Here is a 139,367-nt window from a genome sequence, read left to right on the forward strand (position 1 = left end):
TATAGTAACAAATGATAAAATAACACAATATCAAAATAAAGACAACAATGTGACTAAGTCATAATAACATCAGCTAGTATATCACAATGAATGAAACTATTTAGTGAGAGGCTGATGCTGTGCGCTCGTGCCGCTCCGAACAGCTGATCGGCCGCACAACGAGCGCAGCTCTGCGGCGTCTGTTCGCTCTGACGCCCGCGCTGGTTTCCAACGTGTGAGGCTTGAAGCTCAGAGATGAACCGCGCAGGTGTGTCGCTGGAGGTGTTACCTGTGCCGGTCGCTACTCCAAACAGCGCCCTGAAGAGCGGGCGAGCCACCGGAAACTCCTCTGATTGGTCGAAGAGGAACCGATGGACAACTGGAGGCAGGACGGTCTGAACGCACCTGTGCGCCGCTGTAAGGAAGCACAAACACCCGGAAACAGGTTTGGACGGTGGGCTGGCAGCCTCAGCGCTGATCAGCTGAGTTTCGAGTTGTTGTGGGTGAACTCACAGCTGTGACGTGTCCCGCTGTCAGCCATCATTCACCACAAACCACTCCTGAACCTGCATTCAAACACACACCGCTCACAAACGTGTCGCCGTTTGACGGTTGGAGCTTCTGTTGGCTTCGGCCTGTCACGTGACGCGTCTCTGGTTTCCAGGTGACGCAGAAACGTTTCCCCTGGTGTAAAAGATGAAGATGAGGAGTGAAGAAAGGAAACGGCTCCTGATGAAAAGTGACATCTCAGTCCAGGTGAAGAGGGGCGGAGTCACAGAGACTATCCGAGGAGCTCTGAGCAGGTAGAGGAACCAGATTCACCCGAGTGCTAACTGTTAGCTTTTAAGCTAACACATTCTCATTTAGAGTGACCTGGATGTTAACCTTTCACCTTTTTAAAAAATGATTTGTGTTCACATTTATTTCCACAGCGCATCACAGAACATTTCAACTTCCTACAAATTATTTTACTGTATATAAAGGATGGAAGCATCTGAAAGTGAACCCAACATTCATCCGTGGGGGGCGGGGCTTGAGTTTACACAGCTGACATTGAAACTCATCGTTTCTATTCCATTAATCCAATATTAAAACGGTGTAACAGACATGCAGCTGTTTATTACTCAGAACTCACAGATAGTTTGATCGTTTTAAAGTCTGTAACTCCGTTATAGTCGTCTCTGTTTGTCCACCAGCGCGACGCAAACAGGAACAACAATCAGCCGTTTGTGTTTGAAATGACGAGTCTCGGGGAAAAGGCAGGTAGAAGGTGAGGTAGTCCCGAGACATGTTTGTTAAATACAGTAAGACAGCGCTGATGTTTTATTTAATTTGTCCTACAAAGACGGATCTTTGCGTGCACGTCACGGCCTGCAGGTGGCAGCACTGTAGCTTCATGTCTATGTGGTGCTGCAGGTTAGTGAACATGTCGTTCACTGTTTCTGCTTCCGCAGACCGGCGGGACGCTCTCGACTCAGCGGCAGGAGGAAGCTCAGAGCTCAGCTGGTGGAGGTGGGGCAGAGGATGGTGGCGTTTGTATCCGGGCTGCTGATCGCGTCTCTGTACGGACTCATGACTCTCCTCCTGCAGAAACAGCCGCTGTGGTTCTGCGCCCACACCACGCTGGGCTTGGCCGTTCTGGCGGCGTTCGGTATGGGGCTGTCGGTCAGCGTCAGGGCCAGCGTCATGGTGATGCTGCCCTCCATGTGCTCAGGTTTGTCAGCGAATCCTGTCTTTGTTCATCGCTATAAATCTGACATGCTGTAGAAGAGAAAAACATCCCAAAAATGACAATATTGTGTGTTCTTTAGTGCTACTGCTACTAAAGAAACGTATAAACTCTGTAAATTAAGGATAAAAATAAAAGGAATAAAAATTATTTAAAAACAGAGACATTTCTTGGACGACATGAGGATGGTAGTGATCCCGTCAACTTCTTTTAGTCTCCAAACAGAGGACGAGCTGCCGATAACAGTCAGAGCTCTGAAACAGACAGCAGAGCTTCTAACTGAAGTCAGAGCTCTCAGAGACCGCGCGCCAATATTCAGATGGTGGTCCCAAACAGAGATGGGCAGTAACGCGTTATTTGTAACACGTTACTGTAATCTGATTACTGTAATCTGTAATCTGATTAACGGTAATTAGATTACTGTTACTTTCCCGTAGGAACGCTGCGTTACTGCGTTACTAAAACCGTGATTTTTTTTGCGAGAATGTCTCATGACAGTGACGTAAGCGAGTGCGACGTTCGTGACAACAGCTGTGTGCAGATCAACAATGGATCATATATCGAGTGCAGAGAGAGTATGAGCGTGCAGCGTTTAAAGCGTGGAAGTACTGACCTTACTTTGAGTTTGATTCCATAAAAAGTGACAAAAACATTAGTGTCCGTTGTGCGTGGGAAGAAAACTTCTTTTTACAGCGAAAAAACCCCTAAACTTCCAAACAAGCACCGAGTAGCTACGACGTAATGGGAAACTCACAGAGAAACTCGCGGATTCTTCCACTGACCGCTGCACACCTGCACCAGGGTAAACCTCCGCCTACCCCACTCCTGCTTTACAGGTGAAAATAGAGCAACAGGACCGCTAGTCTTTGACTTTATTTATTTTCTGCTGTGTTTTACTTGCATCTATTTGAAAGACTGAGTGTAAACACACAAAATATTTTATTTTATGTGCTGGAATGTGCAGAAAATAGGTTTAAATGTTAAACTAATTTCTTCCAGTCAGTGAATGTTGCAGATAATTAAATTTTTGCTTGATGCATAAAGTTAAAAGATTAAAACTAATAAAACAAGTTTTAAAAAGAGACTTTTCCATTTGATTACATTTTGTATGATGATTATGCAGAAAAAGTAGAATTGGGCTGAAAGATCTATCACTTTATCACCTATTCAGGTTGTAAATCGTGTTTTTAAAAAGTAACTAAGTTACTAAGTAATTAATTACTTTTGAAAATAAGTAATCAGTAAAGTAATAGGATTACTTTTTGGGGGAAGTAATCAGTAATTAGTTACTGATTACTTTTTTTCAAGTAACTTGACCAACACTGGTCCCAAACAGAGTGAAAACTCTGAGAGGTCGAGCTGTTGTTGTCCTTTAAAGCTCTAAATGAGACACTTCTGAGCTTCTGCACAATTCAGTTTGAAAACTTCTGCTTTGAAATGATCAAAACGACATCGTCACACGCAGCTCTCCATCTTTGTCCACTGCACACGACGTCACTCGCTATGTTAAACGGAACAACTTTAAGAAATTCAAATTCATCATGTTGTTCTCATGCAAAATCTAGACATGAAGTCAAGTAAACCGTCTTCTGGTGTTGTGGCGCTTACGCTACCGGTCGAGTAAGATGAGCTTCCAGGTATGAAATCTCTGAGCAGACTTGTAAAATGGCACAAACACACACTCTCCGTACTCCCTAACCTTCAAAGTTGGACCTCCTCCCAAACACAATGGACCTGATACAGTACGAGCTCTGAAGTGGAGGTTGAATCCTGAGTCAGTATTCCCGATTAGCGGTGGACAATCAGAGCTTCTGAATCAGACACCAGGTCCACGCTGTCACGGCGCTTCTCTGTGTTTCAGGTCACGGCAGGAACTTCCTCCTCCTCATGTTCGTGTCGCTGCTCGTGTCCGGTCCGCTCAGCAACACGTTGGAGAACACCGAGCGAGCCGCCTCCAGCCTGCTGTGTGGAGCTGAGCTGGCAGCCAATCAAACGCAGGAACTCATGCAGAAAGCAGCCACGCCCCTCTTCTGTAAGCCCCGCCCCCACACCCACTGCAGTTACAGCTGTCAGTGCTCCTAAAAATATACCACTCGTGTTTTATATTGAAGTTTAATAGAATTTTAAACAAAATATGAATTTTCTATCAGTCGCTGCCGTTTTTATCCAGTTTCGTGGATTCATATAATTCTTCCTGATCCCGTCACAAATCAGATGAATGTGGCGAGCTGCGAGCGTCAGTGTTTTTGTTGGTTTGCAGCCGTGTTGGACCACATCAGGGAGATCAGCAGAAACGCGTACGCCGTCGCAGGGAGAGTCCAGAGCTTCATCGACGCCATGACAGACAGCATCCGCCATGTTGGTAAGGCAGTAACCAGCTGATATCAGACAGCAGTTCCTGCAGATGCAGCCACCAGATCCAGTGCACGGTGCGACAGTGGTCAGCACTGTATCCTCACAGGCAGAAGGTTCCTGGTTCAAATCCCAGCCGGGGGCATGTCTGTGTGCAGTTTGTACGTTTCTTTCTGTCCCAAAGACAAGTTAGTCATTCTGAAGTGAAACAGATGACGTGTACAAAGTAAAGTGGATGCAATATAAATGCAAGCTTTGCACCTGTGACATAACAAAATGAACCAATTAGAAAACACTTTCACAAACATCAAAGACGCCTCAGAGGGTCATAAGATTGTAAAAGCATGTATTTATCTCTAATAGGCTCTTCAGACTTTGGTGTAGATGAAGGAAAACTGACCCGAACCCTTTGTTAACCCTTTAAAGCCGGTCAGAGCAGCACGCTCTGTTTTGCGTAACTATTTTTAAATCCCGGTAGCTCTGCAACCACGTGAGCTAGCGCAATAATGTTTTTTGCATATGAAACCGGAGGAGTTGTACTTACATCTTATGCCATCAGCTTGTCCTCGGTCACAGTTTCCTTCCACATATAGTTTTGCAAAAACTGCATAAAAAGCACTTGCAGCAACAAAAACATAATATTCCAGAAACACGCTTTGCTGATCCGATCAGCTGTTCGTAACACTTCCTACGTTGGAATAGACGTCAGAGCGACCTATCCATGTCCGCCATGACCTGCCCAAAACCGGAAGTGACGTCATTTTTGCAGAAATTTAGTTTTTTTACCATCAGGGCCTCATGAGCCTATACTGGTGTTTTTAAAAGTTATGTTTGACTTTATGACTTTCTGTGTGGTTTCTGGGATGCTTAGGACTCATATTGCACTGCTGGAAATAGTTTATTTTGATGCATATGCTGCTTTTTTGCAAATTTGCACTATAATATTTATTTTCGTTTTTCCTGCAGTGTATAAAAATTGGTGTATTTCAAAAATAAAACTATGAAGACACTCAAAATAAATTTCCTGTGGTGGGAAACTAGTTTGTGCAACTTTTTTGTATTTACAGTTTTGAGGGATAAGCCTCTTAAATTTCTCTAACTAGAAATATATGTTAAAAAAACAAAAACGATTTTCAATTTTTTTGTAGTTTATTGCACTTAATGCAGACATATTATTAAAATCTGGGCTGTAATGGTTGTATTGATGTATAGCAACTTGAAATGCTCCCAAAAATGGCTCCACAGCATGTAAAAATATAATATAAGCTCTGGCGGACTTGGTTCTATGGTCGGTCTTAAAGGGTTAAAGAGGATCGATGGTTTCACCCACAGTAACTTACAGTTGGCTGCTCGGCTGCAGTTTCACACCTTCCATGTGCATACCTGGGGATCCACACTCTCAGAGCTGCAGGCCCCGCCCAGAACAGGACAGGTGTTCTGGGCGGGGCCTGTCTGTCGCTGACATCAGATTTTAAGTTGAGTTTCTGTGTTTGGGCCTGAGGTGTGCAGCACTGTGGGCGGGCTGAGGCCTTATAGGAGACAGTGTGTCTGACTGACCATGTTTGCCATACGCCTGCAGATACTCACCTCTGACCTCTGACCCCGCAGCTCGCGCGCTGAGGAATGTCCTACGCTTCCTGGCCGATATCGGGGACATCTGTAACGAAAAGATGGGAACTCCGTACAGGAAGTGCCGGTCACTGTTTCAGGAAGCTCGAAGCGACTGCTCTGAGCTGCTGGGAGACTTCAACTTCCTGTGCGACATCGTGGACGGCTTCCTGCCGCTCTGCAACCTGGCCCGCGGTGCGTCCATGCGTCCTGGTCCTCGTGTGGACGTTAACCCTCAGAGGCACAAATATCAAATTATTTTGTTCTAATGTCAGCCTTAAAAACCAAAGAGTCCAAACTCTGTATTTGCTCTCACGTTCGTCTTTACGTCTTTGTAATTGTCTCGCTGTTGGTCTTTCAGCTGGCGAGTTCTTCTGCGTCGTCCCTTCCTACATCGCCGACCACCTGAGGAAACGTCTCGCGGCTCGTGAGTCCATTTCCTCTTCATCGTTTAGCCTTTGCTGTCGGGCGCGCGGAGTCTGACTCCTGCCTCTTTCAGCTGTCGTTGCAGTGTTTCAGAAGATGAAGCGTGAGTTTGAGTTCAACATCTCCGCCTCACTGGACTTCGACCTGGATGCCAACAGCAGCCAGTCTCTGCACCAGACGTCTCAGAGCATCATGTCGGAGATTTCATCAGAACTTCAAGTGTTTCAGAAGCTGAGTGGACCGCTGGCGTACGTCGGCCTCGTCCTGCTCGCCTGCTCCTTCCTCAGGTCGGGCCTCTTCTCACATCTACACACTTGGTTCTTGGTTCACTTGGTTATTGATCACATTAACATCTGTTTGATGATCTGTAAGTGTGAAAATAAGCAGGAAAATGTTTTATTATTTCTGTTTTTGCTTTGCCGCTCGGTGTCCCTGATCCACAGGCGTCAGTTTACTTGAGCTGCCTGATTCAGTTTGGTGCATTTGTGCTTTTTAGTTCATGACATCTGCACATACTCTGCATGCTTTAGGTCACTTTAGCCAAATGCAAACCACATGCTTCAGTTTACTTCAGCTACACAAGGACGATTCAGGAAGTCTTTCGTAGCTCGCGCAGCAACATCTGTGCAGCAGAGACTCGTCTGTAATCTCAGCTCTGCATCGTCTTCTCACGTCGCTCTGCTCCTTTCCTTTTTTATTCAGCTTCATTTCGCTTCATCGAACCACTTTATCATGTTCAGCTCTTTGTGGTATTTTTACTCCTCGAGCTTCCTTATTTGACTTTTCCCTCGTCTCACACTTTACACTTCACTCAATTGTTGCTGATGGGTGTCGATGTTGTGTGTCTGCAGGGCAGTGCAGTACAGACGCAGGTACCTCCACAATATTAAATTTGATAACATCTACATCACTGCTCAGTTTAAAGACCTTGACCAACGGGTGACCTCAGTAGGCGGAGCCTCTGTGCTTCCAATCACGCGCAGAGAGGCCAAGACCTACATCACACCACGTGAGTACATCTGTGTGTGTGTTTGTTTGTCAGCTTGTGTGACAGGTCACAGCAGGTGCTGGACGATGTCATCGTCTGTCCCGCAGTGTCGTTTCAGCTGACGTTCAGAGAGCGGCGGGCGGTGATGGCGGGCTTGGTTTCGGTCTTCAGGCACCTGATCGTAGGCGGCCTGCTGGTGGCGCTGGACTTCCTGGTGTTCTGGATTCTGGATCAGGTGCACCACCAGGTGACGGAGGACATCGTGGCCAGAGGTGAGCCGGCGCACCTGCCAAAAACAGCCGTGCGTTTTCACTGCGAGCGGTGACCGGCGTGACGCTCTGTCCCGACAGTTCCGGTCACGGTGGCGGTGCGGGTGAACGGGTCGGGTTACGCCTCAGACATCTACAGAGACGTGGTGGCCTCGTTCAACATCCTGCAGCGGGGAAACATCACCGTGATCAGCAGGAAGTGCCTGCTGGAGCCGTCAGAACCGAACCGCAGCACGTGTTTCATCCTCGGTATGACATCACACAGGAAGTGAATCACAGTTGGCCTCGCTGAACTTTAAAGGAAACAAACCACGTAAAGCTTGAATAAATCAGTGCGTGGCTGCAGTGACACCGGCGGCTGCAGCGTCTGTGCTGTGGACGCAGTTTTAATGCAGTCGTCTAATGAATAACATGATCTTTACTAACAGATCGATGAGTCTGATTACAACATCCTGTTCATGCATCTGCAGCTTTCTGAACAATCGTCCGAGTTTTAGCTGTTAACGGATCCACAATCGACCCAAACGACCCCTGAACAAAAGAGCACGCTGCCATGAAAGATGAATGTGGTCTCAGTCTAACGACCTATACTTTCCCCACACACACACACACACACACACACACACACACACACACACACACACTTCTTCCTGTAGCACATCCTGCTTCCATCTCCTCTCCAGGTAAACAATGGAAAAGTAATTCGTCAGACCGGGACACCACCTTCCATCTGGCTCTGTGCTCGTTGTAGGTGGAGGTGATCGGGCTCCTTTGTGCTGCAGTAACCACATGTTTGCTCTGAGCATACTGGCTGCTTCACCTGTCATCCTTCCTTGGAGCACAGTGTGTAACGTGACCCCCGCCCAAATCCCTCGCTGGCCTTTCACCTGCCTCCAGGGCATCACCTCGAACAGCTGACTGCTTCACCAGGAGTCTGATTGTAACGAGATCATCGGTGTTATTCACCTCGGGCGTCAGTGGTTTCATTTTGTTGCTGGAAGCAAAGTCGTAATAAAATAAAAGCCAGATTCCTGAGTTCATAGAAGCTTCCTGTTCTGGAAACGGGCCAGTAGCAGCAGAGGAAGAGGATTTCAGAAAAAACTACCCAGGAATGTGGAATCCGAGTGTCAGAGCGACGGCGTTGTTTTGTCTGAACACGCAGATGACTGGAAGCAGCGTTTGGAGCGACTGCTGAGAGACGCCGTGATGACAGAGCGTCCGACACAAACACGTCCTGAGCTCAGGAGCTTTAATCCAGCTTTGACCTGCGAACATCACGACAAAGACGAGCAGAGGACGAGTTGTTGTTTCGAGCTGAGCAAGGACTCATCGGTCACTGATCCGTCCAGAGCTTTGGGAATATTTGAGTTTCATTGATTGAATCTTTATTTTGAACATGTTGAAAAAGTACAACAACGTAGAATTAAAAGAGACAAATGAACAAAGCAAAACAAGAAGAAAACGAGCAAAAACAACTACAAATACTTTCATGTTCAGAAAGGAAGAAGCATGAGCTTATTTAATCCCGCCCCTTTTCCACTATCAAGAAATCAATAGACTACAGAAATACCTCCTTGCAATTACATAAATGTTTCTATCTATCCATACATACGTATATACACATTTTCAATAACCCCATTAACACCTCAAAGGATACACAACCTACAGATATATATATACCCACACCAACACACCCGCACACATGAAAATATTAGACAAGGACACCTGATCAAATCTCCTCCCTGTAAAAACCATCTCCTTAAACCGCTGTTTAAACTGTGCCGTGCTCGGACTTTGTTTCATATCTTTACTTAGTCTGTTCCACAGCTTCACACAGAGATGCAAAAACCTTTTAATGTTGTACGGATACGAGGATGTTTTAAATTTAATTCCCCCTCAGATTGTGTCCCCGTTCCCTTTTAGGAAACATTTTTAGAATATTGTCAGGAAGCAGGTTATTTATTGCTTTATATGTAATTTGTGCAGTGAGAAAATAATTAAAACTGGAAGAGCAGACAGTCGGGTTTCCAACACTCATGTGACGCGACAACATGGAGTCATAGCAGCCTTCATCACGTTACAGGCTTCTCTATTCAGACCACGGCATGAGCTTCATGAGCACCCACCCAGCACAGAGCCCAGTGTGCAGGCCGACCAACACAGATATGTTCAGCTCACCTCAGAGATTCACATGCAGAGAAATGTGACGTTTGTCTGATTGCAACCTTTTCATAATCAAATCAGGTGTCCGTCCGATATGTTGCATGTGTGTTATTGCCGTGAAGACGGGGTCAGTGTTTCAGCCGCACACATTTTCACTAGGGATGCACCGATACTGTAAAATGTGTGTGTACTCATACTCGTAAAAGTTAACCGATACCAACTTATTTCATTAATCAGAGGGTGGCTTGACATTTCTGTTGTAGTTTTTTAGATTGGCCACTAGGGGGCCAATTATTATTTTATTTATTATTTATTATATAATAATAATTTTGTTTGTTTGTTTACATTATGGACACTCTGCAATAATTTAAAAGTTTATTTTATTCTCAAACCTAATTTGTATTTATTTTATTCCAAACAGAAGTGTTTATTTATTATTCTGAAAGCTCGAGACAGTGCCAATAGTTCAGTGATATTTAGTTAAATTACAATGTGGAGACTGCAATAATTTAACAGAAGTGTTTATTTTTCACTTGAAATTTTTTTGTGGTCATTTTTATTAAGATTTTATTTTTTATCGGCAGAGAATAAAATAAAACCTGTGTGTGTGTGTGTGTGTGTGTGTGTGTGTGTGTGTGTGTGTGTGTGTGTGTGTGGTAGAAGTATCGGTTTTTGTACTCTGTATCGGCAAGTACTCAGATCCAAGTATCGGTATCGTATCGGTTTGAAAAAATTGGTATGGTTGCATCCCTAATTTCCACCTTTCTTTTTAACCACATTGAGACATGAAGGGACTTTACTGGTTTTACTGGTTCTGTGTTGCAGGCTTCCTGTTGGGTTTGGCTCTGCTCGTGTCTCTGACCAGCGGATTCACGCAGCGCTGCAGACGCCTCATCTGCGCTTCATATCACCCTGAGAGAGAGCAGGTACACACTTACAGTCACATGATTGGACGACGCCTCTCACCCTGTGACGGCGGGGACGGGCTCCGCTGTCACCGGGCGAGAGGAGAAAATGTGTGGGTGGGCGGAAACCTCGATGCAGGTTTTTGCTGCGTTTTTGTTTAAACCAGTTGAAGTCTGCAGCTGAGTCGTGCCTCCTGCCCGTCCGTCGTCGTGAGTTTTAAATCCACTGCAGTGGATTTCCAAGAACTCCGGTTTAAACCAGCTCTGAACCGTCTAACAAAGCTGGCGGCGCACGCAGCCGCTCCCGGGCGGCTCGCGGTTTTTCAAACCTCGGCTCATATTTTCTTCGAGGATTTTGGACGCCGGCCAGCCTCGCAGAGATGATGTAAACCGATCCTCTGACAACACGAGGAGCAGGAGAGCTGTGCCCCAGGGCAGGTGTTTTTATTTCACCTGCATGCCCCGCCCACTCCTCCTCTCTGAGCGAAGGTGCGCCGTTTCGCTGAGACGAGCGAAGAGGAAGAACAGCCGCCGCTGTGGGTGAAAGGTCGCGGAGCAGAGAGGCATCTGAAGAATCTGCAGAATGAAAGAATGAGAGGAGGAAGGAGGAGGCAGGTCCGGACTCCTCGCAGAGACCCGAACCCAGGCGAGGCCGAAAGTCAGGAAAACACGCCGCTGCCACAAAGCAGCCCGGCAACGCCGTCACACCCACTCGGCTTCATTTCATCCAAGCGATCGAAAGTTTAAAGGCCAAAAGCTTCTCTGTCGTAGACGATTCCCCACAAAATGAAATCAATAAACAACCAAATAACACCAACGTTTGACACTTTCACAGTGAAGGTTAGAAACATTTCCCAGCATGCCGCTGGGGACGAGACCCGCGGCTGACTTCATGGTGGCGGTGCCATCTTCTGCGGTTTAGGAAAGGATTCAATAGATCCACGTCACCGGGTGACGACCCAGCTGCAGCCTGCACTCACGCTGAGGTCGCGCCCGCTGCTCGTGACTGTGAAGCTGAAAAGGTTAGAGGCGGGGGCGCTGCTCGACAGCTGACGCAGGTTTAACGGTGTCTAGGTGCTCGCCGCTTCACCCTGATGTATTTTGCGGGCGTTTCTGCGCGACCCTGATTGTTTGGGTGACAGGAACCAGAGCGGTTCATCCTGTGCTGCCCGGCTGGTCGACGGCTCTGAGGCGGGGACGTGTTTCTGATGTTGATCACAAACAAAGCGTCTGTTGACACATCTGTTTTCTTTGCTTTGGTCGTGGTGGTTTTCTGGGAAATGACCCACTGCCGTCGACCGCTTTCAACTCTGATTTCACAAAGACTTTGGTGTTTGCTTTTCCTCCGTCGGCACGTCGGCGTGTGTTTGCTGCACGTGTCGTTCGCTCTGCAGGCTGGACGCAACTTTCACAATAAATCACACCAATGTTGCTTTCTGGATTCCTCCTCTTCTCCTGTTTGTAGTGAAATATAATCAGCCGCGTGTTCTGGGCGTGGTTGCTTTTCTGACTGCCAGGAGATGCGATTGGCTGGCCCGGCGTCACGCCACATAGTGTCACGCCAAATCTGAGCCCAGCGCAGCCTCGTGGGCTCCGTTTAGATGACTTAGATGCTGCTGGGCTGAGTTTGGCCTCATGTGTTGTTGATTTTTCTGTTAGTTTGGAGTCGGAGCCTCGACAGATCAGATGTAACATGACAGCGTGGGTTCATTTATGACCCCGTGATGTTTTATATCAGGATGGTTAGTCGGTTACTCCGTGTTCGTCTCACTGATGCTGTTTCCTTCATCAACGACATTCCAAACATTTCGTTAATGTCGTCTTCAGTCATTTATAGGAACCTGTCGGTTTGGGCTTCGAGGCTTCTGCAGCTGTCGGCGTGTTAGCCGCGGTTCACTGCATGTTCAAACAAGCCCACGACGAGGGGAAGCAAACGGACTCAGTGGGACTCTGGGCGGGACACCAGCAGGTCACTGCGATGTGAAACTGCTTCATTTCTTTAACGTGGAATTTTTTGATGATTCCAGTTTCATCGTGCTGCTCGTGTTGAAACGTTCCCTCACAAAGCAGCAGCGCGTTCATCTGTCGGCCGTCAGTGTGTCGTCGCAACACGTGCGTTTATCTCTGCATCGCCTAACAGAGCGAACCTGCCCTCGCCCTCCCGCTGAGCGCCACGTTTTAACTCTCCGTGACAAACGCTGAAACTCTGCCAACGTTTTTGATTCTTCGCAGAGCGAGAGGTCGTGTCGCTCTGCGGATGTTAATCGCAGAGCGTGACATGTGTGAGGGACATGATTGTGATGAGCTGGGCTGTTCTCGTTGCGCTCGACAGGAGAGGATCCGGTTCCTCCGCCAGCAGATCCTGGATCAGAGGAGGGGGGTGCGCAGAGCCCTGAGGAGGTCTGCGGGCAGGAGCACCACCGACCCAGGAGGAGGAGGAGGAGGAGGAGGAGGAGGAGGAGGAGGAGGAGGAGGAGGAGGAGGAAGAGGAGGAGGACGTCTCCATGCTCTGCTGATACGGTACAAAGACTGACCTGAAGGCGTCTCCCACAAACACGTGCTGTAGGAGTGAAAGACGTACAGACACGAAACTATTGAACACGAATTCAGTCTGATTCAGTTTTTATCAAATGCTGATTTCATTGGTTGAGGGAAAGACGCTCGCTGCTCGTGTCCTGATGGGCCGACATCCTCGCTCAGGGTCGAGCAGAACTCGCGGTTCCCTCAGAGCAGCCCGGACCGTCACGCCACCGAGTCCGACTGTCGTGGTGGTAGGTTGATGTTCTGCGTGCAGGTCGACGCAGACGTAACGGGACTCAAACCCTCCAGAAAGTTCAGCGTCTGCCTCGTCAGTCCACAGAATATTTCCCAGACGTTTCTGGGATCTTCCAGATGTTTCTTGGCAGATGTGAGACGATCTTTTCAGTCCGCAGTGGTTTTCGTCGGACTCTCCCACGGAGGCCATTTTCGCTCACTCTCATTTTGTTGAATCGTGACCTCTGACCTTAACTGAGGCCTGCAGGTCCTCCTGGATGAATTGTGGTCAGCCGGTCGCTCCTGGGAAGGTTCCAGGACTGTTCCAGGCTTTCTCCAGGTGTGGATAACGGCTCCCAGCGTGGTCGCTGGAGTCCCTGATGTCACTGACTTTGTGTCTTTAGATCGTGGCGTGATGGTTAACGGGTTTCTTGATGCAGCAGGTGTGACGGGGATGAGCAGAGCAGACCGACTTGAGCCTGTTTGATGTTAAAACATTGTGTGTGGTTACATTAATAACAGGGTTGGTGTTATTCATTGAAACTAAGCACCAGGACCTGTTGTCATCATCTGTCAGGTTACCTGGAGGAGGTCGCCTGTCTCACCTGCTGGGCTTGTCGACACCTGCCTGCTGTCTGGTCTGTGGAGAGGTGCTGAGCCTGGCTGACCTGAGCGCAGTCGTCTGTGACGCCCCGCACTGTGCAGGTAAACCCACGAGGGCGCTCGCCGGTAATCGCGGCGGGCTTCACTGTCCGTCTCTCTCAGTGCGTTACTCGCTGTCTCAGCGTCGCTCACTGAGACCGACTGCACTGAATAAAACTGTCCTGAGGTTTTTAGTTTTTATTGGGTGGATTGACCTTTGACCTGTCCACGTGGCACCTCTTCCTGTCCAGGTTCTTTGCAGATTTTCTGCACATTTGCAACAGAAAGTAAGCGCAGGGAGCCACGTGCCGAATATCTGCGTCAACCCTGAAAAGTCTGTTTGCTGGACGTCAGTGTTCAGCCCCGATGATGATGATGATGATGATGATGATGATGATGATGATGATGTGATTTAGTCTCTGAGGTGTAAAAGTTTAAACAGGGAGGCAACGCTTTGCTTCAAAACAGCGAAAGACTGAATCATTTCTCACACCAGGACAAATTCCTGCAGTGTGACGCCGTGTGTGTGTGTGTGTGTGTGTGTGTGTGTGTTGAGGGAGTGTCCTGCAGCACTCAGTGTTGTTGACTCAGCTGAGTGAGAAATAACTGTAACTGTAGCAGATTTAACTCTTTAGCTTCTGTTGAGGTTTTACAGCCGGGAGATGCTTTTAAAAGAGGATCACGTTGACCTGGTTAATAAAAACACACCTGTTATCTGCAGAGATGGGCAGTAACGCGTTACTTGTACTTGTAATCCGATTACTTTTTCAAGTAACGAGTAAAGTAAGGGATTACTATTGCAAAAACGGTAATTAGATTACCGTTACTTTCCCGTAGGAACGCTGCGTTACTGCGTTACTAAAACCGTGATTTTTTTTTTGCGAGAATGTCTCATGACAGTGACGTAAGCGAGTGCGACGTTCGTGACAACAGCTGTGTGCAGATCAACAATGGATCATATATCGAGTGCAGAGAGAGTATGAGCGTGCAGCGTTTAAAGCGTGGAAGTACTGACCTTACTTTGAGTTTGATTCCATAAAAAGTGACAAAAACATTAGTGTCCGTTGTGCGTGGGAAGAAAACTTCTTTTTACAGCGAAAAACCCCTAAACTTCCAAACAAGCACCGAGTAGCTACGACGTAATGGGAAACTCACAGAGAAACTCGCGGATTCTTCCACTGACCGCGGCACACCTGCACCAGGGTAACCCTCCGCCTACCCCACTCCTGCTTTACAGGTGAAAATAGAGCAACAGGACCGCTAGTCTTTGACTTTATTTATTTTCTGCTGTGTTTTACTTGCATCTATTTGAAAGACTGAGTGTAAACACACAAAATATTTTATTTTATGTGCTGGAATGTGCAGAAAATAGGTTTAAATGTTAAACTAATTTCTTCCAGTCAGAGAATGTTGCAGATAATTAAATGTTTGCTTGATGCATAAAGTTAAAAGATTAAAACTAATAAAACAAGTTTTAAAAAGAGACTTTTCCATTTGATTACATTTTGTATGATGATTATGTAGAAAAAGTAGAATTGGGCTGAAAGATCTATCACTTTATCACCTATTCAGGTTGTAAATCGTGTTTTTAAAAAGTAACTAAGTAACTAAGTAATTAATTACTTTTGAAAATAAGTAATCAGTAAAGTAACAGGATTACTTTTTTGGGGAAGTAATCAGTAATTAGTTACTGATTACTTTTTTTCAAGTAACTTGACCAACACTGGTTGTCTGTGACATTGAATCCGTCCACCCAGCAGAACATCATATCAGCCTGGGTCTGTTTCACTGGTCCTTTCACTTCCTCATAAGTTCGTAGTGAGCGATTTAAAACGAATGAGAACAAACGCTCTTTTTACAAGCTGCCGTCTTTTTGCAGGCGTGTACTGTCGGCCGTGCTTCCAGAGTTTGGGGAGCACGTGTGTCATCTGCGTACGACCTCTGACCTTCCAGGAAGACAGCGAGGAGGAGCTGTGAGTGAACGCCATTGACTCTGTTTTAAGTGATTTATAAAGCAGAGAAGCGGAAACTCGGAGGTTCGTGTAGCCACGTGGATTTGAGTTCTGGCGTTATCCAGTGACGGGACGTCACAGAGACGCAGGGTGACGACAAACAACTGTAACGAGGCAGAATTACAACGGTTTCCATGGAGACGCCTGCTGTCACTGTTTAAAAACAAACAGCTGAGGCCACGCCCCCACACAGGCTGACTTACCGCTGCAGCCTGCCTCAAGTGGCCATCAGAGGAACTGCGGTTGTTGATTAGCTACATTTGTCAGTCTCTGCTGCGCACGCCTCCCCGTAGGCTGATCGCTGTTACCTGGCGTGCAGCTATGATCTGTTACTCTTCAGCGCTTCTGAATTTCTTTCAGTGTAAATGTTTCCCAAAGCTGTTGGAGCAGCTGAGGACGGCACCGGTTCTCCTTACTTTGTCAAGAGTCACGTTAAAGATTTAAATTCTGTGCACTTGTGCTCGGGGCCCATCTACAAATATTTGATTCTTAACATTATTTTCCAAATTAAATGTGGTGAAGGAGCAGATGAGCGATCCAGATGTTTCAGCACAGAAGTGCTTCCTCTAAATCAGTCAAACGTGTTCTTCCCTGCCCTGGATTCACAATCTGGGGAAAAGTTCCCCTCCATCTTACAGCTCTGTCCTCCAGGAGGGGCTTGGCCCACAGTTTGAGGGTCCACTGGTCTATGCTCTCTGTCTGGTTCTCTCAGAGACTCCACCGATGATGAGCGGCCCATAAAGAGGAGGATCCCCACGGCGAGGCCGAGCGGCCGCTCAGGAAGGGAAGCAGAACGAGGAGAGCGCCCCAGCAGTGACGACAGTGCTTACCTGGACTCTGAACTCAGGTAGGACACATCTGAAGGAGGCATTGATAGAAGCTGATGGTAAACGATCGCATGTCCACATGTAGATATTTTTAAATGTGAGCTGCTCTAAGTTTAAAAGTCTTGAACATCTGTTTTCTCCTCTGGCCAGTGAAGCAGACCTGATGTACCAGGACAAACCCGGGTCAGGCGAGTCCGACAGCGAGCACTCCTTTAACTCGGCTCTCTCAGAGCACGAGTCCCTCGCCTCAGTCGTCATTCACCGACCCGACCGTGCTCACAACCTCCAGGACCTTCCACAACCATCGGCTTCTCTCTGGGCTCCCGGACCATGAAGCTCAGCCAGATGTTATAATAAAGCAAATTTACACATGAAATACCTGATAACAAAACTTTAGCTTTGAGGGACAAAAACAGGGGCTAAATTCTGAAGTCCGAGTCTCGTCTCACTGAGGCAGAGAATCCAGATGTGCTCCAGATAAACTGGTCATAGAGAAAACAGGCGGTTCGTAGACCCGAGATCTAAAGGGCTCATCCCAGTAGGGCAGGTGTGTCAAACATAAGGCCTGAGGGCCAGAATGGGCCGGGCAAAGACTCCTGTTGGGTTTGGAAAATGTGGAGCAGGCGATAAATTTTGGATTTTTTAAAAGTTTTACAACTTTCTTGTGTTTTTGTTTTTACTGTAAAGCCACATTTTAAAATTCTGTGAATTAGAAAAACTTTTTTCTTATAATTTTATATAATTTTATATAATTATCTATTTTGTTTATTATTACAAGAGTCTGAGCAAAGATTTACCTGAACTTGTTCTGTAATTTCTTACAGTTTAAGTTGAAACAGTCGTGCTGACAGATTTCTTTATCATGTAAACTGAACTGTTGGACTATATTTACTTTTCTTATAATAAGAAATCTGAGGGTTTAGTTTAATTTCTTCAAACTGACAGATTTTCACTGATCCGGCTCAGTTAAGATCCAAATATTTGGCCCACTGTGTAAAACGAGTTCGACATCCCTGCAGTAGGATAAACACTGAAAACCTCCAAGGTGAGATTACCTGACATCAGCTGACATCACCGAGCAGCTCTGAGCTCCTCGCCTCGTTGAGCTCAGTCACCTCACAGATGAATGATTATCTGCTGCTCGATCCTTCGACGGCTGTAGGTGATGCTCCACGTTAGTCTCAACGCTGCACTGATCCTCTGATCTGGTAAAGCACAGAACATGAACGTGTTTCAGTGACAGCGGAGAAACGAAACCTCAGAAAAAAGCGAATAAAGAGCTAAAAGAGACCAAGCAGACTTAAAACGACACAAAGGAACAACAGGAACCGACAGAGAAGTGAAAAGTTTCTAATGAAAAGCTTTGATTGGTGTGAAAGTAAAAACATAAGCATCAGATAACATTATGATTGTTGTGTGTTTGTGTGTAGTGTGCGGCGTGCTGAGCACACACTCTGAAATCTACGACTGATAGAAATGTTCTTTGTTTCATTGAAGGTTTTGCTCTGCAGGAGGAAGTAACCGGCAGCCTCACCTGTCGAGGCCTGACCACATTTACTGATACTTCCTTCTTGCTGCCACGATCGTTACGTGTCTTCTTTTTTTGATTTATGGTTTCAGACAGCAGAGACTTCAGATCATCTCTTACAGCAGGACTGTTCGCTGTGTGCTTTCCAATAAATAAAGTTAATTATTGGTTTTATCCAAAAGTCATCAGAATAAAGTTTATTTATATTTTAGCACTTTTGCTAAAAGCATCTGGGTCTTTCCCAGGATGTCAGCACCTTCATTAAAAGGTCTGATGAGGATTGAAATGCCCTTCACAGACGCCAGCGTGTAACACTCCGCCTTATCTTCTGGAAGAAAGGTGTTCATCCACCCACTCAGAGACTTGGAGAGTCGGTGTTAAGGCGTCCATGTGTGACATTAACAAACTTTTCGTTTTTCCTTTAATTTGTCACCTCTAACAGGATTCAGTCGAGTTCACGGACCACGTTTAAAACGGGAAATAAGACGCACCCTCCATGTTCTCTTTAGCTAAACAATCTGAAGATGTTCACCTGAGCACAGGTAACAAAGTATTTTGTCAAATAGTTTTGATCATTTAATGTGTCATCTTTGTAAAAACAACTCAGAGATGAGTGGAATCTCACAAACACGTCACAGTGGAAAGGCATAAAAGCTCCATACGTTACGTTTGAATGGTCCAATCAGCATCTTGTCTCGTGTGTAGCATTCACAGTCATTTGGCCAAACAACGTCGCTGACGTCACTGCAACTTCCACACTTTGCAAAACGTCCAGGGCCGGACCGGACGCGTTGGCGGCCTGGATCTGGACCCCGAGCCGCTTGTTTGTCTCCCCTGTCCCAACAGAAACACCGTCTGAACTGCTTTTACTCTAAACGTAAGAATGACGTATTCAGGCCCTCAGAGACTCACCTGTGACGTGTCTCCACTGATTAACAATTATAAGAATCTGAGAACAAACCTGAACAGGTTGTTCCAGGAAGCTCATCTTACGCTGCTGTTAGTTGTTAGTTTGGACCGGTCACGTCCCCTGTGTGTGCGCGTGTGCGTGCGCGCGCGCGTGGGTGGGGCTGATAAGAGCTCAGCGCTGACAAACAAAGAGGTTACACAAAGTTTAGAGGGTCTGAAAGCAGCGGAGCAACGTTCGTGTGTGTGTTCAGTGGGTGTGTATTCGCGCGTGTATTCGGTGTGTATCACTGTGCGTGTGGTGAGTGGGAGGACTTTGTGTGACTCTCAGCAGGAAACGTGTGAATCCTCCGGCACTCTCCGCTCGGTGCTCCTCGCTTTCGGCGGTTTTTCAGTTATTAGTTCTTCTTGTTGTTTTTTTACTCGTTTTTTGGGACCGAACTTCTGAGATGGAGACGAAGGTAAGATAATCGAACTCCCCGGATGGTCGATCACAGCGATCGGCTGAGAGCGCAGGGCTGCTGGGCGCGATCGGGCGCCCGGAGCTGCGCGATGAAGCTGCTGGAGAGAGAAATGATCAAGTTTATGAGGATGTGTGAGACAGAGATGAAGGAAACGGATCAAATCAAACGGGAACACCGATTCACTTCCAGTTTTCCATAAAAGGTGCGAGAGGCGCAGATTCTCTCCTCTGCCCGGTGTTTGGATGCGTAGAGTTTATTTCTCTGAAAGTACAGTAAAAGTGATATTTATGAGAATAGCCCAGGTTAGAATTATAATACCTTAAAGATTAATTAATGTTCCGTCAGTGTGACTGATTATTTTCTATAAATAAGCTTAAAGGCGCTTTAATGGAAGCAGCAGTGAAATAATGAGGCCGACACCTGAAAATGAAACCAGCTGCGTGCAGATAAAGGACAGCAGTTACTGGAAGCTGAAGCTCTGAAATTCTAGTCAAACTTTTCTTTCCTGGCTCAATTTGAATAAAATAGATGTGGTTGGATGATATCAGCAAACCGTCCCCATTTGGTGTAGTTTTAAACAGACTGTACATAAAAGATGGCATTGGGTTTTTGGCTCTTCCTGTTGAGGTGATGTTTGCCTTTGGGGTTCTGGGGACAGACCTGACCATAGAGCGCTGAGTTATCAGCTAGATGTAGCGAGCTTGGTTCAGCAGCTGCTTTCATAAACTGTACAGGTGCAAAACATGAGCACAGGTAAGTGCTGAGATTTCATTCATCAGTCTGTTGTTACGCCTAACCACACAGCAGCCGTGTTATTGGTCAGATAACCACATTAGAGATGCTCCAAACGGCCCACAGGTCCAGTGAAGGCGAACAGACGGCTGTGTGGAGACTCCTGTCAGCCAAAGAAGCCACGCCCCTAACTTAGAGCCTCAACAAGTCAATTCACCCAATAAATAAGTTCTTATTTCTTTGTATTCAGTCCTGTACATCTGTGATGAAGGAGGAAATCAGCCACAGAGACTAAAACTGTTTAGTTTCAGCTCTAAAGTTGACGTTTTAACCTTGACTGACTCTTTTTTGGAGCTTTGGTGCTTCTGCACTGACCTCTGCTGCTGCAGCCGGGCTTTGGCCTGGATTTGCTCATCCACGCCCCGTCTGCAGTGGCTTTATGCCCTCAGAGTGGGGCTTTCCCACACTGCGTTGGCGTTGTTCGTTTTCAAGCTGATATCATATTGTACAGCTAGTTTTATGTCTATTGTTTTTCTGCACACAGTATACAGCAGTTCCTGCAAAATCAAATGGATGTAAGGAAATTACAAGCTGTAAATCCGCCTGAATAAAGCTGTAGTTGGTGCATTTGGCCTCTGGGAGGCAGTGTTGCATTCAGCTTCTACTTTGGACCAAACGCTGATGCAGATTTGAGCTCAGGTTAAACTGAGAATGCAAAAACACAGGTGGAGCCGACAGCAGAGCCTTTAAGTGCTCATCTGCTTCAGGTACACCCACCATGCACGAGCAGCTCACATGAACTGGGTGGAGGAGGCTGGACAATCGCATGAAGTGGCTTTTCAGAGGATCTCTGGACTGAGCTGAAGCAGTTTGGACCCTCTGAGTAAAAACACATAAAAGCTGGTTGACATGTTCTGAGTCTCGGCTCGTGTTCATCTTTTCTCTTTAATTCGCCTGTTAAAGCAGGAGAAATAGTTTTCCTGGTTTGGGATCAGGCAGACTTCTGCAGCCGCCGCCCTCTTTCACAACAGCAGTTGAGCCCTCAGAGGGCCGCTCGGTCTGATCTCATTCAGCTGTTTAACACTTTCTGCTTCGGCAAAGCAAAGCCAAACAGCTCAACCCAGCCCCGCACACTGCACGAACCTCATTATGTTTCCCTTATTGTTGTGATCCTGCCCAATCTTAATCAGTTTCGAGCTCGGAGGAAACTTCTGATGTTAATATTTTTGTGTAGCGAACAAATAAAATCCAGGATTTGACCCAGTGTGAAACGTAATATTGTTACTGAGGAGCGTAAATCAAAAGATTTGGTGCAGAAATCGAAGCTTGTGTCAGTTTACGGTTTTATTTTTGTCCACTAAAGAGTAACGACTGATCTCTCACTCAGGAGTAAATGATTAATGCTTCATAACAACTGCAATATGAACGTTGGACATTTCAAATCAAATCGAGCACCTTATCAGTCCAGATTGTGATTGGCTGACAGATCTTCGTCCTGTTAGTAACAGGGTGAGGCGCATATGAGTAACAGCAGAGATCCAGTGTTGACACGAGTCAGTAAAGAGGGTGGAATAAACCCCGGTGCTTGTGAGGAAACGCGCTGTGGCCGGGTCATCCTGTTTCTTTAAACGTGTGCAGAGACCTCGCTGCCTCGGTTCTTTAGCACGGCTGGATTTATCACAGAAACATCATCCAGCTCAGATTGGAGACGCTGATCTGTGATGCTAGAAATTCTTCAGATTCCAGCTTTGTGTGTCATTTAGCTGCACCCTGTAGTTACCCAGGAAAACATACCTTTCTAATCTCCTGCATGTTTTAGTCCATTTACAGTACTAGTGTACTTGAAGCTGTAATTTACACACGTTCCTTAAATGCATCAGATGCTGCAGTCAGAGGGTGAGTATCAGGACAGATTCTGGCTGTTTAGACTCAGTTTTAGGGTTAAAGTCAGAGTGGGTCAGTGTGGGGGTCGTCACAAAGAGCCCCCCCCCCCCCCCCCCCCACACTGAGTGGAGCAGCACTGCTAACAGATGCAAACTTAAAACCTAAAGCAGGAAAACTGAGTGCCCAGAAACATACCTGCCATGTTTGTGCGCTGGATAAAGGCTTGGTGAAACAGAGAGTGTGTCATGGGAGGGAACAGGAAACCAGTTTATTTAACAGACCAGTGACCCAAAGTCCCAATCAACACGTTTAAGGAAACGTCACAGTTATATATGCACAGACGACTGAGGGATGAGATCCAGGTGAGGAGGAAGGACAGGTGAAGGGCGTCAGAGCAACTGTTTTATATCTGTAAGCTGTCGCTAACATCGGGGAGGAAGCCCACCTGTAAAACGACAGCAGGATGAACTGTGTGTGGAAATGTTCGTATCTGCTGCTGAAAAAGTTCAAATCATCAGGATCACGAACACAACAGAGCAGACAGACATGAGAGGCTTCTTTGTTATTACAAAGATGGTTTCAGACTGCAGTCTGGTTGTTGTTACATTCAGTAAAGTTTATCATAAGTATTCGTCTTCACTCAATTTTCTCTCAGGAACAGATTTCAAGATATTGTCTTGATATCCTGACATTTTTAAGATGATTAAAATCAGCAGCTCTCACTGATTTTTACATTTGGGAACAAAGTTTCCAGGAATATGAAACAACGTGACTCTGGTTCAGACGTAATCTTTTTATTAAGAAAGAACAGAGTTAGTTAAACATTGTTGGTCAAGAGCTTTTGTCAGTCTCTCCCTGATTATTGATTACTGATGATTAATAACAGTATTGCTAACAGCAGCTGTTTTGCTCCTGTTTCAGTACTCAGAGCTGGAGTTGGCCCTCAACACGTTGGTCACCGAGTTTCACAAAGCTGCAGACAACGGACCGACCATGAACACCACCCAGTTCCAGTCCATGATCTCCAGTCAGATGCCGGCAATTGCCAAGGTACTGATGACATCACAGCTCGTCTTCCAATCACAAATCATTTAACTCGGTCTCCAAACAAAGGCTGTTTAACCAAGTAAGCAGACTGCAGGAGAACATGCGTCTGTTCCTCGTTAATTAGGCGTGGGCGCTGGAATAATTTGCGTTCTCGGTGACGTCTGACGTGTTCGGGAACGCTCACTGCAGATCAGAGACGTCATGACGGAGACACAGTCCTCAGAAAGTCCTGAAGGGGAATCTGCACAGATGGTAGAAGTTTCAGTGTTTTGGGTTTAAAACCTTATTTGGAACAAAGTCAGCAAAACTCTGATGTTTTTTGTCACTCATTTATCCATCCCAGTCCACACTGAGCGCTTTAACTGAGCAGACTTTGTTTTTATACTCCAATCAAACCATTCCTAAAATAAAAAATCCTTCATGTCTACAACCAAACTAGATTTCACGCTGATCCCCCAACATGCTTTTATTAGAAATGACCAGTGTTGGTCAAGTTACTTGAAAAAAAAAAAAGTAATCAGTTACTAATTACTTACTACTTACTTCCCCAAAAAAAGTAATCCCGTTACTTTACTGATTACTTATTTTCAAAAGTAATTAATTACTTAGTTACTTAGTTACTTTTTAAAAACACGATTTACAACCTGAATAGGTGATAAAGTGATAGATCTTTCAGCCCAATTCTACTTTTTCTACATAATCATCATACAAAATGTAATCAAATGGAAAAGTCTCTTTTTAAAACTTGTTTTATTAGTTTTAATCTTTTAACTTTATGCATCAAGCAAACATTAAATTATCTGCAACATTCTCTGACTGGAAGAAATTAGTTTAACATTTAAACCTATTTTCTGCACATTCCAGCACATAAAATAAAATATTTTGTGTGTTTACACTCAGTCTTTCAAATAGATGCAAGTAAAACACAGCAGAAAATAAATAAAGTCAAAGACTAGCGGTCCTGTTGCTCTATTTTCACCTGTAAAGCAGGAGTGGGGTAGGCGGAGGTTTACCCTGGTGCAGGTGTGCAGCGGTCAGTGGAAGAATCCGCGAGTTTCTCTGCGAGTTTCCCATTACGTCGTAGCTACTCGGTGCTTGTTTGGAAGTTTAGGGGTTTTTCGCTGTAAAAAGAAGTTTTCTTCCCACGCACAACGGACACTAATGTTTTTGTCACTTTTTATGGAATCAAACTCAAAGTAAGGTCAGTACTTCCACGCTTTAAACGCTGCACGCTCATACTCTCTCTGCACTCGATATATGATCCATTGTTGATCTGCACACAGCTGTTGTCACGAGCGTCGCACTCGCTTACGTCACTGTCATGAGACATTCTCGCAAAAAATCACGGTTTTAGTAACGCAGTAACGCAGCGTTCCTACGGGAAAGTAACGGTAATCTAATTACCGTTTTTGCAATAGTAATCCCTTACTTTACTTGTTACTGCCCATCTCTGGAAATGACAAAGCAACTGATTCCTTTAGCTTAAAGTTTGATGATATTTCTGAAAGTTGTCGTAAAGAATTCTGCTTTCTGTTGCATCACCTGAAAACCAACTGTAAATGCAGTCATCTGCACAGCAGAGGGCGCCGCAGAGGTGATTTAATTATGGGCTTCTCTTCATCAAACTGCCATCAGTCGGCAGAACGTCCCACGTTAGGTAATAATCAGACTAATTGAGTCTTTGTGCACGGACAGCTCAACGTTGTTTTTAAGATCTTAAAACAAGCTTAAAACACACTTTGCATGAAAAGAAAGGAAAAAGTGATTCGAGTCAGTATTATGTTAAAAATATTGAATTAACATTACAGCTGGGATAGGCTCCAGCCCCCCCACAACCCTGAAAAGGATAAGGGGAAGAGGATGGATGGATGCTTAAGCATACAAGAGAAGCAAAAAAAAAAAAAGAAAAAAAAGAAATAAAACTCTTTCATGCTAACAGTAATGAAGCAGGTCACATCCTCCTCTGTTATTCTGGACCAGAGTTGTTGGAGTGCTTTGTGCCTGAGGTCACGCTCCCCTGAGTTTCCACTAAGTGTTTCCAGCAGTGCTGACTGACTTGCTGTTTGCCTGCAGACGGTGGAGAATGAAGAAGGCCTGGGTAAGGTCCTGGAGCAGATGGACGTGGAGAGCAGCCAGAACATCTCCTTCGAAAACTTCTGGAAGCTGATCAACAACCAGGCCCTTCAGCTGTTCGGCACCATGCACAAAGAGAAAGGCACCAAGTGCACCTGCCTGCTGCAGTGAGCCCTGAAGCCAAAACGCCACCACACCTGAGCCCAGAAACACCACACCTGCTGGGTTTCTCTGTGCAGACCTGGGCGCTGCAGGGTAACAGTGGGACATGAAGACAAGAAGAGTTTTATTGGTGATATTCAAACTTTGTTTGCATTAAAGACGAGTTACATCCTGCAGTCTGTTTCAAACCCACTGAATATACGGAGGACCAAAGGTGACTTGTTGAAAAACAAACAGGCTAAATGAATAAACACATTTGTAAATGACAACATGTGTTTAGAAATAAATATAATTTAAACTTTCATAAATGAAAAGGATTTACAGAGCTAAGACGTTCTTGACCAAATACATCGCAAAATATATGTAACACTGAAAGGTAACAAGTAAGTAATAATATGTCCACAAAATACTCAAATAGTACATTTATCAATAATAATAATAATAAAATAACAACATTAAATAGGGAAAATGGATTAAAGGAGAATTATAGTCACTGTTCTGCTTGTATGGAAGTTGAAGTCTGACTCAAACTGATCTCGAATCATAAAAAACTGAAATAATATTTTCAAGGTTCTCTAAAGTTAATACATGAATTTAAAATGATGAACAAAGACCATGAAAAAGTGTTTAAAAGGAATTAAATTGTGTATTTTTTCGTTTGTATTTCAAAGTGTTTTAAATGAGTCGTTTTTATCAGCTGTATTACTTTATTTTCATGAAGTCAGCTTTGGTCCTCCGTAGTGAAGTCGAGCAGAGGGAAAGGTCACCGACATGACTGCACTCTAACAAAAACACAAACATAATCAATGTCTTTTTTAATGTAATCCTGGAGTTAACACAGTCTTATAAATTACTTCTCATTTAGACTTCATCTCTTAGCTGAAACTGTGATGTTTTGTTTTTAACATCATTTATATTCACTCTGAATGTTACTAACATGTTTTTATTGACTGTAAACATCTGATCATCTCAATGTTAATAAACCTGTGACTGCTTTTAGTATAACAAACCTACTGCGGTGTGCCGACTGAATTATTATTTTTATTAGAATAATTATTTGTGAGAAAATCAACGTTGGTGTGTAAAAAAATAAAAATAAAAATAAAAATCACGGTTTTAGTAACGCAGTAACGCAGCGTGACAGCGCAGACTAAACCGAGCCAGAGTCACAGCTCCCAACTTTGGAACAGCTTTCCTCAGCCCATCATTTACTTTATTTCATTCTCATGAAAGCCCCTCCCACAGTAAAAGAGAAAATAACAAACAATACAATTATTCAAAACACACGATCATTATGAAAAGGAAAATTAAAGACTGTTATTTTATAAAAACAGTCTTAATCCGGGTCCAAACCCAGCCAAGAGTCAGAGCCAGACCCCAGAGTCTCAATCACAATTGTTGTAACGCGAGATTCTCAGGTCTGAGAAATAAGAAAGACATATTTGCTCACCTTTGAAGAACCTCCAGAGTGGAAGCCAGCTCAGATAATGGATGTTAAAATTGTAGTAGCTCCCGAACATGATACACAATGCAGAAATGAATGAGGATGTGTTTGTGCTGACGAGGTTCCGATCAAGTCTCAGCATGTATGTTCTTAAGGAATAGCAGGACTGTCCTGTAAACTAGGGGTGGGTTTTTATAATCGATTTATCGATTAAAATCGATTCTGGCTTGGATTACGTAAAATCGATTCATTAAAATCCTGAATCGATTTTTTAATATAAATTTATTTTGCCCGAAATGCCAGAATCTCAGGTGAAATCTCACAAAATTTCAACAACCACCAAACAGCTAAAACAGTAAATGAGAGCAGGAACACGGATTCTGCACAAAGACTTAAACACACAGCGCAGCCCGCGGATCAGAATCAGATGTCGAATTTCTCACAGTCGGGGCTGAAAGCCGACAGCTCGCTGATTCTGATCTGTCGGCGGGTCCGCGCTTTGTGTTCACGCCCTTTATGCGCTGATTGTAAAGCTGTTAGTTTGATGTCTCTCCAAACAATATTGACCGAACCAGCAGCAAAAGAAGATCCAAACTACACTTCACATAAACAAAGTCATGTATTCACTCTGACTTTTACTGTTTTGCTTCTACCATGATGCACAGCTCTCTCTCTCTCTCTCTCTCTCTCTCTCTCTCTCCCCCCCTCTCTCTCTGTATGGTTTTCTGCATTATTTGCTTGCTTGTTACGCACAAGTCTACCTTTGTTTACAGCGCTATCGGCCGACTTTTTTTTTCTTTCCGTTTTATATACTTCCGAAAAGAAAACCTAATTTCTGCTGTTCAATGCTGAACAAATTTAAACTTTTTAAAATTATGCAAAATGCAAAATGCTTAGCCGTGTCTCTAATAAAACCGCTGTAACTTCAGAGGTAATGTTCATATGTTGATTAATGGTTTTCTTTCGTTTTTGATATACTGCAGAATATTTTTATAAAATCCCAGGCCAGGAAAATCAGCTTCATGTGTTTCTGTGTTTTATCTTCAGCTACTTTGACACAAAGGCATCTGCTGTGGCTCACACCACAAAAGGAAGCTGACACACGCAAGACTTTAAAGTCTTGCGTGTGTCAGCTTCCTTTTTATAGATACAAAAATATGTAAATGTACTAATCTGAATTATAATATTTCTGACTGTCAAAATTTTCCATATTCAAATCGAAGTGAATCGAATCGAATTAAATCGAATCGTGGATCGAATCGATTCTGGACCTTGTGAATCGGAATTGAATCGATTCTAGAAATCAGTGACGATACCCAGCCCTACTGTAAACAAGTTATTTAACAGGTTATATTAATAAGCACTGCAGTACACGACATTCTATAAACAGTGCAATTAAAAAGAGAGAGGGAGAGCTATGAAACAGACTTACCAAAGACGACAATAGTGGGTGTCAGAGACACTTGCTCCAGTTGCACCTCATCTGCCAGACATGCATCTTCTACATGGAAAAGCATGAAAGAAGGACCACCTCTTTCACATCATCTGAGCAGCCACTCTGCAGTCCCCGTATCCTCTGAAGCCAGAGGATACGGGGACATTCCATCAGTCTGAAGGAATGTCTTGCTTTTGCTGACACCAACTGTGGTCATGTAGTCCAGAAGACCTTTTCCCCTTCAAATCCAAGTAGTCTGTATAATAGAGGCAGGAATTAGCAGCTGTCCTTGCAGTTTAAGGTAAAAGAGACACATGTTTCTGAGATAAGACTGACTATCATTCTCTGGCGTATCAGTGGCTGAACTAGCAGATGACAGTTTTATGTGTGTTTTCTTAATAATCTGTACTGTCATTTGGGGGCTGAGGGTGAGATTGTACATGTCATCAATACCATCTGGGGAACATGCTTTATGCTTCCTACACTTTTTTGTAAACACATGCATACAATCTATAATACTGGACTTATTTTTCCACAAAGGTTTGAACTTTGAGAGTTTAAACAAGAGAGAAAAGTGTGGAAATGTTCATGTCTGTCTGAGAAAAGTGTATAAAGTGTGTAGTGAGGGGTTTTACAGCCTTAAAACATCTATAATGATTGTAAAAAAATAAAGCTGGCTACTTCGGATTTCAGCTATGGCAGGTTATTTTTAGAACGTAACTCCTGCCATAAATGAAGGACCACTGTACACAGCCTCTTAATGTGACCAATGTCTTTTTACAAAAGACGCAGGTGACCATTTTTAGTATTTAAAAAGTTTGCCAGTGCTTTTTAGCTGAACTAGCATGCTAGCGCTAAGTTAGCAAGTATTAGTCTATATATAAACTGGTGCTAGTGATGTTTTGGTCTGGAAAAAAAAAGTAGCCTAGATGTTAAACTTACCGTGCAAACTTTCAGATGTTCTTATGAGGATCTGTGGTTCAATTAAAATCGTATATTTGTGATTTGTCCTAAAAACGTCCTTGGTAAAAGCTTGACGTTTTCTGTTCTCTCTCCACTCTGTGCACGCTGCTGGTTCGTTAGCTGAAGCCGTGAACTAGCAGCTAGCTCTTCTCCCGCTCCTCCCGCCCTCACGTCATTATCCAATCAGAGACGAGCTACAGATGCACATTCAAAATTAGGCGCACTCAGTGTTGTGGCAAATGCAGATGGACCCAGGGAGCAGAACCCACGGAGGCAGAGCTGCGGTGAAGACAGTTTATTTACAGTGATGGGAGGTTTCACAAGGACAAAGTATGTACAATATCGTATGAATGGGGATGGAGCCAGGACGTGCAGGTGACGGAAACACACACAGGTAGCGCACTCGATCTAAAAAAAGGTGAGGGACGTGAGAATTAGGAGGCTCTTGCCCGATAACCGAGAAAAGCTTAAAGTAGACTTTACAGAGAGCTTACTTGGTACTGTTTATTGCCAAAACCTCCAGACGAGGCGAAATCCTGGGGAGGAAACTAAACTCCTTACAGTCACCAGAAATAATTCAACGGCTCCAGCAGGCAGGGGCAGAATTACAGACTCTCCAAAAACGTCAATACTCCGACACTAGTCTTCTGTCAGGTAGCTCCTAATGAACACTTCTGAAGAATGCAGCTGATGAGTAACAGGCAGTGTTGCCAACTACTCAGTAAGGAAAATCGCTATTGGTTGTCCTAAAAGTCGCTAGAAGTCGCCAAATGACGTCATCACCCAATTTGCATAATTTGTCATGCTAATGTAATTGTAACCTACGTTGTTGGAGAGAGAAATAACATCGTGGAAGAGACATAAAGTGAGTAATAAACGTCCTAAATGCATTTAGAATTTATTTAGAACTACAAATTAAATTTCTTTTAGCAATTATTGTTTTTTACAATTCCAACCCTGCTCCTTTATCTGGGCCTGGACCGGCAAAAGTGACCCGAAATAGGCACTCTGGTGGAGTTACTTTGTGTGTTTGTGTTTATAAGTAGTTTTAAACGTTGTGATCCACAAAACAGCATCACAGTAAAAGAAGAACTGACTGCGTTACAGTCAGTGCGGGAGCAGCGGCTTCGCTCATGCGCGATTCATTTGCAGTTGTGACGCACAGTTGTGAACGTCTCCTGCCCTGATAGCAGCGGGGGGAGGACTATCCTCCGCCCGTGAGCGCTTTGGCACGGGTGAGGCGCCCACAGCAGCACCGCTGCTTGTTGAGAGTAAGAGCGATACACGCTTTCACGTCAAAAAGACGTCATAAATAAGTCTCCAGTAACACCAGAAAAAGTCACCAGATTTGTCGCTAGTCGCTTTTAGAAAAAAAGTCGCTAAGGGGTCTGAAAACTCGCCAAATATAGCGACAAAGTCGCTAAGTTGGCAACACTGGTAACAGGTGTGCCAGGTTCAGTGACTCGCTGCCCCGCCTACCTATACAAAAAGGGAGGCACCAAAAACACATACAGACAAAAGCACCACATAACCAGAACCCAACTCCTAACACTCAGTGCAGGCTACAGTAGCCTACAGCTCTGTGGAGAGGAGGCACCATAGACATCCTATGGAAGGCACTGTTAGGTTGTTTAGCCTGTGATATGATACATTGCTGACCTAACCCAAAACAGTAGTCTTGTCTAAGTATCACATTACAATTAAAAGAAACATAAAGAATATAAGGATTATGACTGAACAGAAGTTTTACTTAGGCTATCGATAATAAGAATTTCTTATAGGTTACTGTACAATAGGCTGCAAATAGCCTGAATGATTAAAAAACCGACAATGTCATTTTAATTGTATATTTTTGTATAGCATAAAAATAGAGAAGTAACCTCTCAGGTTCACAATGACATTTTTATTAACCCTATACCTGAATTTGCATAATTTCATGAATCATGTTAAAAGTCCGTTACAGGCCTACGGTATAAACTTGTAAAGTGACTTACATATAATTCGTGTATTTTAAAAACAACTGACTAAAACTATAGTTTTTGCAATATTTGCATGTCAAATTAACATAATTGTTTGGTTATGAATATTAAAGTATTTCACTGTTTTTGTTCCCAATATTTGTAGTTTTAACAAATAAATTTGATTCTAATCACACATTGATGTTGTAAATGTAACAAAAACATTCTGTTTAATAGTTTACAAAAATTCACTGTGATTGAAACAAAAAAAATTGTGTTTTGGGGTTTAGTAGACATTTCTGTAGAGATTTTACATGGTTTATATGTCAATTTCACTGACATTTTTTACAGTGCAGAATGTGTAAACACATCAGCCATGTCCGTGTCAGGGCAGCGACTGCTGAAAACTCATTTTATAGATTTAATCTGTTTCCTGTTGTTTTTGGCTTTTGTTCCTCTAATGTGTGTGTGTGTGTGTGTGTGTGTGTGTGTGTGTGTGTGTGTGTGGACAGGTACTCTGGTCTTAATGTGGAGTTTTATCAGACTGTGAAACAGAAAATATTTGATCTGAATTGATTTTGAAAATGACGTCACACAGCTGTCTCGTCGCTTTCACAGATTTTTCTGTGAACAGATGAGCAGCAGAAGTTTTCAGCATTTTACATTCAGATGTTTCACAAACTGTTGGATTGTCTGTCTGGGATTTCATAGCCAGTCATGTGACCGCTGTCCCGCCAATCAGCTTCACTGTATGTGAGACGTCTTATTGTTTAGCATTAAACTTCATGTTGTCTCAGCCTTTATGATGTGTGTTACTGGCATCAAATTCAAAATAAGAGCATAAAAATGAAGCAACTCAAAGTTCTGACAGGGACAATAAAATATCAATAGACTTTATTGAATAGAGTTTACAATGAAGATGATGCAGAGCCATGACTGTAGTTTACAGACTCAAACAGCAGCAGAGACATTTCTGAGACAGAAAAATGTATATTTAATATCATAATAGAGCATAAATGCCCGACTCACTGACATATACGGCATATCTACTGTTATATTGCTGGGAGCTCATTTGAAATATAAAGTATGAAGTCAAAAAGCTCAGACATCAGGCTGCTCTGAACACTCAGTTTCACCTTTTTCTCCTCTTGAACTTTCATATGTAGAGACAGGATATCATGAACATTTATATCTGAGACACAGAAGGTCCGCTCACCTGCTCACCTGCAAACTTTCGCTTCACCAATCAGAAGAAACAAAGAAGCATAAAACATCAGACACTCTGTGATCTGAGCTCAGGATAAAGAAGGATGATTTCCAACTGTCAGTCATGCAAAGCTACGCTGTTACAGTCCAGCAGTCAGAGTACAGAGATGGAAATAAGTTGAATTACACAGCAGATCATCTGAGGAACATCAGCCAATAACGTTCAGACTAAACCGACCCACAGTCTTCCTCCTCACAGTAACCGGCTGTCTCCTCCTCTCTGTGGAAAACCTTCCCATCAGGCTGCGTCCTCCACCTCAGCTTCACCTCCTCTCTGATCCCTTGCTCCACCAGCTTCTCCCTCACCTGAAACACAGTTTCACACATTAACAGAAGCTCCTCATTTATCAGCCGTTGTTTCTGTAGTGAGCAGAAAACGTTGTTCGTGCTGTTTCTGGGGGAAATGAACTAAATGAACTGATGGGGATGAAACTGAAGAATTAGGCCTCGTTGCCTGTCATTGGTTCACTTCGTCTCCTCACAGTAATCTGAAATTAAATCTTCAAGTTACCAGTTAAAAAAAGGTTAAATAATACAAATCGTTGGGATTGCATTAAACGAGCCCCGTATCTCTGCAGCTGTGTGCTGTCACGTGTCCCTGAACCTGCACAGACTCACTGCTCTCTATCATTTCACAGTAGTTATAGCAGTTTGTTCCTTGTATCGGGGCCCGTGTGACCTCTGACCTGCTGCAGGATGGATTCTTGCACTGTGGGGTCGTTCAGGTCTGCAGATCCCGCCCTCAGCTGAACCTTCACTGACCTCAGGACTGAAGGTTTGACATCTGCAGAGAAAGAAAAGGCAGATGAGCCCAGGAGGACCAGACTGTGCAGAAACACAGAGGACAGACTCACCTCTGGAGCAGAGGAAGGGCCGTTGGTCACTACAGTTACGACTGTAGAAGGGGCCTGTTGATCCCACTATTGTGGCACAGTTTAGAGTGACATTAGGCTGCCCGGGCCCCCGCGGCAGGTTGGAGGCTGTGCTCGAGTTTGACCACGTCCAGTTTCTGTACAGTCCAATCCAGGCACCAGCAGTAAGTGACAACATAGAAGCGACCTGGCTGTTTTCCTGCGTGTCGTTGATGGTGCTCAGGTCTGTGTACTTCTCTCTGCAGTAAGACTGAGCATCAGACCAGGTCCTTGAGTTCTTCCTCAGGATGTGACTCTGATTCACAGCTGAAACAAAAGATCAGACGGATTCAAACCTGCAGCTAAAATGTTCAGTTTGTCAAACCCTGGTACCAAAGTCTGAAACACTGACCATTATAGCAGACAGAGTAATATTTATCTGAGCACGGTGAAGTGAACCATGATCCAGATTGAGTTATTGCCACACACTCATCAGTCCCTGGCTGTCCCGGTGACCACATGTTAAACCAGGATGACTGAACTGCACCAGTTTGAGACCATTTCCAGCTCTTGGAGAGTCCGATCCACGCCTCGGTGCTCCCCGCCCTTTTCTGAGCTTCCTGGATGAGAGCTGAGCTGTTAACGATGGCGAGGTCAGTGTACTCATCTCTGCAGTGTTGCTGAGCATCGTTCCAGGACTTCTGCAGGTCAACCAGGTGGAGCTGTCTGACTAACTGATCAGACTGAAGATGGCAGACCATCACGTAACCTGAGAGGACACGAGTCAGTCAGCGCGGTCACAGACTCACCTCAGCTCGAATTTAGTCATCAGGAGAATTTACAGACATTTGAACAATGTTGTGGTCTGTTAATATATGTTAATATATGTTAATATATGTTAATATATGTTAATATATGTTAATATATGTGTCCTTCAAAGGATGTGTAACTCGTGTACTGGTTAAAAGGTGTTTTCCGGTGCCTGTGGACACCTACACACTGGTTTCCTGCTCCAGGGCGAAACTCTCACATCAGGTTAAAAAGCCGCTTTAACAGTGCTAAGCTTGTTTTTCACTCTGGCCTTATTGCACATGTATTTGGACGATTTTTCCTCTTCAGTGTGCACAATGAAGGAAAACGACGTGTTAGCGGTCGAGGCTCAAAGCTGAACAACACGTGCACACGGACGTGCTAAAAGCAGTCAGGATCTTTTTCAGCGAGCTGACGGGTTTGCAGCGTTTCAGGCTTTCAGTCAGATTTCTACACAGAAAATTAAATCAAGACGTGTTTTTCTCAGCAGTGCACACAAACAGCCACGTTCATGCACTCTCTCTTCACTCCTTTCTTTCTTTTTTTACTCTTTTACTTCACTTTATACAAACTGTCGACTATTAAACTGTCAATCAAACTTCTAACTGGACCCAAAGAAACCTTTAGAAGTTTAGTTGACATGACAAAGATCTTTGGAGATTGTACGAGTGTTTCTGTGACTGCTTGAAGCTCGTTTACAGACACCTTTAAAATAATCCCTATGGAGCAGTTCACTTTGTGCTTTCTTTGATTTTCTGATGTCAAAAGTTTTATTCAAACTATAAATGAGGCGACTGAGATGAGTCTACAGACCTGAGAGCAGCAGCAGGATCAGTCCACACCTCTTCATGACTGAGAGCTGAAAAACTGTGAAGACGTCCTCATGAATCTCATCTGCTCGTTCATTATTAATCACAACACTTAAAGCAGCATCAACAAAGAGGCAGACGTCTCTGTCATTCACTCCATTTCTATCTAATCTGATCGTTCAAACAAAACTATCAAACATATTTAACATTTGAAACGTTCAACTTTAAAACTGTTGTCTTCAATTATCATCATTTTGTTTATTAGAATATCAGACAATGAATGTGTGAGATTATCAAATAAATCAAACATGAATAACATACCGACACGATGAGACGTCTGTGCAGCTGTGACAGTCAGAACTCTTCATCTGATATAAATGTCATCCTCGCTCCTCCTCCCACGTCCATCAGAGACTTTGTAAAAGTGGTTTTAGAAAGCAGCCCAGTGTTCATTAAAGTGCATTTGATTAAAGATGCTCAGAGTCGTTAACTGAAGATGACTTATTCAAAGTTATTACAGATGCAAACAGACTGACGTCTGCCCGACCACTTCAATGTTCCTTGAATAATCTAAAGAACTTGGAAAGAAAAGCATCTGGACCTCTTTAATTTTCTTTAATTTTCTCGTTTGGCTCTCAGCGGAGGCGGTCGCACTTTTCTCCTCTCCTCCTTACCCTTATCTTCCCTGCTTAGCCTCTCTGTCCTTGTCTGTCTCATGTGCATTACTTTCCCTGGAACAGTCTCTCGCTGTCGTTCTCTAAAACCTAAAAGAGAATTATGGATTTGATCAACTGGTCTCTGAATGCTATTGACACCCTCTTCTCAACGAGAAGTCTGGGCTCGGGAGAGCCCGAGTGCCCCGGAGGGACTTTCCCTGCCGGTTACACGATGGACGGGTGACAGAAATGGAGGCTCGTGTGCCTGGCGGGACTGTCGATCGAGGACGCTGAAGATATTTACCTATTCAGAACCATGATAACGGGGTTCTTGCTGATCGGAGCTGGCTTGGCCCTGACTTATCGGAGAAATAAGAGAGCGGAACCGGCTGTTCAAACCCCCCAAAAGCTGCCCGCTGGGATTGAAGCGACGGGACGAGTCGTGACCTCTCACAACGAACGCAGCATGGTTAACACCTTGGAGACGCTTACGGCTTCTGTGAAGGCTCAAAACAACACCATTGAGCGTATGGTGGGATACATCAGAGAGGGCCCTGCTCAAGATGTGAACCTTGAGCAAAAGTTGGATCACATCACAGAACGGATCACTGCAGTTGTGAGGTCTCAGAATCAAAAGAATGACAACACCACGGATCAGAAGTTTGATACCATCATGGGGAGGCTCGCGGCTCTCCAACGGGAGATAGAGAGACCAGCATCAGAGTGTTAAAAGATCAGCTTTGAAAAAATCTCAATAAATCAACAAATTCGGGATCAAAATGCAGACACCACCACGGCGCCAGCTGCACAGGCCCAAGGCTGAAGCCGACTGTGATAACGACTGTGATTTGACTATTCTCCCCATCCCTGCAAGGCCACCTGGGTTGGCTGGAGGACTGTTTACTTAGCCTGATAGGGCGAAGGACACTGTCTCAGCTGAACTATGGACACGCATACACACACACTTACACTGATAAGCTCATCTCCCCTTCCCTTTCCAACGCCTTCGATGCTTGTTACCTCCTGGGAACACGAGGCGGGTCTGGGCCCGCGCTGGCGAGTCGGCGCAGTGGCAGGATGTCTGCTGTGTTGCCTGGGATTACTCCTCATCCCCCCACTCCCACCCTGTGGCTTGTTATGTCTTCATAATGTTGTGCTGTGAACATTCATGTGCTTTTTTTGTGCAGACGAGTTTTTTTTTGTTTCCTGTTCTCGTGCTGTCCTACCATGGAAGCACAGCATGAGTAGGGGTCTCTTTTTTTCCTCTTGTACCTTCCCATTGTGTGTACATTTCAGTGTTTTTTTCCGTAACTGCCGATCTCCGACTTGTAACCCCCATGTAATGTCTGTGTTATGTGTGTAAGGTCGGGGGGGGGGGGTGTCTCATTTCACTGCGGGGCAACCTGTATGTGACAAATAAAATCTGAATCTGAAGATGTTTCATGCGAGAAGCTTCTTCAGTTTTAAGGTCAATTGGTGGTGAGTGCCAGATTTTCAAGCTCTATGGGAGTGTCCCCCAAGGGGGTCATGGATCTGCTATTGATCCTCTACCTAATCACACGGGCCAAGGTGTGAAAACGGGCGTGGGTCACAATCAGCCAAGATTTCAGGTGAGCTGTGAAACTTAGCCCCACCCTATCATGTGATTTCCTGAGTTGAAATGGCTCATGATGTGAGTGGGCATTAAGGCGTCTAGGAAGGATCACCAAACTGGCTTATTGATGGCAGACAGTTGGTGTTGAAAGCCTCTGTTCAAAGAGGGTTGTTCATTGTGGACATAGATGGCTTCTTCACTTGTCTTTCAAACCATCTGTCTTCTCAGTCCAAATTTTGAACATTGAAAGAGTGACCTTTGTCCTTTAGATGCAGATGGAGAGCCAAGTCCTGTCCCGCCAAGGTGGCTCTTCTATGTTGTGCCATGCGTTTATGAAATGGCTTTTTGGTGTCTCCAATATAGAGTTCTGAGGATTTTTGAGATCCCTTCCCAGACACCTTAAAGCCCACTCCTTAGAATACAAAGACCTGGATGACTGAGAAACTTCAATTTTCCAGCTGATGTGGCAGGTCCGACTTAAAAACTCCCACTGGTTCAGAGTTAGCTGAGGCCTCCAGCTCAGCCTCTGGTTAGGCTCCGGGCAGTTTCTATGAAGGAGCCGATTGAGCCTCACAAAACACATTTTCAACACAGTTGTTCAATAAAACATTATTTATATGCCCACAATTGGTGTGGCAGCAATTTTTCACACCAGCCTATTAATCAACCAAAGACCCAGACAGACTTTTAATTCATTTGAAAGCCTGATGCTTAGCCTCGTCCACCCCAGCTGTGAAACTCAGAAACCAGTCTTACTTGTTATCATCTATCGTCCACCTGGGCCTTACACAGAGTTTCTGTCTGATTTCTCAGACTTTATATCTAATTTAGTTCTGAGCTCAGATAAAATAATTATTGTGGGTGATTTTAACATCCATGTTGATGCTAAAAATGACAGCCTCAACATGGCATTTAATCTGTTGTTAGACTCAATTGGTTTCTCTCTAAATGTAAAAGAACCCACCCACCACTTTAATCACACTCTAGATCTTGTTTTAACATATGGCATAGAAACTGAACATTTAACAGTGTTTCCTGAAAACCCTCTCCTGTCTGATCATTTCCTGATAACATTTACATTTACAATAATTGATTACGCAGCAGTGGAGAGTAGACTTTATCAAAGTAGATGTCTTTCTGAAAGCGCTGTAACTAAGTTTAAGAATATAATCCACCCACTGTTATCATCGTCAATGCCCTGTACCAACACAGAGCAGAGCAGCTATCTGAACGCTACCCCAACAGAGGTCGATTATCTTGTTAATAATTTCACCTCCTCACTACGTACGACTCTGGATACTGTAGCTCCTGTGAAAACTAAGGTCTCTAATCAGAAGTACCTGACCCCGTGGTATAATTCTCAAACACGTAGCCTAAAGCAGATGACTCGTAATCTGGAGAGGAAATGGCGTGTCACAAATTTAGAGGATCATCATTTAGCCTGGAGAAATAGTTTGTTGCTTTATAAGAAAGCCCTCCGCAAAGCCAGAACAGCTTACTACTCATCACTGATTGAAGAAAATAAGAACAACCCCAGGTTTCTCTTCAGCACTGTAGCCAGGCTGACAAAAAGTCAGAGCTCTTTTGAGCCAACCATCCCTTTAACGTTAACTAGTGATGACTTCATGAACTTCTTCACAAATAAAATTTTAATCATTAGAGAAAAAATGACCAATAATCATCCCACAGATGTAATATTATCTACAGCTACTCTTAGTTCCATTGATGTTAAGTTAGACTCTTTTTCTCCAATCGATCTTTCTGAGTTAACTTCAATAATTACTTCCTCCAAACCATCAACGTGTCTTTTAGACCCCATTCCTACAAAACTGCTCAAAGAACTCCTGCCATTGATTAATGCTTCGATCTTAAATATGATCAACTATCTCTAATAATCAGCTATGTACCACAGGCCTTCAAGCTGGCTGTAGTTAAACCTTTATTATATTACATAGAATTATGGAGTTCCACAGAGTTCAGTGTTAGGACCAATTCTGTTTACTTTACTGTAACCCATGTCAACAACACATTGTCACATGACCCACGTCAGCTGACGTGAGGTCCCTCTCCTGATTGCTCCATCCACGTCGTGGCAAAGATGAAAACCGGCTGTGGAGGGATACTTCCGGGTTTGGCTCCTGCTGTGGCTGTAAGCGTTAATGGCGTCGAGAACGGCGTGGGAAATGGTGTTTCCTCTTCTTGTTTCAACAATGAAATTGGGGTACCTCAGTGGTAAGTATTTTTAACCTTTGTTTGTTTCTGTGTTTAAAATTGCTTTATTCGGCGGCGTTACTACCTTGAGCAGAACTCTGTTTCAGGAACTACTGTTTTCGTACACTTTAGGTTATTTAACCCTTTGAGGTCCTCACCAAGAAAAAAGCAATGGAATTTTTTTTTTTTTTTGCATTTGTTATTGATTTGGGTGAGTAATAACCACAATCAATAAATTGTTATTGATTAGAACCTGTAGTTTTAAAATATTGACCTCGACCAAACGGTTGAGATGTCCCTTTATGGTAAAAGTATGAAATGTCATGCAAATACAAATACATTAGATAATACAGTTGAAAAAATCAAAAAGGGCCAAATTATAATTACATTAATAACAAAAACTATCCAGGCCATTGGATACAGTTTATTTCTAATAGCATGCAGGTGAACATTGCTGTTTTCTTTCCATCAAAGGAAAGTATTATATCAAACAACAAAATACATCGTTTTCATCTGCAAATGTGAAAAATGTGCTGCAGCACAAAACACTCACATTCAGACACAACCAGGCGGAAACCTTTTGAGAGCCATCAGTTTCTGGTCCAGTAGGGCACAGTCCCTCTTGTAGACCAGGTATTCAAGTCAAGGATGTATCCGAACAGTGGGATATGCCATCTCCTTAACTTGTAACTTATAACTTGTCTTATACAGGTGTAATAGCATATCAGAAAGTTTAATTCCCCCCATATGATAATTATACACAGGGATGAGTGATGGGCATGGGATGGTGATCTTTGCATTGGACTCTTTGCTCCACCTTTTGACCGATGAAAGAACCATGAACCCACAGGCCTTGTTTAGGAGGTTGACACATTTCTTGTCAAACCATTTTATTGCAATCAGACCTTCATCAGACCTGTAATCACAGGCTCCATGACCCTTCTTCATCAGGTCTTTATCTGCCATCAGTTTGGTCATACAGTACCAATGCACCTGACACCCAAGGAGGTGTGCAAGTTCTGGACCAAGCAGAAACTTGTGAAGAGCTGAGGTTCTTTTATGGGTTTGCAAAGTGTTTTTACAGCTTTGGCCCCTTAGAGGGAGCATTGAAGAATGTAGATCCTCCTGATACAGCAGCAAGTCGTGGATGATGCCAGATGAACAATTTAAAGCCCCACTCATCTGGTGTTGGCAATATACTGGTGGAGAGTACCAGCCCTTGTGGCTTCATATGAAACCATGAACTCAAACACATTGTGGTTGAAGGTGGATGGTATCATGAGTATCATGTCACAGGACCATGTGATTTTTAGCCATATAATTGTTTAGCGTCCATATAGCACTTGTTCAACATCAAATTATAATTTCTTAGTAATACTTAGTAATATAAATTTACCAGCTACTGTAATTTGGCTAAAAGGTAATAAGTTGTGATATTTGTGATTTCCACGTGTCTTTTTTTTAAAAACATATTTACTAATATTAACTCAGAAAGTTACAAAAATTACTTACTGAGGAAATTCTTTCAGCATATTCTTGCTGTTCTAACACTTAAACATGCTCTTTTCAAAAACGATGAACAATTTAAACTAGAAAAAGTTGCATTTCCTGTGAAAATGCAAAATGTGTGAATGCTGTGTAGTGGAATCTGCTGAAAACAGCAGAAGAAGCAGAGCTATCTGCTGAAAAGAGTTCTAGAAGCTGAAGATGTCTGTATTTGAAAGGGTACAGTGAAGAGTGTCAAGAAAGCTGAGTGCATGCAAGCGGGTGAACATGTGCGGCAACCGATCTCATGGCGGCTGCTAATCCCACTGAGCTAAACCAGTTCTAGTGCCAATCAAAGATATAATGAGAAAAACAATGTGAACTGTGCAGAAACTGAATTGAGTTGAAAAGAGGTGAAAAAGCTGAACTTTCTGCTAAAAAAAGCTGAAGTAGAACTTTCTGCTGAAAAGAGGTGAAGAAGCTGAACGTTCAGCAAAACAGAGAAGAAGAAACTGAAAATTGTGTTGAAAAGAGTTAAAACAGTTGAACTGTGTACTGAATAAAATTTTGGCATAAGCAGGATTCGAACCCGGCCCTCTTGGTCTGAGCACGGCCGCTCACCTCGCTGATCTAAAACATGGCTCCGCCCAGGAGGCAAAACAGGTGATCACAGTGATAATGTGGTCCCATTCAGCAAAATGGACCGTAAAAAGCTTAACATCTCAAAAGTATAAAAGTTATGAGCACCAAAATATATAGCTGGCATTAGCAGAAAGAGAAGAACAGTTGAACATTTGAATGATGAAAATTGGATGAAAACTGAGGGGGTAGTTAACCAGCAAAGGTTGGAGCAACTAGAATAAGGTAGAAGAATGAAGTTTAAAGAGAAACAGGATCTCAATAGTGAGAAAAAGTTGCATTTGCAGTGTGAATGTCGTGTAGTGGAATCCGCAGAAAACAGCTGAAGAAGTAGAAGTGTCAGCTGAAAACACAGTGTAGAAGCTGAACTCTTTGCTGAAAACTGCTTTATGTGAAAGATTACACTGAAGAGTAGGGATGGGTATTGATAAGATTTTCACGTTTCTATTTTCGATTCTGTTTAACGATTCGATTCTCTTATCGATTCTTTTAAAAAAAGGAGAACACTAAGGTCTAATAGCTCAGAACTTTGTTTTATATCTTCTCTTTGAACAAGATAGAAATTTAGGAGTAACATGGCCTTACAAACCCAACAGTGAGATCTTAAGAGATCCACAGCCTACGGCTCTTCAATGGGGGGTCACAGGGTCCCCAGGGAAAAACATTGTAAATGTAAAATAATAAAATAAATATTCTTCTGTAGCAATAACAAAGTATAACATAAATTATTCTGTAGCAATTACACAAGAATATCCAGTAATGTCCCTGCCTACAATTAAACACATTCGCTTACTGAAAATCATCTGCTGTGGCAAACGGCTGCAAGCCTTTGACCACAAACTGAGTCACTGCTCGGTGACATTCGTCTATCCCGGCCTGAAAGGAGACGCTACGGTAGACTGCAGCGAGAACTGCCAGCATCTGAGCCAGACTCTGTCTCATCATGGTCACCTAAACGCACAGTAATGGTTTTGTAGTAAGACAGATCGCACTAACATAATCTGCACTGTTAGTTGATTATTTACCTGCCGCATTAATGGGAGAGGACGTGCAAACGTTACCGCTGCTGCTGGGTTGAGATTCATATGACCCCCTATGAGCAAGCACTTTGGTAACAGTGGGAAGAAAAAACTCCCTTTTAACAGGAAAAAACGTTCGAAAGAACCAGGCTCAGGGAGGGGCGGGGCCATCTGCTGTGATTGGTTGGGGCGAGAGAAGGAAGACAGGATAAAGACATGCTGTGGAAGAGAGACAGAGATTAATATCTGTAATATCTGTACATTGGCTTCATTGGGCCACATTGGTGCATTGGGTCTTCAAGTCTGGTTTGAGTGATTTAACAGGAATTTAACATTGTTTCAAGTTCATGACAGAGCTGCTGCTGTCAGCCGGTGGGATAGGTCAGTTTACTGAAGTGGAACTGTAGACTAGAAGGTCCCATCTATCATTCAGGTTTATTTGTTTAAAGATATCAGGAGTATTTTCTTAATGCAAAAATCGGCCTTATTCAAATTCTTCTGAGAAGCAAACTCAAACTGACCTCCATCAACCACAACATGGTGAGTGAGCTGTGAAACCATGAAGCCAGACTGAGCTCATAAACAGTAAACATGCTCATGTATTCATCCTCTCTGACTTTCTTCTGCAGTTTTAGTCTGTAAGTATAATAAAGCTTTTCTAACAGCATCAAACTTTTCAAGATTCAAGATTCAAATCGTTTATTGTCATGTGTACAAAGAAAAGCATTTCTCTGTACAATGAAGTTCTGTCTCTGCCGTCCACACACAGATGCTGGTTAATATGTGCAAATAGATAAATACAAATACAGTGGAACCCCGACTTACAAAAAATTCAAGTTACGAAGACAATGAACGGCCATATTTGTGCCCGTGTTACGGCAAAATGCCCGCGTAACGAAATCCGCTGGCTCTGATTGGCTGAGCCCAGAATGCCTACAATGCCTTCCGAATCATGTGACCTTGGCTTTCGTACTTGCGCTTCGCTGTTCCACTTGAACGCCGTATTGTCGTTGCAGTTAGCAATTAGCCTATAGCCTATCGTTCACTCGAAAGGCGCGATGGGTGCTTCGACTTACGAAAGACCCTCGGGAATAAATAAATGGAGACAAAGAAAACTGAAGTACTAAATAGATTTATGTGCAAAAGAGCTATGAGCTTAATATGCTGGTTTGATATGTGAGATGAACTGATGTGCAAAAATTATTACTACTGTTAAAATAGCTGTTCAAGAGGTGGATAGCAGCGGGGAAGAAGGAGTTGTTGAGTCAAGATGTTCTGGATTGCACACTTCTGAACCTTCGTCTCAAGGCCAGCAGTGTGAACACTCTGTGTTGGGGGTGTGTGGAGGCAGCTCTCCTCTGGCTCTGCGATGGTAGATGCTCTGCAGAGAGGGCAGCGGAGTCCTGATGATCTTCTCCACAGTTGTTATCACTGTCTGCTGCATCGCGTCTCAGGTTTGTGTCTTCATTTGAATGTGAAGCAGAGTTTTGCATGCGATCACTGTGTTTGCATGGCTGCGTCACCACCTCAGTGATATCTGAGTGAAGCTGTAACCATTACAATTCTGCAAAGGGCGGAAAAGCTCAACTGCTCACACACCAGCAGATATCTTTCATTCAAAATGTCATTTTAAACATATCCAACATTTTCACATATATTTTGTAATAGTTCCTCACTGTTTGTTAAAACTGCAAATGTAACAGTTGGATTCAGCAGTTATTGTGAAAATGTAAACAACATGATCAGTAATGATGTGCAAATCAATGAAATGAAATCAGCTGTATTGGAGCAAAGATTTAATTTCATTTAAGATTTACTTTCCAATTAAATCTATGATTACTTCAAAAACAGTTGGAAAGCAGCACTTTAGGGTTCAATACCCACGAGGGCCAGGTGTTACCTTTCTGCCCTTCCTCTGTGGTGGTTAGCCTTTGGTGAAATCATTCAGGGGTTTGACACGTTTTGAACAGTCCTTCACAAACCGTCGATTGTACCCTACAACGCCTAGAAAAGACTTGAGCTCACTGAGCGTCTGGGGTCATGGCCAGGTTTTGAGAGCTCTGACCTTCTCGGGATCAGTCTCTACACTATGGGCTCAAAATGTGGTCATAAATATTTTGTACTTGTAAATCAGATTTGTATGTGTAAAAATAATTTGTGTGTGGACTGTGAAACCATGAAACCAGACTGAGGTCATAAACAGTAAACATTGCTCATGTATTCATCCTCTCTGACTTTCTTCTGCACTTTTAGTCTGTAAGTGTAATAAAGCTTTTCTAACAGCATCAAACCTTTACCCTGTCTGCTGCATCAGGTTTCAGGTTTGTGTCTTCATTTGAATCTGAAGCGGAGTTTTGTGGATTTGCGTGCATTGAGTGTGTTTGCATGGCTGCGTCACCACCTCAGTCATATTTGAGTGAAGCTGTAATTATTATAATTCTGGAAAGAGCAGAAAAGCTCAACTCGTTATGAACTCGGGAAACAGTAACGAGCAGACTGATTAAAGACTGAACGTGAACGTCTTGTAGAGAAAGTTAAATAACATGATCAGTAATGATGTGCAAATCAATTAAATGAAATCCAGCTGTATTGGAGCAAAGATAAAAGAAGCATATTTGAAACTGGGAAGCTTAACTGGTGCTTTTGTTCTTTGTATGTTTTCCACTGGGCACTGGAGTGCTGGTTGTCCAAACCCAGGGTACTTCTCTGAGGGGGCCGAGGATTTCCACGCTCCAGCTGAGATGTTGTCTGGTTCAGTCATCTGGCCAAACTTCATCTTCTCAGCAGCTGATTTGACTTTAGCTGCAGTGGATGACATGAAGAATAAACCGTGAGAGATTCTTGAGAAGCATTGGCTCCAGTGCTGAAGCATGGCAGGCAGGTCTCACAGAACCTGATGGGCATCTTTGTTGTGTGTGAGCTGGCCAGTGCCCTGCGTCAATGATGATAATAATAATAATAATAATAATAATAATGGATTTATATAGCGCTTTACAATTCCACTATTCATTCACTCTCGCATTCACACACTGGTGGAGGCAGCTACAGTTGTAGCCACAGGTGCCCGGGGGCAGACTGACAGAAGCGAGGCTGCCCTCTGGCCAACACCAGTAGGCGGTAGGGTAAAGTGCCAAGGACACAACGACCAGGACAGAGAGCCGGCGACCTTCTGGTTACAGATACGCTTCCCAACCCCCTGAGCCACGCTCGCCCCATAATGATGATGGTAGTAGATGTTATTTTCCTCCCTGGGTGTGAGTCAGTGTATAAATGTGTTTCCTGTCACAGAAGCTCCTCTGTGTTGGAACGCCAGGACTGACATAATGAATTAATTAAATGTGTCAAAAATATTTATTTAATTGATTATTTCCATTTTTATTTACTTATTTAATGGTGTATTTAATTAATTGTCAGTCCTGGCGGTCCATACTCTGTAGCAGGCCTTTACACACCAGAGGTTTGTGCTGATGACCAGCAGGTGGCGGTAATGCACTCAGAGTCTGGACGTCACCTGCATGGACCAGAAGAAGAAGTGGGAAGGAAGTTAATCTGTGTGGTGCTCCCGGTGTTCCAGACTAAACCGGGAGGTTGTGATGGCCAAATGAAGCTTTCTGAAGCTTGTGTTGAAAAACGGTTCATCGAAGCTTTTCACAACAGTCCTCTCTGGCGACATCTAGTGGTCAAAAATATGAGCAGCTTGAATCTACAAATTAAAATCAACTGCTTCACTCTGCAGAGTGGAGTTCACAGTCCTGTCTGATATTGGGCCTCCGTTGTGTTGCTTTGAACCTTTTTTGGTGAAAAAAATTATGTTCCGTCTGTTTAATAAATAATTTGGTCAATAAACTTTCCTTGTTTGATCATGTGTGGTGACATGATTAAACAAGTTGCTTGTGACTTCTTGATGTTGGTAAATAAAATAGATTAAAAATATACACTAATATAGTTATAATAATGTACAACACATTGTGTTAGTATGCTTCTGCTGTGAGGTCCTATCTCCAGGTATTTATGCTTTTAACCACTGCTCAGCTGGACAGGTATGTTTATAAATATCATATTCAGCAGATTTTCTTATATATGTTTTTTGACCTGGGGTAGAATTGGTTGTGAACTGGGAAGTGATAATGCTTATGAACACATGATGCATATACGGTTATGTTATTTGTTTTTTATTTAAGAAGAGAATTTGTTCCACTGTGCAAGGACTGAGTCTGTTTCTTTTCTCCTGCCTTAGAGAAAATCCTCTCGCATGAAACAGAAGAGGCTGGAGTGCACAGAAACTAAAACGCAAGATGGTAGAGATGCGTTCTTCCTGGTTGCTTCAGAGGTGGAGAGGATCCTATGTCTGGGGTATTAAAGGATCTGCCATGTACGTCTGTACTTCCACTTGAATGAATGTACATAAAGACATTTACATGAAGACAAACTGATTTCAAGGAAATAAAAATGTTAAAATTTGAAACGCCGAACTGTCAAAGGTAAGTACTGAATATGACGTCACTTATTTATGTGCGATGTTTAATAACGAAGAACATTAAAACATTACTATTGGCCACATGACGGCAAAGTTATGTGACATTAGTGATGTTCAGACTTTCAGCGTTAACTTGGTTATATATATATATATCTATATCTATATATATATATATCTATATATATATATCTATATATATATATATATATATATATATATATATATATATATATATATATATATATATAGATATAGATATATATATATATCATAATAATCTGACAATACTATAATATTGGCCATATTATATTTACATTACCACAGTGAGATGATTTTAGTCTCGTGACCAACATTAGCTAATTGTTATTTACTAACTAATTTTAAATAACTGTTCAGTACAGAAATGAAGCCCAACAATCATGTTTTGCAGTCCTGTGGTCTCAGCCTCAGATACTCAACTAATCAAAGTGATGTCATGACAAAAATGAATGACCAACAAAACATTTTTCTCCTTCATTTCTGTCACACAAAGCTGTAACGTTTGTCGCGGTTAGTATCATGGTTGCTAGGCAACCTGAACAGCGCGACGAAGACTAGACCGTCACATTTCACAAGCCTCTCACTTCCGCACTTCTCGTACTTATAGTACGCGCCGTACGTAGTACGCGTAGTGCGCGTACTTCAAGCGTGGCGTCTCTTAACTGGGACGCAGCCGCAGTGAATCCTGGGATATGGTGAGCGCGCGGCTTCTATCCGTGTGCTCGTGCGTTCTGTGTGACGTCACTGGCAGATCAAAGGAATTAGCTTCTGCTTCGATCGTCACAGCCACGTCACAGGCAGGGAAAGCCTTAAATAGGGGCTCTCACACAGAAACATTACTGCTCATCTGTTTGCAAATGTTCAACAGTCGGCGTTCTCCCAAACAAGGAAATTATCCAGCGGTTCTCTCAAACCCAGAAAATCTAAAGTGCGATACAACCATGTCAACACTCAGTGTAAATGATAATTCAGTCGTGGTCACACCAGACCAGATTTTGCCACCTATCAACAGGTGCTTCGAAAGGCTCTCTGGAGCTCAGTGGAGCGTGATAGAAGGTGGCACATGCGACTCAGGCGTCCGAGCGGTGCTCGCTGATATGATTTGTGAAATCATTCAGATCGCCTCTAGCACAATCCTCAAAAATGCCCTTCCTGTTATTCAGGGTGGCATGACGAAGGAGGATCCGGAGCCTTCAGGTGCGGGGAAAATAAGCCCGTCCCTCGGAGTCTCCATCTCAGCCGCCATCGCCGGCGCTCTTAACGTCCCGGAACAGCGACATGAGAGCGCTGACGAGCTGACACGGATGGTCGAGGAAGAGATCTCCAAAAAGGTCAGCTCAACGGTCAAACTCATTAGAGAAAGCCCCGATCTCCCGCAAGACCCCGCCGTTTATGTCAGCGGCAAATGTAGTAACATTAAAAAGCTGCACCGCATGGTTTGCCACGCTGCCTCGTGCCTTAAAAGGCATGTAGCGCGTAAGCTGCGCTGCCGGTGCGCGTCGAGCGGCTCTGATTCCGGTACAGAAAGTACGGATTCAAAGATGTCCGTGCAATCAGCAATCACAGAGATTTCTGTGATCCTGTCATCACGCTCAGATGGAGAGATGACAGATAAAGATGTGGACGACTCTAACAGTCAACATCTAACAGAAAAGGAGGAAATAAAACGAGCTGCAGGAAGCCAAAGTTTCCGAGCTCCAACCCCAGTAGAAGCGTTTGCAGCTGACATCGTAAATGAGATAACTGGCAACATGGATGTAAGCAGTGAAGAGCACTGTGAGAGGTGTCCTGCCTTTAATGCAGGATTAATTATCAACAAGCTGAGAGACTTCTTCTCCAGATGTTTGCCATCCACCTCTCACTCCTGGCTCAAAGCACGCAAACAGCGCTTTTCCATGTTTGCGAGAAAACAATTTGAAAAAATGACAAAAGAGCTGAGAAAAGTAATAACGGCAAACAGAATTTTTTTTGTTTGTCTAAAAAACATTTTCAAGTTCCCCAAAGGTGGCACAGTGCCCTCTGATAAAAGCATGGTTTCCAGCCGAAACACACTGCTCCGGTACATACGTTCCTCTCCCGTCGACTTTGACGCGATTAGATCAGACGTTAATCGGTTATATGAGAAATTAACTAGTGGGGCAACCAGAGATTTTACTGTGGAGTTAACGGCAAAAATATTTGATCTACTTATGACGGATCGACTGTATCAAGTCCCCGAACCTGTAATGGGTAGATCCCTGTCTGACACTGTCATCTCCAGGACTCCACAACCAGCACATGGATCACAGCGTCCCTTTTCTGCCGAAGTCCTCTATGTGCTCGTAGAAGACGAAGTAGTAAAGTTTGTGCAAAAGCTTTTACTCTGGGTGGAGAACGACAACCAAGATCAACTGATTGAGGACAAGGTTTCTGTGGTTGTGGAAGACATCCAGAAAATTATTAAAAGAACAAAGACGCCAACAAAGGAAAGGAGCACAGATTCAGATGGCAGTGGAAGAGAATCTGTTCCATTACCTGTAACAACAAAATCTGGGAGCATTACCCCAGAAAAATGCTGTCTGGCACCTGATCAGACACCAAAATCTGGGAGCATTACCCCAGAAAAATGCTCTCAGGCACCTGATCAGACACCTGATCAGACAGCAAAATCTGGGAGCATTACCCCAGAAAAATGCTCTCAGGCACCTGATCAGACAGCAAAATCTGGGAGCATTACCCCAGAAAAATGCTCTCAGGCACCTGATCAGACACCTGATCAGACAGCAAAATCTGGGAGCATTACCCCAGAAAAATGCTCTCTGGAACTTGATCAGACACGTCAGACACCAAAGTCTGGGAGCATTTCTCCCCAAAAACGCTCTGCCAGTGTTTCAGGCTCACTCAAGGATTCCTCTGACATGTCAGAGATGAGGTCTGTATCAGTGTCATCTTCTGATGCTGAGAAAATTTCCAGTGACCTCGCCCTTATCCTCATGATGAGAGTCATCAGAAAATCAAAACCTGCAACTCAACACTTTTTTGCCAGGGCAGCATGTACTACAAAAGAAGTAGACGCGGTCCTCAAGCGTCTGAGAGATGTGATGCAGCCTGAACTCAGCAGCACAGAGTCTGCCACAAGTCTGATGAATGACAAGAAAAAGTTCATCAAGAAAATGGCCAAATGCCTCATCAAGGAGTTTGGCTCCCCAGACAATGTGTTAAAGGCTGCGATGGCAGATGATGCGTCTTTTGATGAGGCTCTGATAAAGCATCTAAGAATGCGCCTCGGAGTCATCCCCAGTCCTCCCAAAAAGTCCAAAATTTCCAGGTTTTTTTCAGCGTTGGGAAAAACTCTGGGAAAACCCTTTAGGTGGTTCACTAAAGCCAGAGATGATTGAAATGACCATCCTGGCTTTTCCCCGCCGCCCTGCTTCTTTTAACATCTTGAAGCAGAATTTTAGCACCAAATCCAAATTTTAACAACTGTAGTTCACGCCATCTCGTCTCCTTTTTGATTTCCATCCCCCCAACCGGTCGCAGCGGATGGCCGCCCCTTCTGAGCCCGGTTCCGTCGGAAGTTTCTTCCTCTTAAAGGGAGTTTTTCTTCCCCACAGTCGCCTCGTGCTTGCTCAGAGGGGGATCATTTGATTGTTGGGGTTCTCTGTAGTACTGTAGGGTTTTGACCTTACAGTACAAACAGGGAGGAGACTTTGTGATTTGGTGCTTGATTATGCTAAAAATCTAATTTGGCATAAAATAAAAATTTAAAATAATCAAAAATACATTCCAACTTTGTTTGTGTTTTTCTTCTGTTGTCAAATATGTAGAAAGTGTTGCACGTGTGATTTTAGTCATTTAGCATCAACATGTAGCCAACATGTGTCTGTTTGTGATCACGCTGCATCTGTTTTTGTCTGATTTGTGTCTTAGTCTTAGCATATCGTTAAATATCACATTTGTCAAGTGTTTGAAGGAAACACTTTGGAGCCACTTGAATGAATGTACATAAAGACATTTACATGAAGACAAACTGATTTCAAGGAAATAAAAATGTTAAAATTTGAAACATTGTTTCACCTTTGAGGTTTTTATAAGTGTTTATTTTCATGAAGAGTTTTTCCAGCAATAAAAGCTGCGTTTTGAGTTTAAGTCGCGTCTCTGAGAGTCCTGCATTTTGGGTCCACCGTTCCTGCCACACAGCCGATCTCGACAGTCATTATATTTTAGGATAGTTTCTGAGTTGAGGAGAATAAAAGAATATTTAACAGTAACTGTACCAATGTTGTTGTGTACTAAGCACAGATTCATTTACAAAGTTTTAATTTACAAATGTTTGATTAAATGGTGTATTAGGTTGTAATTGTGTAGAAATGTGCATTTAATGAGGTGCAGTAAAAAGAAGTGCCTGTAAACTTTTTCTATTAATGGAAAAAATCAGTTAACAATACAGAAAATATACTGAACAGAGTTTTCAGTTTTATAGCCGAAGGAAATGTCCGTAAATCTTACAGAGAGTATTCTGTAAATACTTAAGAAATTTATTGTTTCATCATTTACGGAAAAGTCCGTCAATTTCCATAAAAAAGGGAAAATTACCAGGACATTTTCTGTTTTTTACAGAATTCTTTTTTACAGAGAGGACACAGCTGGGCTCACTTTTCACTACTTTGTGTTTCACCCTTACATCTTTTGTTACCTCGCCTTGTTTGGTATCATTCAGCTCAACCTCAGAGTTTTTCACTGACATACTGTAGTAACACAACTGATCTGAAATCACACAGAAACATCAAATCCTAGTCATAGTTATATTCGCTTTACTGTAAAAACCACAAAGATGTTTAGTGAATAATTTTACTAAAGTTGAAATGCAAATATAAACGGTCACATTTTAAAAACGTATGCACACAACAATAAAGTTTTATACAACTATTTATCTAAAAGTCAGTGCATCCCACAGGTTTTTGTACAAACATTTAAAACTACTGAAACTACAATGAGAGAACAAACAGGTGTCACAATAAGATGCCGCACAAATTCTTTGTGTCAGTGAACAAAACTAGTTTGTGGAGACAGAGGAGAACAGCACAGGGACAGAGCTGCAGGCCTGACAGCAGCAGGTGTATCACTGCTCCTGTTTCCACCTGGAGACAGTGTTTGCACTGCAGCCTTTGTCACAGTCATTAGTGCTCTCACTGACACACAACACACTACACAACACAATCCCAACTCGCTAAACATCACAAATCCCGCCCTCTCTCTCTCTCTCTTCCTAAACAACCACGTGTTGTCGTTTTTTTCAATTGGTCGACATGGTACATTTTTCAACCAATAGGAAAGAGGCAGCATTTTTCTTTCTTTACTGTTTTTTATGCCGTCCTTAGAAAAATGCTTCGCTTTTTAACAATTTCTTGCAGCACAAACGTATCGATAGAATTCAGAGAAAAGCATCGCTTATATATATTTTTATTCTAATTCTTGGCCGAAAAATAAAATGTGAAAACTGATGTATAGTTTGAAGGCCTTTCAACGCAGCTTGTTGCTATGTCAGGTTAAATGCTACTGACAGCAAGAAGGAAAGCCGTCCGGCCATGGGCTGAACCATTTGTTAATGGTGGAGGGGAGGTAACGGTATGCAATATATTCAGTTTGTGTTGCTTCAGCTTCATGTGACCACAGAGGAAGCAGCAGATTGGTCGCAGGAAGTAAACAATGTGAGAACACCTGGTGAGAGCTCCTGATGTAAGCTCCTCCCCTGCATTTGTCAGTGCGCCTGCGCGTTCGTTGTCTTTAGTTTCCATGGAAACACGGAAGTCCGCCATCCAGAGTTGCTGCAGGTAAACAACACAACATATCATCGCTCCAGTTTATTTACCTGGTTCAATGGTTCATTTTAAAACCCAAATATCGCGAGATGACGCGGCAGCTTTTCCGCTACTCACCGAGATCCTCAGAACTTCACTATCGGACATTTTTAGCTCTTTTTCTCCTTTTTTCTTCTCTGCCGTCGGTTTTACGGGAACAAACGAGCTTATTAAATCAGCGGATACAAACAGCTGAACAGCTTCCGGTTGCCGTGTCCTCCATCCCGCGCATGTTTTAACCTCGAGAAAACAGTTGTTTAAAAAAGACATGATACTGGTCCCGAGTTCCATTAACGGACAAAGCGATTGAGTGTGTGCATTTATGGGTCCGGTCACATTTTCAAAATAAAACCAATTTCCTGAAATGTTTTCAAAATAAAATAACTCCTGTGATGAAAGCCTTAACAGTTTTCTGCTTCACTTCTCTCACTCTGGGATGGATTTGATGTTCCCCTGTCTTTTCATGTTAGCAAAAATGTTTTTTAGACTTTTTTGGTTTCTTTTTCTTTTCAGGATGAAAGAAATACCACATCTGTGATTTTATTTTACTCTGTCTTTAGAAATTAATCTATGATCCCCTCTGTGAATCGCTACCTCATCGTGGTGGAGGGTTTTGTGTATCCCAGGAATCCCAGGGGCTATGTTGTCAAATGACAAATTGGTCCTGGGCGAAGGACCAGACAAAGAGCTATTCAGAAACCCTTATGAGTGAAAAGCGTAGGAAACAGTTCAACGTGCCCGAGATAGGGTTGCCGGGGTCCCGCCCTGGAGCCAGGCAGGGTGCCTCGTGGCCGGATCTTAGTTCATGTGGCCCAGCCCCCCGCACAGCCCAAAGAAAGGACTTGGGCTCACAATCCTGTAGGCCCACCACCCTCAGAAGGTGGCTTAGTAGTTGCATGCAGTGTGCTGGGTGGCGACCAAGGGTGGAGACCCTGGTAGACCAATGCCCGGCTACCGAGACATGAAACGTCACCTGTCTGGTGTGGAAGGAGCGTGAGCTTATGCGTGAGGTTGAGAGGTTTCAACTAGATGCAGTGGGTTGGATCAGGTGGCCAAGGAGGATGTTGGATAGACCCAATGTGCCTAAATGTGTAGTGAGGGTACGCTGGAAACGCCTAGCAGAGCCCACAGTCCGGGAGACTCCCATCTCTGGCAGAGGTAAAAGGAACCATCACGCTAAAGAAGGAGTCTTATCAGGCTTGGTTAGCCTGTGGGACTTTGGAGGCAGCTGATAACCATCAGGCGACTCGGGAGGGGAAAGCGGGGCTCTACCTGCACTGTGTATATTGCGGCTGTAGCGCTACTGATTAGGACTGAGGACATTGTCGGGCGGTGGAAGGAACACTTGAGGACCTCCTTAATCCCACTGACACGTATTTCGTCCTGGTCGTGGAACACTGGACCAGTGAATTACTGTGGAGGGCCAGTGTGAACACACAGACGTAATACATGGATATCATTTTTCCATTCAGGGAAGTCGAACTGCGCTTTTAGTGACTCTGAGCTCTCCGTCACCTCTTCTTATTCCACAGGTGAGCTGATAGGATGCCTCGGTTCCAGGAGGTGGCAGCCGGCCAACCTTTGACCCCCGGAGGCGGTGGTCTGGTTGCTAAGCGATACAGCATCCTGCAGAATCTGGGCCGAGGAAGTTTTGGTTCGGTTTTTCTGGTTCAGGATGCCAAAGCTGCAGATGGAGAGAAGCTGTGAGTAGCTTTGATTCATCTTGTTGGCATCTGGATGTTTTTGCTGCCCAATTAGATTTGATTGTTGGATAAAAAAAATTACATTTATTTAACACTGTCAATAAATACATACATATATATGCTTTAGTGTAGAAAATAGGTTACATAGAGAACATATTTAGAGTAATAAGTAAAATTAGTGATAAAGGGACATTAAGACAAACAAAATGAATTTAAAAATGAGTAAAAAAATAAAAACTGAAGCATGAAAAAGGACACAGAGCAGTGCTGAAGCTGCAGGACACAAACAGTTCTGCAGACGGACACTAGATGGCGATATTGGTTTGTACATGCTTGCACTGTAGCTCTTCAGCAGATGTGCTTCAGTCTGTGAGCAGTAAAATCAATCAGGCTGATTAGTGATCAGAGATCACCCACCTGTTCAGCTCCTGCCACCGAGCAGCTTTAACTGAACTTCGTCTGAGCTCACTCAGACCGTTGTCTTCAGACGCTGTGTTGTGGCTCGAGTGGCCGTGCAAGGTGCAGGATTTGGAGGTCTGTTTCCAGGCTTCCCAGAGCGGCTCGTGGGACGTAGGAGGCTCAGAGGTCAGAGGTCAGACTGGTCTGAGGCAGAAAAAGGAAGAGCATTTTTTTACTTCATCAATTTGCAACAAATATTTAAACCATGGAAAACTTTGATGCTGATAAACTGAAAATATTTCCATTAAACTGAATAACAGAAGAATTACAACAATAGGAAACACGAGTCATTGTTACTGTGGCAACATTAATTTTAGTCGATGCAGAACCTGTTCGACCTGCCGATCACCTACAGTTACTGACAGTATTGGCTTCACGTAATCAAACCGTTTGTGTGATTAAAGACAGAGTCAAACAAAATTCGGGTGTTTTATGAACTGGATCTTTGGACCTTGTTTGTGCTGTTTGAGCCTTTTGGAGCATTTTTAATTTGATTATATCGCACTGGCAGAACTCAGAGGCCCTGACTCTGTGAGGGTTCAGAGCCTACGCTCGATTCCTGGTTAGAGAGAAGATGCAAACCCACCCTCGGTATTTGACGAGCTGATGTACCACTAGTGCTGGTTCCAAACTGGGATAATTGCATCAGAAACAGCCTCTGGGGGGAAATCTATGCCAAATCAAACACGTGGATCAATCTGCTGTGGCGACCCCGGGGAAATAAGGGTGCTGATGAAAGTTCTTCCATGAGGGACCATGAAACTGCTCAGGTGTATGCTCTGTATCACTCTATATTTGTGCTGTCGTCCTCACCCTCAGGATTTTATCTCTTCTTCGCTGTTTTCAGCTCTTCTTCCTGCTCTCAGGCTTTGTTTCCTCCTGTTTGTGCGAGGATGTCTGTGGATGTTAGCAGAGACGGTGAATCAGCTGACGGTACACTCATTCACGTCTGTGTGGAGCGAGCTCGGCGAACAGAGCCGCCTCCTTCCCGTCACATGAGCTCAGTGGGATTGAGCTGCGGCTCGTTGCTTTGAGGCTGCGGGAGAAATAGTTCCAGCAGAAGAAGATGTGAGAACATGAACTGGTCTCACTGGTTTCCTTCAGCTGCTTGTCGTCATCACAAAGATTTTCTTTGTGTGGTGAGCTGTCAGTCGTAAATGCGTCTTCCCTTTGAACAAACCACATAATTAAATACGTCACAGATAAGAAGAGACACCAAACCTGTGCTCAGGATGCGTTCAGCAGCTGGAGACTGCAGCCGCGAGCCTTTCATGAGCTGAATGTAGCGTCTTTGTCCTTCCTGTCCGAGCTGAAGCGGCTCTGATTCACAGAGAGTCAATCTGACGTCTTTCATGTGCACTTAACGTGGCCGGATCTTTAATAAAAAACACTTGTGTGTGTCAGACAGTCATTTATGAGATGGTCAAAATCGAGTAACATCTGTTATTAAAGCGTATCCATGGACCAGCTTTGGATGATTCAGAGTTTAAAACAGTTCCTATCCTTGTTATAGTGCACGGTTCATCTCGAAACAATCATTTTAGCTCCTGTTGTTCGCTCAACTCCCTAAAAACATGCTTTACTGTGATTGGTCAGTTACTGGAAGCCTGCTGAGGGGCAGCACCCAGTTCTTCTGAGCTCTAACAAAGAAAAAACTTCCCTTCCAAAGACTTCCTGCTTCATGATGTTGATAATGAGTGGAGCCCAAAAATGTAATTTTCACATGACAAACATTAACATTTGGCTCCCTCGTTGTATTATTAGAAAGAACTGATAAGGATGAGAGCGTGGAGTAATGCATTTGCTAATACTAGCAAGACTTCTATCCATCAGCCTCGTGCCTGTGTGCGTGCAGATACTTGCAAACTTCTGCTAACTCAGTAAAACGGGAGAATTTCTATCAGAAAACTGGAGCATGGACGTCTTTGGTAGCGTGTTTGTACAGTTAACCACACAGCAGGGATTTCATTGGACAATTATATTAAATACTTTCAACTGCAGGCAGGTAACAGCTACAGCTGCCTGCCCTCCATCCATCTGTCAGTCACAGAGACCACGCCCCTTTGAGATGGCCACGCCTCCCCGAGTCTGGTTCTGGTGGAGCTTTCTTCCTGTTGAAAAGGAGTTTTTCTTTTCCATTGTCACCAAGTGTTTGCCCAGCAGGGGGCGTCTGATTTTTGGGGTTTTCTCTGTATTATTGTAGCCCCCTTATCTCACAATATAAATCACCCTGAGGTGATTACTGTTGTCATTTGGTGCTATGTAAGTAAAAGTGGGTTGACTGTTGCCCTGAAGTGTCCCAGGACAGGAGGACCGGGGGGGTGAATGCTGTGTTAACCTGCATGGATCGCTTGCAGCTGCAGTATCACAGGAAGTTTAGGATTCAGAGATATAAACAAGAGTAAAGGAGTTTTTCTGACTATGCTGAAATACTTGTAATCACACCTTATTATTGGTGCTGATGTAGAGATCTGAGGTTAGTAATCAGCTCAGATCTGAGGTTAGTAATCAGCTCAGATCTGAGGTTAGTAATCAGCTCAGATGGAGACACAGGAAATACCTGACACGAGTACTGATAACATATCTCTTCTATCTCTGTCCTATCTGCATCTACCTCCATCTCATCACGCCTCTCGTTTTCTATCGGTCACGCTCTGTCGCTTCCTCGCCAACCCTGACACACACACACACACACACACACACACACACACACACACACACACACACACACACACACAGTCATGCCTTCATCATCAAGTTGACGTTACAGTCGTGTACATTCATCATCAGGAGGATAACCCTTAAACACAGTCTTCATCCTAAGATGCACCTGCACTTATAGGGACTCGCTCTTTGTCCCCAAAACCAGACGTGCCCCCACAATGTGTCCACCAGACTTAAGTCCCCACAGAGTCAGTAATACAAGTACAAACAAACACTCTCCAGTCCAGCCAGAGAGGATGACGGCAGGACCTGAGAAATCCTCACCGCCTTCATGTTTATCACGTCTCTGACTCCTCACCTCAGTGACTGAACACATGACTGGTCGACACACACACACACACACACACACACACACACACACACACACACACACACACACACAGGGATGCAGCATGCTGTCCTTCCATCTTTCTGTCATCTCCAAACCAGAATCCGACAGCCCAAACTCAGCAGCAGAGTGCGTTTTTGTGTCTGTGGTCGAATCTCCATGTTTGTGAGGACGCGTCATCGTGTTAGACCTTCTGAGGACTTTATCTCTGTCACTTTGGGACTCAAAGGACTGTTTGTGGGTCAGATTTACATTAAAGTGACAGAAACTTCCTGTGAGAAAGTGGACGAACGCTGAGACTGGTCACATGTTTACATCCACTCGTAATGGGCATGAATGTCACGGTAAATTTATGCTTTTAATGATTTCTTTGAACATTTATTTTCCTTTGCGGGAATCTTTAATGATCATAAAACAAGAATTGATTTTTAAAACATTAATTTTTCATTATTTTGGATTTTCTCTAAAGCAAACGGGGTCAGAGTGAACGTACAGCTAATATTTGTTTAAACGTTCATTAGGAAGCTGCACCTTGACCAGACTTCTGTCGGGATTTTTGTCCACCTCAGCACAATTATCACGGTCTGTGTGCGGCAGGCAGGACCCAAGTGCAGGACCCAAGACGGCCAACGTAAACTCAGCGGCAAACAAACAGAAAACTAACTAGACTGGAATCATAACAAGGACACAGAACACAGACGGATATGAGGGTACAACATGACACAGGGCTTAAATAGACACCAGAGTAATCAGGGAACGGGAGACAGCAGGGACACACAGCTGGGAGAACTTAGACCGAACAGGACAAGGGAAGCAAAACCAAACACACTTGTCGTGTCCAAATTCATGGGCTGCATCCTCCTGAGGACCCGGCCTTCGCGGTCTACGTGGGCCGGGTCCTCAGAAGGTCGGGTAGGCCGGAAGTAAACGGCTGGGGAAATGGGACGGTCTAGCCTTCAGAGTAGCGTCACCGCTGTCTCGGTGGAGTTTAATAAACTCGCCGTCTGCTCCTTGCTATCTAAAATATAACAGGACACTGGAGTAAACTCTTGACCGTCTCACACTTCTGTTTAATCAGTTTTCTGTTTAATGTTTAGTCAGCTGTGTAAAAACCACCCGGGGGATTAATAAAGTTTTATTTTATCTAATCTAATAACTTTAATCTCAGCCAAACCGATTTACTCACGAACAAACAAAACACTGAAAAAAGCCCAACAACAACATTTTAGGTTGTCTAAGTGACTTATATATTACGTTTAACCTGAGTAGCGAAAGTCCGCGGTGATCTGAACATGATGTGCCGGGAGTTGTGCCGTTCTCGGCGGCTTCAGTGACCCTCGAGCTCCCGGCGAGCTATCGAGCTGGTGGGTAACAGACGTCTCTGAAAACGTCGAAGCACTTTTGCAAATATGTGATATCTTGATAAACCGAGCAGATATTTGATGTTTACACAGCTACTTTCTCGCCTGAAAATATGTTAAAAGTTAATTTTGTGACCCAGAAAGATTAATAAGAGTAATTTTAAAACTTAGTAGCGGCCGCCATTGTTGGAAACTGGAGTTTGGCTGGGCCGCGCTATGAATTCTGGGATATGGTAGGCCACGAAGGACACACCCGACCCATCCTTCAAATTCGGGGAAAAGGAGGACGCATTTATCGGCTGCATGGAGGACTCTACGAATTTGGACAGCCTTCGGCGCGTCGCTGTGATGTAATCGGTCTACAAATGTGGCCTCAGGAGGAAGCAGCCCATGAATTTGGACACGACCAGTGCAAACAGGAACTATCAAAATAAAACAGGAAACACAACAGGAAGAGGCACGGACTTGACACCGATCAAAGGGAACACAGAAACAAAACGTAAGAACTAAAATCCCAGAACAAAGAACTACTAGAGCCAGAAACACAGAACCATAAACCAAAAGACTCGTAATGATAAAGCAACACTGTCACTGACCAGGAGAATTGGTTAAGTTCATTTAAAGATGGTTGTTCTCTGGTACAGATTCGGCTTTTAACTGTAGTTCACAAGTGATTTAACAGCGTGGAGGTCGGGGAGGAACATTTATTGTTAGCCTGATTCCAAAACCACTTCTGATGTGTGTTTGAATATGGCTGAATTAACATTTGTGGCCTCAAAACTCAGGTCTGTGCCCAGAAACCAGCTCAGCGTGGTTATATATGCAGACAGAATTATTGTTGGTGGTTGTTAGTGGGGCTGTATGTCGATGCTGTGTGGAGAAGAGAAATCTACACTAATTTCATATTTGTGGACCAAATTCCTGCTTTTTAAAACCGTGTAAGCTGTACAGTCGTTCCAGTCCAGGAAAAGAACAGATTAAAGAAGATGATCAAAAAGCCAAAATGACCACGACATTCACGCCCATGAAGATGGATTCGTTCCTGTTAGAAGGGAGTTTTTCCTCCCCGCCGTCACCAACACTGGGTTTTCTCTGTGTCATTAAAGCGTCCGTACCTTCCACCATAAAGAGCTTTGAGTGTTGTTGTGATTTGGTTTATATGAATAAAATTGAATTATTGCTGTGATGAGCTGTTAATATTTGTGCCCTCAGATGTCCATAGACCTTTGGTGCTGTTGCATGTTTACTCTCACACATTTGAGCTCGTAGCTCTCAGCTGTTTTTACCGTTTGGATCAATCTGGAGCGTGCTGCTCAATCTCAGGTGCCGCCCCCCACGCCGCCGCCTGCTTATGCTCCTCTTTGTCCGTGTTATCTCCTGAAAGTCCTTCTAATAAAGGATAGCTGCAGCCCCCCAATCCATCTTCTGCCCTCAGCTGTTGTCAGCGGTGTTTAGCTGGAGGTGTTACCCAGAGACATGCTCACAGTGAAGGGCTCATGGTTTACTCGGACAGGGCGAGCACCGAGGATTTTGAGGATTCATAAAGAAGATAAATGAATCCTGTTTGTTTAAGGGGAAGATTGAGTCTCATAACTAAGTGATAAATAAATAAAGCTTCAGAGCTCAGGAGGCAGGAAAGGTTTTTCTTTGGAACGCCAACAAACTTGAGTGTCCATGAAGCCAGGCTGGTGCGTCTCGCCATCATACCTCCGTCTGTTACGTCTGTTTTATGTCAGCAAACAGCCGACACGGGCGAGGTGAAGTATTCTAGTGGCCACCAGTGTTTTGAATCCAGAAGGGCCAGATGGATGCTGGTAACATCGGGGACCATAATAAATAGCATCATAGAGCCATAGATCATAGAGCAGCAGCGTTGTCTCCCATTTCTTCAGACTTCTTTTTGGGAGGAGTCTCCCCCTGCTGGCAGTGAATATAACAGCTCTTACTTTATAAAATCGTGTTCGTTTTGTAAATTATGGTCCAGTTGGAGCCAAAGGGACGATTAAAAAAGAAGATTTTTGTTTCTCAGTCATATCTGTCGTGGTTGTGCTGTGTGGCAGGCAGGGCGAGGACCCATGTGCACGACGCAAGGCGAAGGAAAAAACTCAAAACGGCAGCTTGCTGGAAAACTCACATCGAATACACGATGACAGGCAGAGGGAAACACGAGCAGGATGGGGAACAGGTGGGAACAACAGCGGGGACTAATCAGACCCAACGAGACAGGAGGCAAAACTAGATACGCTGATGTAGGAGAAGGACTATCAAAATAAAACAGGAAACACACAGACCGAACTCAGACTCAAGACACGCAACATGAGACAACATGACATGAAACGTGGGACACGGGTCAAGCACAGAGTAGACACGGGAACACAGGCTGAATCCCTAACCAAAACCAAAACCATGAACAACAATAATCAAATAATGTAATTACAAATACCAGGTCACAGGCCCAGTACGTTACAAGATATCCAACTTTTCTCATCATGTTTGGTCTCAAAACACTGTCGAGGATTCAAGAAGGTTCCACGAGTGGGCGCCGTCACAGCCAGTGTCAGGTTAAGATTATGGCTGAAAATCGTTTTAAAAGCCTTCGTTTGCTCCTTTTCTAATCTGGCTTCAGCCTTCGTTGTAGTAAACAGTTCAGTAAAAAGAATCTAGTCTCTGCGCTGTCTGACTGAAAACAAACTTTTCTAATGGCGGTGCATGTGGCACGTCGAGGCTGCGAGGCGCCGGCTCAGGAAGCGGCGCCGCTGAAGGACGGTTTTCTGACTCTTTCTGCAGGGCGTCATTCAGAAAGAAGCCGACCATGAGAAGTCTTTGTGTTGTCAGAAAGCAGATGGCGAGCCGTTGTTTAGAGTCGTCATCTCTGCCCTTTTCACCATCTGACAGGTCTCACCCCCCTCTCCTCACCTCCTCCCCCCTCTCGCCTCTCCCTCTCTGATAAATTTGCACTGGGTGGCCTGATCGACGTGTCAGCGTTTGCTCATAAATCTCTGACATCTCCGTGTGCCAGAGACGAACTCGGCCTCACGCCTTCGTGGTTTTCGCCGTGTGTCGCACGTCGGGAGTGAGGAAGAGCGCTCCGCTCGATTACGGTGGAAAAAATGAGATTTTAGAGGACAAAATGAAAACGGTAAGCGCCCCAGGTACGTGACCCCTCTATCCGTTTGGATGCGGTTTCCATGGCAACAGAAGTGCAGCACGTGTCATGGCTGAGCGTTGTTATCAAGATGGAGGAAACTCTGAAAAGAAGCTGTCAGCACACGTTTGTCTTTACTGAAAACAGAGCAGAGAGCAGGATTCAACCGTACGATGACTGATGATGGTTCACAGTCCGTGTAGAAGTTTATTGTGAGCTAACAGTTCAATATTCAGTCTGAATAGTTGACAAGTTAAATCAAAGTCCTTGTAGAAGTAATATGTAGAAGTATAATTGCTACATGTTTAAATTAACGAGGGATGCACATCTCTAATTTTTACCACGAGTTAAAAGCTGGACATAAAGACTCACCAGTGAAATCTGAGTAAAGATCCTTGTGGAAAGCAGGTCGTACAAAGTGTGACCAAAAAATTGTGAGAACACGTCCATAAAAATCGAAAGCAGGATTTAAATGTGACATCTCTGTGTAGAAGTCGCTGCGCGTCCTCATGTCTCTGTAACGCTGGAGCTACTGAAAAGTGATCTTTTACATTTATTTTCATCTTCAGGAAGCAGACAAAGTCACTCTGAGGACGGAACAAAGATTGTCATGAGTACAAGATCCAGAAACTCTCCCCCCAAACCTAATGTGCAACCATCTGATGTTAAATTTAAAATGTATATTTTGACAGGATAATGTGCACAGAAGAAGGCCTCGTGGACAAAGATGCAAATCATGCACAGGAAGCTTCTGGTAGCAGAGATGTAGAAACGACTGGACACGTTTTTGTTGAATAAATCTGTATGTAGGTTCAAAGGGAATGAAATACATAAAAAATGAATAGTCCCATGGGATAAGATTATTTTCTGCTTACTGAAAGTTAAAGATTGATTAAAGATGCTTTGTTCTGGGTTTTTTTTTATCTTTAGCGTTTTCTCCAGAGACGAAGAACAGAAGAAGAAACACCTCCAAATAACCAGAAAACCTAAAAGTGGGACACAAATTCTCCAAACTCTCTTACAAAATGTTTGCTTTTAAAATTCATGTGTCTCAGATACTGGTTTTTACATTTTCATCTGCAGACACTCACAGGATGCAGTGGTTCATTGTTGGATGGCATTCCCGGGAATCTCACAGTGATATCTGCACTGTGGATTTACTGTGTGAGGTGAAGTTTGGGTAAAATCCAAAAGTCCCATCTGTTTGTCAGCTGAAAAACTGAACACCACATGCGGTGAAACATTTCTGTTCAGTGCAGAGGGTGCTGGAGATTTTAATCACCCTAAATGAGACATTACAGACCGGTCTCACATATGTCGGCAGATGTTTTCCTTTGGTACTTAGTCTGGAAATGTTTGCAGTAACCTAGAAAATTAGAAAGTGGAGCTTTTGCAGATGTGGTTAATGTTGCTGAGAAAGTAAACATTAGAATACGTGTAAAATATGGAGAACATAACAGTTAAAAAGGCACACATTTTACTGGTACGAAAATAATTGGATAAGCAGAAGAAGATGGATGGACGGATGGATGGTTGGATGGTCAGATGGAAGAGTGAGTGGACGGACGGACGGACAGACGGGTGGATGGACGGTTGGATGGATGGCTGGATGGTCAGATGGATGAATGAGTGGATGGATGGACGGTTGGATGGTCAGATGGTCGGATAGATGGATGGATCGATCGATGATGGATGGATGGTTGGATGGTCGGATGGACGGATGGATGGATCGATGATGGATGGATGGACGGTTGGATGGTCAGATGGATGAATGAGTGGATGGATGGACGGTTGGATGGTCAGATGGTCGGATAGATGGATGGATGGATGGATCGATGATGGATGGATGGATGGATGGATGGATGGATGGACGGTTGGATGGTCAGATGGTCGGATAGATGGATGGATGGATGGATGATGGATGGATGGATAGATGGATGATGGATGATGGATGGATGGATGGATGGATGGATGGATGGATGGTTGGATGGTCGGATGGATGGATGGATTGATGATGGATGGATGGATGGATGGATGGTCGGATGGACGGATGGATGGTCGGATGGATGGATGGATCTATCGAAGTTGGATGGATGGCTGGTCGGATGGACGGATGGATGAATGAGTGGATGGATGCACACCTGCTGTATAACAGACACCTTTGTGAAAAGCGTACCAGGCTCTGAGGCGTGGATCCTGTTGGTGTAGAGTTGTATTCCAAGCTGTTGTGAGTGTTTAATGTCAGGAAGCTGTTTTGTAAATGATTTTCTCAAGCAGCTTGCTGCTGACCCATTTAAGCTACAGGCCGGCTCTATTTAAAGCATCGAAAAAGAATCTCATTTATCTTCTGAAAGCCAGGAAGAACTTTTCAAATGCAGCCAACAGGAGCATGGATGTCATGCAGCGCTGCATTCACACAGTTTACCCAGAATACAAACATGTCCACATACTTCTGGCTGTACAGTGACTCTCTCACACAGACAACGTGATGCAAGCAGTGACTCACCTGAGCTCGTCTCCTCTGAGGTTTTAGGAGCAGCTGTGTGACCTCCAGTTTCTGTTTTCAGTCCCCGACAGAACACGCTCAGGTTTGTTCAGCACAAACTTCCTGAATTCACCTGAGATCTGCTCCAAAGGGTCGCACACACCTGCTTTGGGTCATCGGGGTCTTATTCTTGATCTCCCCCAGTCGGGGTTTCTTTGCAGCAGCTCCTCAAAACCGAAGGCTCTGCCTCCTGTTCTACTTTTAGAAACTCTCGAAACCACAAATGAATCAGCAGTCTGAGAAAGACGTCCTTTATTAGGTTGACGAGGAACTGTGAGGTCTTTAATGTTCAGGACTACATGTGAAAAAAATCTGCAGTTAACAGGAAGCCAATGAGAAGAAAAACGCCTGCTGTGGCATTTTGGTTCAACTGAAGACGTTTCAGGGAGCTTTTAGAACAGCCCGATAATACTCCCATCATTTCTCTCGTGTCCTGTGAACTCATGATCTGAGTGATTGATCAGTGTGTTCAAACGTCTCAAACTGCTGCCTGTGCTCGTCCAGCCTGCTGAGGCTCTAAAATCTTACTTCCTGTTGTGCTGATTTATCCACTTCCTGTTAAGCTTTCCCTTCAGCAGGAAGCAGCAGTTGTAGGAGCCAGCTGGGCGGCCTCTCGGAGAGGCTCAGACGCTGGAGGATGCATTGAGATAAAATGATCACCTGAGGCACAGGTGGAACGTCACAGCAGGCCAGAGGAAGCTTCACCCGGTGACGTGTTTGAATCATGTCTGAAAAGTCAATCAAAACGATTTGTTCTCTTATACCAACAATTTATTCTGCTCAACAGCAACAGTGCAGGAGTGAAACAGACATATTAGACAACAGGAATAAATAAAAAAGCAGGAGAAAGGAGCACGAGTGTTTGAAATCAGTACAAAGAGTTAATAGAGTCTGTGTGAGCGTCCTGAGTGATGAGGGTCACTCAGACCGTGCTGTTAGTGAGTCTGGAGGTGTGGCACCTGACTGAGGCGCAGACCAGAGAGCAGTGGGTCAAACAGGTGGTGGGCGGGGTCACCTGTGATGGCCCTGGTTTACCTGGAGGATCTGGCGATGGCCTCCAGGTGTGTCAGAGGGCAGCCAGTGATTTTTTGGGGGGTGTTAATGACCCTCAGTGCAGCCTTCCTGCTCTCAGTCGTGGCCCCTGAGTACAAACACGTGGCAGGAGGATCACGCTCTCCACTGAGGAGGGTAGAGCAGGGGGTTGAACCCTGAGCTGTAAGCTCACCTGGCTCCGCCCTCGGCCTCTGTCACCTCTGCTCACCTTGCTCACATCATGTTTCTGTTCTTAATGTTGCTTCACAGAAAGAAAGTCCTGAGTTCAAATCCAGCCGAGTTTTTGTTCCTCTGGTGCTTTTATTACAAACATACAAACATCATGTTTGTTCCTTCCTTCCTTTCTTCCTTCCTTTGCTCACCTTGCTCACATCATGTTTCTGTTCTTAATGTTGCTTCACAGAAAGAAAGTCCTGAGTTCAAATCCAGCCGAGTTTTTGTTCCTCTGGTGCTTTTATTACAAACATACAAACATCATGTTTGTTCCTTTCTTCCTTTCTTCCTTCCTTTCTTCCTTTCTTCCTTTCTTCCTTCCTTTCTTCCTTCCTTCCTTTCTTCTTTCCTTTCTTCCTTTCTTCCTTTCTTCCTTTCTTCCTTCCTTTCTTCCTTTCTTCCTTTCTTCCTTTCTTCCTTCCTTTCTTCCTTCCTTCCTTTCTTCCTTCCTTTCTTCCTTCCTTCCTTCCTTTCTTCCTTTCTTTCTTCCTTCCTTCCTTCCTTTCTTCCTTTCTTTCTTCCTTCCTTCCTTCCTTCCTTCCTTTCTTTCTTCCTTCCTTCCTTCCTTCCTTCCTTTCTTCCTTTCTTCCTTTCTTCCTTCCTTTCTTCCTTCCTTTCTTCCTTCCTTTCTTCCTTTCTTCCTTCCTTTCTTCCTTTCTTCCTTCCTTCCTTCCTTTCTTCCTTCCTTTCTTCCTTCCTTCCTTTCTTCCTTTCTTCCTTCCTTTCTTCCTTCCTTCCTTCCTTTCTTCCTTTCTTCCTTTCTTCCTTCCTTTCTTCCTTTCTTTCTTCCTTCCTTCCTTCCTTCCTTTCTTCCTTCCTTTCTTCCTTCCTTCCTTCCTTCCTTTCTTTCTTCCTTCCTTTCTTCCTTTCTTCCTTCCTTTCTTCCTTCCTTCCTTTCTTCCTTTCTTCCTTCCTTTCTTCCTTCCTTCCTTCCTTTCTTCCTTCCTTTCTTCCTTTCTTCCTTCCTTCCTTTCTTCCTTCCTTCCTTTCTTCCTTCCTTTCTTCCTTTCTTCCTTTCTTCCTTTCTTCCTTCCTTTCTTCCTTCCTTCCTTCCTTCCTTTCTTCCTTTCTTTCTTCCTTCCTTCCTTCCTTTCTTCCTTCCTTCCTTCCTTTCTTCCTTCCTTTGCTCACCTTGCTCACATCATGTTTCTGTTCTTAATGTTGCTTCACAGAAAGAAAGTCCTGAGTTCAAATCCAGCCGAGTTTTTGTTCCTCTGGTGCTTTTATTACAAACATACAAACATCATGTTTGTTCCTTTCTTCCTTTCTTCCTTCCTTTCTTCCTTTCTTCCTTTCTTCCTTCCTTTCTTCCTTCCTTCCTTTCTTCTTTCCTTTCTTCCTTTCTTCCTTTCTTCCTTTCTTCCTTCCTTTCTTCCTTTCTTCCTTTCTTCCTTTCTTCCTTCCTTTCTTCCTTCCTTCCTTTCTTCCTTCCTTTCTTCCTTCCTTCCTTCCTTTCTTCCTTTCTTTCTTCCTTCCTTCCTTCCTTTCTTCCTTTCTTTCTTCCTTCCTTCCTTCCTTCCTTCCTTTCTTTCTTCCTTCCTTCCTTCCTTCCTTCCTTTCTTCCTTTCTTCCTTTCTTCCTTCCTTTCTTCCTTCCTTTCTTCCTTCCTTTCTTCCTTTCTTCCTTCCTTTCTTCCTTTCTTCCTTCCTTCCTTCCTTTCTTCCTTCCTTTCTTCCTTCCTTCCTTTCTTCCTTTCTTCCTTCCTTTCTTCCTTCCTTCCTTCCTTTCTTCCTTTCTTCCTTTCTTCCTTCCTTTCTTCCTTTCTTTCTTCCTTCCTTCCTTCCTTCCTTTCTTCCTTCCTTTCTTCCTTCCTTCCTTCCTTCCTTTCTTTCTTCCTTCCTTTCTTCCTTTCTTCCTTCCTTTCTTCCTTCCTTCCTTTCTTCCTTTCTTCCTTCCTTTCTTCCTTCCTTCCTTCCTTTCTTCCTTCCTTTCTTCCTTTCTTCCTTCCTTCCTTTCTTCCTTCCTTCCTTTCTTCCTTCCTTTCTTCCTTTCTTCCTTTCTTCCTTTCTTCCTTCCTTTCTTCCTTCCTTCCTTCCTTCCTTTCTTCCTTTCTTTCTTCCTTCCTTCCTTCCTTTCTTCCTTCCTTCCTTCCTTTCTTCCTTCCTTTGCTCACCTTGCTCACATCATGTTTCTGTTCTTAATGTTGCTTCACAGAAAGAAAGTCCTGAGTTCAAATCCAGCCGAGTTTTTGTTCCTCTGGTGCTTTTATTACAAAACATACAAACATCATGTTTGTTCCTTTCTTCCTTTCTTCCTTCCTTTCTTCCTTTCTTCCTTTCTTCCTTCCTTTCTTCCTTCCTTTCTTCCTTTCTTCCTTTCTTCCTTTCTTCCTTCCTTTCTTCCTTTCTTCCTTTCTTCCTTTCTTCCTTCCTTTCTTCCTTCCTTCCTTTCTTCCTTCCTTTCTTCCTTCCTTCCTTTCTTCCTTTCTTTCTTCCTTCCTTTCTTCCTTCCTTTCTTCCTTTCTTTCTTCCTTCCTTTCTTCCTTTCTTTCTTCCTTTCTTCCTTCCTTCCTTCCTTCCTTTCTTCCTTCCTTCCTTCCTTTCTTTCCTTCTTCCTTCCTTTCTTCCTTTCTTCCTTTCTTCCTTCCTTCCTTCCTTTCTTCCTTCCTTCCTTTCTTCCTTTCTTTCTTCCTTCCTTCCTTCCTTCCTTTCTTCCTTCCTTCCTTCCTTCCTTCCTTCCTTCCTTTCTTCCTTCCTTCCTCCCTTCCTTCCTTCCTTCCTTCCTTCCTTCCTTCTCTGGTCTCGTTGTGGTTTACAGTTCAGGGTCGAAGCTCGTGTTTCTCTGCTCTCAGCCAAACAAAGACACACCAACTCAGGAGCGTCTGAGCGTCGCACTTCAAACATCCTTTCTCCGTAGTTGCATAGCAACGGACGGTCGGCGCTCCCAGCTTGGCAAGCAGCTGAAGAAAAGCCCCTCTCAGTGCACATCACAGTGAGGGCTCAAAGAACTGAATGAAATAGATTTTTTTTGCCCATAAATTATAAATTCAGGCTGTGAATTTGATTTCCCAGCAGCCTTTTGGCTTTAACGTGAAATCAAAGGCAGTAACGGCGCCGCTGAGCCGGTTGTTCTTTGAAGGGGAAGCTTCTCCCCTGTGTTGGCTCACATTTGTGACCCTCTAAGATGAAGCTGAAGACAGAAATCAGTGGGAGTGTCCTGTGGGTCTGAATGGATTCAAATATCCTGAAATAGGAAAAAAATAGGTTTCCAAATGCACAAGGGAAGTGTTTCTGGGGAGACAATAAGCCGACGGACCAGTGTGCTTTTTCTTATTGCTGGTGTTTTCTTAAGTTGCAGTCCGTTTGGCCTCTCAGGGCCACCGTAAATTATAGATCCCCTAGATCGTTTTAGGGCACAGTGGTGACCATCAGTCTTTCTGTGTGGCGTTTGCATGTTCCCCCCGTGTTTGCGTGGGTTCTCTGTGGGTACTGCGGCTTCCTCCCACCGTCTAAAGTCGTGCAGTTCGTGGGGATAGGTTAATCGATTAATCTAAATTGCCCGTAGGTGTGAATGTGAGTGCGAATGGTTGTCTGTGTGTTAGCTCTGCGACATGGCGACCTGTCCAGGGTGGACCCCGCCTCTCGCCCTATGACAGCTGGGATAGGCTCCAGCGCCCCCGCGACCCTGAAAAAGAGAAGCGGATGCATGGATGGATTTAACTTGCGCGTCTGACAGCTGTGATCAAATAAGTTCGTAGTAAAGACCCATTTGTTGCATTTCTGTTACAGGAAATGAACAAGCTGCACGTTCGAATCAGTCGTGAATTTTTTGAATAATTTTCTGGGGGGACAGAGAAGACGATCCCAACATGTACGACTTTGTTTCATGTATCCACTGGATGTGTGTTATCCAGTGTGATGTGATGCAAATCAGCACAGTGTTAGTGAGGTCACAGAGGACCGTGCACCTCTACAGGACAAGCAGTCGCCCCCTGCTGGGCATTAAACATATTTCAGGTGTGTTGGGTTCATTTTCACCTTTGTTAAAGACGAGCACCAAGTTTACTTTGCTGTTTTAGTTTCTGTGGAATAATCCTGAGTAAATGTTTAAGTACTGAAGTGAAGTGTATTCACAGCACGGGAGGGTTTCTACGCTCATCCAAGCTGACGCACACAACATTCAGAAAAACCAAAGCAGCAACAAAAAGCACAAAAAGGCAAAAAACTACAAAAGACTGAAAAGCAGCACGAAGCCTTTTCGCCTCTCCTGCTTTCAGGATGAAATCAGAGCTCACGTCTCTTTGATCTTTCTGCTCTGCTTTATGAATCAAAGCTCTGAGATTACAGAGTCATGGAAGTGTGTGTCTCTGAGTGATGACTGACACTCTGCTCATCCTCATCACTGATGTGTTCTCAGCATCGACAGCATCCAGCTGTTTTCCTCAGCGAAAAGCTTCACCGCGGAAAGTCTGCAGCTGCGGCGCGGAGACAACGACGCCCCCGTTCCCTGAACTAAAAGGTTTAGGCGGGTTCAAGATGACATTTCACAAACAGCTCGCTCTTGTTTTATTTAAATTTTTGCCTTTTCCCAGGAGAAAAGATTCAAAAAGGAAGAAATAATGTGACAGGTAAATGGAAATGTGACCTGATCCCTGCATTAATTAAAATGACAAAAACAAAACATGAAAACAAGAAATGATAAAACAAGAGTGGAGTTTTACTAAAGTCCACCGCCGCTGCTCTGCCCCACAGACTGTACATAAAGGATGGACACAGTCACCGCTGTGCCATATTGCAACATGATGTTGTAACTCCTCATTTTAATGACGTTTAAACTGATGAAGCTGCCGTACAGCTGCTCTGAAGCCGAAAACTCGCCGTACAGGCCAAAACTGTTTACTGTTTTATTTCTGACATCACAGGAAGATGTTAGTGCTTCTACGCTGGCTTCAGCTTTCAGGACTTTTTGCTTTTGCCTGTGATGACATCATCAGTCACCCAGACGTTTAACGAGAGGCTCGTATGCGATAAATAAGATGGGATAAAATAATTTTGAGTGGAAAATAAACCGTCTTACTGGTGTTTTAAGATACCAAATGTCACGATCCTGGGTCTTATGACCCAGCGTTTTGAGTTTTAGTTCATTTTGATGTTTATAGTTTATGTTTAAGCTCATTAGATTTCTATGTTCATTTGCTTATTCTATTCCCCTTGTGTTTTCAACCCTTGTGTTAAGTCTCCCTTATCCTTCATGTGTTTCATGTCTGTTTCTTATGTTGTCAAGTTCATGTAGTCATGTCAGTGTTTCATTGTTTCCTATTTTATTTTGAAAGAGGTCCTGTGCTTCGTTGCTCTGTTTTGCTCTTTCCCTGTGGGCGTCGTTATGTTCATGTTGTGTCTACTTTGCCTTTCTGTCCCATGTTTCTGGTCCCTATGTTCTGTCTCAGTTGCTGTTAAGTTTACATGTTTTGAGTTCAGTCAGTGTGTTTCCTGTTTTACTTTGAAGGTCCACGTCTCATGTGAGTGTTTCTAGTTTTGCTTCCCTTGTCTCGTCCAGCCTGATTACTCCCAGCTGTGCTCTCCTTCTGTGTCTCATTCCCTCGTTATCCCTCTGTGTATTTAAGCCCTGTGTTTCTCTTTGTCAGTGTCGTAGTCTCCCTCATGTTTCCCTGTGTGTTAGTTTATCCATGTCCCAGTTTAGTTTAGTTATATTTTTCATGCCATTCTGCAATAAAGCAGCTTTTTGAGTTTAATTCTGGTGTGGTGAGTTTTGCGTTTGGGTCCTTCTCCTGCCTGGACACAGCCGAAACATGACACCAAAGTTACTACAGCACGTGTCTGGGCCAGTGAAATCACATAATCACAGTAAGCAGGTCGTATTTTAACCACTTTGACTCCGTGCTGTGTTTCTGCTGTCTTCACAGCAGAAAGTGAAGCCGAGAGGTGGTGAGAGCAGGGAGAGGTGGTGAGAGCAGGGAGAGGGGGTGAGAGCAGGGAGAGGGGGTGAGAGCAGGGAGCTAATAAACCAGAGCCTCCAGTTCACCTGCTGACCTGCTCACCAATTTAACAGGAGCTGGAGAGACGGCCTGCTCGGTGAGCAGCAGCTGATTACCTCCCTGAGGGGGAGGACGGAGGTTTGAGACGCTGCTCCAGTTTTGTAGCTGCGTGCTGACATTAGCAGTCTGTGCTCTCCCTCTGGATGTGTTTTTATTGCAGAAATATCATTGCTGCACAAAGTTCTTACCCAGTACGCTGTGTGCATCCTTCAACTTCAAGGCGCTGGTTCAAACTTTTCTAGAAGCTCCCTGCCGTGATCATGAACGCCATCAGTAAACAGGTGCTCCACACCTGCACAACGTCCCTCTGACTTGTCTCTCTCATCCAGGAAGGTGCTGAAGCAGATTCCTCTGGGTGACCTTCGACCCGACGAGACGGTTAGAGCCACTCAGGAGGCCCAGCTGCTGTCTCAGCTGCACCACCCAGCGATCCTGACCTTCTACCACAGCTTCCTGGAGAGAGACGCCTTCTGCATAATCACAGAGTACTGTCAGGTAACAGGAACCAGGAGCACTCATGGGGAGAGGGGACTCAATCCCTTTGATCCAAAACCTCACTGAACAAAAATAATCTCAGTAAATTTAGTCGGACCGCCAGTTAAAGAGGCCACGCCCCCAATAATGCAACCATCAAGTGTTAAAAAAACGAACGTGTGAAGGATTTCAAACAGTTGCAATGACCAGAGGAAACTAGTCTTTGTTTACTCCTGTTTCAACCTCACTGTTGGAGCCTCAAGTGGACGTTAGAGGAACTGCAGGCTTTGCTTTTCTGCTTCTTATTTAAAGCTGAATGTGGATCGCTCACAGCAGCTGACGTAGCTACACCAGCTTGTTTGGATGAGCATTTTAAGTCCCAAAGAGACATGTGGTGGTAAAGTCTTTTCTTTTGGTAGCATTTCAGCATGCTCGGGTTGACTGTTCTCCCCCACATGGTTCCCATTTTCAGCCTTGGAGCTCGAGGCTTGATTGAAACACGCCTGATGTGGGTTCAAACTCTCGGTCATCTACCGCGGGAACATGGGTTCGCGCTAACTCGCCGTCCTTCTGTAATGTGCAGAGTTCAACCTGCCCGATGCAGCTGTTAGAGTTTGTTCCCTATCGGGTTTAAAATGCCTCCCTGTCTCACGTTTGTTTGACGTTGCAGTGAAACCGAGTGTCCTCTTTGTTCGGGGCCGCCGTGCTCTTCAAAAACATCCTGACCTCAGTCACAACACGAGGAAGTAAGAATGAAGCAACCGTGACAGAAGCTGCAGGTCTGCAGGTTTGCATCAGCAGATGTTGGGCCTGTGGAGCCCGTCTGTCTGATGAAGACACAATGAAGCAACAGCCTGAAACTGCAGCCCCCGCCCCCCCCCACTCCATCTTTCACGCCTGCTGTCTCGATGACACCAGGTGCCGTCTCCACTCTCAGCCTCTCCACTAATGAATCTCACGCTGCCTTCATCTCCACTCATGTTTTTCTCTGCCTCCCACACTCGGAGTATGCCCCTCGCCCGCTCGTCTACGTCACCTGACGGCGATCCTCCCCCCTCATTACCCAGCTCCCCCCTCCTCCCCCGCCTCCTTCAGCATCTCCTGAAGATTTGAATCACTGCTGCAGAACAGTTCACGAAGCTTCCCGTGCTGCTGTGCCGCTAACGGCTGCTTTTCTGCTCTACAAACACACAGACTGAACAATGTTTAGGCCTTTTGTGAGGATTTAGTGTAATTCAACAAACTTAAACATGAACAGGCTGTGCCATTACCCACAATCCCCTGCAGAGCTGTGGACGACTCTGAGGCATTGCTTCAGCCTGACAAAGAAAAAACAGGAAATCACATCCAAACAAAGCTGGAATCACAGCACGTTTGAACTTTCCTTTAATATCTCAGTAATCTGATTATAATCGTCGGCACATCAGTGGACGGGCTACGGTTAACTGCTGCTGGCAGTTGGTGCGTCTGCTTTTAATTGCATCAGTCTGACAGAACGCGAACACGGCAGGCTGAGAGCGAACAGCAGCGCCGACCTGTAGCTGAAGCTTCAGCCGCACGTTAATGAGCTGATGGAGTGAAGCTCTCTGACGTCTGCTGCAGCTGCAGGCGTCAAAGCTTCCTTCAGTTCACTCAGAAGCTGAGAAGAAAGACTGAGCCACTGTGGAGCTGTCACTGTGGAGCTGTCACTGTGGAGCTGTCACTGTGGAAGTGTAATGACACATGCGCTTCAGTCCGAGGCCGTTTCACTTGACTTTACACGTGAAGTTACTAAACGTGGATCCAGCTGCTGCAGGCCTCTGAATGAGCGACGCTTCATTTCCTCCTCGCTCTGCCCTCAGGATCGGGATCTGGACTGTAAGATAGGAGAGGTGAGACGAGCTGGGCGGAGCCTCCCTGAAAGCCAGGTCGTTGATTGGCTCATCCAGCTGCTGCTCGGCCTTCGCTACATACATGACAGGTGCAGTTTTCTGTTATTTCCTCTGAAGTCGTCTTTGGTTTTATATGTTTGTCCTGCTCCACATGTTTTATCCACCTGACACTTGGTAAAGTTGAAACACGTTTTTGTGGTTTAATGAGATTCTAGGTGACAACAAAGAGTCACAAAAACAGAAACATTTGTAGCTGTTTAATGTTAACAAATGATTGCAGATTCATCAGTTTGCGACCTGCTTTTAAATCCTCTCTGCAGGCGGATCCTCCACCGAGATCTGAAGGCCAAGAACATCTTCCTGAAACGAAACCTCGTTAAAATCGGTGAGCGTCCTCTTTTTGCTGCTGCCGCTTGCGGTACTTTCCTCACGTTTGTGCGTGTATAACAAAACTGTCTGCTGCCTAAAAGGCTTCTTCCTCTCACTAACAGCAACAACAACAAACGGGGCCGCAAATAGAAGCGTGCTTCCAGCTAACGAGTGGGTAACAACACAGGAGGAAGTGGATTTACACCGAGCGTGTGGAGTGTAGACTCAGCAGATTGTTGCCGTCTGCAGTTTTGGACGTGAACCAGAACTCTGTGATGGCCGTTTAGTTTCCCAGCTGCACACACGGAGCGCCGACTCCACAGAGACAAAACCTACTGTGCAGTCATGTGAGCGGCGTCAAGTTCAGCACAGTTAGTAGCTATCAGCAAAGGTGTCACGATCAGCCTCATGTTGATCAGATATTCAAATACAGCAGCGTAGAATTAGAAGTTCTAGATCTGTATCCACACATTTGCTCATTCACTCATTGGCTGTTGCTTTGGAGCTGTCAGGGTCAGTAGAGGTCACTCTGCTCCATTTCCATTGGATTAGTACGTCCTCCAACTTTAAATGTTCATTGTGTGTTTCACAGCCGAGTGTCTCTGACTCTCCGCGGCTCCGTTACAGAAGTTATTTAAACCTCTGACGTCTCGGCTCAGAGCGTGATGTTCCCACGTCGAGCTCTGAGGAGCGTTTTGTCGCTGTTTGAGGCGAATAATGCAGCTTTGCTCTTTATAGACAGAACAAAAAAGCAGAAGACTTGGAAGGAAGCGGGTAAATCGTTCAGGCCGAACCTGAAGCTTAGGAAAGGGTGAAGCCGGGTCTGAGGCGTGGTGCTGGAAACCTTCACTGCCCGTGGGACAGCTCATTGGTTCTTTATGATTTCTGCACATATCAAAGCAGGTCTGTGGATCGTTCAGCATCTGTGGGATGTTTGTACCTGTGACGTTATCATGTGTTTGGTGTGTGCAGGTCCAGGTGTTCACGGAGCTTCTGCAGGTTCAGTTTGACAGCACATCAGTCATCAGGATGATGCTTCTCATGTTTCCAGGTGACTTTGGTGTTTCCTGCCTGCTGATGGGATCATGTGACCTGGCCACCACCTTCACAGGGACTCCGTACTACATGAGCCCAGAGGTGCTGAGCCACCAGGGCTACGACTGCAAATCTGACATCTGGTAACTTCTTAAAGTGCGCAGTGTTTTTTGACTGGTGCTCAATTTTGTATTTTCAAAATAGAATTCAAATAGTTGTTATTGGTTATTATAGTTGTTTTATCAGGCTGATGACGTGTGTCTCAGCTCATGTTCTGCCTTTGGACCTGGTCTCCTTACATTTGCAAAGCTCAGCTTAGTTTTTGGTCGTTCGTGACGTTTCGGGTATTTCTTTAGTGTCGGATCAAACCGCTGATCAGAATCTTTGGCCGGTTTGAAGTTTTTAAGGATCTGAGACGAGGAGTGTGGCTGCAGGCTGCTGTCTGTGTGGAAGCTCTGAGCCTCCTTCAGACAAAACATTTTCTTTGTCATTGTGAAACAAGATGAAAGGATTCAGATAAAAAGCCCCGACCTCGGTTAAAGGGAATTTCACACCAGCTTTGTGCAGCTTCATTTTCCTCTGCTGTGATTGGTTCTGAGCTGGAGGCTGTACAGGTGCATCGTGGGAAGGGCTGACGGAGGAACACCTGCAGGTGGAGAGCAGGAATTCATTTAACTGCTGCTGCAGGAAGGAAAGCGAATGGGCTGCAGACGGAGACTTTCTGCAGATTTTACCCACAGATCCAGTTTTCATGCTCTGTACCTGAGGAGGCGCCGTGCAGGCTGCAGGATAACGAGGAAATGATGCTGAACAGGACACACTGCTGTAAATTGCACCACAAATTGTAAATCCTGATATTTTGCTCGGCACAGTTGGTGTAGATTTAAGTTTTAGGAGGATAACGGCGTGCGTTTGTTGTCCCTGCGCTCTGAAGCGGTTTGTTCCACAGATGTTTGTGCAACTTTCAAATTGAATCTGTGACACGGCCGACTGAGTTTAACATGCAGAGAGGCCTCTGCCAAGATCCAGCGAGGACGAGATGAGCCTGATCTCGCTTGTAGCCTTGACAGCAGAGAGATAATCAAAAAGAGCTGACAGCAGCAGGCGGGACCGCGACTCAGACACGCGTTCAGGCGATGCGTGGAGCACAGAGGTGGCGTGACAGCGTGAAAGACGAGACGGAGAGAGCTGCTGAAGTCAGCGTGGGACGGAAGTTTCCAGAGTTCAGGACGACTGAAAGATGCTTTTATTGTGATGTGTGATGTAATCATATGTAATCATGTGCTCGGTGAGCGATCGGTGCAGACTGTGCACAACAGGAAACGAGGAAGAAGACAGTGCTCTAAATGAATCACATGACCTTTTTCAGTAACATTACTGCAGTAAATTTAGTAATCACATTACAGTCACAATTATTTAATTACTCGTGTTACAAAGGCTCTTCAGGTATCTGCACGCTGCGTGGAGGAGCGGTGCAGCCGTCACATTACTCTTACAGTTACTGTGCAAAAGTGCTGTCAAAGCTGCAGCAGGTAACAGCGATGAGCAGTCAGCCTCCACGCCTCCACGGCTGAATCACCGCGGCGCTCTGATGCGTCTGGGTCGGTTTTCCTCTTTGCTTTGTGTTCGTACGTAAATACTAAGAGAAAGATCGTGCGTGTCCTCGTTAGGATTCGTGTTGGTGTGTGGAATTTGTTCCTCTAACTGTTAATGATGTGGTAATGCATGTACGGTCCTTTTAAGGAGTAACATGAAAATAATGTAACAACTGGTCTAACGAATCTCCGGCGAGGAGTAAACAGGCGTCTGTGGTGTTGAACCACAGCGATCTCTCTCACCAACACCAGTTTGTGTTTCTACCAACGTCAGTGTAACTTTTAACTCGAATAACTAAACATAAAAATATTTACAAGAATATTCTTATGCAAATTTTAATGATGTGACTTTGATTCAGTGTTTCTCAAATCATCGATATTATTCTCTGTCTCGTGCTTTCAGTTGAATTTTATTTAAATCACAGGAAGTCACTTCAAGATGCTTTAAATCGTAAGATAAAGATCCTGCAATAACACAAAGAAAACAGAGACAACCCCAACAATCAAACTTTGGCGACAGTGGGAAGGAAAAACTCCCTTTTAACAGGAAGAAACCTCCAGCAGAACCAGGCTCAGGGAGGGGCGGGGCCATCTGCTGTGATTGGTTGGGTGAGAGAAGGAAGACAGGATAAAGACATGCTGTGGAAGAGAGACAGAGGTTAATAACAGATATGATTCAATTACATTTTCCTCCTCAAACACAGGAGATCCAATCACACACACACATATAATATATATATATAAATATAAATCTCCGTTCCACACTTAACGCTATTCGACCAGCTACCTAATTTAACTCAGACACAGATTGTTGCCTGTTTTACAAACTTACTGGTGACCAGTGCTCCCCTCAGCCTCGTGCTAAACACACCTATGGTACCTGTTCCAAAATTCTACCTGACCTTGTCCTCAGGTTTCTTAGACATTTTCAGAAAACTTGACCTCTGACCTTGAGGTCGACGCCCCTGTGCGGTCAGTTTGAAAATCCTACATGATTTCATTCTCCGGTTCAAAGCTGGAACCTGTCGCTAGTCTGCCCGGCAGATTAGCGACAACAACCCATCAGTAGAATAGATGTGGTGTAACAAACAGTGCACGAGACACAGAACAGAAACATACACAATTTTTACATATTTCCATCAAGGACAATGGTTACCAAAAGCAGAGTACTGTACCGTTATTACATTAAATAAAATTAAATACAGATAACAGGCAAACCCAGGTTATAGTGTGAACCGGTTGATAAAATAGTGCACGATACAGCGCTGATGTAAATGTAGCCCTGTCTGCAATTATTCAGGCTTGCAGTATAAAGAAAAAGTCTGCTGTTATAAAAAATGGTTAAAATATAAATAGTTGATAAAAGGTTTAAAAATCACATGCTTTGGTACAAATGTAATTTCATTTACAGTTAAGAGTCCAATAAATAAAAGGGTTTCATGATTTAGATGTTCATTTCCTGTGCAGAATCAATATGTCGGGGTGTAACCTAAACTTATTTACCCATCTAATGTCAGTTATCTTAATGTTGTATTGTAATTGGTTGTTTGTGCTGACGAGCCAGTCAATGTCATTCTTCTCTGTTATGGGGGCGGGACGAGTGGTAAGGTTTGTGTGAATCTGTGGGAGCGGACACAGAAGCTAAGTCCGAAGAGAGATGTCGTAAGGCAAACGTGGTGTGGGTTTTACATCTAAGAGTATCATTGAGGTCGACTACCCGTGGTCCTGATATATCTTATTTGTGATCTGCAAGAGGTAAATGAGTCTGTGTGCCTTGACATTTGTACTGTAACTATTCGTTATAGTGGTAAAATGGCGCGATATGTGATGCTAACTAGCGGCTTGCTAATTAGCGCAGCTTACCGCGTTATGTGCTGTGATGCCATGCTGTATGTTTAGCTCTGTGATTTTTAGTCAAAGCTAATGCTAAATCGTTATGTGATAGCATTTGGTATTGTAGCTCAAGTGTTTTAATATGTTTAGAAGCCGAGGGACGCTCTGAAAGGAGAGGGAGAGAGAGCTTTCTGCCCGGATGGACCCTGCTGTTTTCTCGCCCCTGACTGTCTTCACTACTGGTGAACTAACTGCCCGTTTCTGATTGCCCCACTAACAAACTCATTGGACTCGTGAGTACTAACTGGAACTAAAGTGCACGTATTTTGTTTATGGCTCAGTTTGAGTGAAGCGGCCATCAGTTTTAGGCCTCACCGCACCCGAACTTCGAATCAGGCCTGCAACAAGCACCGTGCGGCAGGTGTAGTGTGGACAGGTTAAAGTGTGTGTGTGTGTGTGTGTGTGTGGGCCCACTGTTACAGATTTGGTTTAAATTGAGAAAAGTGTGTAGTTGTAATCAAAGTTATTATCAAAGGTTGAAATTCATCCCTGTTAAAGGTGTGAGCTGTTGTAACTGAAATAACAGTTGGCACATAAGAGAGTTATTTTGTTTTGATAATCTTTTATTTATAATCCATGTAGTCACTTTTACAGTATTTTTTGTTTGTTTATTTGAATTCAATTCGTTTTATAAAAGTAACTGTTTATTTTATTCATTTCTTTGCTGTCTAAATAAATACCCGGTGATGGATTTAATTTGTGTAAAATACAGTTGTGGTGGTCCTTATTAATTCAATTAGAGGGTATCAAGTATCATGATTAGTAGCACTACGAACCCAGGCCCAGTCTCATTGTACTATATACTCTAGCTTTACCATAGCTACGTGGGACCTGGGTTACATAAACATCTATGTTTGTTGGGAGCAGTTCTGATTGTACAGTCTGACAGCTGCAGGGAGGAAGGACCTGCGGAAACACTCCTTCATGCATCCACTGAAGCAGCTCTGCAGTTCAGCAACATCTACATGCATGGGGTGGGAGACTCTGTCCATCAGAGATGTTATTTTGGCCAGAGTCCTTCTGTCTCCCACCACCTGCACTGGGTCCAGGGTGCATCCCAGAACAGAGCTGGCCTTCCTCATGAGTTTATCCAGCCTCTTCCTCTCAGCTGCTGAGAAACTGCTGCTCCAACATACCACACTGTAAAAAATGACAGATGTCACCACAGAGTCATAGAAGGTCTTCAAAAGCGCTCCCTGGACTCCAAATGACCTCAGCCACCTCAGCAGGTAGAGTCTGCTCTGACCCTTCCTGTAAACAGCATCAGTGTTGTGGCTCCAGTTTATTATTCAGGTGAACACCCAGGTACCTATAAGAGTCCACTATCTCAATGTCCACCCCCTGGATGTTCACCGGTGTCAGTGTGGTGGGTCTGCGTCTCCGGAAGTCCACCACCAACTCCTTGGTTTTCCCGGCGTTGATCAGCAGGTGGTTCTGCTGACACCAGTCAACAAAGTCCAGAGTCCACGTCTGCACTCTGAGTCCTCACCTGTGATGAGGCCGACTATGGCAGAGTCGTCAGAGAACTTCTGTAGGAGGCAGCGTGGGGAGTTGATGGAGACGTCTGCAGTGTAGAGGGTGAAGAGGAACGGTGCCAGCACAGTTCCCTGTGGGGCCCCCGTACTGCAGACCAGCGTGTCAGAGACACAGCCCTGTGTCCTCACATACTGTGGACGTCCTGTGAGGTAGTCCAGTATCCACTGGGACATGTGGTGTCCACTCCTGATAGCTCCAGCTTGTCCCTCAGAAGTCGTGGCTGGATGGTGTTGAAAGCACTGGAGAAATCAAAGAACATGATCCTCACAGAGCTTCCAGGCTTCTCCAGGTGAGTCAGAGCTCGGTGCAGGAGGTAGATGATGGCGTCCTCCACCCCGATGCCAGGCTGGTAAGCAAACTGCAGCAGATCTAATGAAGACCTCATCAGGGGGCGCAGATGGTTTAGAACCAACCTCTCGAGGGTCTTCATCAGATGTGATGTCAGGACAACCGGCCTGTAGCTGCTGAGGTCCTTGGGTTGGGAGGTCTTTGGTACCGGTGCCACACAGGAGGTCTTCCACAGCTGTGGTACTTTCCCCAGTGACAGGCTCAGGTTGAACAGATATCCTAGGATGCCACACAGTTCATCTGCACAGCATCTCAGGAGCCTGGAGCTGACGTCATCTGGACCTGCAGCCTTCTGCACCTTGATCATGCGAAGCTCGTTCCTCGCTTGAAGTGCTGCAATAGAAAGAGTGGATTTCGGGGGAGGGGTGTATGTTTGGAGTCCACAGAAGCCGGGGGTGGGGGTGTGATGACTGAGAGCTGGGAGGTGTGAAGTCCTGAGAGGTGTGAAGTCCTGAGATGAAGGGGATTGCAGCAGGGGGGACGATGCTGTGGGAGGGGTGGGTGTTTGATCAAACCTATTCAAATATTTATTTAGGTCATTCACCCACCCCAAGTCTCCTGCAGGCTGGGGGGTTGGTTTTTGTCCTGAGATTGTCTCCAAGCTGTTCCAAACCCCTCTGTTGTCCTGTTGCAGCTGCTCCTCCATCTTCCTCCTGTAGTTTTCCTTTCCTTGCCTTATCTTCCATTTCAGCTTCTTCTGAACAAACTCTCAGCTCCTGTTTGTCTCCGGATCTAAAGACTCTCTTCTTCTCCTTGAGAGGAGGCTTAATTTCAGGATGTATCCATGGCTTGTTGTTAGAAAAACAACGTACCTTTTTGATGGGTACGGTGTTGTCCACGCAGAAGTTCATGTAATCCATAATGCAGTCTGTGATGCTGTTGAGGTCATCCTCCAGGGGGCTGCAGAGGTTGTCCCACACAGTAGAACGGAAACAGTCCCTCAGGGCCTCTTCAGTCTCTGCCGACCATTTCCTTACTGTGCGTTTCACTACTGGTTCTCTGCGTACCAGAGGTTTATACACAGGCTGGAGATGAACCAGGTTGTGATCTGAGCCCCCCAGGGGAGGGAGAGGTGATGAGCTGTATGCCTCCTTGGTGTTAGCATACAATAAGTCCAATGTTTTATTGTCTCTGGTGTAGCAGGTGACATACTGGGTGAAGGTGGGGAGAGTGGAGGACAGGGAGGTGTGATTAAAGTCTTTTTAGAGACCAGGAGATCAGGGAAAGGGCCTGAGGGTGCTGCGTTTGGAGTCTGCTGGTTACAGTGTGCAGGACCTCACAGGCTGCTGCAGCGCTAGCAGAGGGCGGGACATACACAGCTATCATAATCACGTGTGGAAACTCTCGCGGTAGATAGTACGGTCTCATGCTAACCGCTAGCTCAATGTCCTTACAGCATAGAGTCTCTTTGATAGATAAATGCTCAGTTGCACCATCTATCGTTCACAGCCAGACCCCCTCCTCTCTCCGTTGTTCTGTCGGCCCGGATCAGATGGAAACAGTCTATGTTTATGTGAGTAAACACTATAAACATTATAAATATTTATATAGAAACATTATAAATAAATAGTAGATTTCTACACATCGCATTTAGAAACTTTTTCTGCTCCCGTGCAGCACGTCATCCTTCTTTTATCCACATCTGCATATCTCTGCAGAAGGAAGCAGCTCTTTTCTTTTCTTGAAGTCAGCTTTGAGCCTCCTGACACTTTCCACCTGCTTTGTTTCTCTTTTGTTTCTTTACTCAGACACAGCAGGATTTAGGAGCTCAATGAAAAGTCAGAAAGGAAATGATCCGGCTCATGCCGCTGCACGTAGTGCCATCCCTAACGCTGAAAGTGGAAGTGAATTTGTGCTGTAGACGCTTTCTAGATGGAGCGCTAAAAATGAGAGAGGGAGGTGCATTTTATCCCCACCAGAGTTGGACTTGCTCGATGTCTGTGGGGACTGACTCAGTCTTGAAGCAAGTGGACGTTGGAGGAAGTGCAGGCTTTGGCACTTGCCTGCTGGGTTCTTGATCATAAAGACAAAACGTCTGTTTGTCTTTGTTAAAACCACAGAGTGAAACCAAACAGTCGCCTGGCAGCCTGTTAATGACACAAACTGCAGGCTTCAGATCAGACGGCCTCTTCGGGATGAATGGAGGAGGGCGGTACGCGGCGGCAGCTGCTCCGACGTCTGATTAAACGCGTGCGTTCACCCTCTGACGCTCACGTCTCTGATAAACTTTGTTCTGTCGTCAGGTGCTGATTAAAGCCAACATGCATTTGTTTCCTCCTCAAACCGTATTCAGTCCGTGTGCAGTTTGCAGCAGCAGCGTTGTAGCGATTGGACGTGATTGGACATTAACAATGACACCAGCAGATTTGGGACAAACAGCAACAGTTATGAAAAAGAAGCAAAATCTTCCCTCCTTTCTTTTCCATCCTCTCTGACCTGCTTCACGTTCTGTCATCTCTTCTTTAATCAGCTCCATCTGTGCGAGCGACGCCCAAACCATCAGCTCTGCTTCTGTCTGTAATCATCCCCATGAACAAACACAAGCTTTCAATTATTCCCAATTTACTCCATTTTTATGTTTCAGTATCAACGGATTGACTCTGCTTGTCACAAATAATTCAGGATCTGATGATAACCGTCTCGTTAACGATGCAGTGTTTGCTGGGAAATGACAATGAGGTGATCCTGCAGACCTCAGGAGACAATGGCATCTGTGAAGAAGAAGAATTCAACTTTATTGTCATTGCACATGCACATGCACAGGTACAGGGCAACGAATGCAGTTTGTATCCATCCAGAAGTGCTTTAGTGATATAGATATATTACAATATATATTAGCAATAATCTAGATATGTGAGTATATTACAGAAATGGGTCTATTATGGTATGTTATAATGTACACGGTATGAAGTATGTTATGAATATTCTATAACTATAAGTATGTACAGGCTATGAACAGGATATAAATATGAAATAAAAACTATACAGAAATCTGAGATATACAGTTATACAGAAATGTGAACTATGCAGGTTATAAACAGTTGTAGGATTAAAAATGATCGTATGTACAGAATGATTATTTACACAGAGCTATACAGTAGTGCAGTTAAGATAAGTGAGATATGTGGATCATTTCTACAGAGGCTATAAAGTGCTGGTGGTTGTGAATGGTGGTTCAGTCCATGTTATTATTGTGTGTTTGAGGGTACAGTTGTGTGTGTAGGTGGTTGTGGGTGTGTGTCCAGTCCATGAGTTTAACGTGGGTCAGATGTCAGGAGGCAGAGTTCAGGAGTCTGACAGCTGTGGGGAAGAAGCTGTTCTGGTCTTAGTCCGGAGGCTCCTGTAGCGCCTCCCAGAGGGCAGGAGGGTGAAGAGTCCATGTGATGGGTGACTGGGGTCTTTGATGATTTTCCCAGCCCTTTTCAGACACCGCTTCCTGTAGCTGTCCTTTATGGCAGGAAGTGGTGCTCCGGCGATGCGCTGGGCAGTTTTCACGACCCTCTGCAACGCCTTCCGGTCCGAGGCGGAGCAGTTCCCGTACCAGACTGTTATACAGTTGGTCAGGATGCTCTCGATGGTGCAGCGATAGAAGTTCACCAGGATGTCTGAGGACAGGTGGTTCTTCCTCAGAGTCCTCAAGAAGAAGAGGCGCTGGTGAGCCTTCTTGACCAGCTTGGAGCAGTTGGTCGTCCATCGAGATCATCGGAGATGTGGACTCCCAGCCGTCCCCTTAATGTGGATGGGTGGATGTGGGTCAGCATTCCTCCTGTAGTCCACAATGAGCTCCTTGGTCTTCTCTGTGTTAAGCAGCAGGTTGTTGGTGTCGCACCACTCAGCCAGACGATCCACCTCCTCCCTGATCGTTGTCACTGATGAGGCCAATCACCGTGGTGTCATCTGCAAACTTAATGATGGTGTTGGAACCATCAGCAGGTCTGCAGTCGTGGGTGAAGAGGGAGTAGAGGAAAGGGCTCATCACACAGCCTTGTGGTGCACCGGTGTTCATTGTGATTGTAGATGAGCAGTGGTTATCCAGCCGGACATGTTGGGGGCGGTTGGTCAGGAAGTCCAGTAACCATTTGCAGATGAGGGAACTGATGCCCAGGTCTGTCAGTGTCCTGATGAGTTGTGAGGGGTGGATTGTATTGAACGCTGAACTGAAGTCTATAAACAGCATTCTGACGTAGGTGTTGTTGTTGTCCAGGTGTGAGAGGACAGAGTGCAGCGCGATGGAGACTGCACCCTCTGTGCTCCTGTTCTGGTGGTATGCGAATTGGTGAGATTAGTGATCGAGTGATCGAGGCAATGAGAAGGTCAGAGATAAATGTCTCCACGATCTCTTTTCTTGGAGGTGGTTGATGGAGGGAAATGGGAAAACTGGGGTGAGGGAGTGTGTTATTGGTGCCTGTGTGACTTCAGGGTGGTTATGGTCTTTGGGAAGAAGGGTGGGAGCTGTTCTTGATGATGTTCGCTGCTCTGCTGAGGCAGCGGGAGGAATAAATGTCCATCAAGGAGGGGAGAGCGCAGCCGATGATCTGAAGCCTCGCTCTGACCGCCTTGGTGCAGCCATACTGCGATGCAGTAAGTTAGCAGGCTCTGAATGGACGAGCGGTAGAAGGTCAGCAGCAGGTTGGAGTTCAGCGTCCCGAGGACTGTCAGAAGGTGCAGCTGTTGCTGGTCCTTGTGGACCCTCTCCACATGCTCCCCGTTGATGGGGGGCTCAGTCAGTGCCTCCTGAAGTCAACAATGACCTCTTTGGTTTTCTCAGTGTTCAGTGACAGGTTGTTAAAAAGCTCATTTAAACCGCTCGTTCCAGTTTCAAATGTTGAAACTTTTTAAATGTGTGTTACTGTGTGGTACAACATGACTGGACTAAACCTCTCCTCTAAACATAATTTAGTTTTTTTTTATATTGTTAATCATTTTTAATAATTTGGTGTTGTGATAATTATTTTTGTATATTAACAAGAATGTTATCTTTAAGTCTGACGTCATCAGCTGTTTCAGACGAACACTGCAGCATCACTGAAACTAAATTCTTTCATCTTTTATAAAATCATCAGCGTTGCTGCTTTACCAGGTGTAACTATGAAGTTTAACATCCATGAAAACAGGATTTATTACATTCAACAGAGTTAGAAGTTAGCAGGAAGTTAGCTTGCTAGCTTCCACCTAAACATGTTCTGACTGAGAGATTTCTGAAAGAATTCAAACGTACAGCTCTGCTGTCACCTTCAACATAAATGAAGACAGAAAAATAAAGTAGGGGTGTTTTCTCTGGAAGCTCCGCCCCCGAGAACAGACTTTGCAGGAAAAGAATGGTAAATGGTAAATGGTCTGTATTTGTATAGCGCTTTACACATCCAGTCATCCACACATTCACACACTGGTGATGGCAGCTACATTGTAGCCACAGCCTGGGGCGCACTGACAGAGGCGAAAGAAGGGACCGTCCGCCGTTTTGTGCCTGGCCCTGGAAACGTTACTGCGGTGTGGAGTTCTACTGTCAGGATCCAGAGACTCGACTGGAAAATTCCATCAGGCACCTGAGTTCCTTGGTCTCCACCTCTGGGCGGAGCCATCATCCCTGCTGCAGTCCTGCACACCTGAGACTGATTCAGGGCAATCAGGTTGAGGATTTAAGGCCCCCTCAGACTCTCCTTCACCGCCAGTTCGTCAACGACCTCACATTCCCTGGACCTTCTTTGCTATCACCCTCAACTCTCCGTGGATCATCTTCATATTCAGGAAAAAATGCAAGGACCCTCACCTGCCTGCCCCCCAGCCTCACTCACCACCTTGGACTCAGCGGGACTCAGGTCTGCCAGAGTCTCCACTACTCCCCTGGACTATCGCTGCCTCTCCCTCAAAGCGAGCTTCACGCCGGTCACCAACGCAACCGCTCCATTCCCGTCGCAACGTGCTAGACCCCCGTTCACCCCCACTGTCACACGGTTACATCATTAGCGACACCCTGCCACATATTCACTTGTTGACTAAATAATAAACTCTGCAAAACGTTGAGCCGTCTCTGTTGTGGTCATCTGCAATCGAGTCCGATCTAGCTATCGGCCCGTGGCCGTTGTGACACCCACACTTGAAGGTGAATAAAAAGTTAAGGCTCAAACACCAGGAGAGAGCAAGTAGACCCTTTATGCACATATAGACTGAGGTAACTTGTTTTTACTGGTAATGTTGACTGGTTACCAAGCAACATGAAAGGCACACGCAAGGCCTCAGTTAGCTAATGCTAATTGATATCTAATGATGTCATCATCAAATTAGTAATAATCAAACATAATGTAAGTGAAGATTGTTTATTCAGAATTAAAAAATAAAAACAGACTGTTACATTTTGTGTTATATTGACATGAGATGTAAAGACGTCGTGTGAAAGAATAACATAAAAATCTTGTAACATAGAAAAGTTATTAAACTGAAGATGAAGGGTGGCTAAACTTGTTTCTGTTGAGTGTGAACGATCTACATATTTGTTTCATGTGAATCCAGCAGGGTTTTTTTTTTCAGTGAGCGTTCCACTGTGAGGCTTTTATTTTGGCGGTCTGTTTCAGAGAGCCAGGAGCAATAACATCCTGATGTTTGTTCATAGCAAGAAGCTCAATGGCAAAAAAGCCCACCGCAGATCTATAAGATGAATCTTCCACTGAAACAGAAACACACACACACACACACACACACACACACACACACACACACACACGTCAGAGGCCACGCCCCTCCACAGTTATATTCCAGTTTATCCTGACGCAGCTACAGAACAGCAGGCGTCGTGTGAAGCTCCAGCATGTCGGAGGTTTCAGCTTCAACCATTTGACTGTTAAATTGAAGAAACCTTCGTCACTTTCTGCTGCTAATTACCACCTCATCATCATCCGCTGTGATCTGTTCCTCTCTAATTACGACCGCTGACCTCCGACTGATGTCGGCGCTGCGTGTGTCTGCGCTCGTCTCACTCGTGTCGTCTGGACTCAGGTTGGGGACTGAACGAGACTCGTTAGATTTAAAGGTGACGCTGTGCTGAGAGAAGCGATGATTGATTTATAAAGAGCTTCACACACTGAAAGACTTACAACTAAATAACAACGCGCTCAACAAACCCGGCAAAAATCCCCGCGAGAGCCCAGAGTTCCTGATTTAGAGGTGCGTGTGTTCCTCCCCTGTGGTCATGAGCTGAGTCACAGGTGGATTGAAAGCCTTTATTGTCATTATACGTAGTATAACGGAATTAGAAACAGCTCTATAAAAGTCCACATGTGCTTATAGCACATTATAAAAACTATACAATAATTTAACTATACACTACTATAAATATAAATAGACAGCACAGTGCTGCAAATTGCGCGAACTCTGAAGCGTGCGGTCGCTGGTTTGGGACACGGCCTATATAACCAGACACTAAAAGCCCCCTGGTGGCCATTATAAACACTGCAGGTTTGAGGCATTTCTACTGTGTCTTCAGGAATCTATGTCCATCTTTTCTGTACAGTCTGTCCTCCAGCTTGTGCAACATTTAATCGCGCCTACCCTGATTGGTTAGTGAAGTAAACTACTTAAAGTAAATCCATCACATCCATTTTCTCCTGCTTATCCAAGTCATGGTTGCACTGTATGCCAGCAGTGTGATCCCACAGTCAGTCTATCGCACACACAGACACGCCCAGCAGCTTGTGGGGCTGCAGTGCTAACCGCTGCACCCCCGTGCTGCTGATGCACTCAGGGTTTTAATCAGCGATAAGGAGCATGAATGCTGAGGCTTAATATCAATTTTAATGTAATTTTTCCAAGATGACCAGCAATTACAATCTAAGTTTGAAAATATGAAGACGTTTGTTGACATTGTGCTACAAGCTGAGTTTATTAGCTGCATATCAGAGTTTGGGGATGTTTCTGGAATGCTGCAGATGGAAAAATGTTGACAGAGAAGTCACGAAATCAACTCTCAAAACATGTTGAGCCGTCTCAGCTGTTGGAGAGGACGTTCAGGCTCACTGGGCCCGGGCACGTCCATCACTGCTGCACCACTGCATCACTGTTTCCAACAGCAGCAGCAGCAGGTCAGAGTCCACGTCTTTAGCAGTCGTGAAAACCAGTGTTGGTCAAGTTACTTGAAAAAAGTAATCAGTAACTAATTACTGATTACTTCCCCCAAAAAGTAATCCCGTTACTTTACTGATTACTTGTTTTCAAAAGTAATTAATTACTTAGTTACTTTTTAAAAACACGATTTACAACCTGAATAGGTGATAAAGTGATAGATCTTTCAGCCCAATTCTACTTTTTCTACATAATCATCATACAAAATGTAATCAAATGGAAAAGTCTCTTTTTAAAACTTGTTTTATTAGTTTTAATCTTTTAACTTTATGCATCAAGCAAACATTTAATTATCTGCAACATTCTCTGACTGAAGAAATTTGTTTAGCATTTAAACCTGTTTTCTGCACATAAAATAAAATATTTGATGTGCAAACGCTGCAGTTCCTCCAGTGACCACTTGAGGCCTTCATCCAAAACTGAGTCCATCTCCATTGACTGCAATGAAACTGTTATAACCTGTTTGTGGCTGCTTTGACTGACAGGTGGCAGTCACAGCTGTTCTCAGCTGATCCTCCTCTGCTGTTCATTTAAAGTGGCAGCTGTGAGGTTCATTGTCCTAACAGACTCTGTCTGTGTCCCAGCTTTGGGTTTTTAATCAGTGCTGATCAATAATCAGCAGGTATCAGTGTCTGTGCCCTCGCTGTTTGAGTTAGATGTGCTCAGTCTTGTGTTGTGCACTTCACTATTTCACATCAGCATAAAAACAAACACGTAATTTTGAAGAAAGCAGAGTTATGAGGATACAGTGAAGCTAAGCAGAGAGCCTGAGGTCAGTCTGCACCGGGCTGATCGCACACAGCTGAGGTGTAAACGTGCCGCAGCGTGATGAAAGCTTTGCTTGTTTCCAAACCAGCCGATGTCTCTGTGCTGCAGGGCTCTGGGCTGCCTGCTCTACCAGATGTGCTGCCTGACTCACGCCTTCCAGGGTCCAAACTTCCTGTCTGTGGTGATGAAGATCGTGGAGGGAGACACGCCAGCGCTGCCCGCCGCCTACTCTCCAGATCTGAACTCTGTCATGCGGAGGTGAGAAGGACGTCAAGCTAACCGCTCGGTGAAGTCTCCCAGGCTGCTTTCAGTCAGACAGCGTTAACCAGGCTGTTCGTGTTTTGATCCTCAGATCATCACCGAGACAGAGAGTGCACCCGTCTCCTGTCCCAGCATTGTCCTCTGTCAGCTGCTATGAATTCACCGAGTGTGTCACTGACTGAGCTTTAACCAGCTGCTGTTTGTCTCTGTGTGAACAGGATGCTGCAGAAACAACCAACATCCAGACCGACGGCGGCTCAGATCCTCAAGAGCAGATTCCTGGAGGAGAACATGCAGGTTGGATTCTTTAGTGAAGCATTTGCTCAGCACCAGGTGAGCTGCAGGTATCTGAGCAGAGCCTCCCACCCACTGTGTCATTCTAACCACACCTGACTCCACCCCCTCAGCCCCAGCTGGCAGATGGCCCCGCCCCTCCCTGAGCTTCAAGGTTTCTTCCTGTTAAAAGGAAGTTTTTCCTTCCTACTGTCACCAAGTGCTTGTTCATAGGGGGTCATATGATTGTTGGTCTCTATCAACTTAAAGCACCGTGAGGCGACTGTTGTTTTGGTGCTAAATAGATCAAATTAAATTAAACTAAATAATAATAATACTTAGTGAAACTCTAAGAAGCATCAGTTATATCCAGTAAAAGCTCGATATAAATCTTATTGAGCAGAAATCAAACAGAATAAACGTTTACAAGTTCAACAGGAACATTTTTAGCTCCCGAGGTTTGGACATGAAAAGGTGAGAGCAGCTTCAGCGGTGAGTCGGAGGAACCAGCGAGCTTTCAAGTCCACAGAGAAGCTGAAACGTCACTCTGATGTTTCCGACACGTTTCCTGCAAAGATGAAACGTCTGGTCGTCCTAAACGAGCCCAGGATGCTGCTCATCACACACTAAATAAAGTTCACATTAATCTCTTCAGCCAGAGCAAACGTGCCCCCGTGCAGTCCTCCAAAACCACTGCTGCACGCTGGTCGACATGCACGACCCGGCCTGTTAGGTGCAAGCTGATTGGCTGAGACGTGGCAGCAGAGTTCAGTGGGAATGGAAGAAACCATCAAAGATGAAACAAACTTCAACACGAGAGCAGCGACAGCAGCTGCAGGGACGCTTTCTGTGGCCACAGACCGGCTGCACCACACGGTGTTGACTCCGCCCCCGTCGATAACAGACGCTCTGCAGGTAGACGGGTCATCAGAAACTGCATAATTTCCCCGTTAGTTTAATGTCCTCTGAAGTGCTGAAAACCTGTGTGTGTGTGTGTGTGTGTGTGTGTGTGTGTGTGTGTGTGTGTGTGTGTTGCTGGAGGCTCAGTTCTTTGGATGTTCGGGGAACTCGGCGAGAGACACATTATGGTTTCCTGGAGTGGGTTGCCATGGTTTCCACTGAAATATTATTATGTTAATGTTAACGCTGCAGCGGCGCTCTGGGGCGTTATGATGGCAGCTGAGGATCTCCTGCAGCGCTCCGTAGCAGTGACGCAGCTTTAATGTCTCCGAAGTCTTGGGCAAATTTCCGGGGATAAGATCTGAGGAGTAACGGACTTCCCAGAGTTTCATTTCACACAATGCTAGTTCCAGCGCTGTGCACACAAGTGATTACATTACAACACACTGATGGATTTAACTCAACACTGAACCTACTTATTAAAAAAGGATTCACGCTCTGAGCTTTGATCTCGCCGCCTTAAAGACGAAGCTTCCACTGAAGCTCCTCCACGGCGAGCAGAGACGCCCGAGCAGGACGATCGAGGGAAATCACACAGGAAGTGCAGACGCTGTGATCCGGCATCATTGGAGGGCGAATTAAAGCTTTATTGGTAATGCTGCGATACGTACAGGACGTAGACGGCATCCCGACGGTGTTTCCCCCGACCCAGCGCGTGTAACGAGAGTGAAGCTAAAGGAAATTAAACTTAAAGATATGAAACCAAACATGAGGTGTGGATGGCCGTCCCCGCTCTGGCTCTCCTCAGCTTACAGAGGAAGTAGGAGCGCCGCGTGCCCGGCAGGCGTCCGCGCAGAGCCGACGATGGTGAGCGGAGCTGCTGCGATTCCCCTCGCTCCTGACGAGACCCGGCGTTGTGTCGTTGTTGTGTGTCTGCAGTCAGCAGAGCGAGGAGCCTCGTGTGACCTGTTAAAGCTCAGTGTGACGAGCTCGAGGTTATTATAGTGAAGTAAGAACACAATCTGAAGCTAGGGGGGAACAAACGTCTCAGCTCACTGAAACAAATGTTCAAAGTGTTTGATGGGTGCAGCTCTTTACACCACAGCTCCAGCAGAAACCGACCATCTCCACCTTTAAACCTCTTTCACAGCCTCAGTGTTCTCATTAAAGCTCTCGCCATCTTTGACCGAGCTCAGTGAATCTCCGGTGATCCTGTGGGGCTGTTTTTCTGAGCCCGTGTGCTTCTGAGTGTCCTCCCTCTGATCAGCAGAAGCAGCGCCTCCGGTTCTTTGGGAGAGATCCGAGTTGTGTTGGGTGTGATTTCAGCCGTTCTGTCGCGTTTGCTTGTACCTGACGTGACAGGTAACCCTGGGCTGCTATTTCTGCATCTGTGACCTGTTTTGTTTCCTTCTGGAGGCTCTCAGCAAACCGCTGCCTCAGTGACCCACAATGCATCACTGTGCTGGGATTAGTTTTTGAAATATTAGCCTCTGGGGTGCTCTCTCTATTGTAAGCTTTGTTGGAGCGGCAGGAGAGGACGCTCAATATTTAATTTCGTGTTATTATCCAGGACAGTCAGGCTGAACTGTTCGAAGCTTTCTTTTTGTGCAGAAAAATAATTTGCCTCAAAGCTCTGCAGAGTCTCTGTGTCTCTGTTTCTGCAGAGAATGAAGGACAGGTTTGTCTTCGTCTCGTCAGAGAGAGGAAACAGCGATGCTGCAGCCGTCGCTAAGCACGTGTAAGTCTTCGTCATCATCAGCTTTTCCTTCATCGTCCTGCTGACGTCAGCTGGTCTGAGGTGTTTGCTGTTGTCCAAACATGCTGCTGTGCACAAACATCTCCACGTCCACAGACCAAGTCGTGTTTTCAGCAGCAGCTTTGCGAGCCGTTCACTATAACATGAACTTTAACCTTTTACACGTGGAGCGAGGCCTGTAAACTCTCAGCTCTTTGTTGCACAATGTCAGGAAATGTTGCGCTGATACACCTGCACACTGACTAAACCTCTGAGCTGCTGATGACCATCAGTCAGTCATGTGACTTGATTATCAGCAGCTGACTGCTTCTTACCCTTTTTGTTCCAGTGATGGTGGACTTCCCTCGCTGGGCCCACGTCCTCGTCTGAGGTTTGACAGCGTTTTAGTGGATAAAGGTGGATGTAAGCGGGGACGGCCTCGAAGGGGCCGTGAGATCAATACAAGTGAAGAAGTTAGAGAACTGAGAAGTGGAGGGAGAACGAAGCGCTTGTAGAACTGGGGGAACACATATAGAGGAGAAGCGGCAGGAACGTGGTTGGAGGCGTGGTCCTGAATACTTTATCTCCTGTTAATAATAAAAGCTCCACGTCGAGCAGCTCCAACGAGAAAACTTTCAGCCTCTTTTTCTAGTTATTTATTTTATTTTCATTTTCTTTCCACTTGGTTGCGTTTCCTCCTCTTCTTGTTTCTCCACCTCCTCTGCTGCTGCTCCACCTCCTCTTCCTCTTTTTTTTCCTTTTCCTGTTTCCTTTCCTCCACCCTCGTTTTCATCTCCTTCATTATCCTTCTTCCTCTCCTTCTTAACATTATTTTCCTGCTTCTCTTCATTATGCAACTTGGCCTCATCTTTATCACACACACAGACACACACACACACACGCACAGACACACACACACACACACACACACACACACACACACACACACACACACACACACACACACACACACACACAGTGTTGCTGCCATAATTAGAGCAGCGGCGAGCGCAGCTCCAGCTCCGTGTGTTGACAGACGAGACGCCGCTCGCTGACAGATAATCCATCCCCGCGACGCCGCACACACCCACACGCTGCTCTTCGTGAGGCCTCTCATTGACTTAATGCATTCGTTTCCTCTTTAACCTCACGTTACGAACGACAGCGCCGAACGCAGGTCTGACCTGAACCTTTGAAGACTGACACATCGTCAGGCTCAGGGTCCTCGCAGTGGCGGGATTTAACTGTGCGGGCGGGGGGCTCAGCACGTTTCCCAGCGTTTCAGCTTTTTTTAAGAAGTGCACTAAAAACTTTAAAGTGCGTGTTTTCAGTTAGCTGCTTTGAGCGTAGCGACGTTTAAATGATGAGGTAGCAGCAGGTCGTCCTTACAAAGCTGCACAGAGCAGATGAGGAGGGCGGGACGTCCAGAAATAAAACCTGGCACACTAAACGGCTTCTGGGATTTTACAGTTTTTTACAGACGCTAGGACACATTTCTCAATACTTAGGTCACTTTTGCAAAACCCCTCACACAGTGAGCACAACAGAAGTCTATGTGGGCTGAACTGAGGATCAGTTATCATTGTTTTGGCACAAAATGCATTCAATGACTACATCTCTCAAATTTCATGAATTATTTTCTCACTCAGACACAACTGCCAAAAATCTTTGTACGTACAGGACATTTTGCATGTACTTACATACTGTTTTCAAAACTGTTAAACTTATGGTCAAAACAATAACATAATGCAAAACTGAATAAGACGGCAAAATTCAACAGCAATATTTTATTAAAACATATTTTAAATCTAAAAACGCAGTTTAACCAGCCACAGCTGATTCTCAGTGTAGATGAACATCTACACAGGTGTTACTCTATTCTTTCCTCGGTGTGTTGCCCTACATGACATAAGATGTGATGTGGATGCGAACCTGTGGCCAAATGGAGAAGACCGAGTAGATTAGCATTACTATTGTATGTGTATCAGTGGATGGTGTGGATACAAATTCTTGTGTTTTGGGATTACTTAGTGCAAAAAAATAAAAATACATAAACAAATATTAACGACTTCTGCATGATGTCTGATTCATTCCAGTAACATATATTGGAATTATAAACAGAGATGTGTCCTTGTTTTACACAAGAAAACACTGTAATGCTACATGTTGTTAGTGTTTTTTAGGTCATTGTTTTGTGGGTGACAAAGTGTGTTTGTTTGTCAACCTTTGCTAGTGTTCTGGAAGAATGAGTTTATTTGAGACCTGAATAAAGTGTTTTGGTAGTTGTAGTGCATTTTGAATGTGAAATGAACTGCTTTGCCAAGCTGAAGGTCAGTTAGGAGAATTGTGTGAAGAGTTTTGCAAAAGTGACCTAAGTATTGAGAAATGTGTCCTGTAAAAAAAACTGTAAGCTGTGTGAATAAAACTGAGTCTGACCTGAACACTCAACTCTCGCCGGTGACGGTTGGATCTCCTGCCACTGTTTGGTGTTTGTCCTCTTCAGCCTCAGAAACCTTTGATTTGCTCCTCGTGTAGCTGACAGCAGCTTCACATTTCCTCTTTGCTCTGATCGCTTCAAAAGTGATGAAGTGAGACTTTAAACTAAAGAACTCGAACCTGTCTGACGTTTGTCTGCAGGACTGTGTCAGGATGAAATCACTCTGAGATCATCATCATCACTGAGTTCACGTAACTCCATATTTGAGGCTGTGTGTGTCTGTGTGTGTGTGTGTGTGTGTGTGTGTGTGCGCGCGCGCAGGCAGACGAAGGTTCACCTGCAGACGCTCAGGGACAGGTCAGAGGTGGAGAAGATGACCCCCAGAGAAAGGATGAGACTCCGCAAACTGCAGGCTGCTGATGAAGAGGCCGGGAGACTCAGGTGAAACTCCCTTTATCTCTGCAGCCCCGCCTTCCACGCCATTATAGCCGCGCTGGTATGCATAGACCCGACACGTAGGCAGTGTTGGTCAAGTTACTTGAAAAAAGTAATCAGTTACTAATTACTTCCTCAAAATAGTAATCCCGTTACTTTACTGATTACTTGTTTTCAAAAGTAATTAGTTACTTAGTTACTTTTTAAAAACACGATTTACAACCTGAATAGGTGATAAGTGATAGATCTTTCAGCCCAATTCTACTTTTTCTACATAATCATCATACAAAATGTAATCAAATGGAAAAGTCTCTTTTTAAAACTTGTTTTATTAGTTTTAATCTTTTAACTTTATGCATCAAGCAAACATTTAATTATCTGCAACATTCTCTGACTGGAAGAAATTAGTTTAACATTTAAACCTATTTTCTGCACATTCCAGCACATAAAATAAATATTTTGTGTGTTTACACTCAGTCTTTCAAATAGATGCAAGTAAAACACAGCAGAAAATAAATAAAGTCAAAGACTAGCGGTCCTGTTGCTCTATTTTCACCTGTAAAGCAGGAGTGGGGTAGGCGGAGGGTTACCCTGGTGCAGGTGTGCAGCGGTCAGTGGAAGAATCCGCGAGTTTCTCTGTGAGTTTCCCATTACGTCGTAGCTACTCGGTGCTTGTTTGGAAGTTTAGGGGTTTTTTCGCTGTAAAAAGAAGTTTTCTTCCCACGCACAACGGACACTAATGTTTTTGTCACTTTTTCTGGAATCAAACTCAAAGTAAGGTCAGTACTTCCACGCTTTAAACGCTGCACGCTCATACTCTCTCTGCACTCGATATATGATCCATTGTTGATCTGCACACAGCTGTTGTCACGAACGGCGCACTCGCTTACGTCACTGTCATGAGACATTCTCGCAAAAAATCACGGTTTTAGTAACGCAGTAACGCAGCGTTCCTACAGGAAAGTAACGGTAATCTAATTACCATTTTTGCAATAGTAATCCCTTACTTTACTCGTTACTTGAAAAAAGTAATCGGATTACAGTAACGCGTTACTGCCCATCTCTGCACGTCGGGTATTTAGAGAAGGTTGGGTGGAGCTTCACTCCCAGCCGACGGTGAATGTGAATCTGAATGTGAGGCTGATGAGTTATTTTCACAAGAAGATATGAGCAGAAACAGAAACAGGACTCAGTGTTGTGTTAAAAATGCTTTAATCATCCTTCAGTTTGCAGAGGAAATGTGAGGAATACGATGTGAAGCGTTACTATGAGAGAAACAGCAACTGAGCTTCTGCCCTAAATGTATGTAAAAATATAGATAAACAGATAAACTCATATATGCACCTAACATATTAAAACATATTAAAAATGCAACAAAATAATGTGTAACATTCACACACACAGCTTGGATCGTTAGCTCGGCCGACGGTCCGACACAGAACTATTACAAAGAAATGAAATTATAAAAATTGTAACATTGATGCAAAGTCAAAGCAGATAATTGTGTTTGTGTTGCTGGTCGTGTGCAGCGATGAACATTAAGGTTTAATCAGTGTTGATGAATCTACATCTGGAGGAAGGACGACGCTGATCCAGACTCGTGTTTCCTGTTTCACGAGGGGCAGCAGCAGGCGGCTCCATCAGCCGTGACCTCGATCAGGTGGCGTGAGAGCAGAGCGACATTATCCAAATTGGATCTGACACGTTCTGGTTTCCGTCGCCCCGAGCCGGCGTGCTAATCGACTTTCGTCACGGCGAGGGGGCCGTTAAACGCTTGTTATCGTCACCGTGTGCGTAATAAAGTGTGAATGTGCTCAGAAGCCCGCGAACGCCGCCAGCGCGCCGCCAACACGGATCCTCGTCAGATGGCGTGCAGACGGAGATCACATGGGAGGGCAGGGAGGACAGCAGGCCGGCGCGGCTGTTTGGCAGCACGCGGACGGTTTCTGCAGGAACCAGAACCTGAACATGTTTCATCGAGTCCGGCTCACATGAAGAGAGATTTATCCACAAACACGCTGCAGATCCTCCCTGTTCGCTCTTAATGAAGCAGCTGCTGACTCCACACCTGTTTACACACTTACGAGCCCATTAAAGCGCCGTCATCTGTGGTCATCTGTCCGTGGACACGTCGGCAGCCTGTTATCACCTCGTTTATCGGTGCCCAGAAGCCAACTTTCATCACCAGGAAACTTGTGCACTACCCCGAAATAAGCTTATGGTTCCCTGTTTCCTCTCACAGAGAGATGCTGTCAGGAGACGGGTGGAGGGTTGTAGCTGCAGAGCTACAACCCTCCACCCGTCCAACGTGAGGACTTATGCATCTTTATTCTGCAGCTTATTTCATGACCAAAGTGTAAAATAAGGCAAAATAACATGAACAGCAGCATAAGTCACGTGTCCACGTCCCCGAAGCATCTTTATTGAGTGCAGATGGTTACCAGGGAGACAGAACGAAACAGGAAGTGGTGTAAAGGTGCACGAGGTGAGCTGGAGGGGGATCAGAGAAAAACCTTCTGGCTGCACCGCATGAAGGAACTGTTACCCTCACAGCGTGTCCTCTGTCCTCTACAGGAAGCTGGCCGAGGAGAAGTACGAGGAGGTCCACGCCCGCAGGAGGGAGCTGAGGAGCCGCCATTTCGAAAAAGTCAGCGTGGATGTTCTGAATGTAAGAAAGACTTTGTTGTTCCTCTGATACTCGAGTCGGGCTTCGTGGGTTTCTCTGTTGTTCTCTGAGTCTAACTGGGTTCCAGTAAAACATTTAATGCTTTTCCACCAACCGTTAGGAGAGCAGAGAGGGCGGAGCCTGCCAGAGTCAGGCTCAGCCAATCAGCAGCCAGAATCGCCAGAACGCTGGAGGGTCGTCGCCAAAACCGGAGCAGGACGAGTCAGAACCAGAACTGCACGGTGAGAAAACGTCTCCTTTACAACAACAGACATGGCGGCTCGTTCATCGCCACGCGCTCACACACGTACACGCAGAGAGCAGCCGTGACACAGGCGCAGACTCAGAGGACCGGAGCTTCCCAAGGGGTGGAGCTTCCCAGAGGGGTGGAGTTTCCCAAGGAGTGGAGCTTTCCAAGGGGTGGAGCTTTCCAAGGGGTGGGGCTTCCCAGAGGGGTGGAGCTTTCCAAGGGGTGGAGCTTCCCAGAGGGGTGGAGTTTCCCAGAGGGGTGGAACTTCCCAGAGGGGTGGAGCTTCCCAAGGGGTGGAGCTTCCCAGAGGGGTGGAGCTTTCCAAGGGGTGGAGCTTCCCAGAGGGGTGGAGTTTCCCAGAGGAGTGGAGCTTCCAAAGGGGTGGAGCTTCCAAAGGGGTGGAACTTCCCAGAGGGGTGGAGCTTCCCAAGGGGTGGAGCTTCCCAGAGGGGTGGAGCTTCCAATGGGTGGAGCTTTACAGAGGGGTGGAGCTTCCCAGAGGGGTGAAAAAAAAATGATGTTTTTTTGCAAACAACAAACAAAAGCAGCTGGAAATGAATCAAGCTGAACTTTCAAATTCCAAAACTCATTTTTCTGTTCAGGGATGAAAGAAATACGTGTAATTCAGCATCTTCTTCTTCTTCTAATAATAATAATAATAATGATGATGATGATGATGATGATAATAATAATAACGTGCTATTTCTATCTGCCTTTTTGTATTACAGGACATTTGAATTCAAGGATAACAACAATAATAATTATGTTACAGTGATAAAAACATCATTTGGATTAACAGGCTTGCACATGCTGCTGGATTAACCACGAACATAAACACTGATTATTGTTTATTTTGAGCAGCTGTGGCACAAATCGAGCGGCCGTCCGATGAATCTGTGAAGTTTTTTAAAAAACTCTTAAAGAGTGAGAACGTCTGGACGTGTTGAGCTCTAACATGTGAAATATCATTAAAATGTAACTAAATGTAACTAAATTACAATACTCAACACTTTTTCCGAAGCTCGTTTTCTCGGTTGCCACGGTGACGCGAACGCGCTGCAGACGTGAAACGTGCTTCCTGTGGAGTTGCAGCAGCTTCAGATTTGTTTCTGTAACAAACATCAGAAACTTTCGGTTCTTTTCATGGTTCTGCGTGTTTTTCTGAGAGCTCCCAAAGTACGGACCAGATTCAGACTGTGAATTATTCAGTTTGGTCTGTTCTACCATTAAATAATCTATATTTATGTTGATAAAGTCAAACATAAATATCTTCAGTAGGAACCACAGACTTGAAGCAGGTTCTCTTTTCTCCACATCAAACTCAGAACAAAGACCAGAACTCGGAGCTTGCGTGAAACTTCCCGGCAGCTTCACGCTGGACAGCTAAGTTACGCCGGCTGTCTCTCTTCAAGTGTCTTTAACAGGCTTGGAAACATTTCCTCAGCTCGCAGTAATGATCTGTCTTCAGGTTCATGTTGCTCCCGTGTTCTGTCACTGACAGCAGCCAGCGAGCTCGAACTAATAAAATTTGCAGCTGATGTGAAGCAAAAGCTCTCCAGAGGAGTCTGCGTTTCAGCAACTTAATCACACGTTTATCTAAAATCCTTCGGAGGTAATAAGGAAATCAGAAAATCTCATTAAAGTTAATGTCATTTGTAAAAAATCAGCTCAGGCGAGACAAAGAAAGTCTGATATTTCTTTGTTATCGTGCTTTCATCATCGGTCCCTCCTGGATTTTTCACTTTTGATGAGCCCAGTTCAGAGCTGAGGGCAGCTGTGGGAGGATGCTGAGTTTATATCGGAGTTATTCAGGTTTCTGCACAAGAGAAGGAAGCAGAAACATGTGGATGTGAAAGTCTCAGTGCCTTAAAGTGACTCAACATCAGCATCATCCTGTAACCTGCCGACATCTTTGAGAGCAGCTCAAACTAGTTTACATGGAGAAGATAAAAGAGAATAAACAGCTTCAGCTCGACGGCGTCCTCCCTACGGCCGTGTTGGAAAACACTTTGACTGAGCATCAGCAAACAGCTGAGGAGCACTTCCTGTTTCTCTGGGAAACACCTGAAACCTCCGTGAAGTCCCCGAGCGCGAGTGTGACCCAGCAGGACGGATTATGAAACGAAGCTCGCAGCTGGAGCCGTGAGCCGACTCTCCTGCAGGGAGAGAAACACACAAAGAAACGAAGCTCTCTGTTATATGGGAGCAGCTGCGTTGGTTTCTCGTGCTTCCTGGGAGCAGATGGAATTTCGATTCTCCACACGGAGAGTTTTCAGGAATGAAGTGGCGCCGCGGCGTTTCACAGAGCAGACTTCATTTAATGTTTTCATAGTTCTGAACAGAAGCAAGGCGGCTCTGCTCTCTCTCCTCCAGCTTTCAGCTTTTCAGTTTGTATTCGACTGGACGGTGAACGCGTGACGTTCAGGATCAGATCCACATCTCACACTTCAGGCTTCCTTCAGCAGCACAGACGCTGACGATGAGGAACCACCAACAGGACGATGGTTCGACTGCATCAAACTGCTCGGGGAGTCGTAATGAAACCTGAGATTTCCTCTCCGGATGCTCAGAGACAAACGCTGCAGACAAAAATAGAAAGTTCGTTTGTGGAGTTCAAATTTAACGAGAGGCTCGTTTCATGTTATTCCTCAAACAAACCCTTTGCTGCTGTCTGACGTAATGATGCGTTCCCTAAAAGCTAACCATCAGACGTTAAGCACTAACAGTGCTCTGTGCAGCGTGGAGGTGCACAGACGGCCTCCATCAGCCTGTGGAGCGGCTGACGTGACATTTATGGCCCCTCCCTTATCGCGCGTCCTCACCTGCTTTCAGCCGTAGATGATGCAAGCGGTGACCGTGGGACCGCCCACTCATTTCTGACCTCCTTTTTTGAAGACCCAAACATTTCTCCTGTCGTCATGTGACCAGAAGGGGCGGGTCTGGCTGTGAAACCGCTCATTCATTGGCTAATGATTTCTGATTGACAAGTCATTCGTTTTTAAAATGTGACCTTTCCCAAAGATTTTAGACGCATTTTTAGACGAAGTGAAGCTGCAACACGTGCTGAGCAGAAACTCCACCCTCAGGTTCAAATGTGCTGAGCTCTCGCTGTGGACATCCAACATGGCGTCAGACAAAGCTGACGTCAGCGGATTTAACAAACTGGTAGATGAGGGCGTGTTGGCTGTGACGGTGATACCCCGACAGCAGATCTGCTCCTTCACCGTCCTCCTCTGTCTCACTACACGTCCTCATCCCGCTTTTCTCCATCTTTGTCCAATCACGATCCTTCCTCTGCACATGCTCAGATCATCTCAGCCTGAGCTGTCCCTCTCATGCACTCCTGTCCATGCTGGCCTCTCCCAATGAAAACCTGAGCATTTCCAGCTCCACAACCACCTCCTGTCTTTTGCCTGCATCTCTAAAGCAAACCTCACAGGTGCAGCTCTCACTGCCAGCTGCAAACCTTCCTCTTCACTCTTGCTGCCAGTTAGGCTCGTCCACCTTCACAACATTTACTTCTTCCTCTTTCAAACACAGAAGTGTTGCACAGTCACGTGTCATGCAGGAACAATGCTCCGCCCCTTTTTTCCTCCTAAAGCGATAAAATAAAATCATCACATTTATCTTCAAATCAGTGAAGAGTGTTTTACACCAGAGGAAACTGCTCACAGCTGTTGTATTTATATGTGATGTGTTTGATTGATGACGTCAGTCATTCATTAAATGAAATACAAAATTCTGCTTTAAAAGCTGCTCGCCGCCTTCAGACGGCACAATAATGTTCTCTTCTTCATATGTAAACTCGTAAAGATGAGAAAGGAAAATATAATAAAACATCAGTGAAAGTGGATTCAAAGTAACACTGAGCACTGTAACGGTTTTACTCAGTGAATAAAACTGTTTCCTCCTTTATTCACTGACGCTTTCACTCCTTCTTATAGCGTTTTTATTCCCTTACACTCTGTTCATCTGATGTTACTGCATCACGTTCCTCACGCAAACAGAGCCCTCCACAGTGTCAGTGGGCACAAACCTTTCACTGAGTAACAAGGCTTTTATTGTGAAACAAGGCTTTTATTGTGAAACAAGGCTTTTATTGTGAAACATTTACAGGAACATATTCTGTAAACCTCAAACTGATTTTATTAAGATAGAAAATAAGATCATCTGTGGCATAAAAAGATGGACGTGGCTTCCACCACAACGGCCACCAGGGGGCGATGCAGTGGACGTGTTTACGGGAAAACGGCGGTCTGAGTTTGTGGTTTCCGTCACTCACATCAGACGAGTTAAAAACAACATTAAGTGTCAGAAAAGAGTCTCGGTTACACTCATAACTTCTTGTTTTTGGTTGTCCAGCCAGTTTCACTCTCCTTCATGAAAATGTTCATGTTGAGTCTTCACTAACCAATGGGGTGACGGCACAGGGGACGCATGTCCTCACCTGTAGGACTGAGGGTGGCTGTCCTACAGGTGAGCTGAGGAGAAGCTGCATTCAGCTTTTATGCTCCTTATATCTGGAACAAACTCCCAGAAAGCCTCAGATCAGCTGAAACACTCAGTTTATTTACATCCAGGTTGAAGACTCACCTGTTCTCAGCCTCATTTGAATAAAGCACCAAATCCACACTGTTTTACTTTTAAGCTTAAATTTCAAAACTTACCTTTTTTTCCCATTTTAAATCCTGCTTTTTATTTGTTTTTGTTTTTTAATGTTTCTGTAAAGTACGGAGCCCCGCAGGGGACATGGGAGGAAAAAAAAATTAAGACGGACTTTTGCGAGATCTCGCAAAACAAACTCGGGATCTCGCAAAAGTTTTAGCCGCATTCTTCGGAGGTCGCCAGCTCGAAGCCGACCGGGAGGTCGAGGCACGATGTGCCGGGAAAGCGGTGTTCCTCCCGGCTGTAGTAGGTCTCGACCTCCCGTTAGCTTCGAGCTAGTGGGTGTCAGATCTCCGAAAACGTCGGAACCGAGCAGGTATCTGACGTTTACACAACTACATTCACGCCTCAAAATATCTTAAACGTGTATTTTGTGACACAGAAAGAGGAATATTACAACTAAGTAGCTGCTGCCATTGTTGGAATTCAACTTTTGCCAGATCTCGCAAAAGTTTTGCAAGATCCCGAGTTTGTTTTGCGAGATCTCGCAAAAGTCCGTCTTAATTCTTTTTTTCTCCCATGTCCCCTGCGGGGCTCCGTAGTAAAGCACTTTGAATCACCTTGCTGTTGAATTGTGCTATAAATAAACTGTCCTTGCCCAGGAACGATCTCGCTGGAGGAGATGGAGCTGCTGTGAAAGAAGACCAGTGTTTGCGTTTCACAGCAGCCATCGCTGAACTTTGTCACTGCTCTGAAACAGCGAGGAGGAAGTGGAAAGACCCCGCTGGTTACGTCCTTAAAGTGACTCATCATTAGTTTTTGATTCATTTGCAGGCTCTGGTTCAACACCTTGAAACTGCGAGTGTCTCCACAGAGAGACATTTCTAAGTGATAAACTTTGAAAGCTTCACCTTTTCCAAACCGGCATCGTCTTATTTTAGTTTTCCAGCTTCACGCTCCTCAAACCGTTTTCTCATTAAAGGCTCCGAGAGCTCCAACACGACCCGCGACAGGCGGCAGCCCCTCGGAGAGTCACTAAACATTTTCAGCTTCAGCAGAAACAGAGCCGACACCTGAGCCTCGCGTCACATGGTGCTGGAGCTCAGCCAATCAGTGTCTAGACAGCTTGATGTCACAGAGGAGCCGCTGGTCAAATATCTCCTGAGTCAAGAATGAACGATTTCATCCATCAGCTTAATGTTAACTGAGTAAAACACTCGGATCTCATGTTTTATTCTAATGAGATCCAGTCTCGTTTGTCCATCACTGCTTCTGTTTGAATCACGTTCTTACCGAGCTCCATGTTTCTGACAGAAGCATCAGCGTTCAGCTCAGTTTGACTGATTACAGAGAGAACGTGAGCCACACAGGACCAGGAGACCTCCAGCACAACCAGGATCAGGGAGGAGCAGCCTCCAGAGACCGGTCGGTGGTTCAGGGGAGTGAAAAGGGAAGAATTGAGAGACCGGGACAAAATCTAAACCACAGGAGAGAAAATGGAAGTTGATGAAGTGAAGCAGATGCATTTAAACGCACGAGGAGGAGAGCGGTGGAGAGGAAGTGCTCAGTGGATCGTTAGAGGTGTCCTTCAGCCTGAGACACAGGACAGACGCCCGGTCGTTGACGCCGCTGCCTCCCATGTCTTTAACAGGAACACCGAGACGCTCTGACTCCAGCATGTCCTGCGTCCTCAGGGCGTCCTCTCAGTAGGACACACCTGAACCACCTGAGTCATCTGATGACGAGGAGTTGTGTTTGAGCGACTGAGGCTGGAGGACAGTGACTGAAAGCTCGTTGTGTCATTCACACAGAATCATGTAACACGATCCAGAGCTCGCGGTGAGGAAGGTTAGGAAGGTACGCTGACCAATCAGGCTGCACCAATCACAGGCCAGTGCATCCCTCGTCATGTTACGGCTGCAACAGGATCAGGACCAAAACAAAAGGGTGAACTGAAAAAGGTGCTGTGACAGAACGCTGGAACATCACAATGAAGAAAAACAACTGAAACTAACATAAACTAGAAAACACAGTTTTCAGGAAACACAGAGGGAAACCAGAGCGTGTGTGATTATTAACGACGCCACAACAACATGTTCTAATCACTCGAGCTGCTGGAGAAACTGTGGGACAGGGAATAAAACACTTCCACTTGTTCTGGTCTTGCCCAGTGATCAACACTTTTTGGGTATCGATTCATTCAGTTACAGATCATTTTAGTAACAACTTCCCTTTAATTGGGATGAACTTTCGTTTGGATATTTATACTCAGTGAATGTAGATAAAACGTCCAAGCTGTTGTTATTGTTATATGTTGTTGGTATTCTGAGTCTGGCTGCCCGTAAGACTGTTACCAAGAAATGACTCAGTGTGAAAATTCACTAAATGACTGGTATGAGATGTTTATGGGATGTTTAAAATGGAAAGAATTACCGTCATCAATAGACTCAATAGACTCTATTTGGGATAAATGGAAACATTTTGTCAAGGAGACCCGATTTTGTTTGAATCTCTGTAATTATGTATTTCTGAATTGTTATGTGTGTATATGTGTATGTCAGTATGTATGAGTGTATAGGTGAATACATATGTATATATGTGTTTCGCATGATAAGGTGAGGCCAGGTTTCACAATGAACTCACCTGAAACTCTGGCTGATTGGGACCCACACCCAGTTTACACCTTGGCTCAGGCGATTAGAGGATCATCAGGGGGTCCTTTTGTCCCTCTGTGGGGGGAAACTCCCACTAGGTTTATATCTGGGACTCTCCACCATTTGACCTTAGAACTGAAGAAGCTTCTCGGATGAAGGTGAAACGTCTTCAAGTAACTTAAAGAAGTCCAGACGCTTTTCTTTGCAAGCTCCTTTGACAACATATGTATGTAGGTATGTGTATGTATGTCTAAGTATATGGGTGTGTGTGTGTGTATACACACTAGATGGTACACCCGTTTGTTTATTTTTGATTATTTGTGTTCTTATAGGTTGTTTATTAAAAAATAAAATATAAAAAAACAAAAAACAACGCGACAACAAACAGCGCTCAAATACACAAGAGAGCAACGAGGGAACAGGAAACACAGCGGGGACACAACGAGACGGGGAGGAAAACCAAAGACACTCACATGGAACTATCAAAATAAAACAGGAAACCAGAGGCCGACGCTGAAACGCAGGCTGACACGGAGCTACGACTGAGTGAGGGACATGAAACAAACACGAAGACAAAGAAAACAGTGAAGAACTTAGAAGAGACTGTATGATGAGAAAAGCACGAAATCCCCAAATATCAAAGAATCCAAACATCAACACTGACTCAGCACCACGTCATCCTCCATCCACATGGAGGTGGCGGCGTCATGCTGTGGGGATGAGGGTCGTCAGGGTCGAGGAAAAGATGAACGTGTTTGTGGTCTGATGTTCGGCTCCGTCTTCATCTCAACAGACCAGTGCAGCATCCTCATCCTCGCTGTAGACAGTGATCCGTTGGACAGCCTCTCGCTCACCTGAGATACTTACTCTAAACTTCCTCCTTGACAAGGGAGCAACAACCAAAAGTTAGTTACGAGCGTCCAGTTTTGGGACGCCTTTTCCATTCCAGCTCACGTGTTGTGACGATGTCCACAAGTTAATCGACCTCCGTGGGAGAAACGTTTAGTGTGCTGCAGGCACTGAAGGAAATGATCGTAAAATCACTGCCTTAAATCTGATCAAGGAACTTGCAGATGAGCTGTAACAGGGTTTTTCCAGGTGCTGAACTCTCCAGTTTTGTAAATAACTTGTTAATCTGAACAGTCGGTGATTTGGGAGCTCAGAACATTTTATTTTTATTGAAATCGCAGTAGAGGCGGCGTTCGGCCTGTCTTTGACCTCTGCCTGACTTTTCTCTGCATCTTTTACTTCAAACTTTTATTTCATGGTAGATTCCCCTCACGTACGCTCCCAGAGCTCCGCCCTCTCCCTAATCCCAGTCGTGTGATTGGCTGATAGCGGCGGAAGAGGCTCAGTCAGACCTCAGAGACACCATGAATTAAACATCCTCCATCTTTACAATTCTCCGAGCTCGTTAGCAGGAATAATTACCCAGACGCAGCGCCTGGTAAAGCAGACAGATGAAATCCATCAAGACTAAAGAGGTTAGGAAGCTTTCTGTTCATCCACTCTTTCCTCTTCACTTTAGGAGAACATTTAGTCCTCGGCTGTGTGCGTTTTAAATAGAAGTGCGCACACAGGCCAGCGTGGTGTCACTGTGATCACATGTGAAGCTTAAAGTAAAACACTGAACATTTCTACCCAATGATAGGGAGGAGTTTCTGTGATCTGCAAGCAGCTTTGCAACCCACCTCAGCCCCAGCTCCTGTTTCATGCTGTTTCTGGCTCAACGAGTCACTGATGGCGGCTCTGTGAACATACAGGTGACTGGGCGTGGTCATGGATCTTTAACCCTTTGATCACCAGGATGCTGCAAACAAAAGTCTCTTCATGGTCATCTTGCATGTCTTTGTTTTGTCTTATTGAATTCATTTTGAGTGTCTTTGGTCATTTTCTATCTGTCAGCTGTCTTGTTGTCTTTGTGGTTGCTTGACTTTCTTCTTCTCCTGTGGTGGTTGTTGAAGTTGTTGCTGTACGTGTGCAGATATCCCTGAGGATCCTCGGGCTGCAGAAGTTTATTACAACCAGGACAGGTTCGACTCGTGCTCAGAGGACGACGAGCCAGCGGCACCTGCAGAGACTCTGTACCTGTCTGACCCACAGGTGAGCTGCTGTCATGTTTGAACTGTTTCATTTATAAAATCTGCACAGAGACGAACACAGAGGAACGTGTGCGAGTCGAGCGCCGTCTCGCTCTGTTTCCTGCTCTGTGTTCAGGAGGCGTGATGGGATTTTGTTTAGCTGCTTAATCAGTGTTAGCATTAGCCTGGATTAGCATGACGCACACAGGGAGGATGGTGTAGGTGGAGGAGCTTCGACTGCAGCTCTCAGGCGTCTCTGCTGGCCGGCTGAGTTTTTGTGCGGCTCGAATGATCATAATACAATTGTCACGCGTCCAGAGAAGCCGCCTAAAACCTCTAATTAGAGACACGCTCGCAGCGAAGGAGTCCTGACCCGCCGCTAACGAAGATGCACATTGTTAGCAGCTCAGTTACTCTGAGAGAAAAGGCGCATTTTTAACGCCAGAGCTGGAAACTCTCAGCACAAAATGTGAGAGAATAACCCGACAATTAAAGACGCTGAAGGTGATTTAGGGAGTCTGAAGGATTATGATGGAAACAAAAGCAGCTCATGTGCTCGGTTTGTTCCTGTCAAAGGAGAAATGTCCGCTCACCGATGGATCATTAAAGCCGCCGTGCACCAGGGCTCGGCGCGGCGTCTGAAACAGGCGTTTGGTTGGTGGAGTCGTTCCTGCTTCTTGTTGTGTCTCTTAAGCCTTTGTGGGTCTTTTTGTTTCTCTTTGTGCAGTTTAAGATAGTTTAACACGTTGTTGTTTCGCTGCCTCTGCAGCTCCTCTGTACCATATTTATTTATTCTTATTTTTTAAGTGTGATCTTTGTTAAATCTAAATCTTTGCATAAATGATTTTTAGCCTTTGGATGGATTTTTAAGGTTTGATTATGATACAAATATGATTTACTGTAATTCAGTTGATTCAGTTTTATTTATATAGCATCAAATCCCAACATCAGCGCCCCTGTTTGAGCAAACAGCGACAGTGGGAAGGAAAAACTCCCTTTTAGCAGGAAGAAAGCTCGGACAGGTGGGGGAGGGGCGGCTGTGTGGGAGCGAGGAACGTTTTCCGAGTTTAAAAAATGACCTCTGTCATCCTGAGGCTGGACCTTCTCCCTTTAAGTCATAGAGCTGTTTATGTGCTCATTATTCCCACCGTCCAGCAGTGCTGGGAATAATGTTCCCACAAAGAGATAAAGGTTTGTTTTTTAAGGCAGAATAAACGAATGAATACAAAACGCCGATCCTGTACATGAAGTTAATAGTTCAGTAACAGCTTATTGCAGGACTGTATGCAGTATGTGGGCCAGAGTTTGACTCCTATGCTCTGCAGGGATCCCTTTCCCTGACACGAGCCCACAGCTACAGGGGGAGTCAATCCCATTTTTCGGCAGACAGCAGCTCTGCATCCCGGGACGATTACCACCAATTTATAACCAAACGGCCGAGTCCAATTCACTTCCATTAGAGACAGAGAGAGCCCGCGGTGAAGGCCAGCAGCCAATTTGTGGTTGAGCTTCAGAGAAAGTGGAAGGCTGGGAGAGATTAAACCTATTTGTCACTGCTGATAGTGATGACAGGAAACAGAGAGGAGAAGAAGAGAAGAAATGGAGCGAAGCTGCAGATTGTGGAGCCGGATAATTAGCGGAGCCGAGACACAGAGACGAAGCTCTGACTCTGAGAGGACGCGATGCTGGGTCACGTCTCTGGAGGCGATCTCGTCTGATAGCTGATAGATTTACTGTGGCGCCCAAATCAGAACTGTACTATTACAAATACCAGAGCGCTGTTGAATGAATCAGGCTTCAGCTTTAGACGCATGTCAAACTCTGTCAATGAGCGAAAGACCTGCTGAATAAAATATGGTTTAAATACTTACAGGATATTACAGGTAACGGTCCAGATTCTTCCGTTTTCCTAACAACAGCTAGTTTTCTTTTCTACTTTTTAATTGATTTAAGACTGATGCTCATGCATTCATCCTCTGACCTGATGTGTTCAGCTGCAGCTCGTCTGTCGAGCTCCTGTGTAGATGGGAGAATGTCAAACCCCGCCCTAAACAACAGGCAGAGCGAAATGTGAATGAAACCGAGTGCAGTGACTGGGAACGCTGTTAAGCCAGAAGATGTCAGGTGTTGGAGCTGAGGAAACGTACGTGCTTCAGAAAGTTAGTAGATTATAACTTTATTATAGTTTCTGACCCCGAGATACTTGAGGAGTTCAAGTATCTCGGGGTCTTGTTCGCAAGTGATGGGAGAAGGGAGCCGGAGATCGACAGACGGATTGGGGCTGCAGCTGCAGTGATACGGACGCTGCACCGGTCCGTCGTGGTGAAGAGGGAGCTGAGTGTAAAAGCGAAGCTCTCAATTTACCGCTCGATCTACGTCCCTACCCTCACCTATGGTCACGAGCTGTGGGTGGTGACCGAAAGAACGAGATCGCGGATACAAGCGGCGGAAATGAGCTTCCTCCGAGGGGTGGCTGGCCTCTCCCTTAGAGATAGGGTGAGAAGTTCGGCCATCCGGGAGGGGCTCAGAGTAGAGCCGCTGCTGCTCCACATCGAAAGGAGCCAGCTGAGGTGGTTCGGGCATCTGACAAGGATGCCTCCTGGGCGCCTCCTGGGTGAGGTGTTCCAGGCATGTCCCACCGGGAGGAGGCCCCGGGGCAGACCCAGGACACGCTGGGGAGGTTATATCTCTCGGCTGGCCTGGGAACGCCTTGGTGTTCCCCCGGATAAGCTGGAGGAGGTGGCTGGGGAGAGGGAGGTCTGGACCTCTCTGCTTAGGCTGCTGCCCCCGCGACCCGGCCTCGGATAAAGCGGATGAAGATGGATGGATGGATAGTTTCTGACATGTGTGATGTTTGGTTTTATTAATCAAGCAGACACAAAACCAAGTTCTTTGCAACAAAGGAAACAATGACGAAGCGTATTCTCCTGCTTATTATGTATTTTGTGGTTTGGTGAAATAATCCAACCTTCCCTGAGAAAGAAGCTGCTGCTGTAGAGATCACTGCAGAGGAACGAGGCTCCACAGATGTGGAGCTATCCCATAATTACTCAGTGTTTGTAAAGTAACATCTGTGAGTCTGAAGCTACAGTTTCTAACTTCAATTCAACTTTATTTACACAGCGCCAAATCACAACAACAGTCACCTCAAGCTGCTTTATACTGTAAGTCAGACGCTACGATAATAAATACAATCATATGACCCCCTATGAGCAGCACTTTGGCGACAGTGGGAAGGAAAAACTCCCTTTTAACAGGAAGAAACCTCCAGCAGAACCAGGCTCAGGGAGGGGCGGGGCCATCTGCTGTGATTGGTTGGGGTGAGAGAAGGAAGACAGGATAAAGACATGCTGTGGAAGAGAGACAGAGGTTAATAACAGATATGATTCAGTGCAGAGAGGTCTGTTAACACATAGTGAGTGAAGAAGAAACACTCCACGTCACACAGTCGTCTCTTGCAGGAACCCAGAACGTTAAAGTCCATATTTTATTTTCTTCCATAAAGATCGGCCCACCGGTCATTTCTGTGAGCAGGTGATTGTGTCATCGCACTTGGATGGGTGCAACTCGTCACCCTGATGAAACCGAGTCAATAAGTTTCTCTGCGTGAGTCGTTGTTTAAACGAATCTTTATCTCACACTGTTGCAGCTTCAAATGTTTAAGTGAGCGGCTGCATGAAGATAAATATTAAAAAAGCTCTAGTGCAGGTTTGCGTCCCCATCGGGCTCAGACTATTTCATGGAAATTCATTCCTCAGTGGTCGATCCCGTCGTGCAGCAGAACAGAAATGAAGCCCATAAATGTTCCTGAATGATGAAGAGTAACAGCCCCATCGCTCCTCAGTTATTACAGCCTGGAGAGGCGATAACACCGAGGAAGAGGACAGGGCTGAGTTATTGCCACAGATAATGAAAAATAATATTCATTATTAGTGGAGCAGCAGTTGACTGATGCTGTCAGTGTAAGTGGGTGCAAAGTGAAACGCCTTCCTCCTGAGCGGTGAGGGAGGGGCCACGCCACAAAGTGAACGCTCAACATTCACCCAATTCAAACAACCAATCAGAGCCTGAACTAAAACGACATCCATCCACCTGTTTCCTCTCTTTACAGAGTGAAGATGATCCAATAACATAACTCGGAGTTTCCTGTGGGACTTTATCGTCTCTCACATCACTGTGGAGAGTTTTGACCCACTCGTCTTTACAGCGTTGCAGATCTGCTGCTGTGCTCGGGTCATCGTGGTGACCCGGTTCAGTCCACGCTTCAGCAGACAGACGGCCTCTCGTCTGACACTAGAATACAGAGGAGTTCATGGTGCCCGAATCCTCGCCCCTCCACCACCGTGCAGTTGGTTTGAAGTGTTTGTGCATCATGGCCGAACAGCTCCGCTTTGCTCTCGTATGTTCAGATGCAACTAAACTGTCATGTTCAGTTTACAGAGCAGAGGTTTTCTCCGTGTACGCTCCCAAACAAGCTGCACTCGTTCAGTTATTTCCTACACGATGACTCGTCTCTCAGCTGTAGACACCGAAGTGCAGAGAGGTTTGTCACAAATGCAGCAGACGAGTCTTTCCTGAAGCAGAGCATCTTTCATCAGCCGCACACTCGGACTCCGCCTCTCTCTTCGTTGTGCTGCTTTGACAATCAGCTGAGAGTCCTGCCTGACGTGGTCTCAGTTTTCCCGATTCGGCAGCACGGCGACGGGGACGTGGATGGAGCTTTTCTTTCAACAGCACACTTCAGCCTGCTGTTTAAGGTCTACGTGTCTATTGTGGCCAAAGTTATTCCAGATAAATCGGCTTTTTGGAAAGCTGCGGGGAACCACTCAACACAAAACCAGTTTTTTCTTTTAGCTTTTGTTCCCACGACAGAGAGTGCAACGATAGCCCCGGCACACCACAGACACCTCTGTGGGCAGCAGAGTCCATTTAAATGTGCATTATGGTCTTTTTTATGTATTATAAATGGACTTTTTCAGTGTGTCAGCAGAACTTTATAAAAGTTCTTCCCCAACTTTTGGTCAGAAAGCCTGTGGTCTGATGTGTCACGGCCGAGCGGGCCGGTGTTTGTGGAGCCGAATGCAGACAAGAGAGAATAATCGTGGCTCAAGAGTTGGGAGTTCGTCTTGTAATTGGAAGGTTGCCGGTTCGAGCCCCGGCTCCAACAGTCTCGGTCGTTGTGTCCTTGGGCAAGACACTTCACCCGTTGCCTACTGGTGGTGGTCAGAGGGCCCGGTGGTGCCAGTGTCCAGCAGTCTCGCCTCTGTCAGTGCGCCCCAGGGTGGCTACATTGTGGCTACATTGTGGCTACATGAAGCCACACAATGCTACACATTGTAGCATTGTAGCACACAATGCTACACATTGTGTAGCATTGTGTACACAATGTACACAATGCTACAATGTAGCCACAATGGCTACAATGTAGCTGTGGCTACATTGTAGCCATTGTAACCGTAACCCTAACCCCTAACCCTAACCCTACCCCTACAATGTAGCCACAGCTACAATGTAGCCATTGTAGCTGTGGCTACAATGGCTACATTGTAGCCACAGCTACATTGTAGCCACAGCTACATTGTAGCCACAGCTACATTGTAGCCACAGCTACAATGTAGCCACAGCTACAATGTAGCCACAGCTACATTGTAGCCACAGCTACATTGTAGCTGCCATCACCAGTGTGTGGATGTGTAAAGCACTTTGGGGTCCTTAGGGACGAGTAAAGCGCTTTACAAATACAGGTCATTTATCATTTAAACAAAAAGTGCGGCTTTATTATGGCTGATGGAAAACAAAGCAACAGTGACGTGGTTTCACAGAGGCGGCAGCAGCACCTTAATCCAGGGCTGCGTGGACTTTACATGTTCACACATGCAGGTCAGCTTATCTGGTGATTGTAAACTGGCCACAGGTACGACTGTGACTGTGACTGGTTGTCTGTCTCTGTAACAATAATAATTATGTGATTTTGTTTGTAATTATAGAAAGAATTGATCATTCTGATCAGACTAAAAGATTCCCCTCCATCATCTTCCTCAGGTCAGGGAGCTTGAGGCCATGATGAAGCACATGCAGGAAGTTCTGGATGAGGAGCTGAGCGGTGAGCACCAACAACACTCCATGCACAGACACAGAGCTGGGCGGTGCTCCACCCGACACATGACACTGCTGTGCAGTAACTAAAGCAGTGACCGGTACAGCTGCAGGCATCGTGGTCATCAGCAGGTCATCAGGAGTGTTTTCAACACAGCTGATCTACTTCAGGTCGGCGTCTGAAGAAATAAACGCTGCTCATCTCTGGCACATGCTCAGTTTGTGCATTTGCTGTGAAACTGAGTTTCTATTACACATAAGATAGCCGTGCACACAGTCTGCGTGTGCTTTCCATCACGAGTCCTCCTCCCCCCGCGTCCCCAGCCTCCCTCCCTCCCCCCCCCGTTCCCGTTGGCCTGGTTCAGTCACCGTCTCGCCTCGGCTGTGAAACCTGTTCGTCTCGCTCCGCTGACCTCAGAAAAAAGCCTCCACAGTTCACCTGCAGATGAAACCTCGCTCTGTCTTTTCTGCTGCCTGATGAAACGCTGTCACGAAACAGGGACACCGCCTGCAGCTTCTCCACCCTTACTGTACGAAACCAGCACAAATCCACCCGAACGCTGTCAGACATAATGAGCACGACCGAATGTGCTGTGAAACGCACCAGGTAACCGTTTTCTGCTGCATCTCATTAAGTAAGAAAAACCTATTTAAAAAATCAGGACAAACTCTGAGTGGATCCAACATCAGCTGTGGAGGATCTACTTTTTATTTACAGTTTTTATTATTATTTTTATTTATTTATCTACAGTCGGGACAGAAGCAGCCAGTCTGAGCATGTTTTACGTGGAGTCGATATCTTTTCTTGTTCAGAGACACAGCAATGAGGAACCAGAGTGATGCTGAACAGTCTGAGAGGCAGCCAGCGCCTCCGGACGCTTAATTAGGCAATTATTTTAAAGCATGTGTCAAAAGCAAAGGGGAGGCGGCCAACGGACTAAAATTTGAACACCATTCATCATCATTATCTGTAAATAGGAAAACTTAAGTCGCTGCTTCATCACAGCTTCATCAGAGGCTCGTCCTCGTTTCCTCTCCAGGTTTGTGGTAAAAAGGAGAAGAAATCAGCGTAAAATGAGCGTCTGGCTGTTTCAGTGCTGCTGGGTCTCTGAGAGTCTCACAGGTCTGGAGACTCATTTATAATAATTATAATTTATAATTCTTGGCTGGTTTGATCTGCTGCTCACACACACACACACACACGCAGACGTTTTGGACTTTTAACTGGAGTTTCAGAAGTTTTACAGCTTTTCCTGCTGAACATTCATACGGCACAAAGTAATGAAGCAATAACCCAGAGGGAGGGAGAACATCTGCTTTATCTGTGAATACAGACACGTGTGGAGTCCACAGATACAGAATCTCCACAGCAGGTAAACAGATGCTGCATGAAAGCGTGGATCGTTCACCCGACAGAGAGGGGAGTGTCACTGGTCCGGCTGGTCCACAGTCTCATTCTTCCACACACCACCCACAGCATGTAGCTACAGGTGGGGGTGGACTGTACAGCAAAAACTTCACTCCTCCCCTTTGCAGTAACTCCTCCCTTCACCTGGTCTCAGACTCTGGGCGCCGCCGCTGGAGGGCATCGCTCAAAGCCAACAGAGACGCATCATCAGCATCAAACAAACAGATGAACAGACCGCTGCTTCATGCACCTTCCTCTACGCCTGCGTGCATTCACACACTCACTCCGATGGCTGTGTTATTCCAACTCAGGGTTGGAATAGGCCACACCTGAGGCCACACCTCCTGAGGCCACACCTCTGAGACCACACCTCTGAGGCCACACCCCATGAGGCCACACCTCTGAGGCCACACCTCATGCCACACCTCTGAGGTCACACCTCTGACACCACACCTCTGAGGCCACACCCCATGAGGCCACACCTCTGAGGCCACACCCCATGAGGCCACACCTCTGAGGCCACACCTCCTGAGGCCACACCTCATGAAGCCACACCTCTGAGGTCACACCTCTGAGGCCACACCCGAGGCCACACCTCCTGAGGCCACACCTCCTGAGGCCACACCCCATGAGGCCACACCTCCTGAGGCCACACCTCTGAGGCCACACCTCATGAAGCCACACCTCTGAGGTCACACCTCTGAGGCCACACCTCATGAAGCCACACCTCTGAGGCCACACCTCCTGAGGCCACACCTCATGAAGCCACACCTCTGAGGTCACACCTCTGAGGCCACACCTCTGAGGCCACACCCCTGAGGCCACACCTCCTGAGGCCACACCCCTGAGGCCACACCTCCTGAGGCCACACCTCATGAAGCCACACCTCTGAGGTCACACCTCTGAGGCCACACCTCTGAGGCCACACCCCTGAGGCCACACCTCCTGAGGCCACACCCCTGAGGCCACACCTCCTGAGGCCACACCTCATGAAGCCACACCTCTGAGGCCACACCTCAGAGGTGTGGCTTCATGAGGTGTATCAAATGTATCAGAGTTCTCATGACTCTGATACATTTGTCTGTGAAACAGGAGACAACAAACACAAACCTGATTAGGTTAACACCGAGAGCTTCATCACTGTTGGCTTTTGTGTTTCCACTCAAAGCATTAGTTGTACAAAGAGTTCAGCGTGTTTCCTGCCTGTCAGGTTCCTGCTTAAACAGACTAATTATTCCCTTTAGGGAAGCAAAGTAACAGAATGCAGCATCAGCAGAGATAAACAGCCATTAAATCCCCGGATATTTAGCATCCAGTGAACGGACGAAAGGCCCGGAGCAGCCCAGAGCCCATTATCCTGATTTACTGTCCAGTCGTTAGCTGTTGAACAGCAGCTCAGAGTCTGTGCTGGCCGGGAAACAAAAGCAGCAGCAGGTTTGCTTTTGTTTAACACGTCCGATTCAGTGTGAAGGAAGAGACTCCCAACATCGATAACAGATACAGAAAGGTGAAGCTGAAAGACATTAAAAGGACCTGATGGATACAAAAATAGCTGAAAGCAGTGCAAGAGTCGCACGTGATATTTGTTAAACGGAGCCACTGAAGCCAAATCATTTCTGATTATGAAATGTGAAGTCGTGACGTGAAAGCAGGAAGGAAGTAAAAGAAATCCAGAGATGTGAAGAATAAAAAAGGGTTCAAATATCAGCTGGTGTAGCGCCGACCGGTCCGGACACGACGCCCGGCGGCTTTCGGTTTAATGATCTCTGTGAGGGCGTCAGCTCGTTAGCATTCAGAGCTCGTTACAGCTCACACTTCCTGGCAATCAAGAGCCTCGTTAAGACGCCGAGCTCGTTAATCTTCAAAGAGACTTGAAGCGGCTACCTGTGACTGAGACGGCGCACCTTTGCTTTTATGAAAGTTTTCAGCCTGGTCATTTTCTGTGTCTAGATTCTGGCAGCAGCAGATATCCTGCCATTATAATCCCATTAGATCACCTCCACACTCTGCTGTGCTTCTGTCGATGGAGCTGCTCCTGCAGGAAGTGAGGACGCCAGCGCTTCCTGAAATCAGGATCACGTCACGGTAATCTGCTGTCAGTCACTGTATCCAACAGCAGCAGCATTAAAGGGTCACTGCGCTGCGTTAATAGCAGCAGGTGGAGGTGATATAAATGCTCAGACTGGATTAAAAGCAGCGACCATTCAAAACGCTCACGTGTAGAAACGTCAGATTAAAGGAAAAACCCACCATGAAGAAACTTAGCAGGTGTTTGGCTTCCAGGTGACATGCAGAGCGCGGTCTGCAGGTAGCTGTCATCAGGACTCGTCACATCACTTGATGGAGGAACCAGCCAATGGCGTGCAGCCTGCTCACGCTGGCCCTCCGTTCCTGGACTGCATGAAACCGGCGGAGCTGCAGCTTCTTTTTCTCAAAAATGGTTCAAATATTTCATGTGAGGAAAAACATGACACATGCAGTTATGACATGTCTTATTAAAGACTGACAGCAGAGTTTCTACGAGCCTCCACACGCCGTGTGTGCTGCAGAGCCACAGTGAGGGATTGGTCAGGTTGTTGTCATGACTACCACAGGTGAACATCCCTCACAGCCACTGGTGAAGCGTGCTGGGGGGTGTAGTTACCAGTTATGGAGTTACATCAGGTAACCAGGACACATGTTTAAATTTGTGATATTAGAAGTACGGGAGGAAGAACAGATAACTTTAGTGTTCATGTTGATTTAGGCTACGTTCACACTGCAGGCGAAAGCGCATCAAATCCGACTTTTGTGACCCTCTGCGACCATCTATCTGATCATGGTGTGACAGTGTGAACGGCACAAATCCGATATTTTCAAATCCGATCTGGGTCACTTTCGTATGTGGTGCTGAATCCGATACATATCTGATGTTTTAGAAAGCTGCTGTTTGATGGTCATGTCGCATTAAATCCGTCTTTTACGTCACTGACACAAGACAGACGCCAATTATCAGCGCCGGAGAAGACATCGCGAACGCTTCCTGTCCATCCAGTGAAACTGTTGGGAAGACAACGTTGGAGAAACGTGAACATTTTATTTGTACTGTATAATCTGCAGATTCTGACAGAAATCTGCAACTATCCTTTGAAGCAGCGCTCCTCTAAAACAGCAATAAGGATCATTATTAGGTTATTTACATTATTATGTAAATAACAAAATAACTTAAAGCAAAAATTGGGAAACGTGAAGTCCAAAGTCTTTATATTAAAGGTTCATCAGTCAAACATACTGTTGGTCTGGGTCTAAACAGAGCGCGTTGTGTGTGACGTCTTCTTTTGCGCATGCGGCCGCTTTGAGCGTTCACACTAGAGCGCGTTTGCTGTCGCATTTTATTTGTAGTGTGAACGAGCAGACAAAAAAATCGGATTTGATCAAAAAATCGGAATTGAGCATCAAGACCTGCAGAGTGAACGTAGCCTCAGTCTCTTCGTCGTCTGTAAGCTGCAACATTATTCTAGTAAAATCATAAGATTACAGTTCAGTGACTGGTTGATCCACGTGGTTCACTAATGGTTTTGGTTTATTGACGTAAACACAGAAGATTGCTGAAACATTTCATCAGAGCTTTTGTCCTGTTACAGTCGTGTTTATCTTGTTTTGTTCAGTTGGAGCTATGATGGAAATGTTGGAGGCGAGTCTTCAGCTCCGGATCCTGAAAGCGTACGAGTCGAGGTGCAGATTGACTGAAAGTCTTTCGGCGTGTCTTACTTTCCTCTTTTGTGTTGTTTGTGTTTAAACCAGGAGACCCAGCAGGGCCAGAGGCCCCTCGGAGCCCCGACCATCAACCGCAGCCAGTCTGAGACTGAACAGCGAGTCCTCCACCTCCTTAGTTTGAGGATCTGATCCAGAACTTTTTGTACTGGAGGACTTATTTAGGATTTCTTGGTTTTTTTCTGGTTTGTCTCCATGAAAATAGTTTTTCACATTTTTACATGAAGCACTCAGTGTGCACGTCAGACGCTGGGATAAATTAAAGATGCAAAGTTTAGACACGGGCACTGCAGGTCTGGACTGGATTTATTCTACAACAGAGGTGGGAGCCTGCAGGCCTCGAGGGTCTCCTGCAGGTTTGAGACCTCACCCTGGGTCAACACACCTGATGAGTTCATTCCCAGCCTCTGGAGAACTTCAACACATGTTGAGGAGTCATTTATCCTTTAAATCAGCTGTGCTGGATCGAGGACACGTCTCAGGACTCCCCTGCTCTAAAACGTAGTCTTTCCTTCTGATTGTCCGATCAGGAAAAAGACGCCATTGACCCTCGAGTCAGCCGCTCGACTCGACCTTTGAGTCGGTGCGGACCAGGGTTTTAATAGTTTTGCAATTTTCATTAGTTTTTATTTTTATTTAGTTTTGACTTCAGATTCAATTTTATATCAGTTTTAATTAGTTTTTACCAATTGTTTGCTAGTTTAGTTTAGTTTTTATTTTTTTGAAAATCCTTAGTTTCAGTTTAGTTTTGATTAGTTTCAGTTATAGTTTTAGTCGTGTTTGCAATAATTAAGTGTAACAAAATCCCAGTTTCATCATATCAGTCATTCTGCTCATCCTTGGGTATGTTGCTATTCCAGCTACCATACTGCACCCTGGACAGGTCGCCTGTCTGTCGCAGGGCTAACACGCAGAGACAGACAACTCACATTCCCACCTATGGGTTCTTTAAATAAATAAATAAAGGCAGATGAACAACCATTGATACCAGGCAACTATAAAATGTATATCTTGGCCCCAATGAGACTATTAACTCTCGCAGCACCGGGTGTTCGTAATTTTGGTTCAAGTGAATTGATCAACGTTTTGAAGGTAATTGACTCACACAGTTGTGTAGATATCCCCGTCCTGTTGTCTCGGGATGCATCACGCTGCCTTGCCTGGGGTTAGCTTCTGTTTTCTGGGGATGAGGGTTGAGTGTGCTCCCTTACCTTCTCAAGCTAAGCTAGGTTAGCCTTCTTGTGTGAGCTTTTCAAGTGCACTTTAAGGTTTGTGGGATTTTTTCCCTTTAGAAATGTCCCTCATAATTTGTCTGTTTCCACTACAAGACACTTGCTTTATCCAAAACACAGTCATATTCAAAGTAATCCCAAACTGGACTCTGGCTCCTGACTTTTCCTGACATGATTCTGCGCGTGGACGGAGCAGCGACACAGACGACTCGACTAACGTGCTGCCACCTGCTGGCATAATGAGACACAGCAAGAAAAAAATCTGGAAACTAAACATCACATAAACATAAACAGCACACATCAATGAAAACTAAACACATTTTTGCTATAAGTTCAGTTAATTTTAGTTAGTTTTGTGAACACTCATTATAGTTTTAGTTAGTTTTCCTTTTTTTATTTTTATTTTTATTTCCGTTAACGAAAATGTTTTTTCACTTCTAGTTTTCGTTATTTCGTTAGTTTTCGTTAACGATAATAACCTTGGTGCTGACGGTTGTTCTGTTGTAAACCAGCTGAGATTATGGTTGATATATATTTTAGGGGAAAACAGATGTTAGTTGTCATGGATGCGGGTGGTGATGTTTAAAACATATTCGCTGCTGCAGATTCATGAAATATTAAATGTGACTCATGAGGACGATTCTGCTGCTTGATGAAAGCGCAACAATAATCACTTGACTTAATGTAGAAAAATAAATGACGGTGTATTATCTTCACCAATGTGAAGTGAAGTTAATGTCTTTAATCTGTCTGTGTGTTTCCAGCGTTACTGAAAGAGGGCATCGAGATAATTGCTTCTGCATTTCATTACGTCCTCATTAAAGGCTCATAAAAACACAAAAGCAGAAACGATCGGCTCCCTCGGGCAGCTCAGCTCTTAACCTACAGATCTTCTTTGGGCAGGAAACTGGCTTCACTAAAATAATTTATATTGATGGTTTTATTATAGCGTTAGTATTAAAATGAACTCATCAGAGGCTCGTTCAGCTAAATCAACCTGCAGCTTTCAGCATCTCTTCAGTCTCCTACAGGCCCAGCGTAGCTTTGGCTCCAGCTGTCTTCACACGTTTCCTCTGCTGAGTTTCTTTGTTCAAATTTTATCTATTAAAAACTGTTTTGGGGTATCAGCTGAGATTTAAGCTCCGTCTCTCCACAAGCGCCTGTGGAAGTTTAATTTAGAATAATCCAATTATCGCAGGCGAAACATCATCCCCGAAGCTGCGAGCGTCGCCGCGTGGATCAGAGCGCGATACGAAGCAGATCTGCTTTTGTTTGTGCAGATTGTGGAAGAAACTCCCGGTTAAACAAAAACAGTAAGAGAAACAGCGAGGGCGTGTCCACAGTGGAAGCTGTTAGCGTGAGGATGAGGAGGCTTCCTTCATTTCAAACAGTTGAAAGCAGAGTTTAACGTGCAGGCTGTGGAGCTGGTGTGCAGACAGCACAAACACCTCTGCAGCATGACGAGGTTTGCTACGGACTTCACGTGTTTTCTCTCATTTGTTGCACAGCAGGAAAAGTTGAGCACAGAGAAAACAAGCTGCAGTGAACTGTTGCTCGTCAGCTCTGTCTGCTCTCTGCTGTAATCCTGGGGGGGGGCACTGCTCCCTGCAGCTTGTTATCACCATACTTCACACGTTAAGCCTCATTCTTGCAGGATTTGTGGATCTGTGAAGGGGTCGATTTGTATCTAATCCACAGTGCATTGAGTCATTTTTCAGCCCCCCCCCCAGCAGCAGCGATGAACTGCTGCTTTTCCCTGAACTCGCTGCTCCTCCTCCTCTAAATTCAAATCCTGTCTGCAGACTCCACGTCGTATTTGAAATTGTTTTTTCCGTCTCCTGTAGTTTATCAGCTCAGAGTGAAATTTGGCTCGAGAGTAACACATCTGTCAGGAGCAGCTGCTCAAAATACAAACAGCTGCATATGAAATGACAGATGTTGGGTTTAAACAAAGATAATAAACATCATCATTCTGTTTGCTTTCATTCAACTTATAACTAAACACGATCGTGGCTCCGCCCCTCCGCATGAAACCCCGCCTCTCTGCTCTGATTGGATCCAGCTGGTAGGTGGATGGTTGAAGGTCACATGGGGGGTTAATGAAATGAAAAATCCCACTTGGATTGAGTTGTCTTGTCACCATGGCAACAACGTCTTTCTCCACAAACACACAACAGCTGCTCTGCGTGGGAATTAAAGGCTGTCGGCTTCCTCGGAGCCCCTCGTAAAACGAGGAGGAAGAGGAGGTGTTTAGAAGAAGAACAGAGCTCTGTGATTACACCTCCTGCCCTCGAGGCCCCTCAAGCCGGAGCTCAGGGTCTGAAAACATCTCTCTGCAGAGGACATCGAGTTACATTACTCTGACTTTTGTGGGGAAACGGTGGGAGTCCAAAATGTATCCGAACAATTTGTAGGTACTGATGGATCAGCTCTGCTTCCTGTTCCCTGGATATTAAATTGATCATTTTTAATGAATTATTATTTTACCAGAAGCTCCAGCAGTCTTTTCCAGTCGTTCCTCCCTTTGTAACAACTCATTCAGTCAAGGTGCTGACAGGCAGCTACAGCTGCTATCTTTCTGTTTAGCTTCAGCTAAGCTAATTAACCTGTGGCAGGGTTAACACAGAGGAACAGACAGACACAGTCAATCTGTGGTTACAGCCAAAAATGACGAAGCCCAAAACCAGCGGGTGGCATCACGGTGGGTTTGTCCCATAATTCAGACTGACGCAGTATGAAGAGTAGCTTCTTCTTCATCAGCCAGACTTTCAAACATATCCAAGCCGTCGGTTTTTGTCACTGCACTTGAAGGTGGTTGTAAAGTGCATCAGGTTGATGAGCAGAGATGGGCAGTAACGCTTGTAACGCGTTACTGTAATCTGATTACTTTTTTCAAGTAACGAGTAAAGTAAGGGATTACTATTGCAAAAACGGTAATTAGATTACCGTTACTTTCCCGTAGGAACGCTGCGTTACTGCGTTACTAAAACCGTGATTTTTTTGCGAGAATGTCTCATGACAGTGACGTAAGCGAGTGCGACGTTCATGACAACAGCTGTGTGCAGATCAACAATGGATCATATATCGAGTGCAGAGAGAGTATGAGCGTGCAGCGTTTAAAGCGTGGAAGTACTGACCTTACTTTGAGTTTGATTCCATAAAAAGTGACAAAAACATTAGTGTCCGTTGTGCGTGGGAAGAAAACTTCTTTTTACAGCGAAAAACCCCTAAACTTCCAAACAAGCACCGAGTAGCTACGACGTAATGGGAAACTCACAGAGAAACTCGCGGATTCTTCCACTGACCGCTGCACACCTGCACCAGGGTAAACCTCCGCCTACCCCACTCCTGCTTTACAGGTGAAAATAGAGCAACAGGACCGCTAGTCTTTGACTTTATTTATTTTCTGCTGTGTTTTACTTGCATCTATTTGAAAGACTGAGTGTAAACACAAAAAAAATATTTTATTTTATGAGCTGGAATGTGCAGAAAATAGGTTTAAATGTTAAACTAATTTCTTCCAGTCAGAGAATGTTGCAGATAATTAAATTTTTGCTTGATGCATAAAGTTAAAAGATTAAAACTAATAAAACAAGTTTTAAAAAGAGACTTTTCCATTTGATTACATTTTGTATGATGATTATGCAGAAAAAGTAGAATTGGGCTGGAAGATCTATCACTTTATCACCTATTCAGGTTGTAAATCGTGTTTTTAAAAAGTAACTAAGTAATTAATTACTTTTGAAAATAAGTAATCAGTAAAGTAATGGGATTACTTTTTGGGGGAAGTAATCGGTAATTGGTTACTGATTACTTTCTTCAAGTAACTTGACCAACACTGTTGATGTGTGATAGCGTCATGATTGTGTCTCTGCATCTGCAAACAGCAGGTGTGTGCGATGTTCCTGGTGTTCCCGGTGTTCCCGGTGTTCCAGGTTCAGCACGAGTGGTCCAAACAAGTCTTTCCTCTATCACTCTGTGTATAGTCAGGTATGTGATGCCTCCTCGGCTCTGTTAGAGGAAGGCAGGTCAGGGTAGGCAGTGTGATGCTCTGGATGACTGTGGACACTCCATGGCAGCGGTGTTCCCTGGTTCAGCAGGACAACGCTCCCTACCCCACAGCGTTCAGGAATACTGTGAGAAACATGACAAAGACCTCAGGGTGGTGCCTCCAGATTTCCTAGATCTCAATTCACTGAGCGTTGCTGGAATTTTCTGGAAGCTCCACCTCACAGACTCCAGGACACAGACACAATATTATTGTTCCTGCTTTAGAATTTGGAGCCTCTGTCAGCTGGAGACGAGGTTTTGCTGCTGGATGCTGCAGGAAAACCGTCTCTGTGATGCAGCGCATGTGTCAACATATAATTAAGACTTGAATCCACCTTCACATGTTTCCACATTAAGAGGGAACAGAAAGTGTTGGTTTGGCTGAAAACTGCAAGTGTCCCCCATCACCCTGGAGCATGACGATAAGTCGATATCTGCTGGGTTCCTGTGCAGCTCTTACGTGATTGCTGGTTGTTGTGCAGCTCTGATTTCTGGAGCTTTGGTGTGGTCGTGCATCAGAGATAATCATCTCCTCAGGAGGTGGAAGCCACGCTGAATATAAATACTTCATTCCTGTCCTGATTTGACTGAGTTATGATTGAGAAATACAAAGATGTCTAATTCCCCTCGTGCTGCATTTCTACCCCCCCTCAGCCTGGTGCTGCCCCCCTGTGGAGATATTTATCTCACTAAATATTCTTCTCATTTCACCCGCGGTAAAGAAGCTTGGATTGCTGAGGTAAATTACAGACGAGCTGGGTGACATGTGACTTTCCGCCTCCCCCTGCAGCTTAAATCCTGCATGAACAGGACTTCCTCTTCCCGTAACGTCCAGCGTGATGTTGGCCGTCAGTTTGTGCCCCGAAGCTTCAGCTCAGACATGAATCCTCCTGCTGCTTCTTCATAAGATCAGCCAAGGATGTGAGAGGAAATTAAGAATTTGGAGACATCAATATTTTGCTCTGATGCTTGAATACAAAAAGTTTGATTCGTCTCCTGTTGGTTTTAGAAAGGTGAAGAGCAGATACCTGCTAATTACTGCTGAATAACAGACTGGACAGTGAAGTTAATCCACATCTGTCAGATAATCCAAGTACACGTTAACGGTTAATTGAAGTGAAGCTTGAAATATGGCCGCTGTTGAACATTTTGACATCGGAGTGTTTGGGGAATGACTCACTGCTGGAGCTCCTGGTGGACGTCAGAGGAACTGCAGTTTTAGCCTCTTTCTTTATTTTTGCTTTGTTTGGAAAAGTAAGTAAATGAGGTGATTTGAGGTGTTTAGGAAGGAAATTGTCTGAATAAAGATGCTGAGACATCTTTGGTCTCCTGCGTCTGCAGCAGCTCTGTGACTGTGCAGGAAAGAAACACGAGTGTTGTCAGGCAGCCTGACAGCTGCTGTCTACGTCATCAAGAAAAGAGCCGATTACCTGCTGACAGGAGCTCAAAGCAACCTGAGAGGAGCAGGCGGAGCAGCTAGTCTGCGCTGCTGCTGCTAACATGCAGCTTTTTTCACTAATTAAAATCAGACAGGTCTTTAATGGCTGTTCTCCGGCTGCTTCTTTGAAATGAACTCGCTGTTGCTGTAAATCACCAGGAGAGCTGCTGATGGCTTTGTGAGCACTTGTTTCACAGCTGTCAGACTTACAAGTGTTTAATTGCAGCATCTGAGGTTTTCGATGAATGAACACTTGTTGCGTATCTTCAGTTTTACCTGGTTACAGGTGGCTAACGAGTCGTCGTCAACACAACCTTCTCTTCTGTGCTGGCTCAGCTCATACAGCAGAGAAAGCAGCCCAACAACACACTGCTGTGAGCACTGCACTGAAATCAAAGGTGCATAAATTACCTAAAAAGCATTCCTGTCTGGGGGGCTTTTGTTAAGACTGCAGGCAGACAGGGAGCGTCGCTGGCCAACATTACTGAGGCAGCGTGTGTGAATGTGGCTTATAGTGAAAAATGCTTTGAGGGTCGGTAATGATTATGTGTGAGGACATTTTTGCAAAGTCAAGAGTTTTTCTGGGGAAAAAGGAAATGTTGTGATATTCAGGACAGCTGTAAACATATTTTGATAAATACTCTGTCTGTGGCCGAGGTGGAGAGGAGGAATAAAAGCCTTATCTGAACGCTGCAGCCCCAAACACGTGCATGCAAATGTATTCATCCACGGACGGATTGAAGGGTCTAGTTCAGCGGTTCGGCCTCCGCTGTGACATGCACGGCTCATTTGTGCACCAGTAAAAAACACATCTATGTCTTGAATCACATTTTATTTTTCACTAAAGAGGGCTTCAGTGAGTGCGCATATGAAACTGGTGACGTTCGGTTCCTCCAACAAGGTTAAGAACCACTGTTTGTGACCAGTTCACATCCTGTCCACCAGCAAAGGTGAACACGTCTGCATCAGAGGCACCTGAGTGCAGCCAAGAATCCTGCCAGCATGCAGCTCTTCACACAGGAAGCCTTTGAGTTAGCACTGCGATGGTGAAGTCACTCACCTGCAGCAGGTCCCTGTATCAGGGTCTGGGTTTGGAGGAAGACAATGGGCCGCTGACAGAGGTAAGAGGGCGAAGGTGTCACAGGGACTCAGAACACAAGAGATGATGATGGTCTTCAGGTGGACCAGATCCCGTTTGATGAAGAAGAGCTGCAGAGACTCAGGAAGCAACAGCTGGATGCTCTGCCAGCTCGTCTCTCACAGAAACTCTCTGGAGATGTTATATCATCAAATGGCAACTGAATTTGTGTGTCCAGCCTTTAGACCACAGGCGTCAGGCCTCGAGGGCCGGTGTCCTGCAGGTTTTATATGTGTCCTTGATCCAACACAGCTGGTTTAAACGGCTAAATGACCTCCTCACCATGGCTGTATCCCAATTCAGGGTCTGCAGCCTTAAAGGCCGCATTTTAAGGCCGATTACGTCACAGGGACGCGACGAAGGCTGTCCCAATTCGAAGGCTGCTCGAAATGCGGCCCTCAAATGCGTCCTTCATTTCCCTGAATTTTAAGGATGTGGCGGTGTAGACTTCGTGGCCCAACATATCCCAGAATGCATAGCGCGGCGGTGGGTGTGGATAATTTTGCCGAAAAAAACGGCGGATGAGGGGCGCCCGAAGAGTAAACTTTAAGTAAGTACTGAATATTATGTCACTTATTTATGTGCAAATGTTTAATAACGAAGAACATTAAAACATTCCTGTTGGCCACATGTTGCTGTTGGCCAAAGATGTTCTCCTTCATTTCTGTCAAACAAAGCTGTATGAAACATTTCCAGCTGTTAGTATCATGGTTGCTAGGCAACCTGGGCAGGGCGACGGAGGCTAGACCGTCCCATTTCACAAGCCTCGCACTTCTGGCCTTACTGATCTTTGAGTACGCGGCCCTTGATCGTTGAGGCTGCAGACCCTGAATTGGGATACAGCCCATGTCCTGAAGTTCTGCAGAGGCTGGTAATGAACTAATCATTGATTCAGGTGTGTTGACCCAGGTGAGATCTAAAGCCTGCAGGACAACCAGCCCTCGAGGCCTGGAGTTGGACACCCCTGCTTTAGACCTTCTTTAGAGTCAGGTTGTGGCAACAGCTGATTTCACCGATGTGACAGATCAATAAAGAAACAGTCGACACTGGTATGAATTACCAGATACAGTGGATGAAAATACTGAAAACACTGGAAGAACTTCAATAGAAACACAGATATCACACAGACTCACAGAAACTCATGAAGTCTGCTGAGGTTCAGGTTACAGTCTGACCTTTGGGGCTTGAGGCCAAACTGGGGAGGAAACACAAACCATCCAGTGCATCCTTGTCCCTGTAAATCCACACCTGAACCTTTGACCCCGTTAAAAGGTGTTTGTCTGAGAAACAAAAGGTTAGTTTGCCGCTCATTTTCCTGCCTAAATCTTCACGAAGGTTCATTCAACATGCAACAGGATGCAGGTCAAAGTGAAGAGGCTGAGAGCTCATGAGAAAAGCATATGTGCTTGTTGTGAACTGGAAACCAAACGAAGCCGATCGTCTGCAAAGAGAGAAGAGACTCCTTCAAGATGAGTGTTATGACCTTGTTTTATTATTGCTCATAAAGACATTATTGCTACCTCAAGTTTTCCAAAGAAAAGCTAAATGCAGTAAAATGATCTTTAAATTCACTTCAAAGTAGAATTTGTATGAAATATTTGCAACAAACAAACAAAAATCATGACTTTGAACCTTCAGCTCAGATTATTGAACTTTAGTCAGAACACTGATGATTCATCATAACAACTTTTTATTATTTTGGCTCATTTACAGTGAAATTTACAGATTTTCTGGTGTCGCTCACAAATAAACTATATTAAAATTTTTATTGCCGCTGTTTCATTTTTGCTGGAATAAAAAATTAAACGAATTCTATTCGGTGTTCATTTACGTAGCCTGTTTCATAACATCAGTCATCTCAGACACTTCTAAAGAGCCAGGGAGAGGAAGCATCTGCAGCGACGATGAGCACAGAAAATGAAACAGCGCAGGTGATGTCAGCAAACAGACTGCTCGTGGCTGAAACGTACGGCTGATGTTTGCTGTCCGACTTGAGCTCCGCCGACTGACACAGCAGCACGTCTGTGTGGCTGTGCAGGTTACCGGGTTGGCTGTTAGTGAGGAAACGCTTTGACTGTCAGATGCGGTCGTGCAATAAACTCGCTCCACGTGCTCATGAGGCTGAAGATTGCAGAGAATCCACACTGAATCCAGCACCCTGCTATTAGTGCTCCCTGTGAGGCTGAGCTGTGCGATCCCCCGATAATTAGACCCACCCCCAGGGCTCATTTATTAAAAATAGAAAGCAGCACCTCAGCCTAGCAGGACACAACTTTCCCGTGTATCAGAATTACTTCACAGTGCTGGTAGTTAATAGAAATACAACTGCAGAACCAACTGAGTCACACAAATGAATGGATAAAAGTTAAATGTGATTACAGCCCTGAGGGAACTCATAATTCAGCTTCCCTCACGATTCAGTGAAGATGAGGCTGAAATGAGAAGTTTGCTGTTTTTCTTTTGTTTGCAGCAAGCATGAAGCAGGAGCAGGCTGATGGGATTCCTGCCAGCGGGATGAAGCTTCCTGCTGAGGGAAGTTTACACGCTGCAGGTGTGTGTCGCTGCAGGTTTCCAGGCTCAGAGCGATGAGCTTTTTATCAAAGCTCAGCCTCTTTGTTTCGGCTGACGCTCCAAACAAATCCTGTTAGATTATCACACAGAACATCCGCCATGCAGCGGACCCGCGGTCAGCGTGACTTTATCTCATCTAAACGTCTGACTCTGACCTCAATATCTCTGTGAGCTGACTGTGGGCGTGGCCGCTCTGGTGTACAGGTGTCCGCAGGAGTCGGATGATTGGCTGAGCTGCTGCCGCAGCAACAAGATGGCGCTTTACAAAAACACTTCAGTGAGCAAACACAAGTATCTCAGGTTTTAGATGGCTCCTTCATTTTTAGACTTAATTTTTTCAGTTTCTGTTTTTTTATTGGACAACAAAGACCTCCACCTTCCACCGCATCTCCCACTTACACCGCCCTGGACCTCTACAGCTCCTCCTGCAGGTGGTGGGTCCACAGGAGGAGTGGCCCATGTGGCTCATTCAAGCTAAACCTGGCTGAGGCCTCTTGGGCTACGACTGAACTCCTGACGAACACCTTTGTTAAGCCAGGCTCAGGGTGGGTTCATGGTAACCTCAGTCTGGGGTTTCTGCTTATACTGCTGCCCCTACAACCCAGGCCTGACTAAGGGACAGCAAGGATGGATGGATGGATGGATGGATGGATAATGATGGATGGATGGATGGATGGATGGATGGATGGACGGATGGATGGATGGCAGATGGATAATGATGGATGGATGGATGGATGGATGGATGGATAATGATGGATGGATGGATGGATGGACGGATGGATGGATGGCAGATGGATAATGATGGATGGATGGATGGATGGACGGATGGATGGATGGATAGATGGATAATGATGGATGGATGGATGGATGGATGGATGGATGGATAATGATGGATGGATGGATGGATGGACGGATGGATGGATGGCAGATGGATAATGATGGATGGATGGATGGATGGATGCATGCATGCATGCATGGATGCATGGATGCATGGATAATGATGGATGGATGGATGGATGCATGGATGGATGAATGGATGGATGGATGGCAGATGGATGGCAGATGGATGGATGGATGGATGGATGGATGGATGGATGCATGGATGGATGGATAATGATGGATGGATGGATGGATGGATAATGATGGATGGATGGATGGATGGATGGATGGATGGATGCATGGATGGATGGATGGATGGATAATGATGGATGGATAATGATGGATGGATGGATGGATGGATGGATGGATGGATAATGATGGATGGATGGATGGATGGATGGATAATGATGGATGGATGGATAATAATGGATGGATAATGATGGATGGATGGATGGATGGATGGATGGATGGATGGATGGCGGATGGATAATGATGGATGAATGGATGGATGGATGGATGGATGGATGGATGGATGGCAGATGGATAATGATGGATGGATGGATGGATGGATGAATGCATGGATGGATGGCGGATGGATAATGATGGATGGATGGATGGATGGATGATGGATGGATGGATGGATGGATGGATGGATGGCGGATGGATAATGATGGATGGATGGATGGATGGATGGATGGATGGATGGATGGATGGATGGCAGATGGATAATGATGGATGGATGGATGGATGGATGAATGCATGGATGGATGGCGGATGGATAATGATGATGGATGGCAGATGGATGGATGGATGGATGGCGGATGGATAATGATGGATGGATGGATGGATGGATGGATGGCGGATGGATAATGATGGATGGATGGATGGATGGATGGATGGCGGATGGATAATGATGATGGATGGCAGATGGATGGATGGATGGATGGCGGATGGATAATGATGGATGGATGGATGGATGGCGGATGGATAATGATGGATGGATGGCAGATGGATAATGATGGATGGATGGATGGATGGATGGATGGCGGATGGATAATGATGATGGATGGATGGATGGCAGATGGATGGATGGATGGCAGATGGATAATGATGGATGGATGGATGGATGGATGGATGAATGCATGGATGGATGGCGGATGGATAATGATGAATTTTCAGTCTTTTCATTAGTTCGGCTCCATGTTCATGGTTATCAGGTTGACCAACATTAACACGAGCAGCTGTAGTTCACACTAATTAACCTGGACAAGGTTTTATGTAAAAATGTCAACATTGAAACCTCAAATTTCCGGCCATTACTGTTTCTAGTAAGTTCAGACTGTAACAACAGAAGTGGGTGGATTTTTAAAGTTTTCTTTTCGATTTTTAAACACTTTCTGTTAACTAGAAATCACCAAAAATGATTTTTAAAGATACCATCATCGTGCTGGAACGTCATGTCTGTCGATTCAATGCTATTGACTCCTTTGCTGAGAGTTTCAGCCTCTGAACTCTAATCCTTATTTTGTCAGAATGCACTTTGAGGTTCAGACGTGGGTTAAACTGAGGCAACATAACACATGAGCCTCCTGGCACTGATACCAATCCAACGACTGAGAGCAGAGGGTAGAGGCTGCTGAGCGAGGGCAGCGCACACACTCGTGTTTAAACTGCATGTAATGAGTAAAAATACAGACTCATTCCTGTCATCCATAAAATGGCTTTTGTTCCGTGCAGCTCGTTTGTGCAGCTTAAACTCCTGGATGCTGCTCTGCTCGGGGAAGATTTTCTGTGGAAAAACCAGAAACATCTGCTGTTCAGCTGAGCCTCCACACCACGCCAGCCCCCAGGGGGATTTAAACCCCCAACCTCTGGCAGGGCTGGAGCTTCTCTCTGCCTGCTGAGCTCCACAGAGCCGTGACAGAGACCTTCCTCCCCATAGACCCAACAACACAAAGTTTGAATGCAAACAGAAAAAAAGTTCCGATGACCTCCAACAGAAGTTAGAGAGTTGAATAACGAGAGAAGGTTAAACAGGAACACATGCCCGAGTTAAAGATTCTCAATACAAACAACATCTGATGAACATCAGTAATACAAGAAGAAAACACACAGATCAGACGTGTCGATTAGCCTCCAGCTGTGCATAAATAACAGTGTCACCAAAATAATCACCCATTAATAATCAAAGATAATGACTTCATGAGTGCTCGGTTATTTATTAACGCTGTGAGGTTAGTGAGCACGAGGCTTAAGAAAAAACAAGAACATTTGTGTTTAGCTGATTATTTCTGCTGGTTCCACATTTGTGGGGGGAGCAGCACGGTGCCAAACAGCCGCCCCCGGTGTTCTCATGCTCAGGTTACGTTCAGCAGTGAGTTCACATTCTCTCTACAGCAGGTCACATTTTGGAGAAGGCCCAGACAGCACTGTTAGTGTGTTTGCTGCACCGTTATGGGTGGAGGCAGTGTGATGGTGCGGGGCGGCATCTCAATGGAAAAACTTGTCATCATTGGAGGAAGCATTCTGCAGCAATCAGCATTTAACATCCAGCTTCCATACACACAATCTGAACAGCGCCGTCACAACAACGTTTGGCTCAAGGCGCTTATATTGTAAGGACCTGCAGTAATCCAGAGAATAAGCTGTTTGCCATTAGCAAAGAAGATTTAACAAGTTCAACCAACCCACAAATGCATTTTCCTGAAAAATATGAAACCATTTAAGGGCAAATGGCAGAAAGGTATCAGACTTACTGCCCAGAAGCACAACAGAGAAATAATCAACCAAATGCAAATTTCATTCCTTTTGGTGCCAGCTTTATATCTGCTCGAGTATTTTTAGCATTTTCATGGTTTGAGTATTTACAGTTTGTGATTTTTGGATTTATAAAGTTTAAATATTTAGAAACATTTCAAAACAAGCACGTTGGTCCAGTGAAAAGAGGCAAATGTCTGAAATCTGTGACATACTTCGATATTTGAGGGCTGATTTTTTTGGGGTGGGACTTGTTGGGTGGCTGTAGGTCAGGTGGTGGAGCAGGTCACCTGCTGAACCGAAGGTTGGTGATTTGATCCCAGTCTGCATGCCAAGTATCCTTGGGCTTCCTACTGCGATGCATCCATCAGAGTGTGAATGTGTCTGATGTCATGATGAGGCTGCCTGTTCGTGGTCACGGTAAATGGCCCAAAGCGCTTTACACATCCACACATTCACACACTGGTGATGCAGCTACATTGTAGCCACAGCCACCCTGGGGCGCACTGACAGAGGCGAGGTTGCCGGACACTGGCGCCACCGGGCCCTCTGACCACCACCAGTAGGCAACGGGTGAAGTGTCTTGCCCAAGGACACAACGACCGAGACTGTCAGAGCCGGGGCTCAAACCGGCAACCTTCCAATTACAAGACGAACTCCCAACTCCTGAGCCACGATCGCCACTAACGGGAGTAATGAGGTAGCGTACACGACGAGGGACGACTGCAACACTCATCACAACCGAGAGGGGAAACAACTCCAACACAAATATTTGACCCACAGCATAAAACTGATGTGCATGAATGTGATGTCTGTATTATGCTGCTTAGTGATGGCGGTGACTCTCGAAGCGGTTTCAGTGGAAACCCGATGAAAATCGATCAGGAATCAAACTGATGAGCAATATTGATAATGCAGCCTGTCATGCTCAGGCAGAGGGACAGAATCCAGAGTCTACTGGAGAGCTGAGACGCAGCATGGAGTCAATTTTCCACTAAAGTAAAAATAATTTCACCGACTCGGCACTAAATCAAATTACGTGACACAAATTCAGGTCAATTATCTCTATGTAACATCCACCAGGTGACCTCTGTGAGCCTTAGGGACACATCCACCCATCAAATAGATTTTTCTGTTTTATGAGACCCACACATGGACATCCTGTAACATAAGAACAGAATGACTAAACAGGATAAACGAGAGATTTTGTTGTTTACACTGTGCCTAAAGTCTGACGCAGAGGCTTCACTGACTTTAAAGGCAGCACAGACCCAGCTGAGGTCCAGTTCACCGAGCAGACGGATAAAGAACGCCGTCAGCCGCATGTTTAGTCCAGCCAGACAAATCTGGAAGCTTTAAGTTGGAATTCTGTGGTGTGCCTGCAGTGGAAACCTTCATTTATATGTGTGTAACAGTTACGGCCATAATGTGTCTTGGTGGCTGTTTTTTGTTCTGCCTGTCTGTGTCTTTAAGAGTCTCTGCAGGTCCCTGATTGGAGAAGCTGACGGCCGCTGATTGGTCCCCTGATCATGTGGCTGCTTTGAAAATCTGTCACCAGCAGTGTTGCCAACTTAGCGACTTTGTTGCTATATTTAGCGAGTTTTCAGACCCCTTAGCGACTTTTGTTTTTCTAAAAAGCGACTAGCGACAAATCTGGCTACTTTTTCTGTTATTGGAGACTTATTTATGACGACTTTTTGACGTGAAAGCGCGTATCGCTCTTACTCTCAAAAAGCAGCGGTGCTGCTGTGGGCACCTCGCCCGTGCCAAAGCGCTCACGGGCGGAGGATAGTCCTCCCCCAGCTGCTATCAGGGCAGGAGACGTTCACACCTGTGCGTCCAAACGGCAAATGAATCGCGCATGAGCGAAGCCGCTGCTCCGCACTGACTGTAACGCAGTCAGTTCTTCTTTTACTGTGATGCTGTTTTGTGGATCACAAGGTTTAAAACTACTTATAAACACACACACACAGTAACTCCACCAGAGTGCCTATTTCGGGTCACTTTTGCCGGTCCAGGCCCAGATAAAGGAGCAGGGTTGGAATTGTGACATTACAAAAAACAATAATTGCTAAAAGAAATTTAATTTGTAGTTCTAAATAAATTCTAAATGCATTTAGGACGTTTTTTACTCACTTTATGTCTCTTCCACGATGTTATTTCTCTCTCCAACAACGTAGGTTACAATTACATTAGCATGACCAATTATGCAAATTAGGCGATGACGTCATTTAGCAACTTCTAGCGACTTTTAGGACAGACAATAGGGATTTTCCTTACTGAGGAGTTGGCAACACTGCCAGCAGCAGCAGACCCATCCTTGGCCTCCAAACCCTGCGTTACTCGTGTGTGTTCCCGAGGATTGCTGAGCTAGCTAGCTATAGTGTGTCGTTTAGAGTCACGTGTGGTCACTGAAGCTGAGCTGTATTATTTCCTCCTGTTTATTCAGTCAGGGGTAGCATTTGTCTTTTGTTTGTTCTTTTGTCACGTAGGGTTCAGGTAGCAAACCTTGACTGATTGAGCTGGTTTTGTTTGTTGTTTTGGCCTTTGTTCACCCCGGAGTCACGCTTCAGTTTAGGCACAACAAACCACTTTCACATATAAATCGGCTGTGGTCACTCTTCTTTTAACTGTACACCTAGACAGAGGCGTAACAGTCACATACTGAAGGGCACACATGCTAAAAAGAAAGCACTTCCCCAGCTTTGGATGGTGAGCATAGCTTAACTTCACTGACCTTCATCAAACACTGACGCTCATCGAGTCCTTGGACCAAACCGAGAAAAAAGGCTTAAATACATCCTTCAATTCACCAAATGATTCATGGTCCTTCAAACGAAGCTGAAGTGATGCAGCAAACTGAGCCCCTCAGTCAGTCTTTCAAATCTGAGAACAACGTGCCCTGACAGTAAAAACGCCGACAGTCGTTATCGCCCGAGCCGCTCGAGCCGACTCTCCAATATCAGTCCCAAACTCATCTTTAATAAAACACAGACTTTTAAAGAACATGAAAAATATTCAGCTCAATATTTAACATGTCAATCAGCTGCTGGAGCGGAAATTTCAGTGGAGAGGACGTCCTGCCCCACCCACTCCGTTTAGAACGAGCAGGAGGAACAACGGGCGCTCCATCCTGACTCGACCTGAAAGCCGAGCAGGATGTTCTCACTGTGAGGCTTTTAAAATGTGTCTGAACAAACGTGGGGCTATATTTCTATGCTAACAGCAGAGCAGCATCTGTGTGCCCTGCATTGTAGATTCACGTGTGTTTGCTCCCATTTCAAATGCATTATTGAGTCACACACAGGAAGCAGCTCGGGCCCAACACCCATAGACATGCTGCACTATGTCTCGACTACACCAACAGACGCACAGCTGTTTTAAAGACCAATGAGGTCCACGTTTGGAGGCTGGAAGAGTGGAAGAACAGGAAGTCACAAGTTTGCAGAGCAGCTCATGTCCTGATTGGAAGATTTGTGCACCAAAGATCAAAAACAGCGTGCCACAACGTTCAAGCATCAGCAGGCTGTAAACATCTGTAGGGACACTCTCGATTTTAGAGCCTAAAGTGGACATTAGAGGAAGTTTCATTTCACTGCAGTGTTGGGTCCACTGTTCAGCCACAGAGGTTCCAGTTTGGACAGCAAACTGGGCAGTGCAAACCAGACTAATGCTGGGATTGGCAGAGCGCTCTGCAGCGTGCTTTTCTGTATGTGCTCACCTCCGTTTGACAGGATTTAGATATAATAATTATATTTTATCATAATTTAAGTTGGCGACTTTTTGTTTTTTACAGGGATTGAGCCAAACTGAGGCCAAAGCGTTAGCATCACGTTGAACGTATCTGTGGGAGAACAACAGACCTGGCAACCCTGTGTGACCCCAGGGGCTCTTTATACGTGACCATGTGTGAAGCATTTGATGCTCTGGGAATGAGAACAGGCTTTGTGGACTGATGAAGAGCTGAGCCAGAAACCTCACAGCGTCCTCTGGTACCTGATGGTGCGCTGCGAGGGGCTGTTTGTGTACCAGTGCTCAAGAAAAAGATTTGTGACTTTCAGCCACGTCAAAGGAAAAGTTACTGAAGACACACACACACACACACACACACACACACACACACACACACTTATATAATATCTCCAGTCTGTAATTACACTTCAGCTCGTATCAGAGGAGTTTCTTTCGCTCCCTGGTGAACTATGGTGAGTGTAATTAACAGACTCTGGACGACTGGTCGTGTGTGTGTGTGTGTGTGTGTGTGTGTGTGTGTGTGTGTGTGGTTCAGTAGAAGACTAATCTTATAGATCTGTGGTGGGTGTTTCTGCCATCGAGTTTCTGTTTATGAACAAACAGCAGGAGGTTATTGCTGCTGGGTCTCTGAAGTGAACAATAGCTCAGAAGCAGACCATCAAAATAAAAGCCTTGTATTGATCCTTACACAGAAAGCTTTGGGAATAAAACCAAAACCTGGCAGTTCAATCAGCAACAGCAAACAAATCCGACTGCACACTCAACATCCCAACGCACAGGTCGGCGCTTCCATGTCTGCTAGAAACATCATCCAACCCCCAGCTTTACAAACACAGACTGTATATAAAAGAGAGACACATCCACCTGTACCTCACCTGTGTGTTTGTAGACTAATGTTGGGAATTTGTTGGTTTTGTCGTTCATGTTTGCCTCGAGATGACGACATCTGAAAGATTGGAGGAGTGCTAATGTACAGGGTGGGCCATTTCTATGGATACAGCGTAATAACATGGGAATGGTTGGTGATATTAAAGTCCTGTTTGTGGCACATTAGTATATGTGAGGGGGCAAACTCCTCAAGATGGGTGGTGACCATGGTGGCCATTTAGAAGTCGGCCATCTTGGATAGAACTTTTGTTTTTCCAATAGGAAGAGGGCCATGTGACACATCAAACTTATTGGTAATGTCACAAGAAAAACAATGGTGTGCTTGGTTTCAACATAACTCTCTATTCTGTCTGTAAATAACTCATGAAAGAATAAAGTTACATTGAAACCAAGCACACCATTGTTTTTCTTGTGACATTACCAATAAGTTTGATGTGTCACATGACCCTCTTCCTATCAGAAAAACAAAAGTTGTATCCAAGATGGCCGACTTCTAAATGGCCACCGTGGTCACCACCCATCTTGAGGAGTTTGCCCCCTCACATATACTAATGTGCCACAAACAGGACTTTAATATCACCAACCATTCCCATGTTATTACGCTGTATCCATATAAATGACCCACCCTGTAT

At 45.1% G+C, this 139,367-nt stretch overlaps 6 protein-coding genes and 3 long non-coding RNA genes across 24 annotated transcripts in view; 4 read left to right on the plus strand and 5 right to left on the minus strand.

The window, feature by feature from the left end:
- Positions 1–608, minus strand: part of dcst1 (DC-STAMP domain containing 1) — a 14,720-nt gene extending 14,112 nt beyond the window's left edge. For all 3 annotated transcript variants that reach the window (XM_085176307.1, XM_085176305.1, XM_085176306.1), the window contains exons 1-2: positions 493–608; positions 269–394 (exon numbers count right to left, since the gene is read on the minus strand). In XM_085176307.1, coding sequence (XP_085032433.1) covers positions 269–394; positions 493–523 — 157 coding nt within the window. In that variant the 5' untranslated portion in view covers positions 524–608. The remainder of the gene's footprint in view (positions 1–268; positions 395–492) is intronic.
- Positions 609–663: 55 nt separating this feature from the next.
- dcst2 (DC-STAMP domain containing 2) lies at positions 664–17,948 on the plus strand. Of its 8 annotated transcripts, none has more exons than XM_085176295.1 (16): positions 664–782; positions 1,434–1,693; positions 3,570–3,740; positions 3,969–4,070; positions 5,669–5,863; positions 6,030–6,095; positions 6,168–6,381; positions 6,946–7,103; positions 7,190–7,354; positions 7,433–7,600; positions 10,340–10,440; positions 12,752–12,939; positions 13,751–13,878; positions 15,695–15,788; positions 16,540–16,674; positions 16,805–17,948. In XM_085176295.1, exons 1-16 carry the CDS (start codon positions 676–678, stop codon positions 16,986–16,988), a joined length of 2,436 nt encoding a protein of 811 aa, XP_085032421.1. In that variant the 5' UTR covers positions 664–675; the 3' UTR covers positions 16,989–17,948. The 8 variants fall into 8 exon arrangements, with proteins under 8 accessions (XP_085032421.1, XP_085032422.1, XP_085032423.1 ...); XM_085176296.1 differs by having other exon boundaries at positions 6,180–6,381; XM_085176297.1 differs by having other exon boundaries at positions 16,810–16,985.
- Positions 15,414–19,361, minus strand: LOC146509189 (uncharacterized). Its single transcript, XR_014876676.1, has 2 exons — positions 18,845–19,361; positions 15,414–17,859 (listed from the first exon to the last, which is right to left on the minus strand). It is a non-coding gene; the product is annotated as an uncharacterized LOC146509189 (long non-coding RNA).
- Positions 19,362–19,413: 52 nt separating this feature from the next.
- On the plus strand, positions 19,414–26,463 carry s100v1 (S100 calcium binding protein V1). Its single transcript, XM_085176315.1, has 3 exons — positions 19,414–19,549; positions 23,090–23,218; positions 25,289–26,463. The coding sequence occupies exons 1-3, from the start codon at positions 19,538–19,540 to the stop codon at positions 25,457–25,459; spliced, it is 312 nt and encodes a 103-aa protein (XP_085032441.1). The 5' UTR covers positions 19,414–19,537; the 3' UTR covers positions 25,460–26,463.
- Positions 26,464–26,576: 113 nt separating this feature from the next.
- On the minus strand, positions 26,577–28,499 carry LOC146509191 (uncharacterized). The gene is made up of 2 exons (XR_014876677.1): positions 28,327–28,499; positions 26,577–27,065 (listed from the first exon to the last, which is right to left on the minus strand). It is a non-coding gene; the product is annotated as an uncharacterized LOC146509191 (long non-coding RNA).
- Positions 28,500–31,584: 3,085 nt separating this feature from the next.
- LOC146509192 (putative C-type lectin domain family 20 member A) lies at positions 31,585–35,165 on the minus strand. The gene is made up of 5 exons (XM_085176317.1): positions 34,991–35,165; positions 33,780–34,136; positions 33,371–33,694; positions 33,203–33,300; positions 31,585–32,822 (listed from the first exon to the last, which is right to left on the minus strand). Exons 1-5 carry the CDS (start codon positions 35,025–35,027, stop codon positions 32,685–32,687), a joined length of 954 nt encoding a protein of 317 aa, XP_085032443.1. The 5' UTR covers positions 35,028–35,165; the 3' UTR covers positions 31,585–32,684.
- Positions 35,166–47,746: 12,581 nt separating this feature from the next.
- LOC146509193 (uncharacterized) lies at positions 47,747–50,867 on the plus strand. 4 transcript variants are annotated; one of them, XM_085177419.1, is made up of 2 exons: positions 47,747–49,857; positions 49,924–50,867. In XM_085177419.1, exons 1-2 carry the CDS (start codon positions 47,799–47,801, stop codon positions 50,481–50,483), a joined length of 2,619 nt encoding a protein of 872 aa, XP_085033545.1. In that variant the 5' UTR covers positions 47,747–47,798; the 3' UTR covers positions 50,484–50,867. The 4 variants fall into 4 exon arrangements, with proteins under 4 accessions (XP_085033545.1, XP_085033544.1, XP_085033546.1 ...); XM_085177418.1 differs by having other exon boundaries at positions 47,747–49,791; positions 49,858–50,867; XM_085177420.1 differs by having other exon boundaries at positions 47,749–49,857; positions 49,933–50,867.
- LOC146509194 (uncharacterized) lies at positions 49,626–53,832 on the minus strand. Its single transcript, XR_014876868.1, has 2 exons — positions 53,025–53,832; positions 49,626–52,913 (listed from the first exon to the last, which is right to left on the minus strand). It is a non-coding gene; the product is annotated as an uncharacterized LOC146509194 (long non-coding RNA).
- On the plus strand, positions 52,876–121,555 carry nek11 (NIMA-related kinase 11). Of its 4 annotated transcripts, none has more exons than XR_014876867.1 (15): positions 52,881–52,919; positions 54,479–54,649; positions 72,802–72,967; positions 74,788–74,906; positions 75,138–75,202; positions 76,238–76,364; positions 90,585–90,734; positions 90,956–91,034; positions 93,575–93,648; positions 96,404–96,523; positions 99,092–99,185; positions 99,304–99,424; positions 108,676–108,794; positions 110,767–110,915; positions 114,815–114,875. XR_014876867.1 is itself a non-coding variant. In XM_085177425.1 (15 exons), exons 2-15 carry the CDS (start codon positions 54,492–54,494, stop codon positions 120,116–120,118), a joined length of 1,512 nt encoding a protein of 503 aa, XP_085033551.1. In that variant the 5' UTR covers positions 52,882–52,919; positions 54,479–54,491; the 3' UTR covers positions 120,119–121,555. The 4 variants fall into 4 exon arrangements, 3 of the variants coding, with proteins under 3 accessions (XP_085033548.1, XP_085033551.1, XP_085033550.1); XM_085177425.1 differs by lacking the exon at positions 110,767–110,915 and adding an exon at positions 120,060–121,555 and having other exon boundaries at positions 52,882–52,919; XM_085177424.1 differs by lacking the exon at positions 110,767–110,915 and having other exon boundaries at positions 52,882–52,919; positions 114,815–116,812.
- The last annotated feature ends 17,812 nt before the right edge of the window (positions 121,556–139,367 follow it).

The sequence above is a fragment of the Neolamprologus multifasciatus genome, chromosome 11 (assembly GCF_963576455.1).
Source record: "Neolamprologus multifasciatus chromosome 11, fNeoMul1.2, whole genome shotgun sequence".
In the NCBI taxonomy this organism is placed as follows: domain Eukaryota; kingdom Metazoa; phylum Chordata; class Actinopteri; order Cichliformes; family Cichlidae; genus Neolamprologus; species Neolamprologus multifasciatus.

Excerpts from the sequence above, each read along its gene's own strand:
- s100v1 (XM_085176315.1), top strand. Across the intron at positions 23,219-25,288 it reads AGATGCCGGCAATTGCCAAG|ACGGTGGAGAATGAAGAAGG; the intron begins GTACTGATGACA and ends GTTTGCCTGCAG.
- LOC146509193 (XM_085177419.1), top strand. The coding sequence starts at position 47,799 with ATGGTGAGCGCGCGGCTTCTATCCGTGTGCTCGTGCGTTCTGTGTGAC. Across the intron at positions 49,858-49,923 it reads TCAGGCACCTGATCAGACAC|GTCAGACACCAAAGTCTGGG; the intron begins CTGATCAGACAG and ends TTGATCAGACAC.
- nek11 (XM_085177422.1), top strand. The coding sequence starts at position 54,492 with ATGCCTCGGTTCCAGGAGGTGGCAGCCGGCCAACCTTTGACCCCCGGA. Across the intron at positions 75,203-76,237 it reads ACGAAACCTCGTTAAAATCG|GTGACTTTGGTGTTTCCTGC; the intron begins GTGAGCGTCCTC and ends TCATGTTTCCAG. Across the intron at positions 90,735-90,955 it reads CTGAACTCTGTCATGCGGAG|GATGCTGCAGAAACAACCAA; the intron begins GTGAGAAGGACG and ends CTGTGTGAACAG.
- dcst2 (XM_085176295.1), top strand. The coding sequence starts at position 676 with ATGAAGATGAGGAGTGAAGAAAGGAAACGGCTCCTGATGAAAAGTGAC. Across the intron at positions 6,096-6,167 it reads GAGGAAACGTCTCGCGGCTC|CTGTCGTTGCAGTGTTTCAG; the intron begins GTGAGTCCATTT and ends TGCCTCTTTCAG. Across the intron at positions 12,940-13,750 it reads CTCCATGCTCTGCTGATACG|GTTACCTGGAGGAGGTCGCC; the intron begins GTACAAAGACTG and ends ATCATCTGTCAG.
- LOC146509192 (XM_085176317.1), bottom strand. The coding sequence starts at position 35,027 with ATGAAGAGGTGTGGACTGATCCTGCTGCTGCTCTCAG. Across the intron at positions 33,695-33,779 it reads TTACTCTGTCTGCTATAATG|CTGTGAATCAGAGTCACATC; the intron begins GTCAGTGTTTCA and ends CTTTTGTTTCAG. Across the intron at positions 32,823-33,202 it reads AAGAATCCATCCTGCAGCAG|GTGAGGGAGAAGCTGGTGGA; the intron begins GTCAGAGGTCAC and ends ACTGTGTTTCAG.